A 137,628-nucleotide genomic window follows, 5' to 3' on the forward strand; every position below is an offset into this window, starting at 1 on the left:
CTGATGAGAGTAGTTCAGGAGCTAGAATAAAATTACCAAAAAAAGTTAGGTGCCGTTAAAATGCATTAGTTAGTAAAAGGTGTCTAGGGGATGCTTGCATACGGCCGGAGAACCTGAAATTTGAATTGACCAATCAAGATTCAGCAGGCGGAAAAAATTGAACTGTCCTGACGTCACTGTAGGATGACATAGAGTTGGACAACTTTTCTCACTGGAGACGACATTAAATATTCACGAAAAGTAATTTATAATTCCAAAGCCCATATCAGATTGTCAAAAAAAAAAAAAAAAAAGAAAAATACAAGACATTTTGCGCCTCCAAGCATTTAATTTGGCGCCAAAAATGGGTCGCCCTCGTTCAGCAACTCACTCTTTGATTACTGTCGCCAGGTTGGGTAAAAGTTGTGTCATTTTCACTAGGGCTTGCCACAAGTTGCTCGAGATTTCCCAAAGTCGCCCGAAATTTTTCAAAAAGGTGCTCCAAAAAAAGTCAAAAGTTGCTTTTTGTAACGAAAGTTGCTCAAAAGTTGCTAAAAAAGATACAAAAGCTTTTTTTTGTCTCTCTTCTTTTATCTGGTCTGATGCAAAAATATGCAATCTGTACAACAAAAATAACGTTTCTAAGCATTTTTGTGCAATTTTGCGTTGTAACCAGCATCGCTAAATAAATTTGTTCACAATACGTATGTGTAAATACTACGCATCAATATCAAATTTTTTAAATTTTTTTTAAAAAATTTAAAAAACTTCAAAAAAAAGTGAAAAAAATTTTTAAAAATTCTTTAAAAAATTTAAAAAAATTTTTAAAACAATTTAAAACAATTTGAAAACAATTTTAAAAAAATTTTAAAAAAATTAAAGAAATTCACATACTGTCTACTGAAACATTGTAAAATATGGAAGCAAGGCCAATTAGAGCACTAAAAGCTGCTCCGATATCTAGAAAACTAGAAATTGCTCAGAATGCAAAAAATTGCTCAAAACAAAAAAAGTTGCTCAGAATATGAAAAGTTGCCAAAAAGTTGTCGAGCAACTTGTGGCAAACCCTAATTTTCATGCATTTTGAACAAAATATGCTGTTCCTCTTTTAATTAAACCCAGAATTCTCGATTTTAGCATAAGAAGAGGCCAGAGCAACTTAGTATTGTCTATATTTTTAGTTAGCTGCTAAGAAAAAGGCTATTACCTTGTCGGTAGGACAGCTCGGTTTTGACTGCCGCTAGAACTGTGGGCGCAGTTGCCGTATGCAAGGGAGGTATTGATACAAATTTACCCAATATCAGCGTGTGATAACATTTTGTGCCACATCGCACAGAGAGGTAAACATGTACCAGTGAATATGTACACGGATCGTTACAAACGTGTAGACTGGAAATTTTGCAAGCAAGCTACGGTTTGAAGTACGATATCGTAAATCCTCGAATTAGCGCCCGGGGCGCTTATTTCAAATTTAGGAGAAGACGGGGGCGCATATTCGAAGGGGGCGCTTAATCGAGGGGGGGGGGGGGGGGGCGCTTATTTCATTTTTCCCAAATGGTAGCCTGACATGATCATTTTTCAATACATCATATGCGCGTAAAACAACAACATAAGCTGTGTATCGACACAAAAAGCTGATCCTAAAGTGTAAATCGCGGCACCGTTAGTATTTGTATTTTTTTTTCCCCCAAACTAACGTGTTGACAAACTGAAACAATGTTCAAATCTAATACTACACGACAAAAACTATACATTCTTTGTTGTCTCATTACTCGTCCACAAAATGGGGGGAGGGGAGAAGGCGCTTATTCGAGGACGGGCGCCTATTTTAAATTTTGGCCGACATGAGGGGCGCTTATTCGAAGGGGGCGCTTATTCGAGAGGGAGCGCTAATTCGAGGATTTACGATATAGGTGCTTGGATTCTGCGTTGGATTTGTGGCCGCCCGGTTGTTTAATTTTTGAGCTCAGATCTGTCGCTTCTCGGATCGGTCGTTCCGAATTGCAGTGCGCAGCCTTTCCCTTAGGAGTTGGAAACCTAGGAAGCGATAAACTCGTTAAAATGGCCTCGTTTCAGCAGAGTAAGCGGTCAGACAACAAGCGATACACTGTGGAAGTAAGGTAAGGTATTATCATTGATAAACTGATATAATATTTTAACTTCCTAATAGTGATCGTAATTATTCTCATAACTAAGACTCTTATATTTTCGGGGTAACCCGAAAACACGGACCCCCACTACGGACTGGGTCCGCGGCCTACGCTACGAACCTCCTTTATGGACCACCCAAAAATAGAATAAATATAAGAAATAAAGATTTCACTTATGGATTGTCTATTAAATGGATTACTCGAGTTAGTGAAATTTCAAACGTTACGCTGTGGCAAATGTAACAGACTTGGGTTTCTAAAACCCCCACCCCCAAAATAATGTCTAAAAGCTGTTTTCGGCGTAGGGAGATGCCGATGGAAGAAGGAAAGTTATTACCTTCCGTTCGCGGCTAAATGTGGCTATGGAAATGTGTTTTTAGGTCATTTCAGCTTGTTTGTATCTGTAATTCCGCTGAATAAATAGTGAAACCTGGATCGAGTTCACGAACCCATGGGAGTGTGGTCTGAACCAAATGGCGGAGGGGAAAGAGCACAAATTTCCAGGCTTTCCGGAGGCTTCCCGGAGGCTTCCCGGTCTTTCATGTACTGTATATCTTCAGCAAAGGAAATAGTAATGTGTCATGATATAACTTGCGCCCAAGCCTGAACCCAAGTCTGTTACATTTGCACAATGTAACGTTCGAAATTTCGCCGACACGAGTAATCTATTAGACAACCCGTAAGTGAAATCGTTATTTCTTATTGTTATTCTTTTTTTGGAGTGGTCCGCAGGGTAGTCCGCGGACCCGGTCCGTAGTGGGGGTCCGCTGACCGGGCGTCAGTGTTTTCGGGTTACCTTATATTTTCGAACTTTTTCGCCGTGACCAATATTACGCAAGATGATCATCTCATAGCTGGAGCTTGGGCCGCTGTGGTTCTAACCAACGCTAAGGGCACAGTCGAGGAACTGTCAACTAGTTTTTAAAGAGATTTGGTACAGCGGGTGTTGGCAATTTCAAATAACCTGCGCTAAAACAGCACGAGGGAAATGAAATCGGCAAAACATGTTTTTACGATAATTGCAGAAATTCTATTATGGATCCACAGCTACTTTGACAATGTTATGACGAAATTCATGATCAATAACAGGACAGACGCATGAAAAACTGACGTCAAGTTGTTAAATGTATGTAACATGTATGCATGTAACCAGAAACCCATAAGTTTCTGATGTATGCAGCACCGTGTGTGTTAATTAATTAACAACTTGTACCTGCAGGCCTTTCTCTCCCAACTCTCAGCTCATCATGTCCCACCTAAAATGTAGTTACATTTTCACCGTTCAATATTTCTGCCTTACATTTACTCGCATGCTATATAGGTTAATTAGAATACGGCTAAATGTTTAACTTCGTACTACAGTATTTGTATCAGTTCTAAAATGTTAGTTTAATTCGTGTAAATTTCCGGTCGTTTTTGACTAAAAATATAATAGCCACTATTAGCTTACCAGTTTACAGATCTGGAAATTCAAAAAAGACACAAAAGTACATACGATAACTACAGAACGTTATTAAGATACATACAAATCAATTAAAACCAGTTTTAAAACATCTCCATTGACGTCCAATGGACGGCATAATAGAGTCATTCAGCCCTTTTTATATTGACAATTTCTGGTGTTCACTGTTTTAGTACAATTTCTAGAGGAGAATATAAGAATTGGACGCTGTATTCTCCGCGCTTGGCGGTGAATGTAACATTTCCCAAGCTTGGTTACTACGTTCGCCATCTTTGCCATCTTGGCAAGTAAACATGGTGGACAGTTGCTGAATGAAATTTTCGTTTGTTCGAAAGACATCACCCCAAGTTCAGGATACTTGAAAACATGGGGGAATTTATAAAATGACTATTGCTGCCCTTGGACATATTCGAGGCATCGTAAAACGCAGTGGTTTCGTCGATCGCTAGCAGGTCAGTTTGAGTGACCGAAATTTATTTTTCTTCAAATGGAGCTAGTCATGTTTAGACGATAAGTACAGCTGTGAATGAAGTGAGCAACGATATAACATAGGTACTGGATGAATTTGTTTTTCGCAGAGTTTTACGTGTTTGTTTTAAAGTGTATATGACACGAAAAATAATTTCCACTTATTTGAAAGGCCTTTCAAAATACAGAAGAATAGCGTTTTCCTTTTTGAAATATTGTTTTTCGTCTTAGAGATATTTACGTTTTTCTATTATGCAAATTAGATTAGTGATGACGTCATATTGTTTGCAACTAAAAAGTGGAAAATACTGAATAAACGATATCTCTGGAAATATTGAAGCAGTGTTCTTGAAACTTGGCACCACAAATGTGCATCACAAAAGGAACAAAATGACACCCTTAGTGCAGTTGCCATAGCAACTCTTTCAGTTCCAGTCTCTTTCTGTCAAAAAACCAAAAATCCGCATTTGCAACCTCTATAGTGAGACAAAAAGTCCTACTTGGAACAGATATAGTTCCCATACGGTCTTACTCCCATCATTACTTTGAGTAGGGTAGATGGTTCTTGGTTTAAGACAAAAACTGGGAATTTCAGTTTTTATTAAGACAGCACCAGCGGCAAAACTGTTGTCATGGCAACAGTACTAAGGGTGTCATGTTGTTCCTTTTGTGACGCACATTTGTGGTGCCAAGTTTCAAGAACACTGCTTCAATATTTCCAGAGATATCATTTATTCAGTATTTTCTACCTTTTAGTTGCAAACAATATGACGTCATCACTGATCTAATTTGCATAATAGAAAAACGTCAATATCTCTAAAACGAAAAAAGATATTTCAAAAAGAAAAACGACATTCTTCTGTATTTTGAAAGGCCTTTCGAATAAGCAGAAATTAGTTTTCGTGTCATATACACATTAAAGCCTAACACGATGAACAAAATGATTCGCATTGGATGTACATTTAAGCTTACTACGACAGTATATGAGAAAACAAACGAAAAATCGCCTCTGTAGTTCCTTGTGTTAGTCTGTTATTTTGTAGTTCTTGATATTCACCTCTGAAAATTATACTTAAACAATTATTCGCCTCAGGCTAAGTGAACAGTGGTGAATATTTAGCTCGGCTTCGTCTCGGTAAACATTCACCAATGTTCACTTCGTCTTCGGCGAATAACTGTTAAATATTAGTAAGCGGTCAGTACAAATTGCAGACTGGGTGCAAAATGCAGACTACAGACGGGGTACAAAATGCAGACTGCAGACGGGGTACAAAATGTAGACTGCAGACCAGGCACAAAATACAGACTAGGTACAAAATGCAGACTGCAGACCAGGTACAAAATGCACACTAAGCACAAAATGCAGACTGCAGACGGGGTACAAAATGCAGACTGCAGACGGAGTACAAAATGTAGACTGCAGACAAGGTACAAAATAGAGACTAAGTACAAAATGCAGACTGCGGACCAGGTACAAAATGCAGACTAAGTACAAAATGCAGACTGCAGACGGGGTACAAAATGCAGACCAGGTACAAGATGCAGACCGCAGACCAGGTACAAAGCCCAGACTGAGAACAAAGAGTGTTTTTTTTTTTTCGTCCAATACAGTAACATGTCATTTTTGGCCTTGTGTTCACGTGACCAAAGTTCGGCCATTCTTTGCGTTCGTGATGTAAGATTCCTGTGAAGGGTAGTTTAAATAACTTGTGGGTTAATCAATTTTTGCTATGAAAGACAGGTATAAAACCGACAATGAATTGACGGCGTTTAGTGCTATTGATTTTAGAAATACATTTACGAGTTTCAACGCTGTACAAATTTAAGATTCTTTCTTTCTTTATTTTTTTTACGGAGACTGGGATGTAGACGTTGGAGGTATTTGTGACAGCTGTTTTTAGCATTTTATTTCGTTAGTGTCTGAGCCCTTTGTTCACGCAACTCTTTCAGTCACGCAGAAAAAAATCTGAAGATGACGAGTGGATTTAAAACTAACCTCTAAGGCGCATTTTCTGCGAATAAGTAAACAAATATATGACTCACAAAAATTAATTCATTACAAAAATTAATTGCTAGGTCTATGATCAACATCTCACTGTATATATACCAACTGGGTCAGATCAGGACAGCAGGCCAGATCGCATTACATCCGTAATGTTACCGTAAGTGTAACGCATTCTGTTTAGTTTACATTTAAGAGTGTGTCCATGAAAAAACCAGGCAGAACCAGGCAGGAGGTGATACAGCTCAAATCACCGATTTCGCTCAAACTTACCACAAATGTTGGGTTTGGCGAGTGAATGATTGTGGCAAAATAGTAGGTCAAAATATTTTATTCCCTTCAAGTAAGGGGAACCCCCTGCAAAAATGGCCATTTGACACTAATTTATGCATATTTAATTGGCCATCTTTAGTTTAGTTCTTCTGCAACAAGAAAAGCCATGTGAAAATGAAATCCACTGGATCATGTTGTACAACTATCAGTCTAACAGCACAGATATTCATTTCAACTTGGCAATTTGATTTCTGTCCGTGACTTCATCTTAAGTAAGGTGCATATTTTGTAGTGATGTGAATAGCCTTTAATTGATGGCAAATATCTGCACTGGACAATAGCAAATACACAGTATTCTAACATGGATAGTGAGAGTAATCGACAAAGTTCTCAAAAAAGCCATAAAATGTTGGGGGACTTCAATATTTTTTCTGTGCTGGTGTACTGTATACATAGAACTTAACGATTTATGGTCATTACATGAACATTCATTAAAACACAAAAGCTATTTCTCTGTCTTAACCTAACTTGAAATCAACAAGAAATAACTAGTTAAGCATTTTCCTATCAATTACGAGTAAACGTTTGGCGAAAAGAAGCACTTGAGACACCCAAATTGCCCAGTTGAAATGAATATCTGTGCTTAAATGTTGTGCTAGACTGATAGTTGCACAACATGTCCCAGTGGATTTCATTTTCACATGGTTTTTCTTGTTGTAGAAATACTAAACCAAATATGGATAAATTAGTGTCAAATGGCCATTTTTGCAGAGGGTCCCCCTAACTTGAAGGGAATAAAATATTTTGACCTACTGTTTTGCCACAATCATTCACTCACCAAACCCAACATTTGTGGCAAGTTTGAGCTGTATCACCTCCTGCCTGGTTCTGCCTGGTTTTCTCTTGGACACATTCTTAATTACTGCGAGCCTTAGCGAGGAGCAACACTATTTTTGACTGACCGTGTGGGACATGGGCGCTTAACACTCGATTTTTTAACCAAATTCGTTTCGTTGGCGATGATTTTGAGAAGATGGGGTATGTAGGATCAGCGGCAGAAGCTAAAACAACGGTGAGTAACTCAACTCAATGTGAACTTTAATTTGTATTACACGGTTTTTGGAGTGACTTCCTTTAATAGTAAATAATGGTCGAATCGGGTCGATCGAGGTAGATCGGATTTTATTCGTAAAATTAACGTAAGTGAAATGCATCTTGGCGTTACGCTTGCATTACACTTGCTTGGTTTGGCAGTGGATTTCTGTGCACTAAACAAGGGACACGAGGCAGCCTAGGCATAGGGCCTTTGATATAAGTTATCAAGTGTCATTCTCCATCCGCGGTCATCCTTCACGAAAATGAACATTACTGGGGAATTTTCTTAGCCCGTTTCTTCGTACGCAATATTCGAGAAACGACAGAATGACAACAACGGATCAACGTCCAAACTGCAAATTAAAATGATGAGAAATAATTCGCTATGATATAGAGTACGAATAGTCCCTCTTTCGCTTAGTCCGTTGAGCGTGACCGTAAATAACCCGCTAGGAACAAGAAGCCGCGCGAAATCACTAACCTCAACTTGAGTGGGTCCACAGTACGTCCATGTTCTTTCCCTCGAGTAGCTAAAACACGACATTACTCCGCGCAATACTCTCTGGATTAGTTGGCTTATTTTCGTGAACAGAGCGCTCACACACTCCCATATCCACTTTAAACTCCTTGCTGCCAATTCCCTACCAACTTTGATCCAACTCTCAATAGTACTGATAAGGCTACCCATTCTGAAAATATCACTGAAGTAAAACAGACAACATTTAAACTGAAATGCACTTGGCTTGGATTTTCATAACTAATAATAAATAAAACAATCCAAATTCAAAGCAAAATAAAGTTAGTTCTCTCAGGTACCGTGTAAGTTTACAACAGCGACGTTTCACTTACAATGCCTTCCTCGAGGAACTGCGATGGGTCTGTAACAGATTTGTAGTCTCACGTCCGAATGAAGTGAATTAATAGTTGTCAGGTTAGAGACTGGGGTTTTTCCCAGGGGGTTTTCCCTCGAACTTTGGAAACCTGGATTCTGTTCCAATTTGAGCATATTTGGGTATTTGTACTGCGCGCGCCGTCACGTGACGTTCCCGTTCTCTTGCTAAAGCCTGGTTTTCATATGTCGGGAAAATCCCAGACGGTCTGGGATTTTATTGTTTCCCGACCGTCCCAGATTTTGCCGACTAATGAAAACTTGAAATCGTAGATATCCCCGATCGTCTGGGATGAATGGGGACAAATCTGGAGAATCGGGAGCGTTCCTATTTTCCCGACGCGTCCCAGATTTCCGCGATGGTCGGCGATCATTCCCGACAAATGAAAACTCAAATTTGTACCGTCGGGGACGTCAGCGTCCGTCGGCGATGGATTTCGCTCATTACCAATCCCCTAAATTGCTGGGCTCCAGACCCCCTATCACAAATAAACATGGCGTTTTTCGAAAACACGAGTGAAATCGGGAAAATCTGGGACAGACCCCTGGCTAATATCCGATATATCGGCAAAATCTGGGATGATCGGCAAAAAGTAAAATCCCCGATCGTCTGGGATTTTCCCGACATCTGAAAACCAGGCTTAAATCAGCCTATTGTAAATAAAGAACCTTTGATCGTGGACGTAATTTTCCCTAGGCCTTTTAGGTTCAAAAACGTTTGACATTCAATCTAGGGGTTTTTCCCTTGGTGTTTATTTCCATTCCTTAACATATAGAAAGCTTTTCTGTCGTTGCAGTTTACGGTCTGGGGAAACTAAGAGCGGAATATATTTTCTTGCCTTGGCTGGACACCGTAAATTTTTGTCGGAGGAATTAATAGAATAGTCAGGCAGATGCTGAGTGGTGAACAGTATCAGTTCGGATAATTGCGAAACAACTGACGTAAATAGACAGGAAGCGTAATCAGATCCGGGAAAGTCCCGCTCTCGAGAAAGTCCCGTTCACGACAAAATACCGTTCACGGGGAAGTCCCGCATTCTTTAAAATAATAGAAAACTACTTTATGGGTGCATTACAGTTACTTCGCCATTTCGTGGTCGCCGACAAAGCGTCACTTCGGTTTCTTCAGGTTGCAAAAATATTCCACAGTAGAAATTATGCAAGCAAGGACAGATGAAGCGACAATGGAAGACCATGCAGAAATTGCCGAGCGGCCTGAGGCTGAGGCTGATATCCGTAAAGGGTAGGTTTACATTGTTCTTTCATAGACTCATTTCTACCAAATTCGAACTAGCAAGGTGAGAACCCAAACAAAACGGTAGTTTTGCTTAAACAGTATTTTAGTTTTGGCCCGATCAGCGAGTTTCGATGAGGTCTGAAGGTGGAAATACATATATGCATGTATTGGGTTTTCAGACTAACCAAGGGAAGCAGGCATAAAATCATGCATTCAGATGCAACCAGATGTGAGTACGACGCAACCAGTCCGTTTTTGGTCACCACATGTGCAAAATGGCTGGCGTATCGCCGGTGCATGTTGCCGAACGGTTTGCTCTGCGTAATAAATAGAATATTGCTGTGTTTGGTACTGCTTCCTCACATCCTACTCCATCATTCAACTTTGGAATTTTTGCGTAAAACGTTTTGGGGTACATTCAGTTCAAGGAAAGGCAAACAGTTCCACTAGCAATTGCGCACAGTGTTGCACTTCATGCCTGATGTTTGGTCCAATCTCACCTTATGCAGTTTAGAGGCCTTGCGTTTATCGTAACACGTTTATCCCTTTGCTTTCTTAGCGACTCGTACATGTGTCACCACTACGAACGAGACACTTGCCTGATTCACTTCAAATGCTGCCCTGAAGAGTTTTGGTTCGCCTGCCACAAATGTCACAATGAGGCTCTGGGCTTGGTTGAGGACCTTGAAGAAAAAGGACGAGAGAATGAGGAACCCGCAATTGATCATTCAGACGATAATTACACGCAGGCGACTAGTATCTCAGGGGAAATGGAGAATAGTTCCAACCAGGCTGAAACTAGCAGTGAACTCGAAGGTACCATTGGCAATAAAAACCATAGCCAATGTGATATAAAATCAACCGATTTATTGCTAGTGACCGTTTGGTGGCACGATTGACTCATCGAACTTTAATTTATCAAATAATCACAATAATCAATTTCCTGGAAGAAAGAAAAAACGATCACATTCTATAGCCCATACAGCCAACGTCCCTGCCCTGTTTAATGGTGTGATGGCTTCTTGAAAGAGTGATTACCTTGTAAATGGCTTGGCAATCCAGACTGTAACCAATTTACTGGTTACCCATGTTGCTGTTAATAACCCCATAAGCTTTTGAATATGTGCATAGATTAAAAGCGGATGTACACCTTACCTTAATTTGAAGGTGAAACGTAGCACTTCTTTCGGTCCCTCGCTCCCCTGAATGGCAAGAATCTGCCCTTCAGTCAGCAATTGAGACTGAATTAAGCCATAGACTGGTTGGAAGAGAAACAATCTTTTTAATGGTTGGCACTATCACTTACAAAGTGCTGAAGTGAAAAAGAAATCACATGTAATTTCTATTGTAACATATATAACATACCGCAAAGCATCATACCAGACCCCGATACCATGACTTCAAACTCAAAGTAATATATGATGTTTGATGAATCAAACAGGTCTACACAATGATGCATCAACTGGTGATAAAGTGGATAGAAATGAGACTGTTACTGGTGAAACATCACATCAACCATGTAATACCGTGGAAGGAAGTAGTGAAGAAAATACTTCAGTAAATGAAACAGGTCTACAAGATGATCCATCAACTGGTGAGAAAGTGACAACTAATAAGACTCTTGCCGATGGAACATCAGACGAGCCAAGCAATGACGAAGAGGGAAGAAGCGAAAAAAACACTTCAGTGAATCAAACAGGTGTACACGATGATCCATTGACTAGTAAGATAGTGGAAAGAAATAAGACTGTTACCGGTGGAATATCACATGAAGCAAGGAATGACGACGAGGGAAGTAGAGGAGAAGTTACTGCAGTAAATGAAACAGATCTACACGATGATCCATCAACTAGTGAGAAAGTGGAAAGAAATAAGACTGTTACCGGTGGAACATCACATGAACCAAGCAATGACGAAGATGGAAGTACTGAAGAAGTTACTGCAGTAAATCAAACGGGTCTACACGATGATCCATTGACTAGTAAGATAGTGGAAAGAAGTAACACTGTTTCCGGTGGAACATCACATGAACCAAGCAATGACGACGAGGGAAGTAGTCAAGAAGTTACTGCAGTAAATCAAACGGGTGTACACGATGATCCATCGACTAGTGAGAAAGTGGAAAGAAAAAAGGCTGGTACCGATGGAGCATCTCATGAGCCAAGCAATGATGAGGAGGGAAGTAGTGCAGAAAGTGCTTCACAAGTCCCACTGGATGCAACGTCACCTTCCCCTAAAGAAATTAAGACGAGACATTCGGTGGCTACTGCAGTGGATGGAACTCGGCTCAAGTGTAAACATTGTGGAAAAAAACAAGGGGTAATATTTGATCAAACACACTTTACAGTGAAGGTTATAGTTGGTGAACTAATGACATACATTTTTTCTACAGTTTTCCCAGAACTGTGTGTCGTGTGACAAGTCTTTTGCGACCTACTTCTGTGGCAAATGCAAACTTCTCATTGAAAAGAACGTCGATCCTTACCACTGCGACGACTGCGGTATATGCAGGTATGATATCTTCCTCCACCTCACACCAGATTGAACACAAAACTGGACTTAAGTCCTCCTGCTCCTCTTCGTCATCTTTCCCTTACTTCTTTCCTCTTCTCTTATAATGATAATAATAATAATAATCATCATCATCATCATCATCATCATTATCATTATTATTATTATTATTATTATTATTATTATTATTATTTAAGGAGGGTTATCACCTAATAGCCAAAGGCTATAAACTTGTGGTCCTCGGAAAATAAAATTACAAACTTAATCAAAAATGAACGATACTATGAATACAAATATACAATATAATAAAAGTTAAAAACCTAAACTTATGAGAGACGCGAATAGTTGAATTACAATAATATTAAAAGCTTCCGTTAAATATAAATATAAATAGATATAAAAGCTAAATCCTAAAATGGTCTAAATGTTGTTGCGCTGCGAAGATCGTTTTAAGTAAATGAGTTTTTAGGGACTTAACGGAGTCTGATTTTCTGGTATTTAGAGGCACATTATTCCAAAGTCTTGCTGCTGATACAGCAGAAGAACGGCCTCCTTCTCTTTCTCGACCTAATTCTTGTCATCCACCGCCACCTGATCCTATCTCCGGCCTCCTTCTTGTCCTTCCTGCTGCTACTCCTCCTCCTCCTACTCCTCCTACTCCTACTCCACGTCTCCTCGTTCTCCTATTTGTCCTCCTCCTCGTCCTTCTCCTCATCCTCCTCCTGCTCCACCATCACCACCTACTCATACTTTCCCTTCTTTTTCCTTCCTCCCCTTTCTCTTCCTTATTCTCGTCCTGTTACTCTGGCCCCCTTCCGTCCTTCTGCTGCCGCTATTCCTCCTCCTCCTCCTTCTTTTGCCCACTAACCACCACCACCATCACCACAGCCACAAACCACCTACAAGTTACCCAGCGCTACTTTAAGAAAGCTGAAGTCTCATGAATGCTTGCTTCTTGGGCTTCTGCAATTGTTCTGACTATCATTTCCTAGTTTCCTTTAAATTTGATTTCATTTTTAACTTTCTGCGAATGCAAAAGCTAAATAAATGGTGTTATTCAGTTGTTGCTATAATCTTTTATTTTTTGAAGGGGAAACAAGGCAGATCACTTCCACTGTAATGTCTGTAATGTTTGCATGGCACTGTCTCTAAAGGAAAACCATAAATGTTTTGCTGACAGAGGTCGTGATAAGTGCGCAATCTGTTTAGAGGTGAGTAATTCATATTATCTCAGTTACCTCGTAAAAAGCTATACCCACTACATTCAGTTACTAATGTACATATTATTTAAAATACATTGATACTTTTTTTAAACCAGAAACATTCACAAGTTTTTTCTGTCCCACTTAGGCGGTCTTTTCAGGTGCTGTTATTCTTCCGTGTCACCACATGATTCATAAAGATTGCGCTGAAAAGCTTTTTCTCTCTGGAAGGTAAATTAAATAAGCTATTATTCCCATGCAGAGACGTTGTGTTGGGAAAATTGCTTGCTTTTGCAAAGTTTTGACTTGCCGTACTTTTGTAAATAAGTAGGTAAAACTATGAAGGATAATATCTGAAGTGTTGGAAAACAATACTTTGTAATGAAAACGGTCCTACGTAGGAATCCACTTTATTCTTCTATGTAAATCATAGTCTAACCTTTTTATATATCATTCCAAGGCCGGCTATTAAAGGAAAAGGGAAGGAAAAAGCATAAAAGAAACATATTATAATATAGTTGACGAAAAGACAGCTTTTTTTTTCAGCAATCTCCTTAGCAGATTATCATTTACCTTTAGTATAATTACTCAGGTGATAATAGAAATTCGCGCGCTCTCATTGGTCGAGAATCGCGTGATATTCCGCCATAATCACCGACTAATTCTCAAAATGACCGCTTCGCGAAGAAGAAATTACTATAATGAAAGAGAAACACCAAACATGCTACAAAGTTCGGAGCGACACTTTTCAAAGGTAAGATGTGAAAATTGTGCTAAATATAACAAAGAAACCTTTTAAGTTCCCGTGAAAATGTAGCTTATATCGACATGCATTAGTAAATCAAAACAACTATTAAATTTTCACAACACTTTATTTATTTAACAGAATGGTCTCAACAACAAACCGAATTTACCACTGACTTTAAGACAATTTTAGCCTCCTTTTTGGCTTTTCCTCAGTGGCAGAACATTTTAAAACGTGCGAAAAACACTTGCCGTTTTGACCATGTGATGTATTAAACCATGTGATCTGTGCGCGTAGTTGTTCATTGACGTAAGACAATGACAAATAAAATAAATTTGACATTTTTCGGTCGATCCTTTGTTTAGGTATTTCTATAGTCACCTGAGCAATTATACTAAAACAATTATTCGTCTCAGGCTCGTGAATATTGGTGAACATTCAACTGAAACTGCGTTGCTTTACTATGCCGTGCAATTTCGGCTCGAAACTATAAAATCGTCCAAAATTTGCCTTACATGTTGGATTATTTTAATTATTAACAACATCCAAATAAATAACTGTGGAGCTCTACTTTTAGGCTTGGCTAAATCTGTATATTATCGTCGTAAAACAAAACCACCATGAGGTGTACACGTTTTTCTTTTTATTCTTTTTTTTAGCGATTTATGTCCTACGTGCCGTAGAAAGATCTTCCAAGGGGACGACGAGGCAGTGATCGTGGAAGAGACAGCTCAGCAGACTCCTTCCATTGAAGGGACTGTTAGTTCTGTTTTCTGTCTGATAGGGCAGGAAGTATCTGCTGCAGCAATCTCTATTTTCAATCGGACCAAACGTTGCTTTAAGACAACTGGATCGTCGGGAAGAGAGATTGAAATGGCAAATTTATCAAACACCAGAAACGCCACAGTCGGAAACTTATCTTCTCGAGTAGTTTAGTACCCTGAACAGTTTTTATTTAGCTTAATTGTAATTTTATTATTTTTTAATTGTCTTTCCCAGTTTGTGGGCCAGTAACATAGCTGGTGGGGAGTGGAAGACGCATTATACCAAATATGTGAATCTTAAGACATCACTTAGGCAAACATTTTGTTACTTTTCTCACAGTATATCCACAAAATGCTTTTCACGAACGTTATCTTAATTGCGCTCCACCAAAGTTAAACGTAAAAGTTAGGCCATTCATTTTGTGGCACGCTTAGAGGAATAATAGTTTTTTGTGAAATTCAAGTGTGAATTGTTGTTCAAGATCAGTAGTGGTGTTAAAATCAAATATTACTCGGACATGAGCTATTTCTAGAGCTACTTGGTATGTTATCGGTAATGAGGCAGAAACAACAAAATGAGGCGAAAACATTGAGCTTGAGACATAAATGACAATTTTTCGGAGTTAAGGAAGCAATGGTGCTTCAAAACGTCTATTTCCCAAGCGGAGAAGATTACAAAATAGGTGTTATTCCACTTGAGCCTGCGATAATATGTCAAGAAGGCCAGCACATTGGTGAAGACAATGCAGGATCCCTCCTAAGTTCAGGACAAAAGTGATGAAGTTAAGACATGCTTTAAGATAGGACGGTCTCCTTGTGTGCTAGTTGAGACATTAAAAGTTTGGGAGTTCGGAGTCGGAATTTTGGGAGCATGATAAGAGATCTTCGGGAATATTACGTAGTGATCTCCTGAGGCTAACATTACACCAGAGAAATTTACAAACGAAGCTTTATTTCTTTGATCCACACTTATCCGTCACGAAAACGGAGAAATTGGAAAACGATGACTTGCGATAATCATGTGATTTCATCGTCCGAGTTTCCCTCAAACACAAATCCAAAATTGCGCATTTATAGTGTGGACGAAAAACATTTGATGAATTTCCAGAATTGAAACGTCGTTTTCAAAGTTCTCCGGCGTAATGTGCACGAGGCCTAAGACTTGCGTGAAGGGGCTCTTATGACTTAGGATAATTTCGTAAATATGGACCCAGTCGCGCAATATTTTTACAGTTAATGCCTGGAATTTAGCTGCCGATAGTTTCCAGCACTTTCCTGCACTTATACCGTTAAGATCCGAAGGAAACAACTTCTCTCCCACGAGGAATATAACAGCCCTTCGAAAATAGTGATTGTTTTTAAGGACTGTTGATGAACTGTAAAAGTAGCGAGGCTCCAACATTGAAGTAATGACACTCCGAAAATAGCGATCTCAAGTGTAATTTGACTTTCTGGAAAATAAATGCGAGAAATAAATTAAAAGATACAAAAAAAAAAAAAAAGAAAAAAAAGAAAGAAACCCATTATTTTGCCCTGTTGCGACGCAATTATACAGTTGAACCTCGTTGTCTCCAACTCAAATCATTTTCCCTTGGACATTTGTTTTCATCCATTTACTATTTTTCGTTTCCCTTAATAACTCAAGATATGCTAAGATAACAGGCTTCAACTGTAGTAAGACGGATCGACTCGGATTAAGAACAAGTTTTCGTAGAAACCACCCACCATAACGGCAACGGAGTTTCTCAGTTTTAAGAAGATGCTGCATGGAATCGGGGTCTAATTAAATTTTGGCGTTAACAAGTTATTCATGAGTCCCACTTGTTTGATATTGACTCTCGACAAATGTAGTGGCCGGAGCAAGCTACAAGATGAGAGAGTGAGTGAGTGAATGACGATGAGTGAGGAACAGAGGGACATTCAGTTGGCACTCACTAAAAAGAGAGATGGAGTAAAGTTAACTGGAATCGGTGCTAATCTAGAATAAAGGTGATACCTCTTTATGAAACGTACTAGGATTCGCCTTTACGTTCCTCATCTTCAGTTGAGCCCACCTTAAGCTCAAAGGATATTTCAACCGACGATTTAGTTTGGCTATGCTGACGTTACCTTTTTATACCGTAAGGTCGGCATCACCCTCTCGTTGCGTGACATCCCAAAAAACGGCCGCGGAGAAGACTATCTCAAACGCGACGACTAAGATTTGAATGTTTTACTCGACGAACGTACATGATCTGCCTGCGTTTTATTTTCTCTCAAGACAACGAGATATGATTCTGGAACCCCCCCCCCCCCCCCGATGGTTTTGATGCGCTTACTAGAGAGGTATAAATCAATTACTACTGGGGAAAGGCACGCACATTGCGACAATCCAATCTGTGGAACAGAGAGCAAGTGCACTTGATCGAATAGTTTTGTAGCATTTTTTTTTAAAATTCTGTAGGAACGGAACTCGCCATCAATCAAATCATTTTTGACTTCACTGCCAGAACCTAAAATACAAAGTGTTCCAGTTCATGAGCTAGAGGATTTTAAAAGCAGGTGTTGTCTGTGTTTGTTTAAGTTGAATACGGTTCATTATTTACGAGATGTATTGAAGCTGAACTCACGGACAGCACGAGACAGCACCAACATTTTCTAATTTGAAGTCCTTTTGTTTGATTATTTGCAAACGTAAGTACGTCTCAGTTCAATTGTTTGCGATATAAATAAACGCTTGACTTCAACAGCTACCTACCTTGTCTGCGTCTAAAGAGGTGAGTAGATTCGCCGACATGTTGTCCGTCATTGGCTTAGGAAAAGTAGGTGGGGAGAGTGTGAGGATGGAAGGAAGGAAAATCCTTCCCCTCCTCCTCCCCCTCTTGCAGCCTCATCAGGACGCCTTTTCGTCTCTCGCCAAGCCTCTTCCGAGTTGGCACTCACTTGATAAAAATGCACTCGCTCGCCAAAATACACCTGCATTGCAGGCCACCTAAAGGGATCGATGCAACTCAACAATAAATCCAGGCACAGTAAAAGTTCTTTCACCGTTTAAATTGAAGTTTCCCCTTGCACTTGAAATAGGCTATTTGATTTTTCCACTTCAACGCGTGCATCTATTGATCACACCCGCCTTATAGACTTGGATTTCCTTGTCTTATCGAATACCTGTTTAAAATGAATCGTTGAGCGTCGGCTATTTGCGAGGGCGGACTTGACTCTGAATCGGTGAGACAACTTTTTTTTTGTTTTGCTCAAGGTGTGCCGCTCAACGCTATGTCCTCCTTACCTATGCTGCTAAAATTCTCGGTGAAACGTGGTCATCGAGCAGCGATGTTAGGAAACTAACTTTTTTTTTTATTGTTAGGTGTGCAGCCTGTAAATTACGATGTCAACTGACTGTGCTTTTTTTTCGAGAAGTACAAATTTTTATAATTAATACTAAGCGCTTTTCGTTGGCCACTGTTTGATTGCTAAAACAATATAGATCTGTTACTTGTAAGCTTAACTCGTTGTTTTGAGACTAATTTTTGTGTGTTGTTTGTGTGCGAGCGTAAGCAACTGAAGTAAAACTTGTAATATTGTAATCCACCTTGATAAGCCTAAGTAAGAGGGGAAAACAATGACAAATATGTTTAAATAAAAAAACTGAAATAAAAAACGTTTATACCGGCGTTTTTGAAACGTAAAAAAATGAAAGATAAATAAAATGAATGATAAATTACTACACAATTAACATTCAACAGGAAAATGACAGAATTAACTGTCCGACGGGGACGGTTTTTCGTTTAAGAAAAGCTTAGTTGCAATAAAATTGCTAACGTACACTGACACGATCCTTAAAAGTCATGGAATTTTAAAGACGCATAAAAGATATTTGATTTTAAAGCTGGAAATTGTTTTCGATGTGTCACAAGATTAAATACAGCTACAGTTCTGCCACTTTCCTGTCGCTGTATTTTTTTTTCTTTTGCTGCCTCAAAAAACTTCAAACGCTTGAATGATCATACAGTTATATACAAAGCAATTCATTTCGTTTTTGTTAAAAAAGGAGTTAACTGAGGAGAAAAAGTTTCCGTAACCTTGATGAAGACAACTGTTTTGTCCCTAAAATGAACACCTCTCCCATACAAAATTTAACGGTGCTTATCTCAGAGGTCACATAGGTACATGAAGGTCACTACCGGACTTGGGAGAAATGCCTCTTCATAAAAACAGTCAGGATTCTCAGTTTTTTTAAGTTCCTTGTCCTCAATCCGGTCCATCCAAAGTCTAAAGAGTTTTTCAAACGACGATTTTGGCTTTATTAAATGCGACCTTTTGCGACGTGATGGCTATTTTGACTTTTCATGTCTCGGGAGGCAAACCCGGCTACAAGCTATTTTCATTGTTTCATCGTGTTTAAAATAGTGAAACAAAAGGTACGCAAAATTTGGGATTTACCAACCCCACTGGCATTGTCCTGTGGTGAGTCGCCGAATTTGTGACTGGATATCTGGCTCGATGATAACTTAACGATGACGAGAAAAAAAGAAATGAAAAAAGAAATACAAAAAAAAAAAAAAAAAAAAACTTACCGATGATGACGCCAAGTTGAAAGAAGGTCGAAAGAAGCATCCATGTGTAACTTTACATGATCGTATTGTTTTTCTGCTTGGTTTAACTTCTAATTCGGACAGTCAAATGAGATTTTTTCACACAAACAGAGGAAAAGGAGCCTCTCCTTATCTTTAATTTACCCTTGCTTTAAATAACGCTAACAAATATTTGTTTTTTTCCTGGACGGACTATGTGTAACAAAAAGCGTTCCAATTTTCGACGGCCGGGTGGTTCCGTTACCAGCCAAGTGGGTTAACTTTGGGATATGTTCACCTGTTATTTCAGGTAAAAGGACAGCTTGACGCCGTCAAAAAGCCGCAGTAGGTCCATAAGATCAATCTCGGGTCTCACCGGTTTTAAAGTTTGATCCATATTACCTCAATGGAAAATATCCTTACCTAATTGTAAATTACCTTACATTACCTCACTGAAAAAAAGTGACCATTTTCTTAGTGCCATCTGTCTGGTTAAACCGCATTTTTTCCCCCAACGATAATGAAGTTGCAGCGAGTCGCAGAAATTGTTTTTCTTTTACTGTACTCCAACAGCGCTTTTGCCAGTGATAATGGCAATAGTGAAGAAGAAGAAGAAGAAGTTCCAAGTGAATACATTCTCCCTGGTTACGTGATGGACGACGATGCTGCCATTGACCTTCTTCATCGTCAAACCGAGATGACCTACCAACTTAACCTACCGAAATACCTAGAGGAAATGAAAGCTTCAGCTCCTGATATCCGACAACAATTCGATGATAAAGATTTTGCCATTGTTGGCTCACTTGCTACGTTAGATGCTACGATAACATTTGGCGAGGGAATAAAAAATCTCCAAGTGATCCGTGCCGATACACAAGCTGGCTTTGAGGGTCTCCCCAATCCTGAGAACGGTAAGTTGCACAACCGTGTTCAACGACTGAACTCTTTGCGGAATCTCGTTTGGCTTATGAAGGAAAAAATGAAGTCTGGAGTGGTCACTGCCGATTCGTCTTTGATGGATAAGTTAAGGGAGGCGCAGACCTGGCTTTCAACCCAGACTGGAGGGCATATGGGTCAAGGAATGACGGCCGTTCTTGAAAAAGTTGGAATAATGGACAAATTGAAAGCAAAATGGGGCGCCAACTCTTTAAAATTCAGAAGCTTCTCAGCCGCGGCTGCCAACGGACTTGACTTCGTCATCAATGGGTATAACACGGTGGTCAATTCAATGGCAGTAAATCAAGAAGTGACGGATGCTAACATTCTTGCCCTCAGTAGCTCTGTGACGGCAATGGCTGGTGATATAGCGATGGGAGTCTCTCAGATATTGGCAACCAGTGCCAAAGTGGCAAGTGTCGCTGGACCTATCGGGTATGCGGTAGCCGCTACCTTGTACATCGCATCTTATGCTACCGGAGTCGCATCAGGAATGGTAGGTCAGGACGACCTAGAACCAAAGGATTATGTCAAGATATTTCTAGGGCCTCTCATTCCAGCCCCGGATTTTGCAGCTATGGTGGAGATTTTCGACGCGTATGCAAAGGGAGATATCTTCCACGCATACTACTTGTTGATGACACAAACAACGCCAGCGGCTTTCTACATCGTGGCTATGGCAATTAAGGATGTAACGACTGGATCCAATGAAATGGGCAAGTTTGCAGCAGCTGTAAACTTTTTGAGAATGGCCCACTTGATGAAAAAGCGGGATGAGTTCAAGGAGAAGCTTAAGAACAGTATGAAAACAATAATTAGGGATATCAAACCAAAGAAATTCCTTTTCGCTTATCCTGCCGTTTTCACTGATGACGCAGAGAGTGGAGAGTATACAGCCATGGGTTGGACCCGCTCATCAACCTTAAAAGATGAATTTGAAATCGCAGATGATCTTGTTAACAAGATTGTATTCATGGCTACTTACAACGATAAATTTAACAAACCATATGAATGTCGTGCTAAAGCTTCTGAAGGCTACACCTTCTGTCCCAGCGTTGTCGATCGCGGAGACAATGGGCTGATCTTTTTAGGAAGTAACGAAGGGACGGACAAAGTGATTTTGGAACAGAACACAGAAGCTTATGGGATGGGAGGAGACGATCACTTTGAACTGAAGTCATTAAGTAGCAAAGGAACAGTCAAAATCGATGGAGGGGCAGGAAGTGATAATATTGACACAATAAATTCCCACCCACAAGGACTAAACTACATTTCTGGCGGTGGACCGGAGAGAGATACCATCAGAGGAGGATTCGGTAAGGATGTTATTTCTGTTGACAACGACGAAGTGGCCGATCTTGATGGGGATAACGTCTTCTTGGTAGAAGGAACCGGTAGTGATAACATCCAGGTGGGACCCGGAGCAGACCTGGCTATCATCATGAAATCGGCAGGCAGCGCGTCATTCTCAATGCATCAGTGGAACCACGCCACAAGACCCGAGCAGAAACCAAAGAGAATTGTGTACAACAGCGACGCCAGGTTGACTCATGGAGAAAACAATGCAGAGAAAGATGTCATGGAAGGAAGTTACACCTATCACGATGTGCTTAGCATGACTGACTACAAGCCAGATACATCCACACGATCGCCTGACCAGAGAATAGTGCTTATCGATCAAGCGAGAACGGAAGAAACGAGGACTGTGGATTATTTCATAAGTCGGATGGGTTCAGAGGTTGTAGATGAACTTTTTCATGATCACCGCGGTGAGGTGCTGGCTAGTGCCTATCCTGGTCGCGCTCTGATGGTGGAAGACGCCCAACACATCCACTTCAAAGAAATTGAGAGGTTTGAACTGAGCAAACACAGTTTCAATCTTCTGCTACTAGCAAATAATGCGTATAGAAATATAAGGCACGAAGTGATTGGCGGTGCGTTAGACGATTACGTGGTGAACTTAGATGAAGACATTCCGCTGCTGGCGCAGATGGGAACTGGCGCCAATCGAGTGTACTCTGGTCCAGGAGATGACGCCTACTCAGTCATTCTAGATGATTCTCAAGACGTCATCTACGACCAGGGAGGTGACAATGTCGTCGCTATCATGCTGCAAGATGGTATGAAGCTTAGAGACGTGCAAATCACCCGGAACGGAGGCGATCGTTACAGAATATATAAGAAAGTACAGAAGCCATACGGTGTTCCGTTACTTGATTATGTGTTCCACGGCGGCAACCCGTACGACAAGGTTCAGTTCCTTTTCAAGGACAACACGGGCAAAGAAGTTGTGTTCAAGAAGCTGCAGAGACCGAAGTACTTTCACAAAAGGTTTCGTGACATCCTTGATATAGATAGCTATCATCTTGGATACGAATTCCTTTGTGAATATCGAGATATAATACTAAAGATTTCCCCAGCAAAAGGAGAGACCCTTGATATTCAGGAATGCAAGCACAAAGATCCTGCACGGCTGAAAAAAAAATCCAGAAAATCAAAGCATGCAAAGCATGGGAAATAAAAAAAAACAAATGTAGCAAATAAATTCATCAATGCATAACTTCAAAAATGTAAGTTTTACTGTGATAATGGACAAGTTCTCTGGCATTCTAAATGCAGTTTACTACCAAGAAATGATAAATGAATGACAAATACAATCAAATAGTTACCACTTCATCTCAGATTTTAGGCAAGTTATGCGGTGTGACCACAGTTATAATGGGGTTACAAGCTTGTGAGAGTCTGAAATGGTAAAAAGAATGGAGAGTTACGTTGTTAAACCTTGCAAGGCTATACACAATAAACTGAGATTTTGTCGATAAGCTAATTTTCGTCTCTTAGATACCTTCTGCTATTGCTACTACAGCCTCTTTGACTCTCACTCCAATGTCACTGAGTATCAACCATTTGTTCGACGATCTTTCATTGATCTTTGTGATCAGTTCAAGGCTCAGTGAAACACCCTGACGTAGTGTGGTGTATTTAAGTACGTAAGGGTTTCAGTCAAGACAGTCACGCTACAATTACGCTACAAGAAAAACAACTACTTTCCCAGAGGCTCTCTTCTTCAAGAGAGCCCCTGGAAACGAGCTAGGGCTTGCGCAAAGACAAGCCAAATCCCCTAGTTTGAGCCAGTTCGGGCTATACGTTTTTTTTTCTAGAAAATTGATCTGTCTTTATAAAACTTCGACGGAGTAATATTTGTTTTCAAGTGCTTTTTGTAAATCTCTCTGTTAGTATGGATTTACGAAAATATATTTAGCCTGGTGAAGTTTGCCGCCGGGTTAAAAATCGATATTACCTGTGTCAAAAATGTCAAAACTGCCATGTAATTACGTTTTATTGCTACGGGTGTTGTGTTGGGAAGGGAAGGGGTACTCCTTATAATGGACCATACGGGGAGGCTCTCAGGCTTCAGGTATATAAAAGGGTACGGATTTCACAAGTTGAGGTAAACGAAAGGGTAGGGAAATCTGTTATTTAGATGTCGGGGGATTTGACAAATTGAGGTATATGAAAGGGTACGGAAATCTGTCATCTCGACTCCTACGTCCGCCAACCTTTCCTTTTAAACCTTTTTCCATTCGTTCTTTTAAAAATTATCTTTGGTTGCTTTAAAGTAAATAAAAGCATGTATTTAAACACGTTTGATTAAATTTTATACAGCAGAGCTGACAATGGCTAATGTGATCATGAATAAAGTAATTGCCAATGCCAATGCCAATGCCAAAAAATTCCAAAAAGTAAATCCCGCTGTTGCTGTTTTCTTTTTTAAATAAATAATAGCATTTATTTTAATGGCTGAATAGCTACAAAATGCAATAAGTAAATAGAACATTTTAAACTTTGAATAATAAAAAAATCGTCAATATATGTATGTGTTTGATAGCTCTTGTTTCATGACTTCAAAGGGATGCTCAGTTGGTTGCAAATTCGCTGTCGAAGAACCGCATTGTTAGGGTAAATACTGGGAACGATAAATTTCCTCTTGGATTACCTTTACGTTCATACCTTGATAAAAAAAAAAACTACAATAGGAGCAGCGAGAAAGCCATTGGAGTATCAATGAAATTTTAAGGGCTTTGGGTATATTATTGAATTGTTGCCAGTTGTTCTAAGGGGGCGACCATTTGACTTTTGAGAGAGGGAGTCTGTGATTTTAAATATATATATATATATATATATATATATAACCATATGAGGAAGTAGCAGATCCCATTAAAATAGTGCTCAATACACATATAGTGTAGAGCTGAGTATATGAGTAATAACGAAGAGGCAAGATTTGCTGTTACTCCGAGTTTCGTGCTTACGCACTCATCAGACAGTATTTAATGATAAGCATTCCTATCAACTAGATATATATACACGGTATTAAACAATAGGCTAATTGCTGGACTAGTTGCATTACAATAAGTGATAGTTATACTGGAAAACAATAGGTGTGAAGACAGAAATTACGGGGACGAGTATAAACTGCGTGGGTGCAGTACAATATAAAGAAAGTGTCAAGCGTTCTTCAAGTAGAATTTGTTCTCGTGCCGGTATTTAGAAATAAGTTCTGATCTTTTGTTTAGTAGATTGTCGTTGCTATGTTTGATAATCATTAGTTTTTCTGTGAGGCAGAGGTCGCATCGTTTGGAAATGTTGTTGTAGGGTCTTGCACGGCTAATAATTGACCATTTGATGTTGAAGTCTTGTTTTTTGTCGTGTAGTTGCCAGATGTATTTAGAAAGCTCGGTGCTGTTGATGTGTTTTCTGTGCTTAAATGTGGATTTGTGCTGCGAGAATCTCTGTTTGAATGTTCCTTCTGTCAGTCCAATGTAGTTCTTGGTTGTGTTGTTAGTTGTAACTTGTGCGTTGTAGATTACATTGGAAGTCAGGCATTTGTTGTCTAGCGGGCATTGGTCTTTTTTGCGGCAGTTGCATTGCTCTCCGGTGATTGCGTTGGCGTTGTTGTCGGCGTTTGTTATTTTCATGTTGTGTTTGTTGATTACTGTTTTCATGTTGTCCATGCAACTGTAGCTGACTTTGACGTTGTTTTTGTTGAAGAGGCTGTGGTATTTATGTTGGTTCGGAAAGTGCTTAGATATGAGCTTCAGGAATGTTCTACCGATGTTTGTCTTTACGTTTTTACTAAATGGAGGGTTGTACCATATAATGTTTCTTTGTCTGGAAGGAAGGACATAACAAGGAAGGACATAAGGAAGGACATAACAAGACGCTTCAAGACATATGGACTTAACATTACCATACAGACTAACATGAAAATTGTTAACTACCTGGACGTCACCTTCGATCTTACAAAAGGTACCTACTGCCCCTACAGAAAGCCTAACGACGAGCCGCAGTACATCAACACAAAGTCTAACCACCCACCTAACATAATAAAGCAACTTCCAGCATCCATCAATCGCCGTATTTCCGCCAACTCATGCAACGAACACGAATTCAACAAGGCCAAACCAATCTACGAAACTGCTTTGAAAGCCAGCGGATACTCTGAAACACTAATTTACAACGAAGACAATCAACCAACACGCCCCCGACGCAACAGACAAAGAAACATTATATGGTACAACCCTCCATTTAGTAAAAACGTAAAGACAAACATCGGTAGAACATTCCTGAAGCTCATATCTAAGCACTTTCCGAACCAACATAAATACCACAGCCTCTTCAACAAAAACAACGTCAAAGTCAGCTACAGTTGCATGGACAACATGAAAACAGTAATCAACAAACACAACATGAAAATAACAAACGCCGACAACAACGCCAACGCAATCACCGGAGAGCAATGCAACTGCCGCAAAAAAGACCAATGCCCGCTAGACAACAAATGCCTGACTTCCAATGTAATCTACAACGCACAAGTTACAACTAACAACACAACCAAGAACTACATTGGACTGACAGAAGGAACATTCAAACAGAGATTCTCGCAGCACAAATCCACATTTAAGCACAGAAAACACATCAACAGCACCGAGCTTTCTAAATACATCTGGCAACTACACGACAAAAAACAAGACTTCAACATCAAATGGTCAATTATTAGCCGTGCAAGACCCTACAACAACATTTCCAAACGATGCGACCTCTGCCTCACAGAAAAACTAATGATTATCAAACATAGCAACGACAATCTACTAAACAAAAGATCAGAACTTATTTCTAAATGCCGGCACGAGAACAAATTCTACTTGAAGAACGCTTGACACTTTCTTTATATTGTACTGCACCCACGCAGTTTATACTCGTCCCCGTAATTTCTGTCTTCACACCTATTGTTTTCCAGTATAACTATCACTTATTGTAATGCAACTAGTCCAGCAATTAGCCTATTGTTTAATACCGTGTATATATATCTAGTTGATAGGAATGCTTATCATTAAATACTGTCTGATGAGTGCGTAAGCACGAAACTCGGAGTAACAGCAAATCTTGCCTCTTCGTTATTACTCATATATATATATATATATATATATATATAAAACGGTTATAAAATGCCTCAAGCCAACAAAGAATGCCACTGCGTCAGGAGGATCAATGAAGATTCACAGTCCAAGCCTCACCGCAAAAATGAATTTAAAAACGTTTGATAAAGCAAGGACGGACAACTTCTGACGGTAAAAAAAGTTAAAAAGTTAAAAATTTAATAAAAAAATGTTTCGGTCTTAGACCTTCATCAGTTACAAGAGAAAAAGGACGAAAACTAAGTTTAAATACGATTACAGTGTGGGAGATTACGTAACGAAATGAAAAATACAATATTGTGCTATTAATACATCGTGATTAATACAATACAGGAAGAAAATGCAAAACGAGAAATACAATGCTGTACTATAAATTGCGTCATACAGGGTGATAATTAATAGACCAAACGAAAAGAATACAATACTGTGCATAAATTACATTATAGAGCGTGATAATTGCAGAACTAGGTTAAATTCAACCTAAAAACTAAAAGAGTTAAAATAGATAAAACGGACTCTTGCAATGCGGTAAATATAACGGGAAAAATAGTTTGCAAAGATAAGCAGAAGAAACCTACGTTTACGCTGGACAAGGTTAATAACAAAATCCCAAATCGAGGCCTTTGGAGCATTAAAGGGTTGACAAACAACAAAATCTCTGGAGGGGCCCTTAAACAATAAGCTGTAATAAGATCCCAGGCAGGGCCTTTGAGCATACCTAACACCCAAAAAGCTGACAAAATCCAAGGAAGGGCCTTTGAACTGCCTTATGGCGCGAACGCATATTTACACAAGAGAAAGTTAATTATAACAAATTCTGTTTTTGGAGTGAAATTCTTTTCTTTTATTTAAGCCATGGGGAGCCAAAGAGAACAGTTGAGCACTCCAATAAGCCTCTTTCGTAATTAAAAACCTATCGATCTCGTCTGAGTCATTAGGGGCCTGCACCTGATCAATGCATTGGAATTCAAAATCATCCAAGGAGTGTGGAATTTTATTGAAATGTACTGCTACCTCACAAGTGGTTTTGTTTGTGAGCATAGCAGACTTGTGGTTACGAAACCTAACCCGAAAATCGGTGGTAGTTGATCCTATGTACTGTAAACGACATTTCTTGCAGGAAACTAAATAGATCACGTTTTTAGAATCACAAGAAAGCCTTGAATGAATGGTGTTCAAGTTCATTCAAGGCTTTCTTGTGATTCTAAAAACGTGATCTATTTAGTTTCCTGCAAGAAATGTCGTTTACAGTACATAGGATCAACTACCACCGATTTTCGGGTTAGGTTTCGTAACCACAAGTCTGCTATGCTCACAAACAAAACCACTTGTGAGGTAGCAGTACATTTCAATAAAATTCCACACTCCTTGGATGATTTTGAATTCCAATGCATTGATCAGGTGCAGGCCCCTAATGACTCAGACGAGATCGATAGGTTTTTAATTACGAAAGAGGCTTATTGGAGTGCTCAACTGTTCTCTTTGGCTCCCCATGGCTTAAATAAAAGAAAAGAATTTCACTCCAAAAACAGAATTTGTTATAATTAACTTTCTCTTGTGTAAATATGCGTTCGCGCCATAAGGCAGTTCAAAGGCCCTTCCTTGGATTTTGTCAGCTTTTTGGGTGTTAGGTATGCTCAAAGGCCCTGCCTGGGATCTTATTACAGCTTATTGTTTAAGGGCCCCTCCAGAGATTTTGTTGTTTGTCAACCCTTTAATGCTCCAAAGGCCTCGATTTGGGATTTTGTTATTAACCTTGTCCAGCGTAAACGTAGGTTTCTTCTGCTTATCTTTGCAAACTATTTTTCCCGTTATATTTACCGCATTGCAAGAGTCCGTTTTATCTATTTTAACTCTTTTAGTTTTTAGGTTGAATTTAACCTAGTTCTGCAATTATCACGCTCTATAATGTAATTTATGCACAGTATTGTATTCTTTTCGTTTGGTCTATTAATTATCACCCTGTATGACGCAATTTATAGTACAGCATTGTATTTCTCGTTTTGCATTTTCTTCCTGTATTGTATTAATCACGATGTATTAATAGCACAATATTGTATTTTTCATTTCGTTACGTAATCTCCCACACTGTAATCGTATTTAAACTTAGTTTTCGTCCTTTTTCTCTTGTAACTGATGAAGGTCTAAGACCGAAACGCTTTTTTATTAAATTTTTAACTTTTTAACTTTTTTTACCGTCAGAAGTTGTCTGTCCTTGCTTTATCAAACGTTTATATATATATATATATATATATATATATATATATATATATATATATATATATTTATTTATTTATTTATTAAATGTAGTTCAGGACTTCAGGAGTGATTCATCGTTTTATTGCAATAAAACGATGAATCACTCCTGAAGTCCTGAACTACAGCAATAAAACGATGAATCACTCCTGAAGTCCTGAACTACATTTAATGAATATACTATGCTCCTCTAAGAGTTGAGCGCTTTTTGAAATCCATTCACCACAAGGAAATAGAATTTATATATATATAACCTGCGAGCATACTTGTACCGCACGTTCATTAGTGCACGCACGTTCGTTTTCCATGGAGAACACGATAAAGTACATCCATACGTTGTGGGAAAAAATGTCCTTCTGCAGGAAACGATGTACCAAGTCACCCACTCACCCCACCCCACCCCACCCCTCCTCAAAATTCAAATGGTCCACCCCTAAGAGCAGTTAAGCATACCTCCTTTACTAGAGGTAAGGTTCCAAAGTATTACGAAAAATGTATTTATTCTTTCACTATATCGTTTCTGTTCAGATACATCCTATTCTTCATGTACAGTCAGCCCATGAGACTAGTACTTTAACCGCTCGGGGGGGAGGGGGGGGGGGGGAGAGGACTACCGTAGAAAAGAACGGAGACGCTTGTCGGAAGTTTTGGAAAGAACTCCTAAGAGGCACCAATACCCTGTCAATTTATTCAGCTCAGTACCCTATGAGGTACCAAAGCCACTTTTTAAACCCCTAAAAGGTACAACGAGCACCCCCGCCCTTTTTATATGGGAGTTCTCCCCCCCCCCCCCCCCGAATTTAACCTTGCACTAACTCTATTTTCACCAGCGCCTTTTACCATCAGTCATTATGACTGGCACCTTCACTTGACCAATTAATACAAAGAGCCAACGCTCTATTTCATCAGTTAGCGAACCGATCAACTTATAATTGTTGAAAGTTTTGCCAACATCCGATTATTAAAGGATCTTCTTGGCCAAACCTATCTTATTAACTCGCCGCTAAAACGACAACACGGGATAACTATGTTGCCCTTTCAAACGTAAATTGAATTAAATGTATTTAAAGATTCATGGGGATATTTTTGATGTTTACACAACTGCCAACGTTTGTAAATGAATGATGATATTAAAAGAAAAAGTTCTTTCTTCAATCTGAAATATATAGTTTTATCCTCAGGCTGTAGTTCTGTTGAGTGTGGAAAGATATCTTAGGCAACGATATTGACCAAGACACAAGTAGAAACGAAAAGCACACACACAAAAAATTAAAACTTTGATTTCTTACTGGAGAAGTTTCCGAAAAGGTAAATTTAAAAAAAAAACCTCATTAGGATATAGCTTCATAATACCGCTCGAGGTCGTTAACCAATCAAAACCATGGGAATCTCAGCTGCTTCAGCTGTTTGTTTGTCTTTTAAAGAGTTCAAAAGGATTAACAAAAAACGTATGTTTGGTTACTTTGGTGGATAATCGACATGTAAAAGGACTTTTTAACAACCTGTAAAACATTGTCAAGAGACAAAGGGAAGAATACAATTCTGAATAATATTCTACAAGGCTCTCTTTAAACACTAAACTTCTTTGAATCGAAGACGTAACAACATCTTAATGTTTATAACAATCCACGCTCGCGCCAAACTTGATTTCGAATTGCCCATGTATTATTTGCTGTCATCGTTGCATCGTTTACACGTTTGCTTGTTTTGGCTAAGACTCTTTTGACACCTCATAGTATTTACACCTTTGTTTTATTCAGCGCCGCTGCATATTTTGTTTGCTTTACTTTGCATGATAGTTCAGCTTTCTTCTGATTCTGAATAAAAGAAGCTTTCACTATCTCGCAATCCTCAGTGAATTCGTGCAGCTCTCAAGGCAACATGAAATTTTCGTTGTTACTCGCGCTTTGCCTCGCGTTCGCTTTGGTTGAATCGTTTGAAGAGAAGGAATTCTTAGAAGACGAAAATGACCCTGGGAAACGCCATCTATTTAAACAGGTAAGTGTCTTCCTTTTGAAGCAACAAACCATGAAATAGCACACAGTTACGTAATTCTTTTTTTTTTTTGAATCGAGAACAAAACATATGTTGAAGAGTTTTTTCTTTCTTCGCCAGAGCTTTGTAATGCCTGAACTACTTCAACAATCAGAAACAGTATCACGACATAGCCGAACGATATCATAAGTCCCTATTCGTGTCTCTTTATTGCTTATCATCCACACTAAAACAATGGGAAACTATAATCTTTTGATTCGTCATGAGATAATATTGTAAAAAATGTTCACCGTAGATCTTCAGTAGATTTCCGAAAATTGTCCGAAGATCTCCCGATGATATTCGGAACTGAGATCATTTCCTAAGACTACCCCAAAGACCGAGGCCCTTGCTATCTGTTTTTTTTTTTTTTTTAGTGCAATACGGATGCTGACTGTGGTGACGGAAAATGTTGTTGGCAAAACCGTTTTTTCCACAAGTGTATGGCTAAAAGAATGGAGGGCAGGCTATGCTATCCAAAGTCGGTAAGTAACTAACGAAAGTTTCCACTAGCTGAGCACATTAACATTCATGGCACCTCACTCAGAAGTAGTTTACTACGCCTTTCAATGACAAGCGTGTAACGATGTTATGATGTCATAGGCCCTTCGGGCTTGCGCAGTAGAATGAGATGTATCCCGGATGTAGTTGTTGTTGTATTACGGCTAGTAATGGCGGGCTTTTATGAGCTTCATTAAAACCGTTGTGTTAGCATCGTTTAGTCTCGTTTAGAGTACGCTACAAAGCGGTCTCTAAAATTCAAAGCTCGACCAACAAATGCGTTTTTCGCTACCGTCAATCAAATGTTCGGCGGCTGGTAGGAGCTGCATTCATTTGATGGTTTTCAGTAGAGTGTCGTAAGCCATGTAAATCTAAAGTAATCACTCAGGCCAATGACAGAGGACTCAGATAACCAAGTGAACCAATCAAAAGTTGAAATTAATATATATTGACAGCGTGAAGCGTGGGAAAATGTGTGCGAGCGAGTCATGATTGGTTTTGGTCTTTGGATAACAAAGTGGAGCGAGATTTTTAAGCCAATCGCTTAACGCAGTAAAGCAATTGAACGATTTAGGCAACTTTTAAAATTCTATTTTTGGCAAGAATCTTAATTGACAAGAATCTTAATTGGCAAGAATCTTAATTGGCAAGAATCTTAATTGGCAAGAATCTTAATTGGCAAGAATCTTAATTTGCAAGAATCTTAATTGAGTTAAATCTCGCGGTTACAATGGCTCGAAATCGTATTTACCCATACAGGTTGGCGGCTTGTACTGAGTCACTTACCCCATTTAATGTTTTTAATCTCAAACAGAGTTGTGCCTTCAGTTGTCAAGATGACCTAGAGTGCAGAAAAACAGGTTTTTTCCGCCTCTTCAAATGCATGAGTCCTGAAGAGCCTGGGTCTGGGGCAGACATCTTCTAACCAAACCTCGCAATGCAAACTGGGTAATTCTGCAACAGACGCAGAATTTGTAGTTATTTTTTTGGGTGACAATATGAAGCTGTAAACTATAAACTTACATCTGCGAATAAAGTGTTGTAGGGGGTAAAAGTTTCAGTTGTCCATAATTTGCTGTCGCATAAAGGCAACGTTTCCACCAATACTTTCTTTAGCTTGCTTTTACAAAAGTGTCAAGAATACAGGCTAAAATAATGATAATATTCTCCCCTCTTGAAAATAAGACCCAAACAGGGGGTCCAAAAAATGCCATAAATGGTTAAGCCCTAGACTTCTGAAAACGAACTCTTCTTCGAAATTATTCAAAGAAAACATCACTGAATTCAAATCTAGTTGAAAGAATTATCCCTGAAGTTACATTCGACGACAGAGAGTCGATTTCACAGCAAATCATAAAAACATGGTTCAAATAAAATAAAATAAAAATATTATGTCTTGCCCTCTCCACCCCCCACCCCTGATTACCACCCAGCTGTGCCTTATTCAAAGAATATCCTCATTACTCTTATTCAAAGATTATTCAACCATTGCTGTGAGAGCTTCTCCTCATCTCACACAAGTGGGGAACATCATTAGGGACATGCTCGCAAGATCTCAACTGTAAAGTTATGCATTTTGTTCTCTGAAGGTGTTGAGGTATCTTTTGGCGTGCCATCACTATACGCGAGGCTGAACTGAAAGGAGACAGAACTTTCGCGTTGTGAGCAAGCGTACTTAGGTGAATTTTGTTTCCATTCCTGCGTACAACAGCGAGTTCTGAAGCTGTCTTGTTTCAGCGGGTAGATAGTGGGACCAAAAATGTTTCTCTATGTGGCCGCGAAAAATGCAACTCGTGGGGAAAATGGATCGTGTAGCGAGCGTGGGAAGACTTGTAACGCGGTGCGCAAGGACGGGAAAATTAACATGCAACTTTCCGTGGTAACCGCGAAATTTAAGCAATAAAAGCTTACTTTCGAACATTGTTTAAAGATTTGTGTATGCGCTCCGAGATGTCCTAAAGCTACAACGGGCAAAACAGTTTAACACCGATCTTTCCATATTGATGTGGATCGAGAACTATCTCCATCTCTTTACTGATTTACAATTTATTTGTCAAGAAAAAATGAAGATTAAAAAATTTAATACCTCAAAAGAGCCGTGTTCGTACGGTAGTTATTTTTAGACATAGAAACAGGTCTTTCACGGATGATGTTAGCACGCGCATTGCGCGGATGCCTTCGTGCAGGATGACGATGCGTGCTAAGCCGCTTGAGTTGTCCATGTGAGCAAATTCTGCGTCACACAATTGGTAAATTTTAGACACTTCTGACTTTCGAAACCAACATATTTTCTGTTTGATTTTCTGATACATGCAATGGTAGGAAGTTAAACAGAGGGGTAATACGCTGACGCATTTGGAAAGTTACTTCTTACGGGAATTACCAGAAGGTCACAAATTGTAATAACCGTCGGTTGATCGCTACTCTATGGAAATACAAGAACAGGACGTATCTATCGACCGGTCGATTCTTGCTGAAACAACCTAGAGGGTATCATTATACCCAGAAGCCTATCTTAAAAAATGGGAGCGCAGAGAAGAAAGCGAAGACCACAAGAGGAAAGACACACTTTTTCCTCTTCTTTCCTTTTCCCATGGTCCCTAGCGCTTCGTGCTCGTTAATGATCGGTCTCGCTTCGAACTCGTTCGTAGCAAAAGTGCAATGCGTCTGAAGAAGAGACTGGGGAGGAGGTTGAGGTATCGTAGGGGCCATATCCTTCGGATGATCACAGATGTCGGAAAAGGAATCATAAACTTGTCGTAATTTTTTCCGCGGTGTCTTTCTGTCAATACTTACAGCTTTTGGATAGCAGAGCTTGTGCTCTCCTTTTTTACGCCGTACCGGAAGGAAAAAGATCATTCTCTGCCTGAGCGTCATTGTCTTAACTGACGGAAAAATATTTCCTTTTGACATTCTTAAAGCGTATTATCCGTTAAATTCAGGCATTATGCCGTCCGAACAAGTCAAGCATATTCGGCATTCTTCCCCATCGTCTTTAAGTGTTTCTCGGATTTTCTGATGATTATCAAAAGTTGGCATTAAAGTAAACACTTTCCTTGCTAGTTTTGTTTTCCTGTACGTTTTTCTCCATACTGCTAGGATTTTCAAACTCTCCGAGAACGTGTCTGTCTGAGCTTAACAAGCATTGATCGATTCCGCAGTTCCTGATTACACGAATAAACTTCGCAGTTCTCCCAAATTCAGTTTTAACCACTCACACTAAAACGTTAGAACACGCGTTTCAAAAATTACCATTATAGGAAGTATTTGAGAAGGTATCCATTTTCAAGCACAAGGTCCTCTGTTTTGATTATTTACTGCGCCTTTCAATGAAATGCGGACTCTAGAATTCAAAGCTCAACTGATAAATGCATTTTTCGCTAACGTCAATCAAGTGTTCGGCGGCTCCTCTTAGCTTCCGACTACTGCCGAGCGTGCGGTAATCGAATCGTTGAGCACAATTCAGAAAACGAAACAGTGTTCGGCAATAGTCGGAAGCTGGGAGGACCCGCCGAACTTTTCATTGACAGTAGCGAAAAACGCATTTGTTGGTTGAGCTTTGAATTTTAGAGTCCGCATGTTATTGAAAGGCGCCGTAAGTGACGTTAAAAAGCAAACACTCACAATAAAGTGTGCATGTGATTTAAAAACCAAATCAAATGGTGCCATAGTATTAAGTTCTCTTCTGCAAAAGCCACGTAATGCTATTGAACTGACACAGGAGTGTCAGTATCATTTCAGACAGAGTGTGTCAAACTGTCACTTTATATTTAGATATTTAACAAACGTGTAAGAGCATAATGAAGTGAGTGCACGCCATCATGAAAGTTATTTAAGGTTCAGTTTGACTTGTCTTGCTCGCTTCTTTGTCTTGCCTCTTTTTTCGTGAAAAGTCCATGCAGGTATCAGCCGTCTAATTAAGGATCAAATGAAGCTGTTTATAATTTCATTACCGACTATTTGTGAAAGCTGTCAAGGTGGCTCCATACGTACGGTAATCATTTATCGTGTTGCTCGCGCTTATGTTATATTTTGAATGCTGTTTTTGCATTCGTTTAACCTGACCTAGTCTTCTCAAACTTATTACATGTAATAGGCAATGATTAAATAGTGTTTTGCTATCATCTCTGTTAAAATCTTGGCTTTTAGTTTTGAATTATAAATGCAAAAACTGCGTTTTTAACCGTTTATATGGTTTTACTTGTGATATTCTTGAATTTCCCTCGGTGAAATCTTCCAAAATTTTCACAGTTGATCGAATTCAGTGGAATACGAAAACAGTAGGTTTTGTACAGGCAGGTTTTTCGTTTTTTTTTTGGATTTTTGCAAATTTTTGTCTTTACATGCTGCGGAAATCTCTCTTATAGATTAAATTGGAAAACGAGCTGAGGTAGAAGAGATTTTACCAGTCTGCCAAATTTCACAGGATTTCACCGACGAAACGCGAGAAAATTTACTGTCAGTTTTACTTTTTGTGCTCATGTTGATGTCATGAAATATCGAGAAATAAAAACATTGACGTTTTCCTTTGAGCGCGCGATCGTAAAACTATAGCGAGCCACCTTAAACTTAAGCATTCAAACCTCTAAAACCCTACTCGCTTCCATCCCTTCCCCGTCCCATCTGAAACACGAAATTAAGAGAGAATGATCTAAGAAAAGAATTTTACCGCATGTAAGCTTGTTGTTTTACAGTGAAGTTGCTGAACAACAATAAGCGAAAAATCTTGCCGTAACAGTCAAGCAGTGCGAGGCCACGAAAGCGTGAGAGATATAACAAGTCGGGCATGTTACGAAACTAAGGCTCAAAATATGCTTCAGAAAATAATAATAGGGCAGTGGGAATGGTTTCTTAGATCATTCTCAATTGCCGGAACTGGAGAATAAAATAGACCTGAGAAATTATCCTCTTGAAGATATAGTATCTTGTTCAAAAACCAGTCTTCAGAAATGAAAGAAGAAACAGTTTTGCGATCACGGCGGAGCTGAAAAGGTTGCCTTGCTTGATGTCGAATAAAGTACTTTACTCTAATTGCCTCTTCACTAGTCAGCACACATTCGTGAAATCTTAGACAATTTTTAAAACGATTCCATTAAAATCTTTCATTTACTGCTCCAGGTGGTTAAATACATAAAGACACGAAATCAATTGAACTAATAGATTTTTGCCCCCCAGATGCTCTGTCAACTCAACTCTGTCTGCCACGGATTCGAAACCAATAGTTCGATTCACATGACATCATGGCAGCCATATTGGTGTTTTTAAACAGTGAACCGGCGGCCATGGTGGTGTACCAAACCAATCTTTAGGGAGTTGAACTCTTTTCTTATGTAAACACTTCCTTTTGTTCAAATAAATTTGCATGGCTGCTGGACACGTGAGTGAATATGCTCTATACCGAACAACATACTTTCGAATATGGCACCACCTTAGTTACTAAAATCAACAAAAACTATCGCGTCTAAACCTTTCTAATACTCGAAATATAAAACTACTTTATTCTTAGTTCGAGTAAAAGTATTAAGATACGCAAAGTAAACAACACCATGATACAAGAGTAGTTTGATTTAGAAAATGGCCCCCAAAATAATACCCACGCTGATTGGTTAAAAATGAGACACAGAACTAGCACGAGCTCTTAACGTGATGATGGCGCGAGCAAAGAGAATTTACATTTTGATGATTAAAGTAAACTACAAGTTGTTTTCTTCTTTTTCGTGGTGGTTTTTGCGAAAAGAAATAGAAAACATGTTGTAAGTGTTTCTATCGAGTCATAGAGACACTCATGAAAGTTTGGGAGAACTCAAAAAAGCTGTGGAAGCAAGCATTTCTCGTTCTCCTAAACGCGATAGAAACACGGAATAATTATGTTTTCTTTATTAGTTGTCATCTCTACCAAGGATGTTTCAAGCTAAGGGACACCTTCAAAATGCCACTCAAGATCGATTGCCAGACAGAACCGTGGGAACCCCCCAGCTTCCTCAACTATTTACCTATCTTTTCAAATTAATTAACAAGCTTAAAAGCATTTAAAAATGAACTTTTTTGTTTGCTTATCAACTGATATCAGGCCTTTTTACCAGATCATATAATTTTCGCCCGACAAAAAAGCTACGAATGCAGCAACGGATATTCAGTGCGAAAAATTAAGAAACAAATCAAGTCTGTAATTATATTTGCTATCATCTTTATTAGAGTCCTCACAGGCTTGTTGTGCTAAGTATTTCTAACGTGACATAAAGTGAACGGTTTGACACTGTTTGAGATAGCATTTACACATGCCTGTTTTTCACTTTGTTTAGCGCCGCCAATGGACATTTTGTTTACTTTGCTTGAGTGTCTTATGATTTCTGAGCTTTTGATTTCTGATTTAAAGAAAAACCCTTCGTGCAATCCACATTGGATTCTGGTTCAGCACAAGGAGCAACATGAAATTCGCGGTGTTTCTTTGCCTGGCGTTCGCCATCGCAGTTGAATCTTTTTGGAGAGGAGAGACTACAAACGTCTTGGAAGACGAATCCGAAATCGATATCAAAACAGAGGCAAGTCTTTCTGTTTCATTTGTGACTTTAGCAATCTGTCCTTGTCGCTTTTTGCCATGACTCAATTTTTGCTTGAATTAAATTAAGTGCCTCGATATCCACAGTTATTTTACGAGATTTAAAAGAACGGATCAACAAAGATTTAAATACACAAAACCAAATCATTTTTTAAAATAAAACTCTCATTTTACATCAGTTACGAACAACTGCTTTAACGATGCATGAATGCAACCATCCATTGTTGTTTTCCCTCTTTTTTCGGGAAAAAACATCAGCTTTATGTCCCAGTTATCTTGATCAGTTTATCTCTCGGCGAGAAATTCCAATTTGATTCAGTTGGCTCTTTCGCATGAGTTGGGTTTCTAATCGGATGGCAAAGTCCCCTTTTGCATTTATTTTTTCAATTGCATGCCCCTCTTTTTAATTTGATACGCGTCTCCTTTTCCTCGACACTACTGAAAAATGTTTCATCGAATGCGGAAGCTTTAGGAAATTTTCTTCGCCATAAAGACTTCCAAAGGGCAGTTTTTCTCTTGTGGGCGGGTGAAAGGGAAGTACCTCGGAAACGCTGACGCGAATCTTTAGTTACGTGCTATAAATGGGGAAGGAACAATTAAATTGATATTTACACAAGGATACAAAACCAGCAAGGAAAATGCTTGCTTTTATTTCTCTTTAAAAATATGATAATTATTAAAACAAGGATGAAATTGTAAACAATTTTTGAAGATTTTCGGAATTTCGAAGAAGCTCTCGAAGAAGGAAGGCGATAATTGTAAGTAAGATCGATACGAATGCTACGACTGGATAAATACTACAATATTTTGAATTCATTTTCTTGGCCAAGTACAAAATTTCCTTTAAACTTAAGGAAACCTGAAATTAGTAGTTTACCAAGATGGAAAAATATCAAAAAGATAATGATAAACCATAAAGGAACAAGGATAGTTAAGCTAGGATTGAGAAGATTTTCAAGATGTCCAGACAGTGACAAACCTCCTTTAACAAGAGCCTTGTTGTCGTTGTAATCTTTTTCCAGTGTACGGGAGATGATGAATGTGACGAGGGAGAATGTTGCTTCAATACGTTTGCCCAGTGCATTCCAAAAAAAGAGGAAGGCGAATGGTGCAGTCCACTCTCTGTAAGTATTTCCCCATAATAGCAATCTTTTCTGACGTGATTGTTTCTATATTTCCCCATTAACATCTGATTTTGCGCAGAGAAGGCATTGCGCTAGACACGAATTGACCAAAAAGAGTTAAAAAGCTTGTTAATATTAGTAACTGGTGAAATGTTTGGTTCTTTGGGTGTAATATTCGGGGAGAAATTGGCTTTGAATAACTGCAAAATTTCTGGGTGGCAAAGCGCTAATGAGCTCATACATGTCTTTGTAAAATTTTGAGTTTTTGATCCCGCGTAACCCAAAAAGTATTCAATACATCAGGCTCAAAGTCCTAGGGACATTTAATCTTGCTGTGCCCTTTCAATATTCAGAACTAATGTTTTTGTAGCTCTATCAGAAACTGTATCGCTTCTGCTAATGAGGCAAACGTTGTAAACAAATATTCTCCTAAAAATACGAACGATTAGCTTATAGGGCAGTTCGTAAATGAGTACCGTGAAACCAAAACCAAAATAATCACTCTGACGAGCCCAAAAGGGCACAGCAGTCCAGTGAACCAATCAAAACAAGAAGTAAATACATGTGGGAAAACGTGTACGGACGTGTCATGATTGGTTTTGGTTTTTCTCTTGATTGGATGACAAAATGGCGCAATTTTTATACTTATAATTCTATTGTGACCACACGTCTTAATGACGTAACGATTTACTTATAGCATAACAATTTAATTTGTGTTAAAATCAGAATAAGCTTGAAGACCGTATGCACAACCACTACGTACTTAAGCCTTGTTTTCACTAGCGACGCAAGCTCAAGCGCAAGCGCAAACACAATAATTCTCATTTCACCGTGGAAACGGCCTTGACGCAGACATAAGCACAAGCGCAAGTACAAGCATAAGGATCAAAATGTTTCCTTTTTCTCGTGCTTTCGCTTATGCTTGCGTTTGCGCTGCAACAAGTGAAAACGAAATACCCCTCAGGCATAACACAAGCACAAGGATATTTACCACAAATGGTTATGTTTGGCCAATGAAAACGCTGAATCCAGATTACCTCGCGCCTACACAGTTTTCCAAAATGGCGGAAGGTTCGGATGATTTTGCTTGTGCTTGTGTTTGCGTCGAATTTCGTTTTCAGTTGGGTCATCCCTATTGCTTGCGTTTGTGCTGGCGCTTGTGCTTGGGTCGCAAGTGAAAACCAGGCTTTACCCTTTGCATAAATAAACGAAGGTAGAACTAAATCTCTTAGTTATAAAACGTGTAGGAAAGCAAAACAGGAAATATCGTCAAACACCTTAATGATAATTCATTGTTTGTTAGTCTGACCCAGCGCTTTCTCTGTCAAGTGACTCTTCAGAGACCTTTCTCCTTGGCAAACTCGTTGACATCGCGCTCAAAGTCCTGTTCGCTAACAAAATGACAAAGACATTAATCTCGCCCTATACCGCATAAGGATTCCCTACAACACAGATTCACGATTGAAAATGCGCGATGCCCAACCAGTTTGCCAAGCAGAAAGGTCTCTGAAGAGTTCCTTAGCCGGGCGATCCGAAAGCACTACATCAGACTAGCCTCGAACAATGTATAATCAACTTTTATTGTCATTCTTCAAACGCTTCGATGTCTTGATTATTTTATTTTTAATCTCAGACATGCTACTCCCGTTGCCAAGATGGTCTGGAGTGTAAAAAAGTCGCCGTTGGCATTCACCGATGCTCTCGCCCCAACGCACCTCCTTCCGAGTCGGTGGGGTCGGGGTCTGGGGAGTTCCCCACCGCCTAAACACAGCCTGCCCTAAATGAAAAGCAGCTAATGTCATAACGAGACATAGGATTTGTAGTACTAAATGTTAAGAGTTAAAAAAGCTGTTGTGAAAGACAATCAAAAGATAAACCTTGCATATATGAGGAAATAAATTTATGGTTAAGGAGCAGTTTCTCATCTCTTTATTATGTATGGGTACCGAGATGCTCATTTCGCACACCACGCATCAATCTTAAAACCAACAAATTGGATTTTTCTGGTTTCTCGCAGCGAAAAGATCGGTCGATCTTCCCTAAACGTCAGAAAATAACTTTATATTGCTTTCTTGCGCGCTTGGCATGGTCAGGTGCATGCTTAACCGATGTTGTGGCACGCGACATGTTTTCCGGGTGGAAACTCCCATATGAAAAGGTCGGGGAAGCTCATCGGAAAATTTTAACTAAACCCCTAAGGGAGATCAATCTGGATGTGGCTCGAACTTTATTTGACCTCTAAAAGATATCACTTACAACGGAATAGGATCGATTACCAGCCGCTGCTGTTCAGGAAAGAAGCCCGTGTTGCGGCTACCAAAGGTTGGATGGGAGAAACCTCTGGGTGTGTCAAAAATGGATCTAGCAGTCTTCAACGGGGTAACTTAGAGAAACAAAGGATGAAAACGCAAAACCCTGGTCTCAAAAAAGCCAGGCTTTTTCTGCAGGGAGATTCTGTAGAATGGGTATGCTCTCTCTTTGGCCATTGCATATTGCCAAGATCATGAGAGCGAGTCAGTTTTACGTCATGCGTCATAAGATTATGACATCAAGAATTAGCGTCTGGTTACTGAGATCAGGGGGGGGGGGGCTGTCTATCATAGTCTGGCCAACGTTTTGAGAAGGCTGGCTTCACCATAATTTTTAGTATCTCCGAGCCTTTACTAAACGCATCTTATATGACTGCTAAGCCCGGTTCCCTAGTGGTTGCACGCTGGATTCCGGATCAAGTAATTTAAATTTGAGCGCTGAGTGTCAGGATGTTTGTATTTGAGCCTAGTCGCCCATCAGGCCGGCGCTTAATTTTGCATGAAGCGACTAGGAGTATTTGTACTCCCACCTGGATGAGATACTGGTCCATCTTTACTCAATGTGGGTGAAGAGAGGCGCTGTGAGAGTAAAGTGCAGGAGGGAGGGGGTGACTCTATTGTGTTTCGGTATTGATTCGTGACCGACTCATTGCTACCAGTGTGACGTCACATAGCAACGAGTGAGCGCTTCGAGTAGTTTGTTCAGATTACGCCACTGAAGAAGGACAACAGAGGTTAAGAAAGACCAAAAAAGAGGCCTAATATCGCTTTTGTTCGCTAACTAAGTATAGGTGTGTACAGTTTATTGTTGCTTTTTGTCTGTGTGCATTATTTGTTTTAGTTTTGTACGCGCGTTATCGTGTATCCTTGTTGAATTTTGTTACGGGTAAGTGGCGGGACCGCCATCTTGAAAACGGGATGAGAGAGGTCAACGTAAAACGTTCGCGTTTTCTCTCTTAAATGTCTTACCAATAGTCTTGTTAATAGGAGGTTTTATGCGTTGATAGTATACGTTTAATCTGCGTATATCTCTGTGTCGATTGAATCAGCCGTTCCTCTCATCAATCCGTTTTAGTGTTGAGATGTTGTTTATTTCTTGATTTCCACCAAAATTTCCCTGCGATGTGATCGGTTTTTGCATGTTTTGGAGAACTTTGGTGGTAGTTATCAGGTCTTTGAATTCAATTCTTTGTGTTTTAACTCCGTTTGCTTTTTGTGTTTTAATTTTGTCCGCTGTATGGTGATATTTGTTGGCTTTAATCGTACAGCAGCTTTATTTGTTGGCTTTTGTTGTGAAGGTTTGTTGGCTTTTTTTTCCTGTCTCGTTGCAACTGTTGACTTATTGCTGTCCACTGCAGTTGTGGTGTTCAGTGTTGTGATTTCATACTTACAACAAAGTTCAAATTAGAGTTAGCCTGAGTAAGCTGTTTTTGGTTTTCTTCTTGCCACTTACAATTTTGGTGTAAAAATGTATAGCATTTAAATATAATAATTACAGTTATGGTGAAATCAATTTTGCTGTATGATTTATTTATCTTTTGTCATAACCTGATAACTTGGCTTATTCCTGAACAATGCCACATCTTGGATGATGCTGTAGCCTGTTCCAGGTTCTTGGTCAGTGGGCACAATCGAAAAAAGTGGCCGAGCAACAAGCGGGTTTTTGTAGAGAAAGAGAGCGAGAGCATGGAACAGGTTAATGATGCTGCAACTGTCCTGCATTGCCATGTTGTAATGGCTCCTATTTCTTAAGCCTCCAAGAATTTCAAGGCTGCATTGTAGTCTTTTCATCACTATAAGTTCTCATTATATTCCAACTAAAAAAAACAACCCTCCACTAAATGTCACTAAATAGATATTGCAGCATAGCACTCAAAATAAATGACGGCAAATGCTAAGTGTTAGAGTGCAGAAATGCTGTAAAGACAATCAGACATCTATTCTTATTAATTTTTTATATTTAAAAAAGTTTTATGCCTATTAGCTTTTTTTATTTATTCTGCTCTTATAATCATCTCCTGCTCTTCACAGGTCCACATCAGCCGGTAGTTTCAATTATCACTATATGTACCATTTAATCCATCAAATATTGTCGCTTGCATGTCTTCGTCTAATTGCATCACTAAATGCTCAAGCCACAACTGTAAAATATTCTCCAGTGGAATGGTACTCCCCTATTTTCCAATCTTCAAGCAGATTCTGCACATTGCCAAAAATATTTGAAGTATAATAAACACAATAGCTTCCATTTGACTTTAAAAATATGCTCGATATTTGTCCTTGGACATTATCTGTTCCTATCCTCTTGGAATGGATAATATCCACAGAGCGGACACCGAATGAAGGCTACTTGTCATAAAACCTGCATTACCAAATAAAGGAATGAATGATTGACTGAATCAACATGTCTTCCTCAGACTCCGGAGGTCCATAAGCTTCATTCTCGTCCAGTGTGCTTAGCAGCTATGCTCTCATTCTGACCATATATGGCCATACATGCCCTGCCTGATCCATTGTTAGCGGTTTTATTTGTGGTTTGTGTGATAGCAGTCAGCTCTGAAAACCTTGATGTTAGCTCCAGAGAATTTCCCCTCTTTTGCACTGTTTTGTGTCTTCATAGCTAAATGTTTAGTTATCCTTGTGTAAAAATGGTTGAATTTCACCACCCTAGCTTTTTCTTCAGTATGGTATTAAAGTCAATAAGGTTGCTGATGTGACAGAAAAGTCACATTTTTTAACTTCACACCGATTTATTAAGTGAAACTATCGTAAATTTGAGATCTCAAATTAATTCCAAATTAAACTTGTCAATTGATTTATATTGGCAATCAAGCTGTGGTGAGCCTTTGTATGACTCTGGTCCTTTAAAGGAAATGTCTTCGGCTGTCATGATCAATGGGAGTTTAATAACGAGGTGTGGAAAAGTGCTTAAGGGGGTGCGAAAATGAAGAAAGAACTTGTGAATTTGACAGCATGATTGAACATGAAAAAAATATGTACCTCTCATATGTATGTCTTGACAGGTGATAAAGAAATTTTAAAAAAATCTAAACTAAGCTGAGTTAAAAACTCCATGCCAGTTGATCATCCAGGGGCAGGGGGGGGGGGGGGGCGGTGGGACATTAGCCATCAAGGGGAAAATGTTCATCAGAATCCCCAAGTGCTGCCCAGTGTAGCATTCTGGAAGGGAATTTGTGCATTATGATATGTTCCTTCCAGTGACATTCCCTGCAAAAAAAAAAAACCGAAGTGTCTTTAATAACCTGTTTTCAGTGGGACACAATTTTTTAGATGAACAAAAGGAGACTATTGGCTGATCATGACCTTGCAAATCGATAGATTCTGATGGATCTATTGGATTAACAGCATTCACCAATTCTTCAAATATCGAATTCCAAACTAAAATCTGGGAAAAGCTAGTCACAATTAGGCCGCCGGCCAGGAACTAGGCTGAGTTTTTCATGTAACACAACTATGTATAATATCTGTGGCAGACCTAGCATATAAGAAAATCAAAACTTCTCTTTTCTCAAATAAAACAAAATAAAATAGAACCGAATTACTAATCAAACCATAAATATTAACCAAATTACAGATATTGTCCTAAATGTAAACTGTAGTACGACAAAGGTGAAATAAGGCAGAAAACTTACCTAATCTGGCTAACTGAAACATGGCTGTTCTTCCCATACAGCCACCTTTGTTCAAAGTCCTGTACACTTGATCCAATTCCATCTTCAGTGTTCAAAGGGTGCCGTCATCATCTGCTTCCAATGATCACTCGTATAGTTAACTTGTCTCTTACAAGTGGCCAAGTACCTGATAGATTCAAGGTTGCCATGTTGAAGCCGTTGTTGGAAAAGAGTGGAGCTGATCATGAACTATTTTCTAACTTTCGTCCTGTCTCGAATTTATATTTTCTATCCAAAGTTACGGAGAAAGCAGTTGCAGCACAATTAATGGACCACCTTAATGATAATAAAGGCTTATTAGAAGAATTTCAGTCGGCATATAAATCTCATCACAGTACAGAGACTGCGCTTGTGAGAGTTCAAAATGATATTTTGAAGGCTATTGACAATAACAGATCGGTTGTATTACTATTGCTCGATTTATCGGCTGCGTTTGATACTGTCGATCATTTGATTTTGTTACCTAGACTACAGAATCGCTTTGGTATTAGGAACACTTCTCTTAATTGGTTTCATTGGTACCTTCACTCACGCGAACAGTTTGTTTCTGTTAATGGAATTGAATCGTCAAAGAAGAATTTACCCTACGGGGTACCACAGGGTTCTGTACTGGGACCCTTGTTGTATTCCCTTTATACAAGTCCGCTGGGTGACATAGCCAGAAAGCATAGCATACCGTTTCATCTCTATGCAGATGACACACAGTTGTACTTGTCGTTTACGTCCAACTGTCCTAATCATCTATCAAGCTCAAAGATGGCAGTAGAATTATGTGTTAAGGACATTGGGGACTGGATACTGCGCAACAAACTTAAGTTAAATTGGGATAAGACTGAACTTTTGGTTATTAGTTCTAAATATCGTCCACGACCACCCCTCGACTATATACGAGTTGGTGATGAAGTAATCAAGTCTCGTAAACAGGCCAGGAATTTAGGAGTTGCATTCGATCAATGTTTGGATTTCAAAGAACACGTTAAAATAACCTGCAAGAGCGCATTTTTCCGCATTCGTAGTATAGCTAAAATTAGGCGATACCTATCCCAGAGTACTACTGAGACTATTGTTCACGCTTACACAACATCGCGTTTGGACTATTGTAACGCCCTACTGTACGGTCTCCCAAAGTATCTGATTAATAGACTTCAGCTTGTACAGAACTCAGCAGCTCGCCTTGTTACCTTGAATAGAAGGCAGGAACACATCACACCAATACTAAGGAGCTTACATTGGTTGCCAGTTCATTTTAGGATTATTTTCAAAATATTGTTGTTAACTTACAAAGCTCTGAATGGACTGGTCCCTGATTACATTAGAGACCTACTGCGATTTAACATTTCTGGTCGGACACTAAGATCTTCAAACAACAGGTTGCTTGATGAGCCTAGAGCAAATCTTAAAACGTATAGTGAAAGGGCTTTTTCCGTGGCGGCACCAAGGCTCTGGAATAAACTACCCCTCCAGATCAGACTTTCATCATCAGAGGCAGTTTTTAAGGCTAATCTTAAGACTTATCTTTTAAAGCGTGCATTTGATTTGTAGTTTTTACTTTTTATTTGTAGCCTAATTGTATTATATAGCGTATTTAATTCTTAGGATTTTAACTTTTAGGATTTAGGATTTAAGGTTTTTAAAGAATTAGGATTTTAACTTTAAAGTATTGTAAAGCGCCATGGACAATTAGTGGAAAATGGCGCTATATAAATGTATATTTATTTATTTATTTATTTATTTATTTAAAGGGATTGATGAGACGAACCACGAGCACTGAAGAACTGAAATTCCACATACAAGAAGCCAAGTATACCGTCTGTCGAACCTCCTATTCTTGTGTCAAAAGGGCCCTGCTTCGTTATGCAGTGGCCCTCGAAAGGTCAATCAGCTAACAGTTTTGCTCGACAAATTGGCTTCAAAACAGAAAGTTCTCGATCAAATTATCTACCTGTTGAATATTTTAGCCAACAAAAAGTACCAAATAAAGATTCCTTAATGTCATATAAACCACATATTAACGAATCCTAAGCAAATGGGGTAGAATATCGGAGCGAAATTCTGCATTTTCATCAACCTCTTGTACTTTACCCATTTGGCGCCATTTTGAATTTCATCCAATCGAAACGTGACGTCACACTGGCAGTGATGACTCAACCAATGTTTTGCTTAGAGACGCCCCCTCCCTCCTGGTAAAGTGCCTTGACCAAGAACACAACACAATAACCCCGGCCAGGACTCAACCCAGGACCCCTCGATCAAGAGTCAAGCGCACTTACTAAACAATTATTGGATGAAGTTTTTTTGATATCCAGAATGATCAAGGTCGAGGTAGGGTTATCAGCCGAAGCCGAAGGCTGAGGCTGATAACCCTTACCGAGACCTTGATTATTCTGGATATCACAGAAACCGAATCTAATAATTGTTTTATTATACATTGAACGAAAACAAAATGGAAGTCATGTTTTTGCTTCTTCACTGACGGCAAGCAGCACAAAACGCGCCAACTTGACATGATTACCGTTAGAATCAGGCACCACGGTCATACATGACATGATTACCCGTGACCTTGAGTGTCCTCGACATGATTATTGTATAATCCGAAGCTAGATAACGTCACAGGCGCTGATTTCGAAAATTCACTGTACAATTTCGGCCAATCAGAAAAGAGATAGTGAGTTCAATGTATAATAATATTTGTAAACTGCGTCTACTTGATGGGTTGTAGGGATAGACAGGTTATCAATGCTAGCGGCCCTGGGCCTCCGAGGATGTATATTCCCCCAGCTTCCTCAACTATTTACTTATCCTTTTTAATGAATTACTGTGAAAGTCAAAAAACCGTGAATGTTTTGATTTGATCTAGACATGTCGATTGTGTAGCCACCAGTCAGACGCGAGATAAAACCGCAAAGAATACAAACAAATTAACGGTCTTTCTCGATTAGTCACGAAACTACGACCGCTTCCAGCGCTTCGCCTTGCAAGGAATTAATCCTCGTCACTCTGTTGTTTTCACATTACACGACCTTGTCGCCACTCAGCAGCCTCAGACCGCTGGAAGCGGTCGTAGTTTCGTGTCAGCTTTCTTTGCAGTTTTATCTCGCATCTGTTTGGTGGCTACACAATTGACATGTGAAAATCAAATCAAAGTGTTCACGGCTTTTTGACTTTCACAGTAATTAGCTTAAAAGCATTGATAAATAAACTTTGCTGTTTGCTTACCAACTGCTAACAAGCCTTTCTGCCAAACCATAAAATTTTCGCCAGACAAGAAAGCTACGAATGCAGTAGCGGATATTCAGTGTGAAACATTCAGTAATTTTCTCTCAATCCAAAAAGTCTGCAATTATATTTGCTATCATCATTAATATTTTTTGTGCTAAGTGTTCCAAATATAAAGTGAAGTTTGACACTGTTTGGGATAACATTAACACATGCCTGTTTTTTTCTTTGTTTAGCGGCGCTCCCTGACTTTTAGTTTTATTTTGCTTAAGTGTCTTATGATTTCACAGCTTTTGATTCTGATTAAAAGAAAAAAGGATCGTGCAATCCACATTGAATTCTGGTGCCGCACAAGGAGCAACAAGAAATTCGCGCTGTTTCTTTGCCTGGCGTTCACCATCGCAGTTGAATCTTTTTGGAGAGGAGGAGAGACTAAAAACGTCTTGGAAGACGGAAAAGAACCAAAAATCGATATCGAGAAAAAGGCAAGTGTTTTCTCTTTCTGTTTCATTTGTGCCCGTAGAAATCTGTCGATGTAGTTTTTTATCATTACTCAAGTTTGAATTAAATTTTAAACTGCCTATATATCCACACTCATTTTACGAGATTTGTAAGAGCGGATTAACGACGATTTAGATACATCAGCAAATTCTTTTTGATAAAAACTCTCACCTTACAGCAGTTATGAACAACTGCTTTAAAGACGCATCAATAAAACCATCCATTGTCGTTTTTTCTCTCGTTTTTAAGAAAAATGTTGGCCATATGTCCCAGTTATCTTGATGAGTTTATCTCTTGGCGAAAAATTCTAATTTGATTCAGCTGGCTCTTTCACATGATTTGGGTTTCTCAGAGGATGACAAAGTCCCCGTATACAAGCTCCTCTTTTTCATACGTGTCTCCTTTTCCGCAACACTAAAAATTAACATTTTTCATCGAACGCGGATGGTTTTCAAAAGACCTTCAAAGGGCAGTTTTCTCTTGTGGGCGGGTGAAAGCGAAGGCCCTCAGAAACTCTAAGGCGTTTTTTATTTTTGTAACGTGTTATGAATATGAAGGAAACATTAAATTGATTTTTAAACAAGAATATCAAACTGGCAAGGAAAATACTCACTCTTATTTCTCTTGAAGGAAATCAGACAATTATTCAAACAAGCATGAAATTGTAAATAACTTCTGACTAAAAATTTGCGAAAAATCAAAGAAGCTCTCGAAAGTGATGCGATCGATTCGAATGCTACGACCAGTTAGGGAGGAGGAAATGTCTCAATTTATTCGTAAATTCATGTGCTTTGTGAATATTCAAACATTTTTTTTTCTTTTACAACCAGGGATAACATTTCTGAAGATTTTCGCTAATACTGAAGATAATCCGATTATATTCATGATTGAGCTACGTCACGGTTTGCGCATCTTGAAAAGTTTAGCCTGAAGTTTTCGAGTTCGTCGTTTGCAATCCGTGTTAATCTTCTCCATCCTTGACCATCCTTGTTCCTTTATCTTTTTCATATATCTTTTTATCTTAGTAAACTACTATTTTCAGGTTTCCTTTAATTTAAAGGTCATTTTGTACGTGGTTAAAATAACCTAAAATAACGTCACGTAGCTCCTTTAACAAGGACCTTGTTATCGTTGTAATATTTTTCCAGTGTGGGAAAGAGGATGATAGTGACGAGGGAAAATATTGCTTCGAGATGATGGCCAAGTGCATTGCAAAAAAAGAGGAGGGGGAGGAGATTTGCAGTCCACTCACTGTGAGTATTCCCAATAGATACATAGAGGATAATACAACAGCCCGCGAAGAATTGGAATAATCAAATGGAATAATCGTAACCATTTACCTATAACATAAGAATTAATTTGCAGACATGCACAACGAAAGTATCCTCAACTGTTGGCATAAATAAAGGAAGGGAGAACTAAATCTCTTAGTTGTGAAACATGTGAGAAAGCCACACAGGAAATACCGTGAGATGCCTTAATGATAATTTATTGTTTGTGGTTAGTCTGACTCAGAGCTTTCGTTTCGTCCCGGCCAAGGGACTCTTCAGAGATCTCTCCTTGGCAAACTCGTTGTTTGCCAAGCAGAAAGGTCTCTGAAGAGTCCCTTGGCTGCGACGAAACGAAAGCTCTGAGTCAGACTAACCAGGAACATTGTCCAGTATTGCAAGTATCTGTTATTGTCATTTTTCAAACGCCTTAATGTCTTTATTATTTTTATTTTTAATTTCAAACGGAAATGCTACTATAGTTGCCAAGATAGTCGGGAGTGTCGAATAGTCGGTGCAGGCCCTCACCGATGCTCTCACCCTATCGCTCCTCCTCCCAAGGGGTCAGGGAGATCGGTAGGCGGGAAAACAAGGCCGCCTTAACACAGCGTGCTGTGAATGAAAAGCGGTTCAAGACGCTTTGACGAGACACACCGTTCGAACTACTAAATGTCAACAGTTAAACAAGCAGTTGTAAACCATAATAAAATCATAAACCTTGCATCTCCGAGGAAATAAAGTTATGCTTGATTAGGGAGCAGTTTCTCATCTCTTTATTCTGTATGGGTACCGAGATACTCATTTTGCACACGACGCGTCAATCTTAAAAACAAACAGACTAAATTTTTCTTTTTTTTGGTACTCCCAAAACGTTCAAAAATAACTTTATATTGCTGTCTTGGTTTTGCAATGTTTCCCGCGCTTGGCATGGATAGATTCCTATTTACCGATGTCAACGAGCTACAGCCCTTCGACATGTTTTCTTGCGCTTGGTACATTACACTTTTTTTCGAACCTTTTGCATAGTACAGTCATTCTCTCATTACATAAAGCTATTGTTTTTTGCGAAACATTCTATCCTTGTCTTGTAAAAACCTTGTCTATTTTTACACGCAAATCTTTGTTAAGTTCTGGCCCTTCTGGTAAGCCAAAATTCTACCCCTGGTTTCCTTCGAATCTGCAGTCCCTCTCCACTAATAAACTAGATCGTAACGTGAAGTATAACACTCTACAAGATTTTTGTAGGAATTTAAGACTTTCGATTTTGCGATGGAGAAAAGAGAGTACAAAAACTCGCGTAATTTCAACAGTTAACTTGCATGCAAGGCAAAAGTTGTTTCTTCTGAACGCATCAACGACTTGACCTATTTCAGTTTAAATTGTTGAACAAATGTGACTTCCAGGCGTATTAAGTATGTACGAACTAAGAAGGGAAACCCCTTGGTTTGTCAAAAATGGACCCCGCAGTCTTAAACGAGGTAACTTAGGGAAACAAAGACTGAAAACTCAAAACCCTGGTCTTAAAAGAGCCAGGCTTTTTCCTTGCGGAGATTCTGTAGAATGGGTATGCTCTCTCTTTGGCCATTGCAAATAGTCAAGAACATGAGAGCGAGTCAGTCTGACGTCATGCATCATAAGATCATTACGTCAAGAATTAGCGTCTGGTTACTGGGATCAGGGGGGACTGTCTATCACAGTCTTGCCAACGTTTTGAGAAGGCTGGTTTCACCAGAATTTGTAGTATCTCCAAGCGTTTACTAAACGCATCTCATATGACTATTGCTAGGACGGGTCCCCTAGGGGTCATCCCGTTGGATTCCGGATCAAGTAATCCAAATTCGAGCGCTGAGTGTCGGGTTGTTGGTAAAAATAAAGTTTGTAAATGAGCCTAGTGGCCCATCAGGCCGGCGCTTATTTCCACATGAAGCGACTAGGAGCATTTCTACTTTCACCGGGATAGCATGCTTGTCCATCGTAGGGATATCTCCAGCATCAAAATTGTCCTTACTTATTTATAAACCTGGTTGAAGAGTGGCACGGTGAGGGTAAAGTGTCTTGACTAAGAACACAACACAATAACCCCGGCCAGGACTCAGCCCAGGACCGCTCGATCAAGAGTCAAGGGCACTTCCTATTTGTAATCCGCTTCTCCCTGTTGGGTTGTTGGGATAGACAGGTTAGCAATGCTATGTATTGGAGGATGCTCAATGACCAGACTGCTCTGTGATTGATTCATTCGCCTTATTACTATCAAAATTAACGTAAATTAGCGTAATCTTCGACCAATTTTCAAAACGATCCTATTGCATCTTTTATCTGTTGCTGGAGTCTCTTTAATAAACAAACTCACTTTATTGAATGACTTTGACACGCCAGATGCTTGTTGAAAAACCAAACAAAGAAAAGAAATAATGCATTTTTGCATGTATTTTTTATTTTATTGCCATAGGCGTTCCACATACGGGGGCATCACCATGGCAACAGACCTAATTACCCAATCAAAATGAAGATAAAAACCAACGAAATCCATCATCTGCCTCAGGTGTTCGCATTGCCTTAAAATAGTTTTTAATCCCCAAGAAAAACTTTGTGGTTGTTATTCAGCTGATTAAAGGCCTTTTATCGGCGAGAACCTTAGAAATGAAAAGCAAATATAATATTCAGTTTGAAATTTAGAGGATAAGCTTTATATCTGATCAATCTTACGACAGCTTTCTCTCAACATCGCTGACCTCAGAGTAATTCTTAGCGTGCCAATGTTATTTTCTTTTCAATAATTCACTTTTTTGCATGCTCGTTGCTTTAACTGACTCAAATAAACTTAACGGATGATTGACACTATTTGAATTAATTTTGACACTCCATCAATTTATCACCTTGACTTTTCAGCAGTAGCGACATAATTTGTTTTCCTTCCTGTCACCTTTGCGATAGAACAGCTTTAATTAAAATTATTAAAGAAGCTCCCTCGAAGTCTTGTTTAAGCCACACCGTACAAAATTTCTTGCTGTGCTTGCAATATGAGGCTTGCGTTGGTCTTTGGAGTTTGTCTGACGCTGGTTTTTTTAGTTGAATCGTTCGTTGAGGATGAATTTGTGGAAGATGAAGAGGACGAAGAAAATGAATCCCGCCATCATTTACGTAAGGTAAGCTATGAGTTTATCAGCCAAAAAGTACAAACACTTTGACAAAATTTAATTCTCGGAAAAAATAATTTGTTCTGGATTTCTCAGAACGTGAAATTATAAAATTTAGGGAACATGGTTGATTTTTTTAAAGTACACTATTGAACGTTCTTAAATGATAGGCTGTGGCAAAGATCAAATGCATTTTTTCATTATGAAATCAAATCTGCAGTTGTTTCATCTGTTAAATAAACCATGCAATACGACAATACGATAAGCTGAAAACGACAATTTTTTTACATAACGTCTACCAAAGTTACTTCCACTCGCTGAAAGCTTGCAACACGTTTAAGGTAACATTTACAGAACGGCGCGAAAAGAATTCACGGGCTTCTGAACACATTGGCCACCGTGCGATCAGCTGAACTATTAAAGTGTTGCGCGTCAGTTCTGATTCCTTTCATTTTGGAATATGCCTTTAATTTAGTTATCTCGACTTGACGAATGTTTGCTCGTGAAAATCTGCTTCGATGAGCACCATTTTATCTCTTGATTACAGTGCAAGGTAGATGAAGATTGTAACACTGGAGAGTGCTGCAGGACTTATGGACACTGGTGGTGGTACAGGTCCAGGTGTTTTGCTCAGGGAAAAGAGAACGAGAGATGCCTTGAGAAGACTGTGAGTGTGATAGCCTCATTGTCCTGTTTACGCTTTAACTCCTAAGGTGGCGTCCACGGTACGCCGGGGAAATTTGAAAACGCTTCTTTTTTTTACGGCTTGGCCTACCGTCCACACTAACCCATCACGAAAACGCTCTTCAAACCAGAGGAATTTAAAAACGCCGGCTTTTCTTTTCTAGTGGACGGAAAAAGGTTTGAAAACGGAGCTTATGTGATTTTCCTCAGACTGAGTTCCCGCATACACAAATCCAAAATGACCGGTGATTATTGCGTTTTCAAATCAGTTTCTCCGGGGTAGTGTGAAGGAAAACATTTGATTCGTTTTTAGAGTAAAACCTCCGTTTTCAAATTCCTTCCGTGTAGTGTAGACGGGGCCTAAGAGCTGCGCTAAAACTTAAATAGAAAGGAGGAAGATTAACAATACAGGAGCAAACATCGCCACTTAAAAACATTCAACTGCCTCCGTTGGCAAGAAATTGCCAAAAAATTATTTCATCTGAAAGAGAATAGTAACCTTCCTAGAATGAAACCGGCAACGACAGCAGCAATTAGCTTCGTTTCTACTGCCATTTATTCATTCAGCATTGGAAAATAAATAAATACAGTTGACAGAAAGGGAAATGACGATAATTGAATATAGAAAGAGAAATAACAGTTAAGTTGCATCAATTAGTACGAATAGTTAATTGCGCAAACTTAACATGACAAGATGAGCTTTGTCATAGCACCCACCCTGAAAATGAGAAACTGACGACTCAACTGCATAAGAGAACAGAGGCAAAAATGTAGCTACAGACCACTTGAAACATTTGCTGCTAGCACAGTTAATAGAGGGAAATGGTTAGGAAGGCCGGTAAACGTCTAAGATGCAAACAAACGGGCTGATTTATGTTGAAAGGTCCTTGACACTACATATCTTTTGACTAGACGTTGTATGAATTACATAATCGCAATGCTTCCATTGGTTAGTTGTGTGGGAAACATGTAACCACCGTTTGTATTTTGCCAGATTTTATGCAGGGTCAACCCCCAAAATAGCCAACAGAAACGTACAACAAAGAACTTTGCCAGGTTTCCCAGCCATTTCCCTCTATTAACTATGCTGCTATTCACGAGTAAATTTTGTATAATTCTATTACAGTCGAAATATTCCTGCCATTACGGTTGCGCAGATGGCCTGGAGTGTCGACGATCAGGTCCACCGAGTCCACCAGGCGCAAAACCTCCTCACCCCCACCGGCCTCGGCATCCTCACCCGCATCACCGCGGCAAATGCGTGCGCCCTCTTCCGCCAACCGAAGAGCCTGGGTCCGGGGATATGGACGACTTCTGAGCGTGAATCAGTTCATTGAAATCTCGGTTGTTTTGTGGATTATTAGTGCTGGGTTTTTGAATGGAGAAATATATTGTCCGCTTGATCAATAAAGAAAGAGTCAGTTTAACGTGTGAGAATTCTTTGGTTTTAACAAAAATTGAATCAATGATATTGTAATGACGGTTCTTACTAAGTCAATCGTCACACTAATTTTCATATGATTTCCTGAGACATTAAAATCCCGCTTCTTTGGAGCCCCGATGATGCCAGGATAAAAATAAAACTAAAAATAAAATAAAAACATAGTGCCCTCCTTTCAATAAGCACCCCCTTTCTTCCTTCCATCCCTCAAAAAGGTATAACCCGCTCCCCTTTGAACGTAGTTAGCGCTCCCTATACCAATAAACTCCCTTAATAAGCCACCCAACTAATTTTTCAACTACAACTCTTCAGAGTACATTGAGATCACCCATCCATGGTTTATTTTCCTTCTGCATAGCTTAAATCATACCCGTATTACAAAGCGGTTGTCCTGATTGCTATTTTCACAAGAGAGCTGCACTATTCCTTCAAACGAGAGATTCTCTTTCGTTTTACACAGTTGAGTGCTCAATCAGTAAAGTAAAAGCACCCCATCCCTAATAGGCGCACCACCGTTAGCCCTCAAAATAAGCTAAGCACCCCGGATGCTAAATCGAATCACTACGACATTACATTTACGGAACAACAATGACAATATTGCTAATGTTTTTTGATTCAGAAACAATTGACTGACTTAATTGTGTTTTGATATCTAAAATTAACTGAAACGATGCGAGGTCATGATTTTTTTTGAATGGTACCGGTGCCCTTAGAATATATGAACTGATTGAAAACAACGACAAGAACGTTAACTGATTTGGGTGGAGAAAACATCTTTCAAGGACCATGTTTGTTACCTGTTCTCATTTCTTTTTTTCGCTCTAAAAGCAAATACTCATTGATATACTAAACCTACCGATGACAATCTTATTTGTTTAGACATGATTTCCACATATTAGCTGTTATTGTTTTAGCAGCTGATACGCTTCGTTCTTGTTTAGGTACAGGCGCAGTCAAAATTTGGATTGGCAACAAATGATGGGTTGATTCTTGTAGTTTTAGGTACATGCGCTTTACTTTAGTTATGCTAATCTCGCTCTTACTTAACACAAGCTATAGAACTAAAAGTCTACTTCGTATAATCGAAAACATTTTCTTCTTGCTACATCTTATTTATACTGCCAGGTAAAGTAATTTTAATAATTATGGTTCCGTTTCTTACAAAATTGTATATCAGTGACACCAAAAATATGGTGTAATAAGTTTGCATTGTCGACCGCAAACAAGCCAGTGGCGAGGTGTCGAGGACGAGGCCACGCTCGGGCAGTCCTTCTCGCGGCCTCGCGCGCTTGGGCATGGGCAAGCATGAACCGTTTCCGCATGCTAACTAGACCATCAAAAACGTTTCCTTAGTCTTGTATTCAGATGTTCCCAATGTTCCAAGGAGTGAGAAGATCCAGATACGAAAAACACGTTTTCCTCGTGCCAATACGTGTATTCAAATAAACATACTCAATTTAAAAACCATAAGAAACGCCAAGAGATGGATGTTTCAATCCTTATGTAAGAAACAATCGTTAAAAGAACAAAATTTTACATCCTTATCACCGACCTGGGGGCAAAATTCAGAATGAATTCAGAGTCGTTAACCAATCAAATGCGAGACTAACCCTTGAATCCACAAACCTGATATTAGATATTAGTTCTTTTCTTGTAAAAGCTAATAAGACTAGTTTAAATTCACTGGTTGACTTTTGTGCTCAACCATCAGCTGATAAAAGACCTTTATATAAAACATGAAAGAGTGTATGACAGAAAAAAAGCACGTGACAAACTAAAGAAAATGAATGTATCAACAGTTTAAGAGTCCTTTTTCTCTCAATCCCGGATCTATTCAAATTTTTTTAAATGGGAGTTTAATTTCTTGTTTACAATGAAATGATAAATTTGACACTGTTTAAATCTTTTTTCTTTAAATTATATTTCTTTCAATGCTTGTTTGTAGCCTGCAAACAAGTGATTTGTTTAGGTTGCATTTGAACAGGTTTCTGTTAAACACTGATAAATAATGTTGTTCGAACTTAAATTCGATCTGTACTCAGCTTGTACAGTTTGAGCAACATGAAACTCACCCTGTTGTTTGTTATTTTGCTGGCGTTGATCTTGGAAGTTGTATCATTTGGAGATCAAGAACACGACAGTCGTCATATTCCGCGCAAGGTGAGCTTGTTTTCACTGACAAAGAAGGAGTTACTTCTCTCGAATAGCAAGTAGAGGGAAAACTGAAAACTGGCTCTCACATGCCAAAAATTCTAGCAACATAAACGGTGAACCAGTAAATAAGAATATACCTGACTGAACTTTCCTTCGGAGACAGAAGAAAAGGTCTTTAAAACGAAGTGGTGGAGTTGACTCGGTCATAACATAGGTGGGGTTCTGTTGTGTTTCAGATCTTTAATATATTAATGTGTAGAATTGCGAAATAAATGAACGTGCAAGAGAAACGAAAACCTTTGAATTTGAAAGAAAAAGGTTGAATTTTAAACAAATCAAGTAACACCCCTCCTTTGCTTCATTTCTTAGTAACAAGAAAAAATATAGGTTACTGCATGCATGGGCTAGAAAATCATAAATGTATTGCAATAACTTTCACCGAATTCATGTATTGTTGATGTAAGCACAAGTTTTATAAAACAATTAATTTTATAAACCAAGACCACTGGAAGAAATTCCGGCTTTCGATCGCGATCTCCGCTGCTCTGCTTCAGTTGTTAAGTGTTCCAAACAATTCAACGAACATTGCCTATGTTGCGTTCCGTTCGGCTGATTTCATGAATATTTTCGAACGAATTTGAAGATTTGAGACATTGATTCCTGAAGAATATACCGTATTTATTCGATTAAGCGCCCAGGGCGCTTATTTAATTTTTGGACTTTCAGGGTGGGCGCTTATTCGAGGTAGGCGCTTGTTTGAGGTTGGGTTCTTAATCGAATGAATACTGTATACTTGGTGAAACATTTTTTTACCTGTGTCACAGTGCAAAAAGAAGTGTAAAGCCGGAGAATGCTGCAGGATATTCTGGTACTGGTACAAGTGTTTTCCTCAGAAAGGACTGGGCCAACCTTGCCGCAGGAACCCGCCCGCAGTAAGTGTTCAAGATACATCTTTTCCCGCCAAACAAGAGAAAAAAAATACCGAGCACAACGGGTGCTAATTACAACATCCCTTTACTACACCTCAAAACGTTTGGGTTGAATCAAAGGTGCTTCCTGATTATAGGTGTCCGATTACAGCCACCTGTTTGATTATACTGTCCGATTACAACTTTGCAGATTAATTACAGAAAAATACAGCAGTTTATGCACCGATCACGTTTGAGGAAATCGTAATTGTTATGATTAATACCCCCAAAAAGGAAGAAGAATACAGTAAAGTAAGTCACATTCGTCCGTGACCTGTACACTTGCGTTTTTACTTTATTACAGTTTCTCTGTCATCATGGTTGTAAGCCTGGGCTTGTGTGTGAACGATCCCGTCGTCCAGGCTCTAAAGAGGAAAGGCATCCTCATAATCACAAGCGCTTCAAGTGTGTTCGTCCTCCACTGCCAACTCAGGAGCCTGGGTCTGGGGACTTTTACTTCTAGATGTGAAAATCGCTTAAGGCACGATCACTATATGGTTTTGGGACTTTTGTAGTGGCGATGTAGCAGTGTTAAATTTGGTCAAGAGTGTCCGCCTCCGGCAATGAAAGCAATAAAAGGTGTCCATGCAAAGTGAACCTTGTACGATATTTGAGCTGAACTCAATCTTAAATTATTTTGTTCCGCCAGAAGCAATACAATTCTCACTGCTTTTTATTTTTCTTGCGGTTTTGGAAGAATTTTCAACTAAGAGTGTTTGAAGCACATTTATCAAAAACAAAACAGTCGGATTTAAAATAACATCCGATCCATTGCTATGCCTCCCAATTAAAATACATTTTCCGATTGCAAGAGAACGTGTCACGTGTCGTGGGTCAAAACTCACTAACTCCCTAGGGAAACAACAGCTTGAACTTTCGACTTGCACGTAATCGTCGTGTAGCTTGAAACCGCGGCAAATTTGTTATTCTAGCTGGTGTCAAACAAATACTTTTTTCGCAGTTTTTTTCCTATTTTTGAGTTGGGAGGTGTAACAAAACACTTAATGACTGGCCCTACGGAAAACAGTGAGTTTTGTTTCCCCTCGACCTTAATATCCCCCTGTGCTTCGACTCGGGAAACACTGAGGGTCTCGGGGAAACAAAACTCGCTGTTTTTCTTGGGGCCAGTCGTTAAGTGTTTGTTAAGAAACAAAATTGCTGCTAATGCTAATAACGCTAATTGTCTCCGCCCAACAGGTAGCGTTGTTGTATCACCTGTATCACTTTTTGGTGAACAATGCGTCGACTAAATGGTTCTTGTAAACATCAATCCGTTTATGATTGTTCAGTCGTGCTGAGCTTCTGAGAACACAAACACGCTTGGTTTGCCTCGGGATACAAGATTTTTTCCTAATATGGGCAGTTGCCAACAAAAAGGGGAATATTAATATTTTTCGATAAAGTTTTCAGAGCTTTAATTTGCAGCCTTCGGAAGTTGAGAAAATTAAGGCTTTCAAGTCTGATCAAATTTTGTAGTTGTTCATCATCTAGTACATTCGCTTTTCGACATACTTTAATTCATGGTGTTTTAAAGCAAAACTCATTTCAAATAATCGTCATTGTTTGATAAAGACTCCCTATAGTTTTACGATCGCACGCGCTGAGGACGAAAGCTCAAGTAATCTGCGCGCACTCGAAGGAAAACATCAGTGTTTTTCGATATTCTCATGATGTCAACATGAGCAGAAAGAGCAAAACTGACAGTGAATTTTTTCGCGTTTCCTAACGTGAAATTCCGTAAGACTTGGCAGACTGTTAGTAAATGTTTTACTTAAGTCGGAGCTCGTTTTTCAGGGAAATCTGTCTGTTTAGACATAAATTTGCAAAAATCGAAAAACCTGCCTTTACAAACCCTACTTTTTTTTCGTGTTTAAAATTCGTATCCCGCAGGATGCGTTATGCTGTGAAAATTTTGGAAGAGTCCACCGAGGGAAATTCAAGAAAATCACAAATAAAGCCATAAAAAAGTAAAAAACACATTTGTTCGGGCTTTTATAATTCAAGACTAAAACCCATAATTTTAACAGAGATTGTAGTAAGACATTATTTAATCATTGCTTATTACACGTAATAAGTTTGAGAGGACTGGGTGTGAAAACGAATGCAAAAACGGCATTCAAAACATAACGCTTCGGCGCGCAACGCCGTAAATGATTACCTTATGGAGCCACCTTAACATGGCCGTCGTGACGCCACACTGAAACCAAATTTTATGCGGCCCCCTTCAAATCGATTCGCGCTTCGCGCTCGTGGTCGCGCTCCACGCTCGCGTATCGTGTTTCGCTCTCTGCCCCGCTGGTCTTTAAGTCAGACACCCATGATTGTGGGGGAGGGGGTAGAGACAAGGTGAAAAGAAAGCTACCCTAAATGCCCACCCAGGTTGCGCCATTGCTTCTGATTTCGCGCTTCGTTGAGAATCAGGCAGGTGCCTTAGTGGCATGGAGGCATCTGTCAAAACAAATACGAATGAAATAACTAATAATTACCTCCAGTCAAATACGTAAAAACATTGAACTTCAATGACATTTAAAAAAGAAAGGAAAAGAAAGACGGGAAGTTTAAATTGTGGCTTTTTGAATTTTGTTCTTCAACTTAATAGCCATTCAATGGAAATTTATTGTAGCCTTTTTTCACCAGAAACTCTATGATGATGTTTGTGAGATTTAGCGACTAGACGATTCGACAACATGCGCTCTACAATCTCATTTATATCCCCAGGGCACCACCTGCGCGGTACAAAGGCTGCAAATGGCGGCTAGACGACTAGGAACTGTCAAGTTTTCAATTAAAATAAAATCACCCAAGAATAATTAAATAAAAACGCCCAGAAAAATTTTTCGTGGGACTTGAAACAATACATAGCAAAAAAGAAAACCTCCTTCGCTTGCACGTCGTTCTGTAGGAGTGAGCACCACGCGCTAACGCAGTCCCGACCGAATGACGTCAGATTCTTCCGATCTTCTCTTGCTACCCACAACGTTGCTTACCTCTTTCTAACAGGATGTGCTTTTAAACTTTTCAGAAATATTTTTATGAAAATAAAAAGCCAATACTTTAATTGGCAAGAAAATTTTTGCATGACTTTTCTACGATCGTTTGAAATTCTTAACCCCTCCCCCCTTACCCAATAGGGACACTAATTGGGCAAACGTGATGGCTTCATTGAGAAAGCGTGCAAACTTCTGCTATTTTTATCACTAGGGAAAAATTAGTGAGCAGCATGAAAAAAGGTGTTAAGCAGCTGATACGAAAGCGTGGATTCATGTAAGTCTTTTCAGACGTTTTCTTCCGGTTAAGTTTGTTTTGTGAGGCTCAATATCTCCTAAGATAAATTTAATTAATTAGTTGTATGAGCGCTGCGCCAGGCTAGGAGTCAGGGTATGCGCAAACAATTATTTTCTGTCTGTTGCTACCATATACTGATAATGCACCGTTTCAAATGTACAGTTCTATGGTTTTTTGTAGCTCCAAAGGAGTTATACGGTAATAAGTAAAACGCTCGCCTTGTTTGTGAAAGATAGAACACGACCGAGTTTCAAGACGAACTGAAAGGTTTATGGTTCGTCCTACTCCCAAGGAACCTCGCTTTATTGCGGGGGATGGGGTGGGGGGAACTTTTTTAGATTTGAAGCCTTACTGAAAAAAGAAGTTGTGAAGGCAAAAGTTTGTTCATCCTATCTTTGAATGACGAAAATCTCATTTCTCTTGATAATAACGAAGCATTTGATAGTCATCCGATCGCGAGAGAAGAATTAATTTCTTGATATCGGCTAAAACAGTCCAGTATAAATATTGAATATATTTTTCTTAACTGACCTTTAGTTATATTTTGGCATTTGCTCTCACAGTCAAAAACCCCTCCGGCAAATTAAAGAACAGTTTTTCAAAAATGAAACAGAAGCATCGAAAGAAAAAAAGAACAAAAACCAAAGACAACCTCACCATAAACTCAAAAACAATAGCAGGAGCTTTTAATTGATTCACATCTTAATAGCAAGTCTACAAGAGGGCCATTTGCATTGTGTGTAATTACTCTTCACGTACAAACGTCACTTTGCTTGCGATGTCTTGGCAGAAGTGCGCCGAGTGTATACACGCTTGAGCAAACTATATTCAGCCAGTTTTTAAGATGTCAAAAAACGTTTAAGGGTATAAAGCAGAAATGGACATGTGCAAGAGGACATTTGATTTTCAAGACTTTTTGTGAGTAATCACTCTCAAAAATTGCATTACTTATGTACTTCTGTAAATTAAACTCTACTACTCAGCTGGTTACCTGAAGTGAAAACTGCTTCTCTGATTTCAGTAATTACCTGTAGAAGGCCACTTCTATAGTTTCATTTTCAAATTTAATTTCTAACGATCTGCGTCAAAAAAACTGCGTCCCAAATTAATCTGAAGTTAAAACGGCCTCTTGACTTATTTTAATTTACAATTCCTTTCCAACAAGATACTCGATGAGTACTTCAAAGACTCTAGTCCCTTCCATCTTACACTGACTAGAAATAGATTGCGCTCCGATCTTTATATCTGCTCTAAGAGCTTTGGCACTGCTCTAATTTTCGTGATTTACCCGAAATACATAAACCAGACATCTGTAATATTCTGCCCGGTATCGAGCATTTAACATGCAGTATATAACGGGGTTAATGCACGCATGGAAGTTATCCAGAAAATCGGAAAACCCGAAAAGAATATCGATAGCTTTTTCCTGACTTGATCCGCCACTTCCAAAGTCCATCAACAACCACGCCACTTGTCCGGGAAAAAGACAGACCGCGAACAGAATAACAACCGCGGCCAAAGTCCTGATTGCTTGGTTACGCCTCTTCAACCTTCTCGCTTCGGCTGCGCGCTGTTCCTCAGTAGAGAAACTACCGCTGCGCGTGACTACGCTGTTGTTTAACAGATACCTTGTGATTTTAGCATACACAATGGTGATGATAAAGAGTGGAATCAAATACTGAAGAAGGAAAAGTGCCAACGTATACGCTTTCCTGTGGCTAAAGCTGGGCCAGTTTTCTACGCATTGATCAGGGTAAACAAACCTTGCAACTATAACAAGCGGCAATACAATGACGAAGGAAGCGAGCCAAATAGCTGCTATCCAGGCAGAGGTTATCCGTTTGCTTAGTTTGGGCCGATAAGGCATTACAATTGAGCGGCAGCGTTGTAGTGCCATGGAAGCAATGCTGAATATACTCAGGAGGTAGGGAATTGTGAGCCAGGGCCAAATGACTCGGCAGTAAAACCCAGACTTTTCGATGACTCCAAACATCTCGTAAGTTGACAACGGTAGTATAGAGATGATGAACAGAAAGTCTGAGATCGCCAAGTTTAGCACCAGCATCTGATACGTCGACTTGTTCTGTCCCTTACGACAAATAACAATAATGGTAAGAAGGTTACCAATGAATCCCACTGCAAACACCGCAGTATTGACCGCCAGCTTTAGGTAAGTTTGGGGTTGAATATTCATCTTTTCATCCGCGTCAAAACGAATCAATCAACTTCAGAAAACTCTCTTCTTGATCTTAGCTCTTACTGTTTCCAGTCAGTACTCCGGCGACAGTACCCACCGTCAATATTGTTCTTTTTCCCGACTGGCGCTCTATTTTGTCCTCAGCGATAGAAAATACATAAACGATGAATTCGAGAACACACGATGTCGGCGTATTTATGACAAGAAATGTTAGCCGCCTGCCATTTTTCGTCATCTGTCAAGCCTCCCATCCAATAAAAATCATTTTTTTCCCGTCTTTTCCTCCAGAAAATAAACATTTAAAACGCCCGACGGTACAGCTGATGAGCATAAGTTCAGATCCTAGCAAGTTTATCGCGTGCTAAATTTATATCGCTGGGATAAAAACAGCACTACGTCAAAAAAAAAAAAAAAAGAAAAAAAAAATCGAGCGTCTTCAGGGAGCAAATTAGTTTGTGAAGAAAATATTAATTACTAAAAAGAAAAAGTTAATGAAAGATCGAAGTTTACCTTTATTAAGAGAATGGACAAGTAGCATTTGAATTGGATAATTAGCAAGAAATAATAAATCACACGGCATTGCTGTTAATTGATATCTGCATGAAATACGCTAATTTCTATTTGATGATTGGCCGCTGCTAACCCCGCCTATCAAACTCATAAACACAATGTCGTTCACTGAGTGGCGAAGATCCATCCGTTTACAAAATCGGTAATCTTGACAGCATTTTATTTTTTTGTTGACCTTTGTTAGCACAAATATATGTTGATCAGTCTTTTATTCAACTGTTCTTCGTTAAATTTTTTTCGTCGATGTAAAGTTGGAAGTTTGGAAAAATGAGCGGTTGATAATTACGTTTCCGCGTGTACAATTTCCCAATTCAATGTTATCATTCCCAAAAACTAAAAACTTTCAGGCTACGTACTTTCAGTTCCGGCAGTTGTCATTGATTAACCGAGAGGGAAAGATAAATTTACATATATAGTTAATCGAAATGCGAAATAAGCGGGCTATTAAAGAAAGATCTAAGCTGTGTTATACGACTTGCGAGGGCATGAGCCAAATTCAAGTTATAAGGTCGAAATATTGCTCCATTTGATCAAGGAAAACAGAACAGGAGTTTCAGACTCCTGGTCAGAAAAGGGACACAGTATGATATATCTTGGAAACATCAATTCGTTCAGAGAGAATTCAGTTGAAGGTTAAGTGGCCAAGACTTACTAAACGTATCTATGGCTCAGTTAGAATGATTTCTCCTAGAAACGGGTCCAATAACGCACGTGATCCAGGTAGTCATAAGATACCTTGCAATTAAAAGCTGAAAAGACCCGGCCACTGGAAAATAAGATTCATATCTTCACGCCGCCGTGTGATATCTTCTATCTCTAATCCGTGGTTGCATGGTTGTAAAATTTAGCTTTGAGCGGCTATTCTAATTGGCTGGAACGACTATTTGTCGTCAGCCTTGTCCCCAGGGCTTTTCGGGCTGTGAAATCCAAAATGGCGGAGACAATGTCCACCATCTCGTATTTGCAATTATTTTATCGATTGAGTGACGCGCTTTTGAAAGTTCATCGGCGTTTTCATTAATTTAGTTCAGTAAAATCGATTGATGGGACAATTAATTAAATTCGGATTTCCAACATTTCGAAAGGAACTCTGTCATATATTTTTAGCCCTGTCTGTGGGTCTAGACCATTTCCGAATTACCTAGCTTGAGCCGCTTTCTCAAAGTGAGTCTTGGTGCCCATCCTTTCATATGAAAATGAGATTTCATTCACATGCAAATTAAACTCATTTTCATTTGAATGGTTGTGCACCAGGCCTTGCTTTGATGGAGAGGCTTGGGCCAACTCGGAAATGGACTACTGAAGATCAGACAGGCACTCAAACAGGCATATCTGGATCTTCGGCCGGCAGATTCGACAATGGTTTCGGACAAATATCGGAAAACCATCGGAAACTGAGAAAGACTTATGATGAAGATGGAAATGAGTCGCAGCAGCTGATCGCCACAGACTAGAAGATTCGCCTTTACATCGATTACCAGTGTTTACGTAGTTTTTTTTAAATATCTTTCCGCGGCTTCCACAACAAGGAAAGCATAATTAAAGAGCAAATAAAAGAGTTAATGACTAAGATAGGCTTAATGGGTTATAAATGGAATTGGAATTAGAAAGCCAAATTGGTAAATGTTAACCAAAAGAGCTCTTGCCAAAAAAGTAATTCTAGGTTATTGGTTTTTATTACACGGCCTCTGACAGGCTGCCTCCGTGTTCCAGACAAAGTCTGCATTTGACATCTGAGTGTCTCTGTTGAGGAAGTGTTTCAAGGTTTCCATTGTTAAAACTCGACAGTTTCGACACAGTGAAGGAAACTTCTAGAACAGAAAGGCGTTGTTTACAGCTACAGGTGAAGTTTTTCTAAGGCAAACCAAACTTCGTTTATTGATTATTGGCAAGGCTTTTAAATGCAAAGGACGACTGATGTTCTGCTAAAATGTTCAAAACATCGACTTGCATGATGACGAAGGCTTTCCTCCTCGGCGATCTTCTCGTCTTCATTTTGACAACTACTTTGTCGCTTGGAGAAACTTATGAGGGGCAATCTTCTTATTATTTGATTACTAATAGCGGGGAGGCTTCATCCAGTGATTCATTCGAAGTGTATAGGGCACTTGATGAGTTTGGATGCATGTCCTTGTGTAACAACAAAGATGGATGTGCAAAAGGCGTTTACGACCATGACAGGAGATCGTGTTTCCTGGAGATGGACGGTTGCAAAAAACGGAAAGAAAACAACCGTGGGGAAGCGATATTGTCGACAGGGGAAAACTTCGTTTTGTTTAACAAGGTATTTGAAAGACTCAAATGGGTGTCATATTGTTTTCAAAGTGTTTCGAATTTATAGCAATTTTATTGTGTTGATGCCACTAGATTTTGTCCATGATTGCAGGTTCATAGTTTTCTCTCCTGATAAAATCGTCCAAGCCTGTTTGGCTGTATTGCTTTACGGGCTCTTGTCGCGCCCTCGCCTCGTTATTTTTCATGTTTATTTTATGTTATTTTGTTTATTTTTGTTTTATTTTCCAAGCCTCTATCTACTGAGACTTCTCTTTTAGGAGTATCGAATGGTCTTTGCGAGCATTTGCGAGCATGCGACCAGTGCACTTATTTTCGCGAGCACGAGCAGTGATCAAATTTGCCTTGCGAGCAGCGAGCACCTAGAAAATACCTAATGACGAGCAGCAAGCACCTCGTAAATTTAACACGCGCAACCGGACAAATAACATACGCAACCGTCAATAATTGTATTGCCAAAACCTATTTTCACTTTTTCGGTTCCACTCAAATCGTTTCAATTTCTAAGCTCAATTTAAATCCTAGAAAGTTATTTTTCTTTAGTTTAGGATTAATTTGACAGCAAAACTATAAAAAATTTTGCAATGAATATTTTAGCGACAGTGGACACCGTAGCGACTAACATTATTGCAAAAATTGCGGTCGCAGAAAACCGTTATTTGAAACATTTTCAATCCAAAGCAAAACTAAAACAAAATGTGAATTAATACGTACGATATTTCTTGAGTCACAATTTGCTTGTTTTGCTGGTATTTTATCATATTTTGCTTCTTGGAGCGTTTACAAGGCAGGTAGGGTTACCCTGGCTCTAGGGTAGCCCTGGTCCTAGTGCTCAGCTAGGACTACCTCAGAGCCATGGTAACCCTACCTGCCTTACAAACACGTCCGTGAAAAAAAAAAAAAAGAAATGAGAAATGCAGGCAGGAGTGCTAGGGTAACCCTCTTGCTAGGGTAACCCTAGCACTGTGGAGGAGCAGTAGGGAGGTAAGAGGTAGGGTAACCCTAGCATTAGGGTTACACTACCTCCTGACGTTGTGAAAACACCACGAGAAGAAGTTTTAAAAGCTCCCAGACTTTGAAGAGTTGTGACATAAAAAATATGTTTTTTTGGTTATATAATTCTTAGAGAATGTATACAACGTGGCATTTAGTCTGACAAGCATTTCGAGCTTCGGTCTCGATGATCGGCAAACCGTGTTTCCCACTGATTGACTGAAAAGGATTTAACACAATGAAACTTCATTTGAAAGCTTCTATGATCTAACCAATTGCAGCCATACAGCTCTGACAGGCTCACGAAGGTCAAATAGTAATAGTAATATTCTTCATGTCATCATGACTCTAGATTACTTTCTCCCCTTTGCGGGTGCCTTTCACGAATAATTCTTACGCCTGTCAGTTTCAATAAAACAAGGAACATGTTTCCAGAAACATTCATATAGCGCGTGCATGTTTCCCCAACTTTTCTTAGTTTTTCCATACGGGAAACATTGTTTCCAGCGTCAATTTTTGTTTCCAAGATGCAAATTATGTTTCCGCTACACGGCAGAGAATTTCAACAAAAATCTGAGCATGCGAGCAGTTGCAAAAATTTTGTGAGCACGAGCAAGCGAGCACACATCTAATTTTTGCGAGCAATTCTAGCCAGGCCAAATTTTGCAAACACCTTTAAATTAAATGGGACTATTCGATACCCCTTCTTTTGTTTCAGCTTGGTCGTACTTTCGATCTCAAGGAGCGGAAATTTCAAGGGGAACCAGCCGGTAGGTATGCGATTCGAACTAAGGAGAATGCGCGTTATTATGATTGAACTGAAAAAGTTAACTATTGTGTGACAGGCAGACTATTTAGGCCCCGTCCACTGACACCAGGCCGAAGAAATTTGAAAACGCAGCTTTATTTCTACGGTTAGGGCTACCGTCCACACTAATGCGTCATGAAAACGATGCTTGTCTCGTCAAAACGGAAAAATTTGAAAACGCTAACTTTTTGTTGCCGCGTGGACGGAAAACATTTTGAAAACTGAGCTTTCTCCAAAACGATGGCTTCACGATAATCATGTGATCTCCCTGCCTAAGCGTTCCTCAAATACAAATCCAAAATGACCGCATTTTCAGAGTGAAACCTCCGTTTTCAAATTCTTCTGGCGTAGTGTGGGCGGCGCGTTGCTAGTAACCTCTTTACTTTTAATAGGTATGTGCATTTCGTCAACTCCTCTCTCGTGCAAAGAGATCTACGACACCAACAGGTAATCAAATTATGCCACCAGTTGTTATGTTACATCCATTTTCTATAAGTGTATCATACATGAGCATTTTACTTTAGCAGTTTTGAGGTTATCGTGTCGATAACTACAAATCTGAAACAGCTGCTGCCTATTTTGTGTAGGTTGGCGCAAAGCGGTGTTTATTCCGTTTTCCCAGAAGGAGTGACCGGCCAAAAAGTACAGGTCTACTGTCACATGACTGAAATTCCCGGATGCGGAAAAGGGGGCTGGACATTAGTAATGAAGATTGACGGCGCTAAGGTGAAAAATAAAAACAGTTATGAACATAATCTAAAGGAAAAAAAACAATAGAAACAAATTAGACCAAAATTAATAAAAGCCAAGCCGAAACAAAAACAGTAGCAACAACAACAACAACAACAAAACGAAAGAAAATGAAGGTAATTTCCAGTCTGTACTGCGCACTCTCGAGAGTTTGTTTGCGTTTTTTGTTTTGTTTCATGTCAGACATCACAAATGTAAACATTTCGCAACTACTTGCTTGAAGTAAATTCAAAGTTTGAAAACAACCGCCATTGTTTACTATTAACCCCAAAATAATCTAAATAATTATCTTAAACAGGATACCTTCCGTTACAACTCTCGTTACTGGAACAGTACAGTACCCTTCCAACCGTCGTCAGCTCTCAAGGGACTGGACCACAATGAAGCATTATCCCCTGCTTACTGGACCATTCCGCAGACAAAGTTGTGCCTCGGTATGAAACAAAACTTGGAGAGGGGAATGGCACTAAACTGGATCCTATATCGGTTCACACACGCGCAAACGCTTCACAGCTTAATCTCTGATGGAGGTTACAGGTTCACAAATCTTGGCCGAAAGGAATGGTTATCGCTGATGGTGAATTCCTCGCTGGGACCTGGATGTGCGGACGAGGGATTTAATCCAAGTATGATTAAACAACGAGTTAGGATCGGCATGGTAGCTGGAGAGAAATGCCTTTCACCGACATGGGCTAGCCTGATCGGGTTTGGTTTCACTGGTAATTACTCCTGTGGAAACTTGAAAGGAGATGATCCTTTTAAAATGAAGTACATACCATCATTTGGTTACATTCTTGCACAGTAAAGATTTCAAATCCATGTAAATACATGTATAAGCTTACAATCATACGTATTGTAAATAACTGACAGTTATAGCTCTCTTAACTATATGGCTGTCTCACAGGGACTGAGAACTACCGAATTCACGAATTTGATTGGCTGAAATCGATATTGACTGCGGTCTAGATTTTCTTAGACCAGCATCTAGACCGGTTACATTTTACGGTGATAAAGTTTAAAACTAAACTGCAAAAATATCGATTATTTTCTTCTAAAAATATTAGTTCCAGAAAATATTCATATTCTGGAAGTGCCAAAAAGCCTGATGAGAAAAAAAAAAGGGTAAAGAGGACGAGCAACTTTGAGAGATTTAGTTCAGTTCATCGCCGTTCGCAAGCAAAGTGTCAGCGAGTAGAAACCAGTTACATTAAAAGAATTAAATTTTTCTTGCTTCCAATATAATAAACATCTTATTAACCGAGCTTAGTCGGTCTGTATGAGAGAATCTTGACCTTGGTTAATAGGAGCTAAAAATGTATTTTACTTCAAGTTTACTTACTTCAAGGTTACTTACATGTTACTTACATTATCTGTATTAGATTGTTAGAGAATCTTGACCTTGACTAGTAGGAGCTAAAAATATATTTTACTTCAAGGTTATTTACTTCAAGGTTACTTACATGTTACTTACATGTTACTTACATTATCTGTATTAGATTGTTAGTTTTCATTCCCCCAAAAAAAGCACTGAACCCAAGTCTGTTTAACAGATGTCCGGTCAGTCTATAACACTTTATTTTAAACTTTGCCTTTTTTTACATTTTTCTGAACTTTTTGTTTTCTTTTTAAATATCGAGAGACCGCCTTAAATGGTCTTCTCCTTAATTCAGATTTCAAGCGCGCCGTCTTTCCACAAGCTGACCGAGTCAAAAGGTGTCCTTGTTTGCTAGTGTCTTCTGTAGTTATCTGTTTCTTACTGGTTTGTTTGCTTGCTTTTATCCTGATACAAAAAGGTCTAGGCTGTTTTTGCCAATAACGTTAGTCTCTCCTCTAGCCTCTTCCAGGCGTTCAGTTAGTTGGGGAGCAGCGCGAAAAACAGCTCGCGAAAAAATAAAAAAATGCGCGGCGAGAGGAAGCGAAAGAACGCCTTTGGGTAAACTTAACAACAACGAAAGGTCGTTCAGATACCAGGATGTGGTATACCTTCTAACTAAAAACCACAAACCGGCGGTCATGTTACCGGTCTCTGTAGGCGGTCTATAAGTGGGCGGAAGGACCTTTTGCTAAGTTTGCCCACAGCGTTTTTTCGCTTCCTCTCGCCGCGCTTGTTTTTATTTTTTTGCGCGTTGTTTTTCGCGCTACGCCCCAACTAACTGAACGCCTGGAAGAGGCTACCTCTCCTCCCCCGAACCCCACCCGAACCATTACCTCTGGAGTCTGGGGGGCCTGGATTCAACAAGTTGACGCTGACCTATAGTATTTTGGCTCTGGTTCATTTGAAAAAATGGCGGACGAAAGATGAACACGTGGCTTTCAAGACTGCTCAAGAAAATATAAACAAATTGCAAATGGTAAGTTTTTCTTGACAATCCAGGTATTATCTTTAAATCTAACGATGTTTTTTTATTTCTAGCGTATATAAAAAGCTTTTGTTTCCAATTCGAAACCAGACAAAAAGCAAAAATATCGATGTAACTTCGGTGAAAACATCAGCTGAGCTGAAGGGTTTTTAACCCTACGCAGGCTAGTATCGTTTGCTTTATTTTTAGTCTTTGTCTCATACAGAAACTCTGATCATTCCTTATGTCTGCCTATTATATTACAAAATGTAGTTAGTGTAATCTTCAGCCGGTTTAATATTAAACGACACATTTAATTGCCCTGAATCGGGTGTTGCTATTTAATTTGACAAAAAAGCAAAAATTTTATATTATTTGAAATTATGTAGAAAATATTCAAGGTCTTTTGAAAGGGTGGTAGACGGGAGGGGGGGAGGAGTTCCTTAGTGATCAGGGTGGGGCTTATTTCAAATCATAAAAAATGCTAATAGGACATCGGTGATGTAGCAAGAAAAGTAAAATGTGGTGGATAGATATACTTAACCTTTTAGTTGATATCTGACAACTACCTGATTTAGTTATCAGATGTCATAAATTTACCCACAAGCTATTATTCACACACTAATCGAAAGCTTCAAAGTTGGAGTCATTTGGAACCATTGGGACCATTGATCCTTTGGGATTAAAAATAGAGTTAACCTTTTATTGACTTTATTATGCAACTGTGGTCATACATGTATCTGTTGGAGGTCAATTTGTTCTTTAGGTCACAATGATAATTCAACCAAGATAAATTTGTTACAACCTTGGTTTAATTTTTCAAACCAGTTTATTTTTTTTTCCACCTTTTGGGAATTCTTATAAAGAATAACATGCACGCCACACATCCCTCTTAGTTCCTAACCCTACCCTACCAAGCCAGATCCCATATCTCCCCCCTCACCCTACCCCTAACCCTTAATACCCCCAGATCATATATATATTTTTTGTTTTGTACTCATTTACAATAAGCAGGCAAACTGCTGTTAAGTAGTCACCCTCTATTATGAGGTCACCATTCAAATTCCTGAAATTTGCCTCACATATTTACTATATATTTGACCTCCATTAAGCGGTCACCTCTAGTAAGTGGATGGCATTAGGTGGTCACCCTGAGCACAGTTTTTTGGTCACGAGGAACTAATTTCGCTGGCACTGAACAAAGTCAGTGACCTGCCTCACCAAATTAAGTTATGTTACCGCAAATCACAGATGCCCATAACCGAGTTTTTCACTTTATGTTAAATGAGATGCCAAAACTGTCAAAGATCCCCTTAAGGCAAAGACGCTTGACACTTGCCTTAGTGAGGTTTTCAGCTGTTTAAATTGTTTGTCCTTATTCAGTTCTAAACTTTAAATAATCTCAAAGTACACAAAACACAAGCAGAGAAAAACATTTTTAATAAGAAAAAATAACACTTCAGTTATTTACTTTTAATCCTGGGTTAACCGGGTTTCTAACAACCTGGCCGTAATCTCTGACTCTGTAGTCGGCCACCTTCATCTCCAGTAGGCCACAGAGGCATTTGTTGCAAACATGCTTAAATTTGTTGGTCTAATACGCTATTGGTCCCAGAGCCCCCTTCCCCTTTGACACAAATTAACCTAGTTTGAAATCATTGACTGACACATATACCCCACTCTCACTTCTGAATTGAAATCGCGCAGCTTTCAATACGTAGGGTTCCACATCTGTTTAACTGTAATTTACTAGTTACTGCTAGGGTATGTATCAATGGGCCAATTAACATCCACGAGACTTGATTATATTTTATTGTTTACTTTTTTGCCCCACTCCTCAGTCATATACCAGTAACAATTTTGAGATACAAGAGTGATGAAACATTTGCACTAGTTTGCCACGAACAGCAGCAGAAGATCATGAGGTACACACTGAGTTGATACTAAAATTAATAAATCTATAAAAAAAACTGCGTCAACCGTCGCATTGTCATACATTACTATTATTACTACAGCTTTTGTTCATGTAAAGGTTTGATCCCCAATACTGACTTTTCTACCTATGTGCCTCTTACAGTCAAACCAAGTGAAGCGGACCCCTCAAGATTACATTAATGAATTGATTATTTGGATATTGAACCCGCTAGTCGTTTCAAGAATGCAATAATAATTGAGTATTGGAAAATTGAAACAACAAGTCGTTCCCAGAAAACGGCTAATGAGTTTAATGTTCAAACAAATCAATTTAATATTGATTTTTGAAATGACTGGCAAGTTCAATATTCAAATAATCAATTCATTATTGCATTCTTGAAACAATTAGTGGGTTCAATAGTTAAATAATCAATTCATTATTGTAATCTTGAGGGGTACGCTTCACTTGGTTTGACTGTAAAACACACAATTTTCCTCCCAGGTGCTTGTTACTAGCCTCAGGCAACAAGGCTAGTGGATCTCAGATGTTTATTCCTGAGTGTTCAAAATAATTCACTTAAATACATTAAACATTACAATGAAATTAATTAGAAATGAATAAAATTAGGTAACGTAGAATTGAATGAAGTTACAAATAAAAAAAATGCTCTCATATCAGAAAATGTGATGTTTAAAAGCTGGTATGCTGAAGATAATACAGAACATTTAACATATAAAGGTACTTGTCCAGTTCAGGATGTTTAATTTTTTTATGCATAAATCCTTACATCTAGATTCTTTCATCTTTGTATTGTAAAGAAATATTCCAGTATAAAAAGGGCTTCCAGGGGTTTCATAATGTTTTTAGCAGGAGGGTAACTGTTTTTCACAAGCAGGCAAAACTTTTGAATTGAACTTCTTTGTAAGAAAAACATTCCTTTAGATGGTCAAACCAGGCGGGCAAAATTGCCCTCACAGTCAGTCAATTTGCCCAGTGTCTGGCCCTTAATGAAATCCCTGGGCTTTTCATGTAAGTAAAGAGTGTTAGTGCTTTTACAGCCGAAAAATGCTAACAATAGAGCATGTGTTGCTGTCGTTTAAAGAAGCTTTTCTTTCAACCAAAGACATAAATATATATGTTTTCTCTTAAGTTTAAAATTAATTTTATCCTCCAGACTAAAATACAATTCCATGGCAGTAAAATTCCAAACGATCTCTGCTCCCCATTCCCCTAAGCCTTTCACCAACCAACCTCCTCTTCCTTCATGGAATGGCCATGCAGTTATGTGTGAAACTCCTCACCCTAGAGTCCCCTAGGGAAGAGGCATAGACTACGTGGGGCGGGGGGGGGGGGGGGGGAGAAGTTGTGTATGACATTCGTCACCCTAGCATCCCTTAGGGAAAAGGTATAGCTCTCTGGAGGGACAATTGTGCATGACACTCCCCACCCTAGTCCCCTTGGGAAAAGGAAGAAACTTTTTTGTCTTGACTTGATTTGAATCCATTCCTCTGTGACAATTCAAATTAAGGCTATTAGGAAGTAAGGAATATCATGTAAAATTGTTATTTTTTCACAAGTTTGGCACTGTTTTGTGTTGATCAATGAAGTTAAATGTTTTTTCCTTCCATTTTTGGCAAGGCACTACATCCCTCTCATATTGGCCATTGTGTATTTATTGTGTAAAAATGCAGTGAGATATTTTCGAGAGTTCAATATGCGCAGTTACGTATAATTAGTAATTATTACCAACCGCAAAAACCATTCATCAGGAAGTTATTCCCTCAAATGAGAGTAGAAGGCCAAAATTACTACAACTGCACTGTTTCAGCGGGATACACTGCATGTTATTAGAAGTATTGGAGAATTTTAAAATCGCTAAATACTAGAGAGCTCATTTTGTTGGGGGTTCAATTTGACCACCCAGTCGCATATCGATTCTGCTATTATTAAATTAAATCGATTTTAAAATGCTCTCGCCGCTCGGGCGTTTAACCTGTACATGTTATGTTGCAACTTTATAGATGTACAAACGTTGATTCGTTTTTTTGTTATTTATGGAAATCTTTCAGCCAGTCGCTCGTCGCTTTAAGCATAGATTTTTCTTTTCTCGTGATCACAGCCACTTTTCAAGACGAGACACGCTCGCGCGCTATCTCACGCTCTGTTGTCCTTGATATCTTTGCAGCAGCTAAAAATGTCATGTTTGTTCCGTGTGGAATTCTTTGTTGAACGTTTCTTTGTGAGCGTTTCATTGTTTCATTCTTAGCATTTGAGCAAAACAGACATTATGAGTGGATTTTGTTTTGTCTTGGATCTTGGCGTTGAGCGAAATTTAATGAGCCCAGTCCTTGTCGACACACACAGAGATGAGTAAAATTTGCATAGAAATTGGTCTTTAAAGGTCAATATTATTTTCTTGTTTGCTTAACGCAATTTCACTTACAGCCGAAAATAAATTTGCTTTTGCAATATTTAGTGGCCTTTTAAAGTACGTTGAGGTGTATTTCACCGCAAACGATTTACAATATAAAGTTAACTAGGAGTTAACCCAACACACAGGAAGTTCTTGACATAGCAAAGATTTCGGATAAGCATATTCTTTGTGGTTCCCATAAATTAGAGAGTCAATTAGAAACGTTTTACAATTTATCGTTTAAATTGTAGTAACTGATTGTCGAGTTGGGATTTTTGGGAAAAATATCATGATATTAAAATATTTATAATGTAATTTTGGCAATGTAATATTTCACTTGCTGTCGAGGTAGGCGTGATAAGTAGTTTGCGGAAACTCTAGAGTTTCGTTTTGTCTCGATCAACTTTTAAGGAAGCCGATTAAAAAACATACGGCGCTTAACAAAGGCCTGCTTTTATTTTTATCAGCAGAATCACCTTGACTGGTGCCACAATGTCCAAAGCAGGCCACTCAAGATATGCTAAACCCCGTCGCGTTTTATTCAAATTAACCATTTGTATCCTGAAGGCTTGACAAATTGTAACGTAATATTTACATACTCTAGATAGCTAATAATGGCTACGACAACACTCAGCGACTTCCTCCTGAATCTGAGAGGAAAGTTCACTTGCTACCACTGTAAGGGGTCGTTAAACAATCCGAAAATCCTGCCATGTTTGCACGCTTTCTGCTCCGGTTGCCTGAAAAGGCTGGAGATGGAAAACCTGGGTGCGGAACAGGCCAGATGCCCGTTATGCAAAGCAATAATCGAGCTGCCTGAAGGGGTCAATATTGATAGCCTTCCTTCGCCGCTTTACCTTAGTCGGCTGCAAGATATGATCCGAATTCGAAACAACAACCCTGAGTTAGCCTGTGGTAGCTGTGATCGTAGAGCCGTCGCCGTGTCTTACTGCTTCGACTGTAAATGCCTCATTTGCGTCAGCTGCGTCGAAGTTCACTCGCGGATGAAAGTGATGAAGTTTCACCGCGTTACCGAGCTCGGGGAGTTCTCATCTAAAGATCTTCCCGTGCTGATTCAGGCGCCGCTGTCGTGTCGTCAAGATGGACATAAACAAGAGGCGCTGGATCACTTCTGCAAAGATTGCGAGAGGCAGGTTTGCGAGAAGTGCGTTAACACTTCACATCAAGGCCACAACCTACTGGCGATCAGCCAAGCGAGTAGAGAGAGCAAGAAGCGTATTTTACATGCCATGGATGGTTTGCAAGACAAGATGTTGTCCTGCCGAGACGAGATAAAACGAGTCGATCAGAGCTACAAAACGGTTGAAAGGAGGGTCATTACGGCGCGGCAAGAAGTCCTGAAGAAAATTGAGGATCTGATTGCTTTGCTACGAAAACACGGCGACGAAATGCTGTCTGAGCTTGAGAGCGTTTACAAAGATCAACAGCTTGCTATAATTAAGCAGCGAAAGGAACTAGAGTTACAACTAGGGCAGCTGCAGAAAACTCACGAGTACGCCAAAGACATGCTGGACAGGAACATCGAGGGCGAGATTTTAGACATGGAACGGCCGGTGAAAAAGCGCATTCAGCAGTTGATTGCCATGAAACCTAAGCCAGTGCCGAACTCACAGAAAAGCATAAACGTGGATTACATCCCTGATCAAGAAGTACTCAAGACTCTCGAGAAATCAGAACTCGGGCGAATCTTTGTTAGCCATACAGATCCCGAGAACTGTACCGCCGAGGGAGAGCAGATGACTCAGCAGCTAACTGGAACGGGAGAGCGAATCGAATTCAGGATTCAGACGAACGATTCCGATCACAATCAGAGTTATTCCGAGAATGATCGCGTCACAGTCCGTATCCAATCAACGAAAGGCACGGCTATTCCCACGAGAATCGAAGACAAGAAAGATGGAAGTTATGTTGTCAGCTACACTCCGTTAAAGACAGGCGTGTACCAGATCGACGCAAGAGTCCGAGGCGAGCCGATTAAAGGGAGTCCTTGTACAGTACACGTAACCACACGGGCGGAATACCTAAAGGCTAGCCGAATGAACCTGGAAAAGGCCACGAAACCGCACCACTACAGACCTGTCGCTTCCTTCGGCTCGTCTAGTCGAGAGAGGTTCCAGATCAAACGGCCTTGTGGGGTCGCGGTCAGCACTTTGGGCGAGGTCGTAGTTGCAGACTCGTGGAATCGTCGGCTTCTGGTCTACTCTCAGCGAGGTAAACAGTTCGCGCAATTTGAAAGCAGGGTTCTTGAAGGGAGCGTGGACCTAACAAATCCAGTTGGCGTCGATTTTGACACCGAGGGAAACATTGTGGTGGCCGATAGTGACAATCAGATGATACATGTTATTGATCGATGTGGCGTGACCATCAAGACTTTTGGAAGTGACGTACTCGAATGCCCGTGGGGTGTTTGCGTGACGCGTGAGGGTAAGATTGTCGTGTGTGACTGGGGAAGCGCTTCTGTCAAGGAATTTTCCCAACAAGGAAAGCTCTTAAAAGAGTTCGCCAGCCGCTGGGCAGCAAAACCTTATTATGTTATTCACCACAATGACAAATACTTCGTCACTTTTGATAGTCACTACGTTGAAGTGTTCGGGAGCGCGGGGGACTTCATGTACAAGGTTGGCGAAAAGGGATCCAGCGATGGGCAGTTAAGGGATCCAAGAGGAATGGCTATAGACAGCAAAGACAATCTGATAGTCTGCGACAGCGGGAATCACCGCCTTCACATGTTCACCACAGACGGGAGGGCGTTTGCATTTGGAACTCAGGGGAAAGAGACTGGGCAGTTTGACAAGCCACAAGATGTTGTCGTGACAACTGATGGTATACTGTTCGTGACTGACTACTGTAACAATCGTGTGCAGATATTACAAAAGAATTAACATCATTCCACTGTACATGATTTTTGGGGACAAATCTATAGACTAGCAAATCGTTTTTTTTTAGTCCGCAAATCAATGAAGGTTCACAGTATTAAGTAAGTGTTGAAACCAAACACCAGCTCGTGGTTTTTCTGTCATGTTGTTAACGGTCCAAACATGTCACGAAATATTTTCAGAGTTTGTATGAAACTCCAGCGTCCTATAATTTTCCGTAGTTTTCGTTAAAACATGGCACATGTGATACATATTTACTGATCAAATTGAATTGGAATATCTATGCCACAATGCGTGTAATATGCGCTTTTGCATCTGTCGTTGAGAATGAGTTGTAGTATGTGTTGTGAGATTTTTGAAAAACTGAAAACGCAACTCCTTGAATCCTTTACGGCAGCAACTCTACCGACTACTTCTAAGTGTCTTGATGAAAGCGTAGAAATGTTTTAACAGGGTTTCCTTTATAGTTGTGGCTCCAAGTTCCAAAGGAAAGTGTTAAAAAGGAGATGGGTTCTGGCCCGGGGGTACTTCCTTATATGGGTTATATAGGTATGTGCGGCCCCAAAGGGTATGGTTTTTCAGCCGTTTTGGTTATAAATAGGGTATCGATTTTGGCCATTTTGGTCATACATAGGGTATGGTTTTTGCACTCTTGTCTTGAACTGGTTATGTTTTTTTTAGAAAAAGCTACTTTTTCATCATTATCGATAAGACCATCAACAAAAGCCCTTCATAAATTATGTTTAGGGCAACTGTGGCAGCCGCAACTGTCATAAATAGGGTATCAAATTTTTGGTCAAATCGTAGATTTTGGTCATTAATAGGGTAAGAGTTTGGGTAAGCGGACCGCACACCCCTAACCAATTTTTCTGGGAGTACCCCCTCCCTAGGATTCTGGCCAGTTGCAAATGTTTTCCTGGGGAAATTTCTCATTCTGTTTTCAGCGTAGTCCTCTTATGTTAAGCGCATTAAGCAGTTGTGAACTAATATAGCTGTGCGGTTTGTCATACAAGCGGAGAGAAAAAGTCGTTCCGTATTTATTGTTCGATGTGTACCATGATTATATTGACTCACTGCCAAGTGCATGCAGGCCGATTGCGTTGACTTTGACAGTACGGCAAAGGCATCATGCGAGATGTGCTAGTATGAGGGACTTCATTTCCATACCGTTAATTAAAACCACTCAGATTAAATTTTCTCGATGCTTCTCTCGGAAGTTTTAATCATACTTTCCTAGCTTAGCATCACATCAGGTTAAATAAAACTGGCAAGAGCATGTAATACTAAGTAGCTGCCTGGTTACCAAATGTTCTAATTTATTACGCTACAGTCTATCAGATTTTTTAAAACTTTCCTATGCCGCTAGCTGTCTTTAGTTGAATCGAGCCCAGGACACTCAGTACAACATCGCGCGCAACGATTCGCGCAACAACTGAATTGCCATTGCCTCAATGATGTAACGCCTAATGGAAAAATGACATCTCTGTTGCAAGTACCCTGTTTTGTACTTAACGGATTGGAGGTGTAAGGCCATTAAGATTTACACTTTTCAAGCTGGGTTTTTAACAGTAAGAGAATAGTGACACCCGTGCCTGTCATATCTTCATATCTGTCGTTAATTGCAATTTTGATTTCGTTATTTCGGGTCAGGTAGTAGCTCTCCTAAGGTCTTGCATGAATGGCTGGATATCGCTTAAGAGAGCAATAAAACAAACAACAGAAACACTGCCCCTAGCCCCAAAACAATAACAGCTGCTACACTATTACGACAAAGACAATTACAAGCTTACTAGAGCTATTACACTTCTGTTAGTTTTCAACCATTTGGGCTCGTGATCCGCTTCAGAAATGTTGCGCGAACATGCGTAGCACGAGACCAAGTTTGAAAGGAACAGCTGCACGCAGTATTGCTTGCAATGTTGCAGCATGTGTCCTGGCCTTAAACCCCTCGTTATGTATCGGTACCAGTTCTTCACGTGCATCACTACTGGATGTAGACTCCACAGATCGCTGGGTAGATCTCTACTTTTGGTTTTATCTCACCGGAATAGCTGATAATGATTTCTCCACAACTGAGATAAGGATATTCCTTAAAGCCAATCCCAACACCACGAACCAAATATGGTAAAGGACATCGGCTCTGAGGCTGGGTCTCCATTCCAATCCGGGACTTTATAACCAATGGGTACGGTCCCAGCATGTTGAAGCCCTGCACCAAACAACTTTTGTCGATGTTGGGTGGAGTCTTGATAGTGGGCAAGTCTGCTGCCCATGTCTTCTTCGCACCACAGCGTAGAACGGAGTGAAGCGACGATGCTGTGTAATTCATTACAATCGATGTTGCGTTCCTTGAGAGATTTGCTGCAAAGCTCATAGTGACACATACCCGGGTGAAACTGCTCAGCCAGAATGCTGGAAATTTAACTTGTCTCCCACCGCTTAAAATCCATCTGACTGAGACCTTCTTGTCGGTCCAGCGATGTGAATCATAGACGTGCGAGTTCTAAGATGTGAGATATACTTAGTGTTAGTTATAGTTTCTGCAAAAAGGACTTCATCGAGGCACCCGCGGACTTTCTAATGAAAAAAAAAAGCAAATCAGTCACAGGCTAGAAGAGAAATGTAAACTTCTTTTGGAGTCAGTTTTGAAAGGAAGCAATCACTAAGTCGCCTGAAAACATAATTGTCTTAATGATGATAGATGCGAATGCAGCCATAACACTACTAGGAAAAAGACCTGAAAAAATTTTCAGGTTTTGAACGAGATTCGAGCCCACGACCTTTGTTACCGGTGTCATGCTCTCCCACCTAAGCTATCAAAGCCATATGAGAGGGGTCGTGTGTGGGTTGACCCTTTATGTTCAGTGGACGTAATATTCGGCTCAAGTATGTGAATTCCATAGTAATAGATGTCCAACAGTAGCAATTAAATGTAGGCATGATGATAGACGCGAATGCAGCCATAACACTACTGGAAAAAAGACCTGAAAAAATTTTCAGGTTTTGAACGGGATTCGAACCCACGACCTTTGCGTTACCGGTGCAATGCTCTGTAATGTTATGGCTGCATTCGCATCTTTCGTCATGTCTACGTTTAATTGCTACTGTTGAACATCTTTTACTATGGAATTCACATACTTGAGCCGAGTATTACGTCCACTGAGCATAAAGGGCCAATGCTATTTTGTGCAGCACAACATGCTGTACAAAACAGGGATAAATGGAGAGGGATTGTAAGTTGTTGACGTTTGTGCCACAGTGGACGAAGGGGATTATTAAAAGTAGTAAATAGTAGAGCAAAGTCATCCCGGTTGGTTCACCATGACATTATACAGTATTTATAGTCAAGCTAAGCTAATTTTATGTAACTTTTTCTGGTATTGTTGCTGGGGATCCAAAATTCAATACCTTGGTTTTGTAACCCCTGATTCTCATCACCAGTTCCCAGGCTCCATTTCCACATCCTTCAACTCCCTTCATTTCACACTGTCTTGGCCACGTCTTATTGCCGACTGTTATGTTGTAAATACCAGTCGGGCTTGAGCTGCGTTAAAAAGAGTTTTATGAGCTTGAGCATTATTTCTGTTTTTACACAAAAACGAGTTCTTGGAACATTAAGCATTTGAATAATAGCGTTGACCGTATGTTTGCGAGAACGAAATTTTTCAAACTCATAAATAATTCGTTGCGTTTAAGCAAAGGAAATCATGGACCTTGACGGTGTGCGTCATAGCATGCGGCCAACGCCAACTTATATCTACATGACAGTGACCACCTCGAAAGCTCATTGGCTACTTTGGTCACTGTACACAATTAAATATTGTGTCTTGTAGTTAATTTCTATCTGTATTTATTTTTCCTATATCATTGTAAACCATCTTACGTTAAGTTGTTTTTCTGTAAATAGTGTGCGATAATAAAACTGAAACTAAAAACAGTGTTTGGATATCTGATATTAATAAGCATAGATTTTTCACGATTTTAATATTCCATTTTCTCCTCTGTTTTGGTTTTGATTGATAAAAAATATCAAACACTCGAGACATTGTTTGGCCACATTTCCAAACACCTCGAAGTTCCTCAAAAATACTGCGATACACGTCGTATTTTCGACTCTCTTCTCGGTGTTCGGAAATGTGATCAGACACGGTCTCTCGTGTTTGATATATTACTAATAATCATTGAAAAAATATTGAAAGAAATTAAAATAGATGGCATTAAAATGTGGAGCATTTTTGAGTGCTGAAATAATGTAGGTTTACCCGATGCCGTTCTTCCAGCCTGACCTCAATGGGGGTAGAAAGGTAAACTCTGCATACGAGCCAGGCCGGCGTTTATCCCGGTCTCTGTTGCATGAAGCGACTAGGAGTATTTCAATTCCCCCCTGGATGAGATGCCAGTCCATTGCAGGGTTCGCCGGTACCTATTTATACACCTGGGGGGAGAGAGACACTGAGAGTAAAGTGTCCAGCCCAAGAACACAATACAATGTCCCCAGCCGCGGCTCGAACCCAGACTGCTCGATCCAGAGAACACTAACGATGAGACCACCGCGCCTCCCACCTTAATGGGGACTAATAGTTATTTAACCATACCTATTTTTTTGTAGAATGCTGCTGCAAGAAGGGACGTCGGTTTGGTTTGTTTCTTTGAGAATTAAAAAAATACAATTTCGGTCAGTGGTTACTAACAGAATAATCAGAGTTCTTTATTTTCACACGCTAGTATCACTTTTATGACATCGACAACAACATGATTGAATCCATCCTCATTGTCATACTCATGTTAATTACTATCAACGTCGTTATCATTATCGTCGTAGTCGTCATCATAATCATAATCGGAAACATTTTTTTTTATAAGCACTATTATCACTTGGGAAAAAAAGTTTTATGTAACTTTTGAACAAAGCCACCATGGATAAATAGTTGTTCTATCTATCTGGATCTCTTTCCTTATTACCGTGAGCAGTGCAAGGCTTGTCCTCCGCTGAAACACAGTCTTGTTTGCTTTTTGGGGCAACATCGACCTTTATAGAAGAAAAGTACACCATTTGCAAGTGCGTCAAATGTCACTTTAGTTAGTGTCGTATAAAAAGCAGGTCATAAATTAGCAGATAATTGAGGAGCAAACTAACGATTAATCAATCAATCAATGCATAGCTAGATGGGTAAGTCAAGCAAGCAAGCAAGCAAACAAGCAAGCAGGTAGCAAAAAAAAAAACAAAACAAAAACAAAACAAAACAAAAAAAACAAGCATATAGCGAGCTAGTAAGTAAGCAATCCATAATTACATAAAATGCCTTTTACATAACTTATTCATGTTGTCATCACTTTTTGTAAGGTAATGTAAAACGTAAACCACGAGGTAACAAGAAAAGAATCTGAAATGACCATACTACGGTTCTACTGCCAACGAACCAAACTCGATCGAGTACATAAATGGAAACTGTTTCTTTTGTTAATAGAACAAAGACGAAGAAGTGTTCCATTTAGTTTTTATGAAGCTAAACCAAAGATAAAAACGTTTCTCTGAGCGACTGTGACTGTCTGTCTGACTGTCGGACTGGCTGTTCGACTGAATGACTGACTGACTGACTGACTGACTGGCTGATTGATTTACTAGTTTAAATAAAAAAAAGTATTATTTGTCTTTTGTAAACATACGTCAAAGTAGTTTCCTGTTCTTAACTTAATCAGTTTGGCTTTCTAAGAGTTTTGGTTTCGAAACGAAATTTGGTTTTGGCATAACTTTAAAATGCCTCCAGAAAAGATAAGCAAACTGACTTTCTTGGAAAAAGTCTACTCAGTGGCCTTCATTTGAACGACCACACACATTAAACGTCAAAGCTTTTTGTTCCCTGGTTACTGAGAGTAGTAAGAAACACTTTGTCCTGTTCTTAAGATCTTGTGGTCTTTGTGGAGACTTACAAAGTAGTAAGAAACACTCTATTCTGTTCTTAAGATCTTGTGGTCTTTGTGGAGACTTACGACTATTGAGCTCGCATATCGTAAAGAATACGTTACCTACTGTTAAAAGGCTGGTTAAAATGATGATCGTCCTACCAGTAGGACGGTTTCAGTTTTTAGGAGAAAACAAAAGTGGTCTGCGGTTTCGAAGGAACAACTGATATGGCGGTTTGTGGAATGCAGGACCACACACAGTAATACACCCTGCAAACAGTACAACATGAACGCCCCGCTCAATAGCTATCATTAGTCACACGCTAGGGCCGGTTTTGTCCGCGGATTCAGTACACCGACATTAATATATCATGCCTGGCTTCAAATGTTCAAAACGTTGTTTATAGTGGTCAATGCGCTTAGCTACACCCAGCTAGTTCACAGGCATGCCACTTTAAATGAAGGAAACAAATATATCAACTAAACGTAATAGGCTTAAAAATCCCAACCGGCGGGAGGCAGAGCAGTTGGCTATCACAAGCATGACCGAGGACTTGAACTAGGGTCTACCGAGAAACAACTCCAGCTAAGTGGTCAGAGTGGGACTTGAACCCGCGACCTCCGGATTTCAAGTCCGGCGCCCTAACCACTCGGCCACGCTGGCTTGAATTTATGTTTGACTCGGGTAGAAATATTCCAAGGGACAGGGGTTAATATTGTGATTTAGGGACTATTGATAACAAATTGACTGCACTGGTGACATCGTTGAGAGAGGATGAGACTGTTCACTTGAGACAAAATTGAAAGCTTAGAAAATTCTTTTACCTTGATTTAAGCAATAGTTGTACTGGAAAACAACCATCTCATGCATCTGTTCCCTCTTATTACACTCACGTTGCTTACCTTTTCCAGAATTATCTTTCGTGACTCGGACTCTTCACTGTGTAGCGGGTTCAGGTTTTCTGCCGCTTTCACGAAAGAGCACTTTTTTGAATCTTTGTCAAACAACGCGTAGTGACACAAAACAGTGGAGCCGCACATTGAAGCGCAACTAAACTCATCATGAACCTGTGTGGCTATTGTAAAATCTTCCTCTTCATCTAAATTTTCTTGGGATGAAATTTTGAAGTATGAAGATCGAAACATCTGCATCTGAACGCAGCAAAGGTTCGCCAATAAAATAACGTGAATTTGGAGGAGTAACGTCATTTTGATAATCATAGAGCGACCCAGTTTTGAATTAAATTATTTTCAACTCCGTAAGCTACGAAAGAGACATTAGGAGTCCTTTTTTACAGCTCAGGTAACAAAAGCGATGCAACTTTAATATCAGTAGTTTCAATGATACATTTAACTACATTTGTTAAGTAATGTTCCTCAGTCATCTACCTGCATTAGTGTCAGCAGAATCCACACCAAAATGAGAAATCTGACTTCTAGAACATTCTGAGTTAAACGAGTGTCAATATTGTTATTTTTGTAAGAAAAAAGCAAAAACCAAGTTTGAGAGATTTGCAGACAGTACTTGGGAGCCGACTCAAAGCAAGTAATTTTTAAAAAGAAGTAGCTTGTCATTTCGTCCCAGTTTTTTAACTGAGTCTTGAAATTAAAACTAAAAGCCGATAAAAGAAAATTGAGTCGTTCCTGACAACAGCAAAGAGACTGATCGTACATTCAAAGCGAAACCGACAAAAAAAAATACACTTAAGAGGTTGCCTTAAGTAGCTTTCTGTTATTTCAAAAAGGGCAGCTGGCGTTCTGTGATAATGTCAAGACAAGTGAGTTCTTTAGGCGACCTCCATGCGTGCCATCTTGGATTTGGCACAAATACTTTAAAGGTCGTGTCCTGGGTAAGAGTTCAATGATTTGCAAAGGTAACGCTCGCTTTAGTCTAAAGAAAAAAATTTCACCTTTTCATTGTTTCCAGTTACTCCAATCCGTTAATTTTAAAAGCACAAAAAAAATTCATTTATGATTATACAAAAAAGTAAATAATTTTACCAATACAACGATCACAATTGTTGGCTCTTATTTCATTCAGTGTTACCTACCTTTGCCAAAAGTATCTTTTGAGACTTGGGCTCTTCTCTGTCTTGTCGGTTCAGTTTTTCTGTCGCTCTCACGAAAGAACACTTTTTTGAATCTTTGTCAAATAACGCGTAGTGACACACAACACTTGAGCTGCACATTGAAGCGCAACCAAATTCATCTTGAACTTGTGTAGCTAATGTAAAATCTTCCTCTTCATCTAAATTTTCTGGAGATGAAAGTTTGAAGTAGGAAGATCGAAAAATCTGAAACATCCGCACCTGAAGGCAGCAAAGGCTCGAAAGTATAATAACAGAGGTGAATAATGACATTGTTGATAATTCTAAAACGATTCAATTTGAATTAAATTAGTTTCAATTCTGTAAGCTGGGAAAGAGACATTAAACACGGTTTCCGATGAACCTCAGTGTATAATAACTTGATTCTTTGAAATGAAACTTGAATATTTCAAGCGTAACTGAACACATTGAAACGCGATCTTGGTTCTATGAAACGTAAACTTAATTCTTTCAATTAAACGTAAACTTGATTCCTTCAAACGTAAATGTGATTGTTTTAAACGTAAACTTTATTCTTTCAAGGGTAAACTTGATTCATTTAAACGTAAACTTGATTGTTGCAAACGTAAACTTGATTCTTTCAAACTTAGACTAAAGCTTTTCAAACGTAAACTTGATTCTTTCCAGCGTAAGCTTAATTCTTTCAAACGTAAACTTGATTCTTTCAAACGCAAACTTGATACTTTGAAGCGTAAACTTGATTCTTTCAAGCGCAAACTTGATTCTTTCAAACGAAAACTTGAATCTTTCAAACGCAAACTTGATTCTTTCAAACGCAAACTTGATTTGGTAAAAAAAAGTTCGGTCACGTGCTCTTGCTTCATAGAGGAACACAGTCAGGACATTTTACGACCAACCTGTTTTCTTCTTTCCTAAATTAAAAAAACTATAAATCTTAAGCAGTAGAATACTGATTTCTGTTTCGCTGATGTAAAATATACGATTTTGTTACCACGCTTAACCTGATACAAGAACTCAAACATCAGAAACCAGAAATCAGAGATAAAAATTAACAAAAAAGCTCACATCAGCAACCTGAAATCCGAAATTCAGAATTTAGAAATACAAAGTCAAACTCGATTCTGGTGTATAGTACTGTAATCGATGATGTCCTTAATGCACAATGCTGAAACTCGATAACTCGTCAGAATTTCCCGTCGGGAGGGGGGGGGGGGGGGGGGGGGCAAGGGAGAACGATGCCACAGAAAATAACATGTTCAAACGTCGCATAAGGGAGGCAATTGAAATCCGGTCACGAAAGCCCTCTTTGAAAACAGACATTTCATTTCATGTAACGTCAGTTGCAAAAGTAGTAGAGTTTTTTTTACATTTATTGTAATCCGCCACAGAGAGCGTTGATTTAACAGTTGCAAGTAAAATTGCTCGCAATTTTGTCCGGAAGTTATCTTTTACCAGGCTGTGACTGGCAGTCTTTCAATTTCGGCAGCCGCTACTGAATGTATATTTTACAGAAAGCTGTATAGATTTCTGTTGCTGTGAGTGAAGAGTTGCTGATAATGATTTCTCCACAACTGAGATCAGGAAATCCCTGAAGCCCAATCCCAACACCACGAACCAAATATGGTAAGGGACATCGGCTCAGAGGCTGAGACTCCACTCCAATCCGGGTCTTTATAACCAATGGGTGAGGTCCAAGCATGTTGAAGCCCTGCACCAAACAACTTTTGTCGATGTTGGGTGGAGTCTTGATGGTGGACAGGTCTACTGCCCATGTCTTCTTCACTCCACTGTAGAGAGCGGAGTGAAGCGATGGAGATGTATATTTCATCATTATGGATGATTCGGTCTTGAAGGTGTCTGTTTCAAAGTCCATTGTGACACATATCCTGGTAAAATTGCTGAGCCAGTATCCAGGAAGTTTAAATTGTCTGGTGCTGTGAATTACCTTTTGTGGATTGAATGATTCCTTCTTGGTCCAGAGAGAGAAATCGAAGGGGAACTTATTCTAGAACGTGAGATATATTAACCGTAAGTAGTATATCTTAAACAAAACGGAGTACTTGGGGGGAAAAGGTGTACCGTGGCTGTACATTTTACTTCAATATCTTGGCGAACCTGACACAGCCAAGCAGGTGTATACAAAGCCACTGTATTAAGAACGTTTTATATGCATGATTTTTGTATGCATAGTTTTTAGAGCTTCTCTGTGCGTTTTTACGAGCGATGTTAGGGTTTTCCGCACGTGAGCAATTATAGGTAAATGTACCAGTCGCCATCAAGCAAACTAGACGAATCGATTGGAGGCTCGAAAGAAAACGTAGACTTCTTTTGCAGTGGATTTTAAAAAGAAAACAACCACTGAGTCGAGAACATAGCTGTTTTTATTGTTAATTTGATTGGTTCAGAGCACAGACATTTTAATCTGAAGGTTCAACCATTATTATTTTAGTTAAATGTTTTTCGTTTTCAGAAAAAGAAGGAGAAGTTAACAAACGCGTACTTAGGGTTACTAGGTTAACAGGGACATTACAGTAGACAACAATTAAAGCTTTGGTTAGACGAATATTTCTGGTTATTTGAAGCTGATGATCGAAAGATACCTTGTCACCTTTAACCATCATAACTAGTTCCCAGACGCCACTGCCACATCCAGTAACGCCATTCATTTGACACTGTACCTTCCACGTGAAGTTACCAACTGTTAGGTTGTAAAGACCAGGCGGTCTTGATCTGCGATGAAATAATTTATATTAGCTGTGCATTTCTTTTAGGTGAATTGCATGATTCTTGGTAGTGATACCTTGTAGAATAGAACAAGAAAATGTCTGTATAGCAAATAGCAGTTGGGACGCGCGTGCTTGAGTGGCCGCTACCGTTGTGTTGAGGTGGTCGTTGTAGAGTGAATGTATGAGCCATCCACCGGGACAAAAAAGTGGCCGTTGTAGAGAGGTAGCAGTTAGTGGAGGTTCAACTGTGTGTTGTTTCTTCCTAGTTTGGAAACACCTTCCAGTTTCTCCTATTTAACATTTATTTGTAAATCAGTTTGCTGTCTTGACTTGGGAGAAACAAATCCTTGTTGTGAGGAACTGGAAGATGTTTACAAACCAGGAAGCCAGAACATATTAGGACATTTTTGAGTGCTAAAAGTTCAGAAGGGTTTTTACAGTCCTAATTCAAGGCCTGACATTAGATTTAATAGCCCGTAGAGAACACTACATGCATTCACGTCACATAACTATAAAGTGTGTGAGTGTTTATGTCAAATGTGTTCAACAAAAAGTAGATTGACCGTTACTTGACCTTACTTATCTTTTTGTAGAATGCTGCTACAAGAAGTCTTCGTGGGTTTCGCTGTTGCTTAATTTAAGAGGAAAAGCGAAGGTTAGTGCATGGTTACTAGTTATTGTAAAGATTTTATCTTTATTTTTTTTTTTACATTTTAAACATACAGGTGAGCTTATGAATTCCAGTGTAATAAGGATTCCCACTAGATGTAATATTTGAAAATTACTTCTCTCAAAATGGTCTGAGCTTTTAGGCCAGTGTAATTTGAAAGATTTCTTACCATTATTCATTTATTGTATGAATAATAAAATTACAAAGTTGCACTTGGGCGCAAATTAACAATTGACGATAAATTGGCCCGCTCTAAGCCAATCACAATGAAGTAATTTTCTCATTCATATGCTTCACAGTAAACAAATTTCTCAGGCAGTAGCCTAAATAACAAATATAATATAATTCAAATTAGATTATAGCAAAACTTGCAGTTCGCAGAAAATTTGATTAAAAAAACCGTAAGAAGAGATGGCATATGAAAGATTAAAAGTTGAGCAAGAGACTATCGTTGTCATCATTATGGTTGCCATCCTCATAATCTATATGGTTATCATTCTCGTCTTATTCTTCCTGTTCTACATCATCATCATCATCATCATCATCATCATCATCATCATCATCATCGCCATCATTGTATTAGCAATCAGTGTCATTGTCATTGAAGCCAACGTCATTATTTTTGACTTGTTTCGTGCTTACCTTGAGCATTGCAAAGATTGTCCATCTCTGTTGAAAAACAGTCAGGTTTGCTGTTTTACGCAGTAGTAACCTGTATAGAGAAAAAAAAATGTATTTTACTCCTCGGGAAAACGAGTCTCGGCTGTCACTTATTGTGGTTCAAAACCATTCCATAGGTAGATCAAGATTTATCCGACGAGCAAGCAATTAAAGCGATATATAAAAAAAAAATAGAAGAAGTTGTCTTTGTTTTCTATGAAGGTAATGCACGCTTGAGGTCTTGATTAATTGCTAGTGGATGCACGAGCGGAACGCGAGTGTATTCGACGGTTTTTTGTAGACCTCAAACGGGCATTATTTTCTTAGAAAACATATAGACACCATCTTCTTTTTGGTTTGGAATTTGGCATGAAAAAGGGAATAATTGCGCTGGCAACACAATATCCGGAAAATAAACGTGCTCTAAAATTTTATAGCCGTGCATCCATAAAAATAATATACGATGAGCTCGCAGCTAGGCGAGTATATACAGCGGCTATGTTCTAAAAGTATATTAACTTATTTCTTACATTACTTATTATATTACGGTTTTAATCAATATGCAAAGTGGGTTTACTCGCATGAACAGCAACATTGATAGCGCGACAAGCAATTAAAAAATTTTGTTATAAGCGTCTTTCATTTTGTTTTAGAAATTGAAATGACAATTAACGCGTAGATGGTTATTAGACCAATGCGACACAGATAATGTCTTTTAATTTCTTCATGTTCTGAGACCTCAACTTTTTGTTAACACTGATGTGGCGGCCAGAACACAAATCTTGTGGTATGTTTGTGTCACATGATCAACGTGTTTTCATTTGAAGAATGCTTTGGTGATATTTCTTGCTCTGAACTGTTCATCAAAAAGATTATCTCGCTCGTCTTCGCTCATTTTTGTTCAGAAGTCATACGACGTTTCTACCGCATTTTGTGTATTCTATGGAAGTTTGACAGTTTTAGCTTCGACAATGTTTTTTCCCCAGACTGAAACATATAAGTATTAAAGTAGAATTTGTTACATAATGAGAAACTACATATCTTATTAATGCAATCGCTTTTAGCTAACTTAAAAGTTATAGAAGGAAGTAATTTGTCTTCTGTAAACATATGTCAAGGCAAGGACACTGAAATAGACCTAATTTTCATCATAATTCTCTGTTTTAGCTTTATTACTTCGGTTTGGAATTGAATTCTGTTGTTGTCGTGAGTTCAAAATGCTCGAAAAATTGAGAATTATCCAAATTTAATTTTGATAAAGTTTGCTAAGTAAATAATTTCATGAGAACACAATGCTCAATGTAGCTTTGATTGAAAGATTACACTCTAGAGTTTCATTCACTAACTCGAAGAGGAATATTTTAAACAGTTGGTCATTATTTGATATCCGATTCCAAGTGTGACAGAGAAAGTAAAGAAACTGCGGCAGAATTTGCAGAGGTTAGTTTTATGATTTAGCGGCTAGTCATAACAAATTGATTGCACTTCAGATATTTTCGAACGGGTGATACGATATATACCCTGTAATGAGAAAAATTAAAACTTAGAAATTCAATGAAAGTCATTCAAAGCAATACTTAAACTAGCAATTACCATAAGGTTTTAAATCTTAATGGTGTATCAGAACCATTGCACTCACATTTTCTCTCATCGTTGCTTACCTTTTCCAGAAGAATCTTTTGGGACTCGGGCTCTTCACCGTCTTGTCGCTTCAACGTTTCTGTTGCTTCACGAAAGAACACTTTTTTGAATCTTTGTCAAACAACGCGTGGTGACACGCAATAGTTGAGCTGCACATTAAAGCGCAACTTAACTCGTCGCGAACCTGTGTAGCTATTGTAAAATATTCCTCATCTAAACTTTCTTGATATGAAATTCTAAAGTATGAAGATCGAAACATGTTCATCTGAACGCAGCAAAGGCTCGACAGTAAAATAACGTGAATGTGGATGAACAACTTAATCTGATTAAGAACGTTTCGAGATTAGTTTCTATCAGCTAAGAGAAATGCATTCAGTTAAACAAATAGATGCTTGACGCGACTGAGTGTACAAGGCAATGTAGCTTTAATGTCAGTAACTGTGAAGAGACATCTATGATTAAGCCTTTGAGGGGTTCACATACCATTCGCGCAAATATCACTAAGTACTCCTCATATTGACCACAATTACAAATTTGTGAAAAAAAAAAAAGTTCGTGGCAAGTCTGACGCGGCGTCTTAGCCAAGACTGAGGCTCTTCAGAGATCTTTCAGAATATAACAGCAAACTCGTTGAGCATCTCTCCCAAAGTCCCGTTCGCAAATTCAAGATGTCAGCTGTCTGGCCTTCTATCGCAGAGGGTTTCCCAACCGCACGTTCTCGAGTTCATTTAAATACCCTTTTTAACATTTACAGTTTCATAATGGCTGATGAAGTTCGTTGAGCCGGACGAAATACCACTTGTAAACTTTGAATGCGCTCTGAGTACAGGAAATTATTTTATATTTTAATTAATCATGGAAAAGTAGTAGAGTTTTATGTAAATCTTGGCTGCACAGAAGCTGTGAGGTGATTAAGATGGGACACTTAACGGGTTGGTTACAGGAAAAGAAAATACAGCTGCGCTTTTCATCTTAAAGGCTATTGTAATGGTGACAGCTGGGCTTTTAACAGTTGCAAATAATATTGCTTGCTTTATTCCGGACGTTATTGTTTAGCCTTTCACTTTCGGCAACCGCTACTGAATGTAAATTTTACAGACAGCTGTATAGATTTCTGTTGCTGTGAGTGAAGAGTTGCTGATAATGATTTCTCCACAACTGAGATCAGGAAATCCCTGAAGGCCAATCCCAACACCATGCACCAAGTATGGCGAGGCACACTTCATAGACTGGGACTCCACTCCAATCCGGGACTTTACATCCCATGGGTGTGGTCCAAGCATGTTGAAGCCCTGCACCAAACAACTTTTGTCGATGTTGGGTGGAGTCTTGATGGTGGACAAGTCTGCGAGCCATGTTTTCACTCCACTGTGTAGAGCGGAGTGAAGCGATGGAGATGTATAATTCATCACTATAGATGTTGCTTCCTTTGAGGTGTTTGTTGGAAAGTTCATGGTGACACATATCCTGGTGAAATTGCTGAGCCAGTATCCAGGAAGTTTAATTTGTCTGTTCTTGTGAATTACATTTTGTGCATTAAACGATTGCTTGTTGGTCCAGAGAGAGGAATCGTGAGGGAACCTGTCCTACGACGTGAGATGTAGTAACAATTAGCAACATAGTGTAAACAAACTGGAGCACTCGAGAGAAACCCATGGACAAAAAGTTGCGACTCTATATTTTACTACAATACCTTGGCGAACCTGACCCAGCCAAGGAGACATATAGAAAGCCACATATTTGCCAAATGTATCCCTGTAATAACATTATGTATGCTACCTTAGTTACATAGCTTTTAGAGCTTTCCTGTGCGTTTTTACGACCGCTGTTAGGGTTTTCCGTAGGTGTGAATTATGGATAAATATCTTTTTGCTTTCGGAGGATTGATTAAACTGAACGACTCGACCGGAAGCTCGAAAGAAAAAGTAAACTTCAGTTTTTTTGCCTTATGCTTTTACGGCCAACAGGGTTTTTGTAGTTTTGGTATCTCTATAATGTGTAGAAAGGTATTCCGACATTTTAACGCCCTAAAATCTAGCTTAAAGTTCCCGCTTCAGCCACGCCTAATGAAGCTGACCGTGAGTCAGTGCAAAAAAAGAGTCTGAGTTTCTGAATACGTCGTAACGTCAAGTCAGGAATTGCCAAATCCTGCTAGTTCAGGTCACTGTTTTTTCAGTAGTGGTGAGGAGTTTTCGTCGACAACAAGCAAACAAACTGAAGTTGGTGAAACAATGCGGTTGTCAGGTAAGCAAAATAAAAGCATGAAGCTTTGAGACGTTCCTGAAGTGACGTCATTCGTCACCAATCTTGTATTACGCGGTCAACTTCATTGGGCGTGGCCGAAGCGACAAATTTAAAGCTTGATTTCATGGCAAAAAAAGCATCGGAATTCATTTTTTGGTTTGAATACATTTTAGATGTTACAGGGATACCAAAACCACAAAAACCCTGTAGGCCGTATGGACACTTTAAAAGGAAACAACCACTGAGTCGAGAGCATAGCTGTCTTGTGGCCGATAGCACAGGCATTGTAATCTTAATGGTTTAACAGTTGTGGCGTTAATTACTTGAATGTTTCTCTTTTTTGGAAGAAGAAGCAGAGGAAACACATGTTAGACAATGTCTCTCATCCCTCGAAGCTGAGGATGAAAAGATACCTTGTGACCTTTAACTAACATCACTAGTTCCCAGACTCCACCGCCACATCCGGTAACGCCATTCATTTGACACCGTGCCATCCACGTAAAGTTACCAACTGTTAGGTTGTAAAGACCACTCGGGCTTGAGCTGCGATGAAAGAAATTATATTACCGACCTTTTCTTTTACGTTATAGATCAAAAAAATGTCTGAATAGCAAATATAAAAACGTCCTCTGGTTAAAATAGTCCAAGATTAGAAGCGTTGATTGCCAGTCTGAAACCTTTGACAGATAACAAAAGGCAGATGGTTATTTATTTGACCTTACTTATCTTTTTGTAGAATGCTGCTACAAGAAGTCTTTGTGGTTTTTGCTGTTCCTTTGAAAATAAAGGAGAAGGATTGTGGTTACTGATTATTGTAGAGATTTTCCGTGTTTGACAATAAATAGAGGTAATCGTATTACTCACTTGTTACATGACTAATAATATACATTAAAAAAAAATACTGGATTCTGATTGACTGAGAGCAGTGCAGTTTCAAGTGTAACAGTGCAAAAAGTGTAACACCAGTGCAAACTACACATCGTAATTCTGGATTATAATTGGCTAAAAGACAATAGGAAATTTTCCAAGCCAATGATATCACGTAAAATGATGACGAAAATTTTGTGCAGAAACTTTGAAAAATGTTTTCTCGAATGAGAAAAAATGGCTTCAAGAAAGACCTCCCGGCACTTCCTCCACGAAAACTTTTTCATGTTTATATTATTAGTAAGTAATCATACGGTTTTTCTCGTTCAATTTGGAATTAATTTGCACTTTTCAGTTTTTCAAAAAGCTTAAATTGTACGAGCCGCTTCGGCGAGTGCAATTTTAGCTCTTTGAAAAACTCACTCGTGAAAATTAATTCTAAATTGAACTCGAAGCCGTATGATTACCTATACTTATTATGTGACTGAAAAATTACTTCTTTGTGATTGGCTAAGAGCAGACCAATTTATCGTTAGTTTTTAAATTGCACTGAAGTGCAAATCAACGTGAGCGCTTTCGTAATTTGCTCAGTCGTATAATAAATTACTAATCGTATGAAATCTCGAGCAATTAAAGATTTATACTACTCGTAATGCTTGAAAGATCTTTCAAATTGCACTCTCCCTTAGGCTCGTGCAATTTTGAAAGAATTTTCAATATCTTTCGTAGTGCTAAATGTTAATTGCACTCGCATTGATACGATTACCTATACTAACAAAATTACGAACTTGTACTCCAGTACAATTGGCCTGCTCTCAGCCAATCAGGAGTTTTTTTTTTCCACTTACATAATGGCAATACCTTATTCATATAGTGCTGTTTTTATCGCTAACCCAGAGCGCTTAAAATTAAACAAATTTCTCAAACAATAACCAAAATTGCAAATATAAATTAAAGAAATTGCAACCAGAGGGCAGCCAAACTTACAGTTCGATTAAAATTTCATTAAAAGCCTTAGCAAAAGATGGCATAGGAAGACTGAAAATTGATCAAGGAATTCTCGTCGTCGTTATTATGGTCATTATTTCTTTAGTCATTATCCTCGCTCTCCTTTTTTTCATCTCCATCCTCCAGCTTCTCCTCCTGCTGCTGCTACTCCTGCTGCTGCTCCTCCTCATCATCATCATCCTCCTCATCATCATCATCATTATTAGCCAATGGTGCCATTGTTGTTGACCACCACCGTCGTCATTGTTTTTGACTCGTTTCATGCTTACCTTGAGCATTGCAAAGATTGTCCTTCTTCGCTGAAGCACAGTCAGGCTTGCTGTTTGGCACGATAGTAACCTTTATAGACAAAAAAATGATATTGCACGTCTTCGGAAAATGAGTCAGCTGTCACCAGGTCACTTATTGTGGTTCGAGACCATTTCATAGTCAGATCAAGAATGATGGAGCAATCAAGCAGCGAGCGAGCAAGTTAGTAAAGCAGTCCATGAGAACACAAACTTATCTCTTTCATTTTTTATTATGGTTTAAATCAATATGGAAAATTAGGTTTACTTGCGTGAACAGCAACATTGATATCGCGACAAGTAATGAGTAGATTTTGTGATTAGTGCAGTATCTTTCATTTTCATTTTTCATTTTCCTTTAAAAATTGAAAAGAAATTACCGTGTAGATAATTATTAGACTACTGTGACACTGGTGATGTCTTTGATTTTCTTCATGTCCAGATTTGCAATCTGGAGACCTCAAGTTTATATAAACACAGATACGGCGGTCTCAACATGAATCTTGTGGTACGTTTGTGTCACGTGACCAACTTTCCAATTGTATAGATTTCCCTTTGCATTTTTCATTTTTGAACTGTTCATGAAAAGATTGTCTAGCTCGTCTTTGCTCATTTTTGTTTATAAGTCATATTACTTTTCAACCTGCTCTAGAAGTTTGACAATTTTAGCTTCGGCCACGTTTTTTTCCTCTGAAATCAAGCGTTTTAGTACATAATTACATCGACGTCTGTAGAATATACTACCTGGTGAAAAGACCCTCATACGTTATTAATGAAATCGCCTTTTGCTAACTTAAATTATTTATGAAGAAATAATTTGTCGTCTGTAAACATATCTGTCAAGGCAAGGACACCGAAATACACCAACTTTTCGATAATTCACTGTTTTAACTTTATTTTCGGTTTCGAATCGGATTCTGTTCTGGACTTGGGTTAACTTCCCGAAAAATGTAGACTACACAAATCTAATTTTGCAAGAGTTGCTAAGGAAAAGGTTCCAAGTGACATTGCTTTCATTGAATGATCTTACACAAGGGTTTCATTCACTTACAGAAAGTAGCATTAATTGGTCGTCATTCCTAGTGTGACAGAGTTAAAGAAATTGCGATAAATTGCAGGGGTTAGTATTATGATTTGGCGGCTAGTCATAACAAATTGATTGCGCTTCAGAGCAGGTGATGACATTTTGCACACCTATGAGAAAAATTAAAACTTTGAAATTGTATAAAAGTCATTGAAAGCAATACTATAACTGGTAATCAGCCACCAGTGTTAAAATCCTAGTGATGTATCAAAATATTACGCTCATTCTTTCGTTCATCGTTGCCTACCTTTTCTAGAAGAATCTTTTCAGACTCAGGCTCTTCACCGTCTTGTCTAGTTAGTTTTTCTGTCGCTTTCACGAAAGAACACTTTTTTGAATCTTTGTCAAACAAAGCGTAGTGGCACAGAACACTGGAACTGCACATTGAAGCGCAACTAAACTCGTCGTGAACCTGTGTAGCTTTTGAAAAATCTTCATCTTCATTTAAACTTTCTTGAGTTGAAATTTTGAAGTATGAAGATCGAAATATGTTCATCTGAACGCAGGAAAGGCTCGTCAATAAAATAACGTGAATTCGGATGAGTAACGTCATTTTGGTTAAAAACGTTTCGAGATTAGTTTTGATCAGCTAAGAGAAACGCATATAAAAGACAAATAGATACTTTTTGAGGCAACTGAGTGCACAAGGCAATGTAGTTTTAATGTCAGTGATTTTAATGAGACATCTGTTAAGTGCTTGAGGGGGTCTCATATCGTCTGCATAAATATCACTCCGTACTCCCCATACTGAGCAAAATTGCAAATTTGTTATTTACAATAATCTGAATTTTAACAAGCGTCAGTTTCATTACTGATTTCGTCTCTACTTTTTTAATAAGTGCAGTTAAGTTTGCAATTAGGTTTTTTCGCAAACAGCCCTAAAAGCCGCTTGCTTTTCTAATGACTTGTTGCGTTGTTTTGACTAATTTTTGGCACAGAGTGTAGAAAACTAAAGATAGCAAGCTGACTGACATCAAATTCAAGGTGCGCTGTTGACAGCCAACAAAAAGTATCTTTTGAGACTCGGGCTCTTGCCCGTTTTGCCGGTTTCAGATAAAACTATGAAGTACAAAGATCGAAACATCTGATTAGTGAAGATCAACGATATGCTATTTTCTGTTATCTAGGTGAGAGACCTTATAGAAAAAATACTTAAGTCAGCTGTAATAGACTTTGCATCTTTAATGTTAGTGGTTTTAATGATTCATTTGTTCACTGATTTTCGCTTTGTCACCTGCATTAGCAGAAATTATCCCAAAATTAGCCAAATTGAGTAATTTTACATTTGTAGTAATCTGACTAAAATTAGCTTCAATATTAATTCTTAGTGTGCCTTTACTTTTTTATAAAAATTGCAATTAGGTTTTGAGAGATTCGCAAACAGTACTTGCGACTCAAAACACGTAATTTGAAAAAAAAGGCGTTTCTAATTATGTCTGACAAATCTGAATGGAAATAACAAAATGAGCCGCCTGTACAACTAGACTATTTTATGTGAAAAGTGAACTGATCAACATGACACGAACGTGGGACAAAGAAAAAATCTGGGTCCCCGACAGAAATCGAACCCATGAACTCCCAACACCGGGCGGGCGCTCTATCCACTGAGCAACGAGAATTCACCATCTTTATCCATTTAGTAGACTATTTTATAATGAATGGCTGCACTGAGGCTGTGAGATGATATAAGGTGGTACACTCTTTTTAAAGTGCACCTAACCCCCAAATTTTTTTTTTCGCTAAAACGAATCCAGCATTTGGGCGAAGAAATTTTTGAATTTGGTTGAATCCTCGATTTTCTATGCCCTTTCAAAGTCGCGCTTGAAGTGTTTCACGACCGCGTTTTAGGGAGTCTGGGGCGGCGGTACCTGATGACGTCTACCCAGGAACCAAACACAATAGCGCCTCAGTCAACTCTCTGTATTTGCTCGAGAAAATGGAACACAAAACTAATCGTTCCGATGTATTTTGGGACTAAAACGTCCAAGTTTTGTCTCAGAATCATTTCTTTTTCGTCAATAAACTAAAATAAACTAAAATAAGCTACGATCGAGCACGTTCAACAACTGTGAACTCACTGCTTAGAGCTTTGAGAGCAATTTACAATATTTCAAGCGACGAAGGAGAAGACTTCTTTGCAGACGAGCTGCTTGTATATTAGGAATGGAAAGCTAGATACGAAGTGGAGGAGCAGACAAACGAAAAGCAGGAAAGAAAACTCAAGGACTGCTCTGGATGGTAATTTTGTCAACTAAACATAAGATTCCCACGCGTGTTTATAGCCCGTTTACATTCGTCCTTAGTGAGAATGTATTTTGTCAAGGTGTGATTGTTCTGTTAAATCCAGTTTGTGTTTTACTTTCAGTTGAATGCTTCATGTTTATAAGAGCGACGTACGTGTTGCAGTTTTCGAGACTTGATGACCTCCAAAACATTGGCTTCGATCGATTGAAAATCGTATTGTTTGGACCTGTATTTTTGAAGCTGCGGGAAGCAAGGCGGAAGGAAACATTTCATACAATTACCGATTTCACATTGTCACACATTGTCTCAAAGTTTGCAGTGAAATTCGTCGGATAAGCGAAAAGGATGTGTTCCCTAAGCGGTCCGCAGATAATGTTACGCGGTCATATATTCGACGCTATTGCACAGAATCTTTGTCGCACTGCTGATTTCCAAACTTTTGAAAAACTCTGTGAGTCTAACAATTTTGTTATCATGTAATTCTAAAGGATTAATCTTCGACTTTCATCTAAATCGAAAGAGAAATAAGTGTTGGTTAGCGGCGTACAGTTGCGATCTATTTACATATCAGTATAACGCTTCTTGATCATGATCGGATGACACAACTTTGCCGGTTATGTTATAAATACTGCGGGATTGGAAGATATAGATTGTCGGTAGTATTTCTACAAATTGCTGGTTAGCTTTAAGCAGAAAATTTATGAAAATAGCGTTCGAAAGTCTGCGGAACAAATTCCAGTGAGAGTACTTCAATGGTTCTCACAGATTCAGTTCGCTTGTTTCGGTTCGACAAAATCAACCATCGTTTACGTCTTTATTGCACCATTAGCCGATCATCGTCAGTAAATTGTACAGTATATCTTTCTTTAAGTCTGGAATATTGTTGCAACAGCCAATAGCACCTCTGGAAGGCGTTTCTGCGCACTTTTCGAATGTGTATTGCACCATCCTGAAGGAAATGAGAGGACGTGAGATATCCAACCTTCCCGGGTAGACGTCACAAGAGCCGCTGGACCCATTCTCCTCAAACTCGGTCGTGAAACAAAATGGCGGTGTTTTGGAGATATTTCGAGATTTCGTCGGGGCACATAAAATCGAGGATTTAATGGAATCCAAAAATTTTTTCGCAGAACTATTTTAATTAACAGGTAGATTCGTTTTAGCAAAAAAGAATTTGGGGGTTAGGTGCACTTTAAAACATTATTTTTACAATATTGCTCGCAATATTGCTGTAGTATTTATCCTGCTGCTATCTTTTACTAAGCTGCGGCTGATAGCCTGTTACTTTCGGCAACCGCTACTGAATGTATATTTTACAGAAAGCTGTATAGATTTTTGTTGGTGTGAGTGAAGAGTTGCTGATAATGATTTCTCCACAACTGAGATCAGGAAATCCCTGAAGCCCAATCCCAACACCACGAACCAAATATGGTAAGGGACATCGGCTCTGAGGCTGGGTTTCCACTCCAATCCGGGGCTTTATAACCCACGGGTGTGGTCCAAGCATGTTGAAGCCCTGCACCAGACAACTTTTGTCGATGTTGGGCGGAGTCTTGATGGTGGACAAGTCTGCTCATGGCTTCTTCACTCCACTGTGGAGAGCGGAGTAAAGCGATGGAGATGTATAATTCATAACTATAGATGTTTCGTACTTTAAGGTGTCTTTTTCAAAGTTCATTGTGACACATATCCTGGTGAAATTGCTGAACCAGTATCCAGGAAGTTTAATTTTGTCTGGTGTTGTAAATTACAGTTTGTGGATTGAACGACTCCTTGTTGGTCCAGAGAGAGGAATCGTGGGAGAACATGCCCTAGGATGTGAGATATATTAAACGTTAGCAATATATAGTTTAAACAAAATGGAGCAGTCGATGGAAAGAGGTGTATCCACATGGTTGTCTAACCCATGGCTGCCTTAACCATGCTTGCCTTACCCTAACCCAAAAGTTAGCGGTTGTGCATTTTACTTTAATACCTTGGTAAACCTCATACAGCCAAGTAGACATATGGAAAGCCACAAATTTGCCAAACCTATTCCTTGTGTTAACAATATTGTGTATTCTACTTAGGTTTTATAGTTTTTAAAGCTTTTCTGTGCGTTTTTACGAGAGCTGGTAGTGCTTTCCGTACGTAAGAATCATGGGTAAATATACTTGTCGCCATCTTTTTTCCCTTTGGAGGATTGATCAAACCGAACGACTCAATTAGTAAACGTAAACTTCCTAAGTTCTTTTTTCTGTGAACTTTGAAAGGAAACAACCAACTGAGTCGAGAACACCAGGGGCGTAGCTAGGGGGTCCTTTTGTGCCCGTGACCCCCCTTTTGTTAGCCCTTTTTTGAGCAAACAACCTATAACAGGTGGCAAAAACGACATGACAATCTGGAGAGTACCCTCACTTTGACACAGTGTGACCCCCCCCCCCCCCCTTTGAAAAATCGTGGCTACGCCCCTGAACACAGCTGTCTTCATGGGATCTTTAATATTAGATATCAGGGTGCTAAGATCTGGAATGGTATTTGTGATGATATTATGCTTCTGCCACTAAAAAATTTTAAGAAAAAGATCAAATCAAACATTACTGCAAGCTATTAGTACATATTGAATATCTGTACCTACTCTGTGTGTAAAGTATGTATTATCCAACTACTTTTCACTAAATCTGTATGTATACTTAGTCTGTTGATGTGTGCTTTGGGTTTTGTTGCGATGCATGTGTCTTTTTCTTTTTTTCTCTTAATTCTACTATCTGACCCTCTGATAATTAATTGCTGTAATCACTAAGGGTGGCTGCCCAGTCTTAATTAGCCCATTAAGGTTATTTCGGGCAGTCATGTACTCACTTTACTTTGAAACTTATTTTTGTAAACTTGAGCTGCAATGAAAGGAATTATATTAGCTGAGCTTTTCCTTTGCGTAAATTGATTTCACGAGTGGTACTTTGTAGACCAAGAAAATATCTCTAAAGCAAATTTGATAAACGTTCTCTGTTTAAAATAGTCTAAGAATAGAAGATTTTGATTGCCAGTCTGCGACTTTTGACAAATAACAAAAGGAAGATGGATAGTTATTTGACCGTACTTATCTTTTTGTAGAATGCTGCAACAAGAAGTGTTCGTGGTTTTCGTTGTTGCTTTGGAAATAAAGGATTATGCTTACTAGTTATTGTAGAGATTTTCAATGTTTTACGATAATTATAGGTAATCGATTTTAAATGCGAGTGTAGTTAAGGATTACATACGATTGCTAATTTATTACATGACTAATTGCATAACTGGGAAAATTTCTTCATTCTGATTGGTTGGGAGCAGACCAATTATCGTTAGTTATTAACTTGCACTGAAGTACAAATTAACGCGCTTGCCTTGGTAATTTTCTCAGTCATATAATAGACGAGTAATCGGATGAAAGCTCGAGCAATTACAGATTTACACTACCCGTGATATTTTAAAATTCTTTCAAATTGCACTCTCCTAAAGGCTCGTCAAATTTTGAGAGAATTTTCAAATATCACTTGTATGTAAATCCTTAGTTGCGCTCGCAGTAATACGATTACCTATACCAAGTAAACATTACGAACTTGTACTCTAGTGCAAATTAAGAATTAAACGATACATTTACCTGCTCGTAGCCAATCACAATAAAGTTATGTTCCATTCAACTAATTATAATAATACTTTATTTACATAGCGCTAGCGCTATCGCTGCCCATAATCATCATCATCATCATCATCATCATCAAGATATTAGCCATCAGTGTCATTTCCATTGATGCCATCGTCGTCATTATCTTTGACTTGTTTCATGCTTACCTTGAGCATTTCAAAGATTGTCCATCTCCGTTGAAGCACAGTTAGGTTTGCTGTTTGGCGTAATAGCAACCTGAAAAGACAAAAAGGAATTCTTGTACTCCTTCGTAAACTGAGTCAAGTGTCTCTTACTGTTGTTCAAAACAACTCCATAAGCAGATCAAGATTGATCGAAATATTAAGCAGCGGGCAAGCAAACAATTACAGCAATCTATAAAAACATAAACTTGTCTCTTGCATTACCTTTTATGGTTTGAATCATTATGAAAACTAGGTTCGCTCACATGAACAGCGATATTGATTTCGCGACAAACAGTGAGTAGAATGTGTGATTAGTACAGTATCTTTCATTTTTCTTTAGAAATTGAAAGGAAAGTAATTCTATGGAAGTCATTGAAAGCAATGCTATATTTGGTAATGGCACGGTATCATTTATATCACAAAGGTCGGCTGTGATTGGTGCATTTCGATCCTTCTGTTGTTCCATTGTTCCATTCACACCACCCTCAGTCAGTAAAGCGCGGTATTGTGAAGTGTCTGTACGACCGGGCTAAACGTCTCGTGACCAAACCATCAGTAATCGCTGGAGAGAAGAAACATCTGTCATCTGTGCTTGTTTCTAACGGATATCCCTCCTCTTTTGTACAGAAAATCACAAAGGCACTAACAACCCCAAGAAGAGAACCTGTCGCGGAATTTAAATCCACCGCCGTTTTACCTTATGTCCAAGGGGTTTCGGAGTCTCTCCGCCGCTGCCTAGAACAACAAGGGATTCGCACCGTCTTCAAGTCCGACACGACACTTCGATCACACTTAGTGCAACCAAAGGACACCGTCAACCCGGCTAAACAAGATGATGTTGTCTACAGGATTCCCTGTGAGTGCGGCAAAGTCTACATCGGGGAAACAGGGAGATCTATGCAGGAGAGGATCAAAGAACACGACAGGGATATACGAATTGCCCGTACCCAGGCCTCCGCCGTTTCTGAACACACCCACGAGACCGGCCACTATCCTATCTGGAATGAGGTCAAGTTTATTGATCGAGATCCTCACTGGTACACACGTAGGGTCAAGGAGGCTATTCACATAAGACTTCACCCTAATAACATCAACAGGGATAGCGGAATTGAAATTCCTGAAGCATGGATACCCACGATCAAGAAACACAACAACACGAGAACGGTACAACAGCGGACCACTGAGGGAACAGCTACTCGCCGGAACAATGGAATAATAGAAGGATCGAAATGTACCAATCACAGCCGAACTTTGTGATATAAATGATACCGTGCAATCAGTCGACCTTATCGCCTGAAGAAGACTAGCAGTAAGCAGTCGAAACGTCGCGATCTACATCTCAAGTGACTACATCGTGAGACAAACGATAATACGCTTTATTATTAAAAGAACACTTTTTTGAATCTTTGTCAAACAACGCGTAATGACACACAACGGTGGAGCTGCACATCAAAGCGGAGCTAAACTCATCGTGAGGCTGTGTAACTAATGAAAAATCTTCCTCTTCATCTAAACTTTCTTGAGATGAAATTTTGAAGTATGAAAATCGAAACATCTCCATCTAAACACAGGCAAGACTCGCTAATAAAATAACATGAATTTGGATGAGTAACGTCATTTCGATTATAAACGTTTCGAGACTAGTTTTGATCAGCTACGAGAAACATATCTAACAAATAGATACTTTTTGAGGCAAGCCATTGTAGGTTTAATGACAGTGGTTTGAATGAAACATCTGTCAAGTGCTTGAGAGGGTCTCACATCATCTGCGTAACTATCACATCGTACTCTTAAAATTGACCAAAATTACCGATTTTTCAGTTTAAATAATCTGAATTTAATCTGGCGTCAGTTTCTTTATTTTGGCTCTACCTTTTTAATAAGGGCAGTTAAGTTTATAATTAAGTTTTTTTTTTTGGCAAACAGCCCCGAAAGTTGCTTGTGTTTCTAATGATGTGTTGCTCTGTTTCGTCTAATTTTTGTCACAGAGTGTTGAAAACTAAAGTAAATAGGAACTGATGATAGCAAGCCGACTCAAACCAAATTTAAAGGGCGCTGGTGACAGCCAATGCCACCGACAAAAACGTTTTCTACAAGTACCTTTTGAGGGCTCTTGTCCGGTTTGTCCGAAACTTTGAAGTACAAAGATTGAAACATCTTATTAGTCTACATCAACGATATGTTATTTTCTGTAAGCTAGGAAAGAGACCTAATAGAAAAAATACTTTTTTCAAGTCAACTGACAGAAGGTGATGCATCCTTAATGTTAGTGGTTTTAATGATTCATTTGTTGAGTGATTTTCGCTTTGTCACGTGCAGAAATTTCCCCAAAATTGGCCAAAGTGAGAAATTTGACATTTGTAGTATTCTGAATAAAATTAGCGTCAATATTAATTCTTATTGTGCCTTTACTTTTCTAGAAAAATTGCAATTAATTTTTGAGAGATTCGCAAGCAGTACTTGTCACTCAAAACAAGTAATTTTTTTAAAAAAGTAGCCTGCAGAACAGGTGGATTAGCGGGGCAGAAAGCGAAACTCGATACACGAGCGCGAAACGCTTTTTCGTCGCGCGCTTCGCGCTCGTGTATCGCGTTTCGCTTTCTGCCCCGCTAATCCGCCTGTTGCAATTTTGTGTCTATTTTTGAAAAAGTCTAGAAAATCTAAAAGTAAATAACAAATTGAGCCGCCTATACTAGTAGACTATTTTATAATTAATCAAAACTATAACAAAATTCTCCAACGTGATTGGCTATCAGCAGCCCGATTTGAGCATTGATTGGACAGTGTACGCGTCATGCTTGTAATTGGACAGTACGCGTCATTTTGTGCGCGCTGTTGCGGTGCACTTTGTTGAGTAAACTGCTGTGTTTTTCAGCATTCATAACGACGTTTAATCGTTCAGCGCTCAATCGATGGTTTGTTCGTTTCTCGAATTTTGTCATAGTTTTGATTAATTGGTAACAGGACATCGCGTCGTCCAATTTTGTTAATCACTCGTATGATTACAGACCGAACTGGACTCCACTCAGTCCTATTACCATTATTAATAGTTGCATTGAAGCTGTGAGATGATTAAGGTGGTACACTCTTTTTACAATATTATTTTTACAATATTGCTCGTAATATCGCTGTAGTATTCATCCGGCTGTTGTCATTTACTAAGTTGCGGCTGATAACCTTTTACTTTCGGCAACCGCTACTGAATGTATATTTTACAGTAAGCTGTATAGACTTCTGCTGGGATGTATGAATGGTTGCTGATAATGATTTCCCCACAACTAACTTGAGGATGTTCCTGAAAGCCAATCCCAACACCACGAACCAAATATGGGAAGGGACATCGGCTCTGAGGCTGGGACTCCACTCCAATCCGGGACTTTATAACCCATGGGTGTGGTCCAAGCATGTTGAAGCCCTGCACCAGACAACTTTTGTCGATGTTGGGTGGAGTCTTAATGGTGGAGAAGTCTGCTGCCCATGTCTTCTTCACTCCACTGTGGAGAGCGGAGTAAAGCGATGGTGCTGTATAATTCATTACAATCGATGTTGCGTTCCTTGAGACATTTTCTTTAAAGTTCATTGTGACACAAATCCTGGTGAAACTGCTGAGCCAGTATGCTGGTAATTTAACTTGTTTTCCCTTACTTAAAACCCATCTGACTGAGGCTCTCTTGTTGGTCCAGCGACGAGAATCATAGCGGTACGAGCTCTAAAATGTGAGATATACTTACTGTTAGTTATAGTTTCATTGGACTTCATTGAGGTATCCGCGGTTAAGTCAATCATGGGTTCGAACAGCAATCTAAACTCGTTGGGAGTGAATTTCGAAAGTAGGCAATCACTGAGTCGCAGACGATTTTCTTCAGCGCATTGACAATTTGATTGACCCAGAGCACAGACATGGCTGGGACACGTACTTAGAATGAATCCGGCTCAAATCCCTAGGATTGTCCTGCGACGGACACCACCTCCAAAAGGAAACCTGGTTGGCACAAAACCACCCAACACCGAAGTTTCGTAGCTGAGTTCCGTGAGGCAAAACTCCAATAGGGCGAGGCACAACTTGCTACACAAAATACGAAGCAGTGGCGAGGGATTGTTAATTGTTGACTTAATTGTGCGCCAAAGGGGACGAAGAGGATTAGGTATTAAGTAAATAGTGGAGCAAAGACTTCCCAGTTGGTTATAAAATTAAATAACTACTTATTAATCGAGAGTGAGGTCTTTACGTGAAAATATCAAACCGAGACCTTGGTATTGTTGCTAGCGATCGAAACTTTAATACCTTGTCTTTGTCACCTTTGATTTTCATCACCAGTTCCCAGGCTCCATCTCCACATCCTTGAATTCCCTTCATTTCACACCATCTTGGCCACGTGATATTACTGACTTTCATGTTGTAAATACCAGTCGGGTTTGAGCTGCGATGAAAAGAGTGTTATCAGCTTGAGCATTATTTCTGATTTTACGCAGAAAAGAGTTCTTGGAAGGTATGTGACCGTGTGTTTGCGAGAACGAAACTTCTCAAACTTATTTTAAAATAATTCATTAAGTTTAAACAAAGCAAATCATGACTGTGATGGTGTTTGGATATTAGCATAGCTTTCTACAATTTTATTTCTCCGTTTTCTCCTTAGTTTTAGTTTCGATTGAGAAGATATATCAAGCACTCGAGAACGTGTCTGACAACATTTCCAAACACCTTGAAGTTTGTCAAAAATACTGCGCCTCACGTCGTATTTTCAACTCCGTTCGTGGTGTTTAAAAATGTGGTCAAACGCCCGCGATATGGTTAGTTTAGAGCTTAGATCACGTCTTTTTTTTAAGTTGGCCGCTGACCAAGTGCCCCTTGCGAATTTACGCTGGGAATTCCTAGGAATTTATTCTTAGTAATTCTTAAGAGTTCCTAGGAACAAAGGAACAAATTTTCATGGTAATCGAGAAATGGAATTCCTAGGAATAGCATATTTGCACGTTGTCGTCATTTTGACTACAACTACCAGAATTCCTTTCGTTTTTTCTCTATGATTTAAATTTTGGATGAGGGATGAAGTATACAGTAGACATGAAACTTAAGTCTGGAGATAAAAGTTGTGGCCTTAATGCCCACATTGCCGGTATTTATGGCGGAGCTACTGCGCGCCGAAGGCGCGCGAGCGGAGCCCCATACCTAGGAAAATTTGTAACCCATCAATCTGAAAAAATTTGGTTATCGCGTGACTGTCCGTACTTACGTCCGTCCGAACGCCAATTACCGCTTTTCATGTGACGTCATTATTTTCCAAAATAAGAAATTACCAATCCCTCTGACGTTTAAGTTTCAGCAGACGTAAGGCCCTCTAATAACTTGACGTTTCGCAGCGTTTAAGCTCGACAGGGTTCCTCATTTTGAAATAGGGCACGTTTGAATTTCCAAGTTTATGCGTTGTGTGACATTAAAATGGTGCCCCGATGAGACTTTCGAGTAGGTCAAAAGATGAGTTATTGCTCAAGTTTTTGCTAACTAAACAGTTGTTGCTCTGTAAGAGGTGTTGATTTCAATGTGTCGGAACTCTAGAGTAATAACTTTTCGTTTCAATGGCAAACCTCAATGACAGATGTTTCTATTACGTTACGGCCGTCATGTTTGTGTCCCGCCGAGGGGCACAAACTTGGCGACTCCATACAAAGCTCTATAAATTTGAGTGAAACACTTCTCCGCGGAATAGCGGGAGAATGAAAATCCGCACAGACCTTGGCACAAATCTTGGCGAGGTTGTTTATATATCAATCATCTTTCATATCCCAGCTTCTTGACTTAATTCATTGAATGGTTACGATTTTTATTTTTGATGGCGTGACACTGGAAACCAGCCATAGAAAACTAAGAGAGTAGCACCATTACCATAGCTACATCTTTGAATTTTGGCATCCACGCTATGGTTAATTGATAGCTGTCACAACAAGCTATCTGCTGACCAGTATCACGTGACCATATCGTGGGCTCAGGTTTAGAGCTCATCGAGGTTGCGTGTTTTTTGAAGTTGACCGCTGACCAGTTACTGGGTTTCCGATTGGATCGTGGGCTCAAGTCAGGTTATTTTTCTGGGGGAGAAGGAGGGCGTATATACTCGCAAAGGCAAAATTTTAGCGCAGATAAACCCCTTGCGCGTGGTTGACTTTTCTTCTTGCACAATCGTCTCTTGGAAAGTCCCTGATATATTGCGTACGTAATTTCTACGAGCATTTCTCAGGGGCACCCAACGGATCGTTTCGGTAAATTGTCTGTTCGGAAGGCCTTTAATCCCCTCTGATTTTCTTGAGAGAATTGGCACCTCGCACTTTCGTGATATGAGAAATTTAATGTCTGTTGTTTTCGGACTGTTGAAAATGTCGTTTTGAGTACCGAAAAAAGGTCAGCTATCATTTTCGGAAAGGCGATAAGACCTAAGGTTTTCGGGAAATGGACAAAAAAGCCCTAATAAATTCGAGAATACTCAAGTTCCCCTAGAATATCCGAACAGATAAAAATTTTTTAGTGCAACCTAAAATTAACCTACAGAGCTTTAAAAGTACTCCAGATAGCCTAAAACAGCATCTAACAGCATTAGAGAGAAAACGGTCGTTGGGTGCCCCTGATTTCTGATCTCCAAGGATAAGACCCTTGAACCCTCTGGATTAAACAGGAGTGAAGAAATTTAATCTATTAATTTTTTTATGTATCCGCTTATTACAGGTTTCATTTTTTTCTTTTGTTTCTTTTGTTTCTTTTGTTTCTTTTTTTTGTTTTTTGCTCAGTCAACCAATCGTGTCACATATTTCCTTTAGTATCATTTAAAATTTTGTAACCGTTTTATCCATATCTACTTAGCTTCAGTGTAGCCCCTGAAGAAGCTTAGTTCTGTCTAACCGAAATATTGGGCATTAAATTTACCCTTTTCAGCCGTCCGGTCAGCCTTTCAATTGGTTTTGTAGTTTGTTAAAATTTAACTGGAAAAAATGGCAAAACCACACGCTGAACAATTATATGCTCACAATTGATCATTTTTTGAGTTTCTGATCCAAGAAAAAAATGTTCTATTTTTCCTTTATGGTCAGTTATTGCAATCAGGAGCTCCGCTTTTTTATGCTTGGCTAAATCTATATATTAATTGTAACGGGATCAGATTTGCAATAGGAATCAGTGATTAGACAAAAAAAAAACACTATGTAATGGAAATTCCTAGAAATTCCAAGAAATCAACTAGCCTCAAAAAGTCCATCGTCATGCAGAAATTCCCCCAAAATTTCAACCCTTGTTAAGAACACCTCAAGTAAGATTCTTGAGAATTCCTAGGAATTCCAGGCATCGAAATTTGTGCAACGTCTAATTTTCAAGAATTCCCAGGAATTCCAAACTTATGCAACTCTGCCTAATCTGCATAGTTTGGAGTTTTATGGGAATATCTGAGAATTTCCAAGGAATACCAAGGAATTCCTAGAAATTCCCAAAAAGCTGAAAATTCATTCGCAAGGGACTGGTTTACGATTGGATCGCGGGTTTAAGCCGGGTTAACTTGTTTCTCCGCTTTTAGGCCTGGCTAAATATATTTATTACAGTTATTTAACCATACCTATTTTTTTGGAGAATGCTGCTACAAGAAGGCCGGTTGGTTTTGTTTTCTTTGAGAATTAAAAAAGACAATTTCGGTTAGCGGTTACTAATAGAATAGTCAAAGGTCTTTTCTTTTCACGCTCTATTATCACATTCATGATAACGACTTCAGCATTATTAAACCGTCTGGATCGTCGTACTCATGTTAATTATGATCAACTTCGTTATCATTATCATCATCAGAAACATTTTTATAGTAAACATTATCACTTGGGAAAAACAAAGATTTAAAAAAGCCTCCGTGGATAAATAAATTGTTGTATCTATCTATACGTCTTTCCTGATTACCGTGAGCAGTGCAAGGCTTGTCCTTCTCCACTGAAACGCAGTCTTGTTTGCTGTTTGGCGCAATATCGACCTTGATGGAAAAAAGTATACTGTCGGCGTCAAATGTCACTTAGTGTCGTTAAAAAAGCATAAAGTAATTAAAGAACAATCAAACGATTGATCAATCAGTTAAATGGTGGATATATGAGTCAATCAAATAAAAGCAAGCAAGTAAGCAGATAGTGAGATAGCAAAAAAAACAATTCATATTTACATAAAAATATCTTTTACATAACTTATGTCTTCATCAAAGTAGTAAACAGGTTTGCTTACATATATTAATAGCAACTCCAATATTGTGGCTTTTACAAGTTTTGAACATAGGTAGCCATTAATACTTTTTTTCATTTTCCACCCAGAAGTCATATCAAAACACTGACAAAAAAAAAATAATTTCATTCAGATACAACTATTCACTCGTGCAAGCCTTGCGTGCCTGGGTTTTCACCATCTCGTCAGACCACAAAATTATCGCATACACACCACACCACGACTTAAATTAGGTCACGTGGTACGTTTGTATCACGTGATCCACGTTTTGTATAACGTGAGGTATAAAGAGATGTCTCTGAAAAGATATCCTGTGGTTCTACAACAAACGAACCAAACTCGACCTAGATGAATGCCAGCGAAAGTAAACGAGTATTCCAGGGCCGGGTTGTTCGAAAGTCGGTTAACGCTAGCACAGGATTAAAAGTTGACCGAGAAATTAATTCTTTTCTGGAATAAAAATGTTTCACTGGTTATATTTTTAGCCGAAGTTTAAGATAACTAAAGTTCAAAACTGAAGGACAACCAATATAAACAGAAAACCTCGCCGAAAAGTTAAAAAACTGAAATTACATTTCTCGCTAATCCTGGGTTAGCTTAATCGGGCATTGAACAACCTGATCCAGGAGACAAAGAGAAAATGTGGAAAGGTTCTTGAAACCAACAGCAGTACCAGCAAGTAAGAAGGCCAACAGTGTTATTGTAACGAAAGGAAACTGTTTCTTTTCTTAAATAGAACGAAAATGATGAAGAGGTCCATTTAGTTTTTATGAAGCTGAATCAGGTTTCACTGAGCGATGGACGGACTGATTGACTGACTGGCTGACCGACCGACCGACTGATTGACTGATTGACTAACTGACTGATTGACTGACTGACTGATTGACTGACTGATTGACTGACTGATTGACTGATTGACTGATTGACTGATTGACTGACTGATTGACTAATTGACTGATTGACTGATGTTACTTAGCTTCTTACGTAGTTACTCATCTTATCTTTTCTTTCTTATTTTAACATAAAGAGTAGGGAGACTACTTTGTAAAAGTCGGCAAAGGTTTCCTTAGTCCTCCTTCCACATTAAATATTGTTACTTGATTAAATAAAGGGTATTGATCAGAAAACAGAGGGAAATTTACATTTACAGACAATGCGAGCAATCCTGCAGTTTCTTTAATATCATAACCTAGGGAGTAATAGGCCCTCATCTCCAGTTTGCAAGATCCGGTCACATGGTACAAAATGCCACGTGCTGGTGAGCAAGTTCCGCAGTGGGACTTCCAAAAAAAAAAGAGGTACAGGTGGACTGGTACGAGTGGCATTGTTTTGGAAGTCCCACTGTGCAACTTGCTCACCAGCATGTGTGATTTTGTACCATGTGACCGGATCGTGCAAAGGGCCTATGATGTCATACAGCCCGCATGTTGATTGCATAAAACACTCTAAAGCATGCACACGATGTCTTAGAATGCAAATTAGTATTAGTTTGCAGTTTCTCAGAAAACTTCTGTGTCATATCGTTCATGGTTCAGTTACACTTTTTTCTTGACAACGTTTTTCAATTACTTGTTTAAATAGATTGGCGTCTGTAGAATATATTACCTATTCAGAAACTTCACACGTTATTAATGAAATTGCTTTTCGCTAACTGAAAATAAATTAAGTAAAAGAAATAATTTGTGCTCTGTAAACGTGTGTAGAGGCAAGGACATTGGACTAGACCAAATTTTCCATCATAATTCACTGTTTTATCTTTATTTCTTCGGTTTCGAATTGAATCCTGTTCTGTACTTGAGATCCACATACTCCAAAAATTTAGACTATCCAAATTTAATTTTGATAATTAAACGTTTGCTAAGTAAAAGGTTCTATGTGAACGTAATGTTCATTACAGTTTTAATTGAATGATCACACTGAACAGGGTTTCATTCGCTAACTAAATGTAACATCAATTGGTCATGCATCATCTGTCTAATTCACAGTGTGACAGAGTTAAGGAAATTACGGAATAAATTGCAGGGGTTGATGTTATGATTTGGTGGCCAGTCATAAATTGATTGCGCTTCAGACATGCACGAACAGGTGATGAGATTTCTCAGTTTTGCACTCTTATGAGAAAAATTAAAACTTCGAAATTCTATGGAGGTCATTGAAAGCAATACTTTAACTGGTAATTAGCCATTAGTGTTAAAATCCTAATGATGTATCAAACGCATTGCACTCACACTTTCTTTCATCGTTGCCTACCTTTTCCAGAAGAATCTTTTCTGACTCAGGCTCTGCATCGTCCTTTCGGTTCAGGTTTTCTGTCGCTTTCACGAAAGAACACTTTTTTGAATCTTTGTCAAACAACGCGTAGTGACACACAATGGTGGAGCTGCACATTAAAGCGCAACTAAACTCATCGAGAACCTGTGTAGCTATTGTAAAATCTTCCGCTTCATCTACACTTTCTTGAGATGAAATTTTGAAGTATGAAAATCGAAACATCTGCATCTGAACGCAGGCAAGACTCGCCAATAAAATAACGTGAATTTGGATGAGTAACGTCATGTTGATTAGAAACGTTTCAACATTAGTTTTGATCAGCTAAGAGAAACACATAAAACAAATAGACACTTTTTGAGACAACTCGGCATACGAGCCACTCTAGGTTTAATGTCAGAAGTTTTTATGAAACATCTGTTAAGTACTTGAGGGGGTCTCACATCATCTGCATAAATATCACATCGTACTCCCCAAATTGACCAAAATTACAAATTTGTCATTGAAAATAATCTGAATTTAAACTAGGGTCAGTTTGATTATTACTTTAATAAGTGCAGTTAAATTTTGCAATTAGTCTTTTTCGCAAACAGCCCTAAAAGCCGCTTGTGTTTCTGACGACGTGCTGCGATGTTTTGTCTAATTTTTGTCACAGAGTGTAAACTAAAGTAATAGAAGCTGAAAATAATGTGCCGACTCACACCAAGTTCAAAGCTCTCTTTTGACAGCCAATGCTAATGACAAAAACGTTTTCAAGAAGTATCCTTTGAGTTGCGGGCTCTTGTTCGTTCTGCCCGTCTCAGATGAAATTTTAAGTCAAAACGTCTGGTAAGTGTAGATTAGCGATATGTTATTTTCTGTGAGCAAGGTAAGAGACCTTACAGGAAAAAATACTTTTTTTCAAGTCAGCTGTCAAAGGTGATGCAACTTTAATCTTAGTGGTATTAATGATTCATTTGAGTGATTTTCGCTCTGTCACTACAGGTTAAGTACAAGTACATATGCATTGCGTTTTCAAACATTTTCTTCAGTAGACGTTTAATAAAATTTAAATGTCCTGAGAGAAAACGGAACAATACCAGGTATTCTTTTTTGCTCACTTCTAAAAGGGCGGTTTCGGCTAAACTAATTTAGGATTTCTTCATCTAAACAGTCCATATTGCAAAAATTTGCAGGGCCGAGTTCTTCTTCGACCAGTTCGATAAATTTATGAACTATTTTACAGCTACTGAATTTCACCAATACAGACATATACTATGGTGGTTTAATGCGACACGCCAAAATCGTATTAAATCGTCTGCAGGTCTATAATTCCAAGCTAACCTCCAAAAAACTAGAACGAATGGACATAACGTTCGTTTGCTCGATAAAGGAAATGAAACGTGAGTGAATTTATATTCCTTGTTAAACATATCTCCTGCTTACAATAGTCACTCCTCTATTGTGCCCCACTTCTACTTCAAAATTTCCTTAAGTTTGCGGAGGCCGACTATATATTATCTGGCATTGCCGGGTTTACCAGGGGTTAAAATAAGCAAAATATGGGGAGAAAAAATATAACAAACGCAGTCAAGCAATTCTGTTAAAAGGTTAACAGAGAAAAACAAAATTAAACGTGTTATTCATCTGGCCCCAGTTGTTCGGTATGTCATGATAGTGTGCTGAATTTGTCTCATCTTTCAGTGTTAAATAACAGATGAAACATGAATAACAAAAAAAAAAAGGATCTGTGAAAAGAAAAAAATGACAATTAACAATTTGGTAGTGGTAATTAGAAGGTTTGCATTCTAAGATCATCTGAAGCGCACAAACCCACCAAAGGTTTTTGTTCATTCATATATGCCCATATTTACACTTTCCTTTGATAAATATTAAAGGATGCACCTACAGTATGGTTCCGTTTTATTAACAAAGCCACAACACGCTTGATCGCGTAGTGGGCATGCCTATCTATACTGTTCGACAAGTGTTGCTATGAGGGCTTTTAAAAAGTACTAAGAATTGTCTCAATGGTCATCTAGCCCAGCTTCTCTACCTTTATTCACTGGTATTTTTCTTAGTTGTGACTTGGGAATATATTTCGCAGTATGTCCAAGACAGCGCGTCGAATGTGTCTCATCTTCCAGCAGTAAATAACAGGGTTTAACGTTGAATTTACAAATAACAACGTAGTCGAAAAAATGAAAAGTACTTTTACACCGGTATTTAAGCCAGAGATTTCAACGACAGCAAAAATACAGAACTGCGGGAAATTACAGAGCAAAAACACCAGATACACGTAAAATGTACCGACTGCAGATTTTTTCAGCCTATCAGCATTTGCCATTTCGCCATTCTGTGCTACTTGTTGCACTTGTAGGGCATGAATTTGATTTCTGTGGCGCCGTACAGCTAAATAAATCTTGTAGTAAAGCACCGCTGAGAATACGAGGCAAACAACTCCGATAACGGGGACCAATGCTTGGGAAATATCGGTGGAAACCCGCAAGCAAAACAACGAAAACAATGCACTGAACAGCCATATTGAGATTACTACAACAACAACTCGCTTGTGAGTCACAAGTTCCTGGTATCTGAGATGTAGGTGCACAGCCAAGAATCTGTCCCCGCTTAGAGCCATGACTCCGGAAAATGACGCTGCGGAAAATAAATACAAGGTAAAGAGAAACGCGGTTGAGGCAGCATCAGTTGAATTGTCACGCTGCAACCACTTTACCAGTAGCCCAAAGTAGAAAGGCTCGCCGAGTAAACCAACACCAAGATCAGAGATAGCAAGACTCAGAAGCAATGCTCTTAGCGGCTTAGGTAACGATGAAGTTTTTCTTAGTGCCTGGATTGTGACGCTGTTGAAGATGATGGCGGTTATAGTAAGGAAAGCGTTGAAGACACAGTTAACAATGTACCATGATCTTAAGTTTTCATATTCCGTACTCGAGGGCTGGTAGAGCAGCGCTTTGCCAAGTAAAGTATTTTTCATCATCTCGTACGTTTTCAATTCGAAAACATGTTCCGGTAAGCTTCTACTGATCGGCAATACTCCACTAAAGAAGTATCCGCTGGAAAATGTTTGGAAAGCTTCGTTCCTAGAAATTTTTCCCTCAAAAGCTGTTTGAAATTATGAAGTCATCAATACAATATAAAATATATGTTTTGGGAGTTTCAAATTCCCTGTATCTGCCTACACCAGATGTCTCACATTTCATCTTTTTAAACTGGTAGCTATGTTAAAAGCCGGTACACTTCAGCAACCTAATCATAACTCCATTGAAGAAGTATTCGCTGGAAAATGTTTGGAAAGCTTCGTTAGAAGTTTTTCACTCAAAAGCTATTTGCAATTAGAAAGCCGTCAATGCAAGACAAAATGTATGTTTTGGGAGTTTCAAATTCCTTGTATCTGCTTACACCAGGTGTCTCACATTTCATCTTAGATAGAAATAAGATAGAGATAAGATAGCTTTTTTTAAAAGCTAATTCTAATAAGCTTTTAACTTCATTTGACGTTTTGCCTGACGCATCAAGCAGGACGTCGTTAACTTGTGGCTTGGCTTTACTCTTAATCACGAACAAATCGAATTCTGTGCCTTAATGCATATTTGCCATTGAATGATCAGCTGCAAACCTTTACCACAAGTGTAAACAGAACCTTAATTTTCAGTATTTTTTTGTAAATTAGAATACGATGAATTAGGTTCAAACGGCTATCTTTAAAACGGGGAACGGGGAATCGGAGAATGGGAATGGGGAATGGGGAATGGGGAATGGGGAATGGGGAACGGGGAACGGGGAACGGGGAACGGGGAACGGGGAACGGGGAACGGGGAACGGGGAATCTTTAAAATGGGGAATCTTTAAAAGCGGGAATCTTTAAAATGGGGAATCTTTAAAAGCGGGAATCTTTAAAATGGGGAATCTTTAAAAGCGGGAATCTTTAAAATGGGGAATCTTTAAAAGCGGGAATCTTTAAAATGGGGAATCTTTAAAATGGGGAATCTTTAAAAGCGGGAATCTCTGGGAATTATTATTCATTGTAATTATATCGCACGCTAAAGCATATATGTTTAGCGGGCTAGTTAAGCGGTTCAAATCTCGATGCTTACTCTTTGAGATCTGCTACACCGACCGAAGAATTGATCGGCCTGAAGAATTGAACTCCGGACTGTGACGTTTTTAAATTGAGTTTCGCAGCGATAGATATTTGTCCTAGCGTTGTCAAGTACTACTGGAAAGACATGCTACTTAACTACAAAAATATGGCACGCACAATGGGTTCTTGGTTTTGTGATAGACTACGCTTGAATTTCTAAGCTTTGCGTGACGTGACATTTACACGGCGGCCGAGAGAGCTGTAATGTTTGTTAAAAAGGTGATGTACTTCATGCAAATTGGCTATCTGAACAGTATTAGAAAAAGTACTATTGTAATGGTTATGATTTTCTCACGCTTTTGTGGCAAACTCGATGACAGATGTTTCTGTTGGTTTCCGGCCAGCATGGCGTCTCCATACAAATCTCTTTAAATGTGGTAAAAACGTTTGTCCGTATATCTTGCATAAGAAAAATTGCTGTGATCTGAATCTAGGCGGGAGTCTTAGCATATTTACTTTCTTTCTTTTCCCAGATTCTGTACTTTATCTATTTAACGGTTTTGATTTTGATTTACTTTTATTCTGATGTATTTTGAGTGGCGTGACACTGAAAACCAGCAATACAGTAACTATATCCCGAACGATATGCCGGCGGTATTCTTTGACATAATTTATCTTAGTTTACTTTTTAAGTCAAGAGTTGAGGAGAATTTACTATTTCATGACAGTATTATAAGCTATCTGACACAGAAACTCTCATCGGTCGGTTGTTAGATATTTTGGCGGGAATTTCGCGTATAATTCGTCATTGTGTGCTTCATCATACCTCTTTCTACGCGATGCGTTCTTCCGAAGACAACTTCAAAATACTCATTGCGTTTACTTCCAAGAAAAAAAGAATCGGTCGCTTCGAAGATCTTCCGCAGTTTAAGTGGACTGATATCGGCAGACAAGATGTCATCGGGCAAGGGTCATTTGGAGCCGTTTCTGTCACCGAATACACAAGGAGGAAGGACGGAGATTCGGCCAGGAAAGGTGAAACGGTTGTTGTTAAGAAATTGCTCGGGTCTTCACTCGACTTCATCGATGCGTTCGCCAAAGAGGCTAGGTTGTTGTACGACCTCAAGCACGACAACATCGTTGGATTCAAAGCTGTATGCCACGATCCAGTGGCACTTATGCTGGAATATGTTTATTTTGACCTTAGCGTTTTCGGAGGAGAAGGCCAGGTCAGCTCACTAAATGATTTTATGGCTTGCCTTGACACCCACAATTGCGAGGGTATTGAAGGATCCTTCATGACGAAGATCGCGTCCGATATTGCCGCTGGATTGCTTTATTTGCACGAAAGAGGGATTGCCCACCGAGATTTAAAACCAGCCAATGTCCTAGTGAGCAATCACCATTACCGCGAGGAGGAAGATCGCGATAAACTCGCTTATGCGTGGAGTCACCAGCCGGTTGTATGTAAGCTGACTGACTTTGGTGAGAGTAGGTCATTATTTCTTCAAACAAGATCTGTGTACCAATCGAGAACCTTGGATATTGACAGGGGGACTGTACCCTTTATGGCTCCGGAAAGACTTATCGGAGGTGACATTTCACGTGGGGGAGCCGCAGTTGAGGATTTACTGCGCGTGGGCATGTGGGCCTACGGGATGCTGCTTTTTAATTTATTAAACCCCTGTCTTCATCATCCTTTCCAAGAAGTCCTGAAGAAAGAGGAAAATGGTGACACCAAAGAAAAGATTATCCGTTTCCACCGCAAAGGTGAAAGGTTAAAGCAAACTCAGAAGTATGCTAAGAGATGTCAATTGGAGTGGCGCAACGTTTGGAACGTATATGAAGCCTGCACAGTTGTCCAACCGTGTGGAAGACCAGATGCAACAAACGCCCTACGGTTGCTCCATCAAGGTAGTCAAGTCGGTTGGCTTCAGGGATCTATTCTCCAGGAAAGATATGAGTTTCTTATTTAACCTTTGCGTTAATGTACCCCCTGTCAGGCAAATTGATGTTACCATGCCAACCACAAATAACAAACACTTCTCTGTGACCACTTCAACTGTGCACCGTTTCAGCATTTGTATATTGTAGTTCTTCTCTTTCTTCTCTCGTTTTGCGTTACGTTTTAATCAGTGTATGCAATTTATTAACTGCAAGATAGCAGTTAATAATAAATTAATGTGGTCATTGCGATACGGGTAAAAGACTTGCTAGTAGCTTGGGAAGAAGGGGTCCTAAGATGCTAGACATGGTCGTTAGTGGAGGTCCAAAATGTGCAGGAAAAAAACCAAGCAAACGGAAGAGGACAAACGCCAAATCTCAGCCTGTCCACGAAACCGCTGATTTACTTGAAGATCCGTCAACGCATTCTCCTAAACATGCTAAGGACGACTTCCATGCACTTCACGATCAGCGCCCCTCGATGGCGTTCGCCAATCAAATACATGCAATGCATGTAAATCACCAAAGCAGTGGGTTAGCAACCCTGAACCAGGGCCATACCCCACCAGGCTTCGACTCAAGTTCAGCCCAGTCTTCTGCTCCCCATAACCAGATCGGTTTGAACAACATTTTGCACTCAGCTAATGGTCTGTCAAACGGTGGTTTTCTAGCAAGTCACGGTCAGTACCCCTCTTCATTTGATAATCAAAATATCGCATTAACAAGACACTTGGGGGGTCAAAACCCCAGCGTCATTTACTCAAGTCAACAGCAGCAGTCCTATGCAGGTCAAGGTGTTGGAATGCCGGGTCCAAACACCAGTTCTTTCCAGCTAAAGTGGGTAGCAGGTACTAAAGTTACACGATGTTATGGGTGCGGTGGCGACATTCAGAACCCTCCTTTGGGAGCACCAGAAGATATCGTTATAGTGTATAGGGACATTCGGCGATATCGTGATCGATACACTGGTCAGCTACACTGCACAGAAACGCCACAAAACGTCCATTTCCATCTTCGCATTGCCTGCGTGCGCGCGAGATATCCCCATTTTACGGGAAGTTGCCTGTCGGTTCCAATGGAATTTGCAGTACGTTTCGGGGTGGAACACGTTGGCAGGCTCATGTCGGAGTTTGGGTGGACCCCATAATTCGCCTTTTAGATTGCGAAGCATATTTCAAAGTCAAGCCTGGACAAGTAAACTTTTGCTGTCAATAACGCAGCAATGGAGCCATAAATACACAGTAACGGAAATTTTCTTTCATGACGCTTTTTGCATTTCTTTGTTCAGGGTCGGCCTTGAAGAAGTAGTGGCGGGGCAGGGAATCAAATCAGATCGAATTAAGATTATTTATATGGAGAGAAGAAGGTTTCGATGAAAATTTGAAGTAAAAATTCAGCGAACTAATTTATTACTTCATTACGAAATTGCTTGGGGATAGACACGGCAAAGTTGAGTTGGTCTTGACAATCTAGTGTTTTTGCGGTGTTAAGACGTTTGATAACGGCTTCCGGCACTAACATTTTGCTGGATCAATAATAGCAAACTTTAAAACAAACTTTTAAAGTGCCTGCATGATCCTTCCGTTGTTTGTCTGTTCCGGTTTGTTTTGCAAAATTTGGGAAAATTTTTGTCTAATGTGCTAATGTCCGTTTCATAATTATAGTGACATTAAAGAAAATTCATGTCACGGGGCCTGTTTTTGGGTTATAAGCATTTAAATCTAACCGATTATAGTGTTGCTTTAGTACTCTGTTATTTGAAGAAAAAGACATGAATTTTATAACAAATAACTAGGCATTCGTTTGATACGTTTGGTTTAGCGTAAACTGCAAAGGACTGGTATTATTGATCCATCAAGGTATGAATGCTGGAAATACTATCCGCGGAAATAATTAGCCGCCACCTAAGAAGCAGGCGTTTCGTTATGTCACGTACGCAATGCGTCGAATGACACGCTAAAGAGGTGAAGTGGTTTCCTACGAAAGGTCTAACACGACATAAGAGTAGGACCTTTGCAGTTAGCATAACTTAGGGGAAAAAAACGCATTTGTCTATTTTTTCAGTTCATGGCACAGTTTATGCATCCGACGCAACCTCGGCGGGAACGGGTCACAAAAGAATCACCCAGCACATTTCGAAAAGTTTGAACACTGTATAAGACTTGCGAAAAGGTGGGCTTTCACGGTCTGAGGAAACAAAATATGTCAATTGTTTTCCTAAAGTTCTTTATTTCATTTGTAAATAGGAGTCAGTAAACCGATAGACTTATTGTTATAGCGATCAGTCTTACGTATATTGCTTTACATGTAGCAGTGCCCAGTGACTAACCCTTTTAGGGTAATTTTAGGCAATGTTTTTTTAAGACCGCATGCAAAAAAAAAAGATAACACTATCATGGCCATCTATAATACGTTCCTGCGTAGCCAATCACATTGCATAGATGTCATTTGGTCAAACACTCACAAAATAGACGCTTAGTTTACATGGTGCTAGTTATTTAGTTGAATTACATTTCGTGTTCTGTTCGGTTATCAGCAAAGTTCTTGTTCGTTAATTATAATAATTTGTAAATTTCAGTGATGTATAACAAAAACACGAGTTTTCTTCCTGAGGACAATTTAATGCGGACTTGTTTTAATGAAGAATATGTTATTTATGTGTTTCTGGGGACGCGTGAAACTTCCCAGTGACGAGGTGCGAGGAGAGGAGGCTGTATTCGCAGGCTAACTTTTTCTTAAAGATTCCCGCTTTTAAAGATTCCCCATTTTAAAGATTCCCGCTTTTAAAGATTCCCCATTTTAAAGATTCCCCGTTCCCCGTTCCCCATTCCCCATTCCCATTCCCATTCCCATTCCCCGATTCCCCGATTCCCCATTCCCCGTTCCCCGATTCCCCGATTCCCCGATTCCCCGATTCCCCGATTCCCCGATTCCCCGATTCCCCGATTCCCCGATTCCCCGATTCCCCGATTCCCCGATTCCCCGTTCCCCGTTTTAAAGATAGCCAGGTTCAAACTGACAACTGAGTCAAAATGGCTTTGATAAATGAAGGTATCATGGTAGGTGGATTTTTATAAAAAAATGCGAAAAATCGTTTTTTGGCTGTTAAAATTGAGAAGACTGAGACAACTATTTTGCAAGAAAGAATGGGATAAAAAGCTTTTTTTATTTTTTAAGATAAATAAAAAAAACTATTTTCGAATCTCATTAACCCCTTACGGCGCGTTGACACCTCTGGTTAAAATTCACCGCCAGTTGTCACATGGATTATGCGAATTGCGGTGTGATATTTTATTTGTGGACGGAACTGTTCTCGATCAGACGGGATCTGGTTGTTTCATCGCAAGTTAGCTTTCGTTCTTGTCAAATTTTCTTCATGTCAGGACGAAAACGCAAGAAAACGTCTTGCCCATTTCCGTCCTTGAAGAAGCCGAAGAGGCAAAAATCTGGTGGAACCCACAGGTTCAGCGTCGAAAACGATCTTTGGCTCTGAGAGACCGTGGGGCGCTCTGTAACCAAGAAGAATGGTTGAAGGAACTCGAGGACACTAGTCCCGCCAATGAAGTTGAAGGACAAACTACAACAAGTGCTAGTCGCACGTAATTGCTGGAGAACGGACGCGATTCCAAAACTTCCACAACTAGAGAGTCAAGCGCAGATGTAGGTGTAGACGATGTAGACGTCGAGATTTCCTGTTTTTGGCTTCGCGGGGCATGGTTTCAAAAAATGTCTGGAAAACCAAGAAGCCTAAACTTAAGCAACATAATACCAATGCCGCCGACGAAATCTTCTAAGTAAAAGAAATCACGGCAGTTTAACTTGGCAGTTTGTCGCCTCTCGGACGATTTCCCTGCGACGGGTTTCCGCGCCAGAATTGTAGACGTCTGTTTATTTCAAGTTGTCATAACCCATTGTTGTGCTATACTGTATCATGCCGACATTTGTCGGTGCGGAGGGGATTTTTAACACCTAATCATACCAATCTTATAAAATGGTTTTCGTCTTTTTCTCGATAAAATAAAACTGCATATAAGGATGAACATTTTTAGTTCGTTTACGCGCGTCTTCCGACGGAATTGGCTGAAAATCGGCAGGTATGTTCCAAGATACCCCTTTCGAAAAAGGGTGTCGGGCTTTGTTTAATTTCGCTTCCGTTTCAAAGTGATGGTCTCTTTAGTAGAAGGAAACGTCCGCATTGAAAATATCAAACTTTAGGAGGCTGTAGAAAAAAAACCAAACCACATCTGGAAAATCGCCGACCCCTTGAGGGTGATGTGTGAGAAAACATTTCCGATGTTAATCGTGCTGCTCCGATAATTTACGCGCGGAAGCAAACCAGTTTAAGCGAAGCAGAGTTGCTGGGTATCTCTTTTAATATCACTGCGACAATGACTTTTTAGACAATTTCAAAGGTATGATTGTATTCTATAACTATTAAGCTTGCAGAAAATGTATAGGTTGATGGGGTTTTCTTTCAAAGCGCCAGCGTAACAGCGCGATTTCCAATCACTGTCAATCCACCTACCATGATACCTGAATTCTAGAGTTCACAGGTGTTTGTGGGCGGCGATGTGGGCTCAGTGCGCATGCGCTATAGATTTCTAAGACATAATACTGAAAGAGCAAGAAGAAGTGTATACTGCGAGTTAATTCCTGCATCTTCATTCAGATCTTAATCACAGTACGGGAAGCCGCGTTTCAAGGTATAAATATTGTTAAATTTCTAAATTTGGGTTTAATAAATACGTAACCACCGTCAGCCATGCTCGGAAACATGAACGGCAACGTTTAACAACATCTGCGTTCATGCCTTTTTCAAGCCAGTTTGGTAAAAGATTGTTCCCTTGTCAAAACGAAAAGTAGACTCACAGTTGGCAGAAAACATTTTTCTTATAATATTAAATTTTAGACGGAACTAATTATTGGAATGATTCTCTTCCTCATAGCCAAGTTTGACATATATAACACATATGTAAACTGTATTGCAGCAAGCGACTTTCTCTTCATAGATTCAGAGGCATATACTAAAAGAAAGAGCCAGAATAAAACTTTAAAAAAATTGTCTTCGCAGGTTTAAAATGGGACAGGCAGAGGCTGATCTGATCAATGATAATATATAGGAATCACAATCATAAAAGGAATCAGAATTTTTGGCTCAGAGATCAAACTAAGCCAATTTGCAGACGATACCAACTTATTGTGTGCTGATGTGGCTTCTGCTGAACAAGCCCTGAAAACTATGAGCGCTTTTGGGAATTTCTCTGGATTAGTGCTCAACGTAGAGAAAACAAAAGCATCCTGGTTAGGGAAATGGTTGAATAATAGAACCAAACCACTAAGGATGAAATGGATGAATACTCCCACAAAATTACTAGGAATCTATGTTTCCTATGACGAAAAAGGTAATAACCAGATGAACTTTAATTTGAAAGTACAAAAACTGCAGACAAATTTAGACATTTGGAAATCGAGAGGATTAACACTCTGTGGAAAAGTACTGATAATTAAATCTTTGGGGTTGTTTAACTTAATATACTCAATTTCAAATGTTAACGTCCTTAAGGAAATAGTGCCAATGGTAGAAGATAAAATGTTTCGTTTCCTTTGGAAAAATAAGAAGGACAAAATAAAACGGACTAGTATCTACCAAGACCTTTCCACGGGATGCTTACGGATGGTTGACATCGAACTTACGATAAAAACGCTCAGGCTTGCATGGATCAAAAGACTTCTCTTTAGAGATAGCTGCAATTGGAAAGTAGTACCGGACTATTTTTTTTAACAAACACGGAGGTCTCAATTTCCTGCTTCGATGTAACTACGATGTCAAATATTTAAGGCACATTCCAACATTCTACAGAGGCATACTTATTGCATTTGATGAAATCAAGACTCTGTACAATTATGATCAAGGATCTGAAACCATTCTCTTTAATAACAAAGAAATCTTAGTTGATGGAAAACCGCTATTTATAAGGGAATGGTTTATGAAGGGTATCCACACGATCCAACAGCTTTTTAATGAAAACGGTCAGTACCTAACTTTTCAAGAATTTCACGCTAAATATCATTGTAACACAAACTTTCTCCAGTTCTATCAAATCTTGAGTGCAATTCCTGTGAGCTTGAAGAACAGAGCGCGAGTCCTAGGGCAAAACTCGATCTTTAATTATGGAGAAAACTGGAAATCTTTTTTACTGAACGAAACTAATCAAATCAATTTTGAAACGTATAGGGCAAGAGACTATTACCGCCTACTTCTCGTTAAGAAACACCAATCACCTCATACTGGCCCGGAAAGATGGAAAAGAGATATTTCAATGGACACAGAGAATTGGACAGATGTTTTTAAAATGGCTTCAAAAACATGCAAAGAAAATAAGTTGAAAGAATTCCAATTCAAACTTATTCATAGGATTGTTATTACAATTAAAGAAAGAACTCTTCAGATGTGGGATAAATACAGACAGTGACTGTATCTACTGTGGTGAGCCAGACTCCATAAATCACACCTTTATCGACTGCGAATTTACAAAAACCTTCACATGCAAAGTCATTAATTGGTTTAACACTCAGTATGGTTCAAACTTTAAACCAGATACAAAAGAAACGCTTTTCGCCACCTTTAAACACCCAACATGCATGGAGCTAATGGGAAAATTCAATTACACCCTCCTTTTCATGAAATTCTATGTGTATGTAAGTAAACTAAACAACAATTCACTTGTACTACCCGAATTTATTGCTAGAATCAACTATAAATACAAAGTTGAAAATTTGCAAATTTACACCGAAAAAGTACTCGTAACGTAACAATGCTCCTCACAAACTTTATAGACTAAGTTACTTTTAATTGTCTTAAATCAAGATTAGAAATCGTTCCTCCTTCCCCTTCCCCGCGCTATTGTTGTTTGTTTGCTTTTTTGTTTATTTTGTAATTTTAATTTTTTTTTCCTTTTATTGTTTTTTAATTTCTCTCTCTTTTTTTATTTCTTGCTTTTTATCCTGTTTAATTTAATTGTAGCTAATGTGTGTCGTCAGAATTAATTAATTACTTTATGTTATTCGTTTTCCTAATGTAAGTAAGTAACACCTGATGTAAATAAGTAATGTACATTGTAGTATCGGAGTAGCCATACCAGAGTACTTTGTTATTGTAATTTGTAATTTGTGATACGTGTAATTTGTTAAGACGTGTTACTTTAAATTTAAAAAAAAAAAAGTATAGGAATCACAATCAAAGTCTCTTTAAGCCAACGCGTGATACAATTCCAAACGGACATGCTCATAATAGACAAAACTTTTAAGGTAAATAACTATAATCAACTCAATTTGTACCAAATGAAGCAAAATCCACATTACAGTTTTTTCGTCTTCTCGCCTTTATTTAAAACATAGCTCAAAAAAAATAGGCCTAAAGAGAAGAATTTATAAACTAACAACAAATAATCGCCAGATTAGGGGTAAGGTTTCGACTGTGTAACGTCTGGCGCACAGTAGCTCAATCAAAGAAAGTTGTAAATTGTTCCTGTGAACTTATTTTTTCCTTTATTACTCAGGTTCTACCGAATCGGTGAGTGTTGATTGAAAAAGAGTAAAGCAACATGGTTAGAATAAACTGAATGATAAGAATATCTGTGGATGATAGCTCTCCAATTGGAACTGTTACTGAATGTAGACTCTACATGAAGCTGGATAGGTTTCCACTGTAACGTTTGACTGCCCAATTATCAACTCTCCACAAGGTATTTTATGATATCCATGCCAATACCAACTAATACCAACACCGCGTACCAAATATGGTAAGGTACACAGGCTTCCAGGCTGGGTTTTCACTCCAATCCGGGACTTTATAACCCATGGGTGTGGTCCAAGCATGTTGAAGCCCCGCACCAAACAACTTCTGTCGATGTTGGGTGGAGTCTTGATGATGGACAGGCCTGCTGGCCATGTCTTAACTCCACTGTGTATAGCTGAGTAAAGCGATGGAGATGCATAATTCATCACTATAGATGTTGCCTTCCTTGACGTGTTTGATGCGAACTTCATGGTGACACATATCTTGGTAAAATTTCTGAGCCAGTATCCAGGAAGTTTGATTTCGCCTCCTTGTCTGTAAGGAACTTTGCTGGTCCAGTGAGGAGAATCATAATAGAACGTGTTCTAAGAGGTGAGGCATATTTGCCATTAGCGATCTGCCAAAATTATCAACTGGAGTGGGGTGGGGGTAAAGCTAAATTGTAATGGACTAGGGTAGTAGCCGCGAAATTTCTGAAAATGTTAGTTTACCCTCCTTATTTAACTTATACAAATTTTGAAATTAAGTTATAGGTAACAATGAAACACATGATTGTTCGCTTGCGCGAACGTTATTTTGCCAACTTTGGGGAGGCAAATCAAATGAGACTTCAATTCCTTGATTTAGTCGAAAAATGTTGAAAGAAACTAAATTTCCAGATAAAATTTTCCAAATGCTGAAACACATTGACAAGGTCGAATCGGGGCTACATATTTTAAAGCCATTTTTACAAGATATTGAACAGGACCATAAAACAAAACATAGCTCAAAAAAGTGTTCTACATCAGGTTTTAAAGTGTTTCGCGTCATTTTTTTTCGGTAATACTGTGTTTGCGAGTCTTTCAATAATGGATTTGTTTTTTTGTGGGGGGAGAGGGAGTAATCGGGAAAAACAATTCCCAGGAAAAAAAATCATCATACCATTGAACCATTAATTCTCATAAGTAGTTCCCAGACTCCACGTCCACATCCGGGAATTCTATTCATTTTACATCTTGTTTTCCAAGTGACGTTCCCAATTGTTATGCAGTACTCACCATTTGGACTTGAGCTGCAATAAAACAAAAATATTTTTTATTATGTTTGCCTGTTTGACCATTGAGGTTGAACTGATTGAGAAAACAAAAGGCTTTATAGGATAAATTAATGACATCATTAGGTGGCTTCAGGAATAAGTTTTTACCATTTCCCTGTAAATATTCGAATTTTGTAAGTACCGTATGTCAATTAGTGCTGCTATTTACTAGTGTCCCCAGTAAGTCTATCTAGGCTAAACACATAGACACTTAAATAAAGGTTTTACTTACTTCAAAGGGATGGATACAAACCTGTCTTTTTGTAAGATGTCGCTGCAAGATGTCCCCGTGATTTTGTCTTTCCCTTTGAAAATAAATAACACGATGAGAAGTTAGTGGAAAAGCATTAAGCAATATTTTTACACACTAAGTTACAGTCTCGGGGTAACAAACACAAGTTGATGACGACATCATCTCAGTCGTGTCCAACGAGCCTGAGCCTGCAATTTCCATCTTCCGGGTTGCAAAGCAGCATAACGGATTCTTGTTGCGTCATGTGAGAATTTGTGAGTGCTTCTTACGTTCGTATTGGATGATAAGAATGGAAACCTTGTCGGGTGTTCAACATAGATCGATTTTTCCAATACGGTTTACTGCCTTACCTCGATCAACGTCAGTATTTCCTTTGTTTTTATCATCTGAGGAAGAACAGTCCCTGTTATTCGTGTTGTTTGGCTGGATGGTTATCTAGAAGAAGCATCGCACGGCTTTGTTTATCGGCAGTTTATTATTTCCACTTCACCTTTACTTTTTTCATTGCAAAAATTCTTCCCTGATTTGAAAGAATTTAGTCACGTGCTCTGCGTTTTTCCCAGTAAAAGAGCCCGAAAGGACCGCCGGGTAACATGAGCATGGTAATCAAAATTTTTGAATACGTGTTAATATATAGATTTAGCCAAGCCTAAAAGCGGAGCTCCTGATTGCAATAACTGACGATAAAGGAAAAAGAGAATTATTCTTTCTCGGATCAGAAACTCAAAAAATGATCAATTGTGAGCATGTAATTGTTCAGCGTGTGATTTGCTATTTTTTCCAGTTAAATTTTAACAAACTATACCCAACAAGCCTAACCAAGATTGTAGAAATTACGTACGCAATATATCAGGGACTTTCCAAGAGACGATTGTACAAGGAATATGTCAGAGGAAAAGTCAACAACGCGCCCGGGGTTAATTTGCGCCGAAATTTTGTTTTTGCGAGTACTCCTTCCTTCTCCCGTAGAGAAATAACGTGACTTAAGCCCGCGATCCAATCAGTAAACCAGTAACTGGTCAGCGGTCACCTTTAAAAAATCTCGTAACGGGAAACGCATGAGCTCTTAACCTGAGCCCGCAATATAGTCCCGTGATACTGGTCAGCGGATAGCTTTTTGTGACAGCTTCAATTAACAATAGCGTGGACACTCAAAATCAAATATGTAGCTATGGTAATGGTGCTGCTCTCTTAGTTTTCAAGGTATTGGCGTACGGACGTACGGACGGACGGACGGACGTGTGTACGGACAGTCACGTGACAACCAAAATTTTTAAGATCGATGGGTTACAAATTTGCTAAGGTATGGGGCTCCGCTCACGCGCCTTCGGCGCAGGAGCTCCGCTGTAATTATACAGGACATTATAGATAAATAAAAAAATTTACAACATTTAGAGAGGAAGGAAGCCACATCAGCCTTATCTGGTTTTTATGCAGGTCCTATATCCTAGTCGAATTGAAATTTGGAGATGCTCGTTTTTGTGGAGGGAGGAAAGCCGGAGAACCCGGAGAAAAACCCTCGGAGCAAGGCGAGAACCAACTGCAGACTCAAGCCACATTTGGCAGCGCGGGTAGGGATCAAATTCGGCAGACAAGCGCTCTCACCACTAGGCCATCCTTGCTCAAAAAATTCCATAGTTCAAAAACAGAAAAATAGTGAGGGCTAAAACCACGATCAAACTGTAATGAATTTTGTCTTCTCTTGCGTTTAGTTTCCGTTTTGTGATGGATGGATCCCAAAAGTGTTTGGTTTTATTTCCTTTAACGCCTTTACTTAGAAATGTATTTTCATACTCCGCTACAAAAGAAAAATTCAGTTAGTGTGTACGAACATAAAAATTGCGAGTTTTAATACACACATTTGCATTTCTCGTACTAATAATTGGAAATCTTTCAACAAGAGCTTGACAAAAGGTTCAGTATGGCATCAGTTAAAAGAATACATTCTCTTTCATTGTTCTTTTGTTTTAAAAGTCTTTTTTATTTGTTTCACTTTACTTATATATACTTATCAATGCTTGATTTATCTTAGTTTGTAACTGAGATATATTTCGCTGCTCAAAGAACAAAATAATCGTGTATGGGGAAGGGCCTTTGAGAAACTCAGCCAAAGCTAGAGAAGAACTGATACAGGCCATAAAAATCCTAGGTTTTTACAGTAGCGGTGAACCGGAGATCGAGGAACCCTCGGTGGCTCCTTCTTTCGGTCCGGCTTTACATAAGTCAGCACACTTCTTTCGTCTTTTTCTCGCTTCTGGACGAGTGTCATCGAGATAGAGGTATTGAATGAAGGGGATTGTCCTCTCCTAAGCATGCTGTACTGCTACTCCCTTCAACAACACATTCTTCTTTGCATTCTGCAACGATTTTGAATCACGCTAAACTCACGCATAATCACATATATTCTTCTCAGATGTAAAATATTGTTGGTCCTTCGATGACGTCACAAGCCAACTCGTCCCATTTGCTATTCCTCGGTCATGGCCGTGGAAAAGGCCAGTTTTACTAACTTTGAAAATTCATTAAAAAAATTAACGGAAAAAACAAGGAGATTTATGTAATAATCGAAAAAAAAAAATTGGGTGTTGGTTTCACTCTTAAACCAACAGCACTGTCAGCAAATACAACGGAACCAACAGTGTTGTTGTAACACAGTTTCTTTTGTTCAATAGAACCAAAACATAGTAGTGTTCCATTTAGCTTTTAATAAGCTAAATCAGTTTTTACTTTAAGAAAGGTTTTACTGACCGACTGACTGACTGGCTGGCCGACCGACCGACCGAAGTTACTAAGTTACTTATTTAGTTGCTTATCTTAATAGTTTGCATTTAAGTACCAATTTTGATGCAAAATACCAAGCATGATTTGTTAATATAAGAAAAAGAATGGGGGGCTACCTTGTTAAAGCCTGCAAATGTTTCCTTAGTCCGCTCGTCCCATATTAAATATTGTTACTTGATTAACCAAATGCATTGGTAAGAAATAAAAAAATAAGGAAAAAAACATTCATTACTGACTGACTGAGTTGTTTAAATGAAAAGAGAGTTATTTGCCTTTGTAAACGAACACCGAAAAAGACCGCTATTTCCGTAATTTACACCCTTTAACTCTTTGACATAAGTTTTTGAAAGGCCTTAGCAACGTCAGCTGATAAGCAAACACATATTCACGTGAATTAGCCTCCTTAATGGCCTTCGTTTGAATGGTCAGTGGATCACGCTAGGTTCTCATCTAAAAACACGAAAGTTAGAACCACCTTTTACAACATAACAAACAGTACAGCTTGAAAATATTGGTCAATAGCTTTCATTTGAATGGTCACACACCAGGGTTTTTTCCTCAGATTTACAAGTTAGAACCACCTTGTACAGTATAACAAACAGTACCTAATGAAAGTACCGCTCAATAGCCAGCTCTGAAAATGCTCACACGCTAGAGCTGGTGTTGTCCACGGACTTAGACTCATATTCCCAGATTATGCATGACCTGCTATTTGATTCCAGTGGAAAGATTTCAAGGGGCTTGGGTTAGTGTTATGACTTGGCGATCACTGATAACAAATTGACTGTACTGGAGTTGAGAGAGTATTAGACTAGTGCCCTCTTGGGACAAAAATTGTAACAAAAGCAATAGTTTTACTGTTAAAACAACCATAAGATTATCTCGCTCTATTTTACTCAACTTTGCTTACCTTTTCCAGAAGTATCTTTTCAGGGTCAGCCTGTTTACCGTCTTGTCGGTTCAGTTTTTCTGTCGCTTTCACTAAAGAACACTTTTTTGAAGCTTTGTCAAACAACGCGAAATGACACACAACATTGGAGCTGCACACTGAAGCGCAACTAAACTCATCATGAACCTGTGTGGCTATAGTACAATCTTCTTCTTCATCTAAATTTTCTTGCGATGAAATTTTGAAGTATGAAGATCGAAACATCTGCATGTGAACGCAGCAGAGACTCGCCAATAAAATAACAGGGATGAATAACGACATTTTCACGGGTATATAGAACGATTCAATGTTGAATGAAATGATTTTAAGCTCTGTAAGCTAGGAAAGAGATATTGCAAACACTTTTTTCAGCTCAGTTGACGAGGGTGATGCCACTTCAATGCCAGTAGTTTTAATGATGCATTTGTTAAGTAATGTTGCCTAGTCGTCTGCATTAGTGTCAGCAAAATCTACATTAAAATGAGAAATTTGACTTTTATTACATTCCCAGCAAAACGAGCGTCAATATTTTCATCTTGTCTCTACTTTTATTGAAAGATCTTTAATTAAATTAAGTTTGAGAAGTAGCTTGTTGTTTTGTCCTATTTTTTGAACTAGACAAGACTAGACTGCAAGTAAAAAATTGAGCCGTTTCCTGACAATAGCAAAGAAACTGATCGTATTCAAAGCAAACCGGAAAAAAAATTAAGAGGTTGCCTTAAGTAGCTTTCTGTTATTCCAAAAAGGGCACCTGGCATTATGTGACTATGTTAAGACAAGTGAGCACCGTTTCCTTAGGCAACTTCCATGTGTGCCATCCTGGATTCAGCAAAAGTATTTTGAAGGTCTTGTCGGCTGGATAGGGGTTCAATGGTGTGCAAAGGTAGCTCTAAAATGCAGCATGAGAGAAGGTCCTCAGGGAAGGACGGACTCGCTCGTTTTAGTCTAAAGAATAAATTTCACTTTTTCATTCTTTCCAATTATTCCGACTCGTCAGTTTTAAAAGGCAAAAAAAAAAAATCATGATTCATACAAAAAAGTATATAATTTTACAACCATCGGTCACTACTGTTTGCTCTTGTTTCACTCATTACCTGTGTGGCTATAGTAAAATCTTCCTCTTCTTCTAAACTTTCTTGAGATGAAATTTTGAAGTATGAAGATCGAACTATCTTCATCTGAATGCAGGAAAGGCTCGTCAATAAAATAACGTGAATTCGGATGAGTAACGTCATTTTGATTAGAGACGTTTCGAGATTAGTTTTGATCAGCTAAGAGAAACACATAAGACAAATAGATACTTTTTGAGGCAACTGAGCATACGAGACACTGTAGGGTTAGTGTCAGTGGTTTAACCAGACACCTGTTAAGTTCTGGGGGGTGGGGGGGGGGGGTCTCACGTCATCTGCATAAATATCACATCGTACTCCCCCAAATTGGCCAAAGTTACAAATTTGTCATTGAAAATAATCTGAATTTAAACTAGTGTCAGCTTCATTATTTTTTTTAATGAGAGCAGTTAAATTTTGCAATTAGGTTTTTTCGCAAACAGCCCTAAAAGCCGCTTGTATTTCTGATGATGTGCTGCGATGTTTTGTCTAATTTTTGGCACAGAGTGTAAACTAAAATAATAGAAACTGAAAATAATGTACCAACTCACACCAACTTCAAAGCTCTCTTTTGACAGCCAAGGCCACCGACAAAAACGTTTTCAAGAAGCATCTTCTGAGTTTCGTGCTCTTTTCCGTTTTGTAAGTTTCAGATGAAATTTTAAGTACGAAATCAAAACGTCTGATAAGTGTAGATTATTGTTATGCTATTTTCTGTGAGCAAGGTAAGAGACCTTAGAGGAAAAAATAATCTAGTCAGCTGTCAGAGGTGATGCAACTTTAATGTTAGTGGTTTTAATGATTCATTTGTTCACTGATTTTCGCTTTGTCACCTGCACTAGCCGAAATCACCACAAAATTGGCCAAAATGAGAAATTTGACATTTGTCGTATTCTGTGTAAAATTAGTGTCACTATTTGTTTTCGTTAGTGGCTACGCTGAAGCTGTGAGATGACTGAGGTGGCACACTCTTTTTACCATATTATTTTTACTTAAACTTTCACGAAAGCGGCTTGAAACGTGCAAATATATGCTTAACTTTAGCGCGTGGCACTTAACGAAAATTGATGCATTAATCCATCACTGGTCTTTGAAAGAGCCATTATATTAAAGATGATTTCCAGTCCGTACTGCGCAGTCTCAGCACCCTAATGTTTATGTGTCTCACTCGAAGGAATGAGAATCGATGTTACTTGTTACGAACCACATACCTTACTGAATATCTTTGAGGTCTTTCGAATTCTTTTTCCAACAGCTTCAATGATTTTTACAGCTGCGAAGCTGTTTCATCAAGTGATGCGAGAAGAACGAAGCATACAGCTTCGCATCGGTAATGGTGGTTTCCATGAAACTTTGAAATTTATTCATGTAAGTAGTTGCGAAATGTTACATTTTGTAATGTCTTACATGAAACAAAACAAAACAAAAGCAAACTCTCAAGAGTGTACAGTACGGACTAGAAATCATCCTTAAAATATTTCAATGAACTAGCCTGTTCGGTCCGTATTAGGGATTATATTGGTCCCTTTTACTACAAGTTTATGGACCCCGCGGCTTGGTCCCTAAACTTGGAAAAAAATAAGTCGACCAATATTTCCTAAATACGGACCTCGTGTTAGTTCCATACCATATATCTATTGCGAGTTTTCTTGCCCTTTTATTATCAGATGACGTCATACAGACTGATTATCAGTAAGTAACAGCACACTACATGTTAAGTACTTAACAAATAAAGAAGCCTCGACTGTGCTCTGTTCTGTTGTAAAGCACGCAGGAAGCGGTAGAGCACGAAAGAAGTGTAGGGGAAAACACGAGACGTAGTCGAGTGTTTTTCCCTACTTCTTGAGTGCTCTACCGCTTCCTAAGTGCTTTACAACAGAACAGAGCACAGTCGAGGCTTCTTTATTTGTTTTATGATAAAGAATCAGATAATTTCCCCACGCATTCGGCTGAATTTTCAAACCAAACTTTATTTTCCAAACGAGCAAAAGTGGCGTCAGCCGTGCACTGTTCTCTGATAAAGCACACTAAAATAAGCCAATCACAATCCTTGTTAGAATTGTTCAAATAATTTGATTGGCTAACGAAGCGACAGCTGTCAATCACAAACTGGACTTCAGCTAAGCTTTCAGTTTCGAGAAGTTTGAGCGGCTTTCGAGAGAAGAACGATGCCTTCAAAGTTCGCTTTTAAGTTAATTTTTAAATACGGATCTCAAGGCAGGTAAAGGTTTATAGTCCAGAGGAATCCGGCCGTATTGTGGCCCATGAAAACGAGCACTTTTCCAGTGGAAATTACGAAACGCGGAGCTCAAAGCTTGTGGATGAAAATGCGAAATGCCGGGTTGAATTTGAAAGGAGCTACAGTTATTTACGGCTTGTAGCCGCATGCAGCAAGATTGCCCGAACTAGCGTAAAAGTTAGAAAGACTTAACGGCTCCCACTGGTTCTACTTCGAACACAGAAGAGAATATCAGAGCAAGTTTTGCACTGACCACTCGTCGGTTTACTTCGCTGAGATGACCGGAGAACGAGCGTTACTACATGTAAGTGTTGTTTGAGCAAATGAGCATTTTTAATTGTAAATTTACAAAAATAAAGCTTCTCATCATAAACAGAGACAGTTCAATTGTTTTCTGTCGTTGTTTTACTTCTTAGTATAATTTCTGCCTTCGTAACAAAATTAATGTCTTTATCAAAGCACTGTTTAGGTTGAGAATTTGTGTATTTCGCTACAGCTGTACATGTTTTGTGGGCGGGAATCTAGCAAAACTTGTTATTTTAGTACAGTTTTAACACTACTGTTGCTAACAATGGTCTCTGTGAGCCATATTTACTGCAGAAAAATAGCTCGCTTCCAGTGCGTTTGTCTGAGTCACAG

General features: G+C 39.1%; 14 protein-coding genes and 3 pseudogenes across 16 annotated transcripts in view; 8 read left to right on the forward strand and 9 right to left on the reverse strand.

Annotated features, from left to right (window-relative positions):
* LOC110048978 (uncharacterized) overlaps positions 1-8,411 on the reverse strand; it is an 11,884-nt gene extending 3,473 nt beyond the window's left edge. Inside the window, exons 1-4 of the mRNA XM_089279522.1 lie at positions 8,279-8,411; positions 7,911-8,130; positions 3,343-3,385; positions 1-21 (exon numbers count right to left, since the gene is read on the reverse strand). The exon at positions 1-21 is cut by the window's left edge and continues 6 nt beyond it. Coding sequence (XP_089135648.1) covers positions 1-21; positions 3,343-3,385; positions 7,911-8,117 — 271 coding nt within the window. The 5' untranslated portion in view covers positions 8,118-8,130; positions 8,279-8,411. The remainder of the gene's footprint in view (positions 22-3,342; positions 3,386-7,910; positions 8,131-8,278) is intronic.
* Positions 8,412-9,343: 932 nt separating this feature from the next.
* Positions 9,344-16,296, forward strand: LOC110067587 (uncharacterized). The gene is made up of 7 exons (XM_020774932.2): positions 9,344-9,561; positions 10,115-10,371; positions 10,997-11,874; positions 11,948-12,066; positions 13,157-13,277; positions 13,417-13,499; positions 14,673-16,296. Exons 1-7 carry the CDS (start codon positions 9,476-9,478, stop codon positions 14,947-14,949), a joined length of 1,821 nt encoding a protein of 606 aa, XP_020630591.2. The 5' UTR covers positions 9,344-9,475; the 3' UTR covers positions 14,950-16,296.
* A 155-nt stretch (positions 16,297-16,451) lies between these two features.
* On the forward strand, positions 16,452-23,088 carry LOC149097620 (uncharacterized). The gene has a single exon (XM_089279708.1). It carries the CDS (start codon positions 19,851-19,853, stop codon positions 22,785-22,787), a length of 2,937 nt encoding a protein of 978 aa, XP_089135834.1. The 5' UTR covers positions 16,452-19,850; the 3' UTR covers positions 22,788-23,088.
* Positions 23,089-30,839: 7,751 nt separating this feature from the next.
* LOC149097621 (uncharacterized) lies at positions 30,840-32,590 on the forward strand. Its single transcript, XM_089278848.1, has 3 exons — positions 30,840-30,999; positions 31,413-31,520; positions 32,351-32,590. Exons 1-3 carry the CDS (start codon positions 30,883-30,885, stop codon positions 32,459-32,461), a joined length of 336 nt encoding a protein of 111 aa, XP_089134974.1. The 5' UTR covers positions 30,840-30,882; the 3' UTR covers positions 32,462-32,590.
* Positions 32,591-37,908: 5,318 nt separating this feature from the next.
* Positions 37,909-41,132, forward strand: LOC110067694 (uncharacterized). The gene is made up of 3 exons (XM_020775055.2): positions 37,909-38,078; positions 39,118-39,219; positions 40,853-41,132. The coding sequence occupies exons 1-3, from the start codon at positions 37,965-37,967 to the stop codon at positions 40,982-40,984; spliced, it is 348 nt and encodes a 115-aa protein (XP_020630714.2). The 5' UTR covers positions 37,909-37,964; the 3' UTR covers positions 40,985-41,132.
* Positions 41,133-53,052: 11,920 nt separating this feature from the next.
* LOC110067693 (uncharacterized) lies at positions 53,053-59,186 on the forward strand. 3 transcript variants are annotated; one of them, XM_020775061.2, is made up of 3 exons: positions 53,053-53,351; positions 53,890-54,009; positions 55,153-55,453. In XM_020775061.2, exons 1-3 carry the CDS (start codon positions 53,226-53,228, stop codon positions 55,342-55,344), a joined length of 438 nt encoding a protein of 145 aa, XP_020630720.2. In that variant the 5' UTR covers positions 53,053-53,225; the 3' UTR covers positions 55,345-55,453. The 3 variants fall into 3 exon arrangements, with proteins under 3 accessions (XP_020630720.2, XP_089136698.1, XP_020630713.1); XM_089280572.1 differs by lacking the exons at positions 53,890-54,009; positions 55,153-55,453 and adding exons at positions 58,446-58,553; positions 58,894-59,186 and having other exon boundaries at positions 53,191-53,351; XM_020775054.2 differs by lacking the exons at positions 53,053-53,351; positions 53,890-54,009; positions 55,153-55,453 and adding exons at positions 57,478-57,627; positions 58,446-58,553; positions 58,894-59,186.
* A 3,352-nt stretch (positions 59,187-62,538) lies between these two features.
* LOC110067599 (galanin receptor type 1-like) lies at positions 62,539-64,068 on the reverse strand. The gene has a single exon (XM_020774942.2). The coding sequence runs from the start codon at positions 64,066-64,068 to the stop codon at positions 63,145-63,147; it is 924 nt and encodes a 307-aa protein (XP_020630601.2). The 3' UTR covers positions 62,539-63,144.
* Positions 64,069-64,429: 361 nt separating this feature from the next.
* LOC110067594 (putative skeletal organic matrix protein 5) lies at positions 64,430-73,772 on the forward strand. The gene is made up of 5 exons (XM_020774939.2): positions 64,430-66,925; positions 68,645-68,696; positions 69,127-69,181; positions 69,322-69,460; positions 69,783-73,772. Exons 1-5 carry the CDS (start codon positions 66,572-66,574, stop codon positions 70,287-70,289), a joined length of 1,107 nt encoding a protein of 368 aa, XP_020630598.2. The 5' UTR covers positions 64,430-66,571; the 3' UTR covers positions 70,290-73,772.
* A 2,947-nt stretch (positions 73,773-76,719) lies between these two features.
* LOC110067575 (E3 ubiquitin-protein ligase TRIM45-like) lies at positions 76,720-79,376 on the forward strand. Its single transcript, XM_020774921.2, has one exon. The coding sequence runs from the start codon at positions 76,766-76,768 to the stop codon at positions 79,052-79,054; it is 2,289 nt and encodes a 762-aa protein (XP_020630580.2). The 5' UTR covers positions 76,720-76,765; the 3' UTR covers positions 79,055-79,376.
* A 971-nt stretch (positions 79,377-80,347) lies between these two features.
* LOC149097622 (uncharacterized) lies at positions 80,348-87,460 on the reverse strand. The gene is made up of 5 exons (XM_089279534.1): positions 87,004-87,460; positions 84,011-84,077; positions 83,644-83,695; positions 82,457-82,592; positions 80,348-81,551 (listed from the first exon to the last, which is right to left on the reverse strand). The coding sequence occupies exons 1-5, from the start codon at positions 87,310-87,312 to the stop codon at positions 81,033-81,035; spliced, it is 1,083 nt and encodes a 360-aa protein (XP_089135660.1). The 5' UTR covers positions 87,313-87,460; the 3' UTR covers positions 80,348-81,032.
* Positions 87,461-88,324: 864 nt separating this feature from the next.
* Positions 88,325-89,081, reverse strand: LOC149097623 (uncharacterized). Its single transcript, XM_089279533.1, has one exon. The coding sequence runs from the start codon at positions 88,892-88,894 to the stop codon at positions 88,511-88,513; it is 384 nt and encodes a 127-aa protein (XP_089135659.1). The 5' UTR covers positions 88,895-89,081; the 3' UTR covers positions 88,325-88,510.
* Positions 89,082-93,871: 4,790 nt separating this feature from the next.
* LOC149097624 (uncharacterized) lies at positions 93,872-98,761 on the reverse strand (annotated as a pseudogene).
* Positions 98,762-101,749: 2,988 nt separating this feature from the next.
* On the reverse strand, positions 101,750-102,260 carry LOC149097625 (uncharacterized; annotated as a pseudogene).
* A 4,659-nt stretch (positions 102,261-106,919) lies between these two features.
* On the reverse strand, positions 106,920-115,071 carry LOC149097626 (uncharacterized; annotated as a pseudogene).
* Positions 115,072-116,663: 1,592 nt separating this feature from the next.
* Positions 116,664-117,840, reverse strand: LOC149097627 (histamine H2 receptor-like). The gene has a single exon (XM_089279918.1). The coding sequence runs from the start codon at positions 117,756-117,758 to the stop codon at positions 116,835-116,837; it is 924 nt and encodes a 307-aa protein (XP_089136044.1). The 5' UTR covers positions 117,759-117,840; the 3' UTR covers positions 116,664-116,834.
* A 1,608-nt stretch (positions 117,841-119,448) lies between these two features.
* On the forward strand, positions 119,449-120,917 carry LOC149097628 (tyrosine-protein kinase JAK2-like). The gene has a single exon (XM_089280490.1). It carries the CDS (start codon positions 119,702-119,704, stop codon positions 120,836-120,838), a length of 1,137 nt encoding a protein of 378 aa, XP_089136616.1. The 5' UTR covers positions 119,449-119,701; the 3' UTR covers positions 120,839-120,917.
* A 6,608-nt stretch (positions 120,918-127,525) lies between these two features.
* LOC149097629 (uncharacterized) lies at positions 127,526-134,024 on the reverse strand. Its single transcript, XM_089280259.1, has 5 exons — positions 133,624-134,024; positions 130,283-130,367; positions 129,933-129,984; positions 129,526-129,655; positions 127,526-128,969 (listed from the first exon to the last, which is right to left on the reverse strand). The coding sequence occupies exons 1-5, from the start codon at positions 133,921-133,923 to the stop codon at positions 128,472-128,474; spliced, it is 1,065 nt and encodes a 354-aa protein (XP_089136385.1). The 5' UTR covers positions 133,924-134,024; the 3' UTR covers positions 127,526-128,471.
* Positions 134,025-137,628: the final 3,604 nt, after the last annotated feature.

The sequence above is a fragment of the Orbicella faveolata genome, unplaced genomic scaffold (assembly GCF_042242905.1).
Source record: "Orbicella faveolata isolate gen_17 unplaced genomic scaffold, um_ofav_v1 contig_47, whole genome shotgun sequence".
Classification (NCBI taxonomy): domain Eukaryota; kingdom Metazoa; phylum Cnidaria; class Anthozoa; order Scleractinia; family Merulinidae; genus Orbicella; species Orbicella faveolata.

Coding starts and splice junctions, on each gene's coding strand:
- LOC110067587 (XM_020774932.2), top strand. CDS start 9,476: ATGCAAGCAAGGACAGATGAAGCGACAATGGAAGACCATGCAGAAATT. Junction 10,372..10,996: donor AACTAGCAGTGAACTCGAAG/GTACCATTGGCA, acceptor TGAATCAAACAG/GTCTACACAATGATGCATCA. Junction 11,875..11,947: donor ATTGTGGAAAAAAACAAGGG/GTAATATTTGAT, acceptor TTTTTTCTACAG/TTTTCCCAGAACTGTGTGTC.
- LOC149097620 (XM_089279708.1), top strand. CDS start 19,851: ATGAAGTTGCAGCGAGTCGCAGAAATTGTTTTTCTTTTACTGTACTCC.
- LOC149097621 (XM_089278848.1), top strand. CDS start 30,883: ATGAAATTTTCGTTGTTACTCGCGCTTTGCCTCGCGTTCGCTTTGGTT. Junction 31,000..31,412: donor AACGCCATCTATTTAAACAG/GTAAGTGTCTTC, acceptor TTTTTTTTTTAG/TGCAATACGGATGCTGACTG. Junction 31,521..32,350: donor GGCTATGCTATCCAAAGTCG/GTAAGTAACTAA, acceptor AATCTCAAACAG/AGTTGTGCCTTCAGTTGTCA.
- LOC110067694 (XM_020775055.2), top strand. CDS start 37,965: ATGAAATTCGCGGTGTTTCTTTGCCTGGCGTTCGCCATCGCAGTTGAA. Junction 38,079..39,117: donor AAATCGATATCAAAACAGAG/GCAAGTCTTTCT, acceptor ATCTTTTTCCAG/TGTACGGGAGATGATGAATG. Junction 39,220..40,852: donor AATGGTGCAGTCCACTCTCT/GTAAGTATTTCC, acceptor TTTTAATCTCAG/ACATGCTACTCCCGTTGCCA.
- LOC110067693 (XM_020775061.2), top strand. CDS start 53,226: ATGAGGCTTGCGTTGGTCTTTGGAGTTTGTCTGACGCTGGTTTTTTTA. Junction 53,352..53,889: donor CCCGCCATCATTTACGTAAG/GTAAGCTATGAG, acceptor TCTTGATTACAG/TGCAAGGTAGATGAAGATTG. Junction 54,010..55,152: donor AGAGATGCCTTGAGAAGACT/GTGAGTGTGATA, acceptor ATTCTATTACAG/TCGAAATATTCCTGCCATTA.
- LOC110067599 (XM_020774942.2), bottom strand. CDS start 64,068: ATGAATATTCAACCCCAAACTTACCTAAAGCTGGCGGTCAATACTGCG.
- LOC110067594 (XM_020774939.2), top strand. CDS start 66,572: ATGTTCAAAACATCGACTTGCATGATGACGAAGGCTTTCCTCCTCGGC. Junction 66,926..68,644: donor ACTTCGTTTTGTTTAACAAG/GTATTTGAAAGA, acceptor CTTTTGTTTCAG/CTTGGTCGTACTTTCGATCT. Junction 68,697..69,126: donor ATTTCAAGGGGAACCAGCCG/GTAGGTATGCGA, acceptor TACTTTTAATAG/GTATGTGCATTTCGTCAACT.
- LOC110067575 (XM_020774921.2), top strand. CDS start 76,766: ATGGCTACGACAACACTCAGCGACTTCCTCCTGAATCTGAGAGGAAAG.
- LOC149097622 (XM_089279534.1), bottom strand. CDS start 87,312: ATGTCATTATTCACCTCTGTTATTATACTTTCGAGCCTTTGCTGCCTT. Junction 84,078..87,003: donor AAAAGATACTTTTGGCAAAG/GTAGGTAACACT, acceptor TCTTCTATAAAG/GTCGATGTTGCCCCAAAAAG. Junction 81,552..82,456: donor TCAGGGGTTACAAAACCAAG/GTATTGAATTTT, acceptor CTCACATCTTAG/AACTCGCACGTCTATGATTC.
- LOC149097623 (XM_089279533.1), bottom strand. CDS start 88,894: ATGGACTTTGAAACAGACACCTTCAAGACCGAATCATCCATAATGATG.
- LOC149097627 (XM_089279918.1), bottom strand. CDS start 117,758: ATGATGAAAAATACTTTACTTGGCAAAGCGCTGCTCTACCAGCCCTCG.
- LOC149097628 (XM_089280490.1), top strand. CDS start 119,702: ATGCGTTCTTCCGAAGACAACTTCAAAATACTCATTGCGTTTACTTCC.
- LOC149097629 (XM_089280259.1), bottom strand. CDS start 133,923: ATGTCGTTATTCATCCCTGTTATTTTATTGGCGAGTCTCTGCTGCGTT. Junction 130,368..133,623: donor AAAAGATACTTCTGGAAAAG/GTAAGCAAAGTT, acceptor TGCTTCTTCTAG/ATAACCATCCAGCCAAACAA. Junction 129,656..129,932: donor GACATCTTACAAAAAGACAG/GTTTGTATCCAT, acceptor GTTTTATTGCAG/CTCAAGTCCAAATGGTGAGT.